Source organism: Amblyomma americanum, chromosome 7 (assembly GCF_052857255.1).
Source record: "Amblyomma americanum isolate KBUSLIRL-KWMA chromosome 7, ASM5285725v1, whole genome shotgun sequence".
NCBI lineage: Eukaryota > Metazoa > Arthropoda > Arachnida > Ixodida > Ixodidae > Amblyomma > Amblyomma americanum.
In genome coordinates, this window is record NC_135503.1 from 57,930,297 (window position 1) to 58,074,475 (window position 144,179).

General features: G+C 45.4%; 2 protein-coding genes and 1 pseudogene across 8 annotated transcripts; 1 reads left to right on the forward strand and 2 right to left on the reverse strand.

Moving 5' to 3' along the window:
• Positions 1–6,707: 6,707 nt before the first annotated feature.
• Positions 6,708–45,974, reverse strand: LOC144099179 (uncharacterized). 6 transcript variants are annotated; one of them, XR_013307335.1, is made up of 28 exons: positions 45,723–45,974; positions 45,011–45,246; positions 37,468–37,565; positions 36,378–36,530; positions 36,089–36,134; positions 35,888–35,975; positions 34,658–34,809; positions 32,949–33,077; positions 31,610–31,726; positions 30,888–30,942; positions 30,747–30,795; positions 30,305–30,383; positions 30,047–30,162; positions 28,750–28,826; positions 27,853–27,891; positions 27,724–27,771; positions 25,224–25,268; positions 23,617–23,661; positions 20,939–20,995; positions 18,623–18,680; positions 17,398–17,459; positions 16,418–16,580; positions 15,939–16,065; positions 15,372–15,428; positions 12,704–12,780; positions 10,602–10,728; positions 8,374–8,623; positions 6,708–6,917 (listed from the first exon to the last, which is right to left on the reverse strand). XR_013307335.1 is itself a non-coding variant. In XM_077632311.1 (28 exons), exons 2-28 carry the CDS (start codon positions 45,236–45,238, stop codon positions 8,582–8,584), a joined length of 2,364 nt encoding a protein of 787 aa, XP_077488437.1. In that variant the 5' UTR covers positions 45,239–45,246; positions 45,723–45,948; the 3' UTR covers positions 8,428–8,581. The 6 variants fall into 6 exon arrangements, 3 of the variants coding, with proteins under 3 accessions (XP_077488440.1, XP_077488437.1, XP_077488439.1); XM_077632311.1 differs by lacking the exon at positions 6,708–6,917 and adding an exon at positions 20,424–20,453 and having other exon boundaries at positions 8,428–8,623; positions 45,723–45,948; XR_013307336.1 differs by lacking the exon at positions 23,617–23,661 and having other exon boundaries at positions 45,723–45,959.
• Positions 45,975–46,162: 188 nt separating this feature from the next.
• On the forward strand, positions 46,163–91,681 carry LOC144099180 (uncharacterized). 2 transcript variants are annotated; one of them, XM_077632315.1, is made up of 11 exons: positions 46,163–46,266; positions 46,989–47,046; positions 57,696–57,744; positions 64,749–64,846; positions 70,392–70,472; positions 76,996–77,125; positions 80,466–80,641; positions 82,558–82,683; positions 84,406–84,648; positions 86,453–86,650; positions 91,345–91,681. In XM_077632315.1, the coding sequence occupies exons 2-11, from the start codon at positions 47,023–47,025 to the stop codon at positions 91,453–91,455; spliced, it is 1,236 nt and encodes a 411-aa protein (XP_077488441.1). In that variant the 5' UTR covers positions 46,163–46,266; positions 46,989–47,022; the 3' UTR covers positions 91,456–91,681. The 2 variants fall into 2 exon arrangements, with proteins under 2 accessions (XP_077488441.1, XP_077488442.1); XM_077632316.1 differs by having other exon boundaries at positions 46,197–46,266; positions 47,005–47,046.
• On the reverse strand, positions 59,861–60,001 carry LOC144099668 (U2 spliceosomal RNA; annotated as a pseudogene).
• Positions 91,682–144,179: the final 52,498 nt, after the last annotated feature.

Genomic DNA, 144,179 nt, shown 5'->3' on the forward strand with positions numbered 1-144,179 from the left:
GCTTTAAGTATAACGAGGGGTCCAGACCAAATTTGTTCTGTAATAAAAGCGCAAGAAACTCTAACCTGAACTTTTTTCTTCGGAGTTCAAGTCGTTTAATTTGGTTAATTTCCATCAAAGTGGTGGGGGAGTCAGTCTTTGCATATTTATTAAAGATGAATCTAACAGCCTTTCTCTGTATTCGTTCCAAATTAGCTATGTTAGATCTCGTATACGGGTCCCACACTACGCATGGTTATTCGAGTTTTGGTCTGATTATAGAAGAATAACAAAGTAGCTTGATGTTAGGAGGCGCGTTCTTCAGTTTGTCTTAAGCAGCAAAATTTGCGAAATGCGGAAGAGCAAATGTTATTGATATGCAAGTTCCACGTTAATTTGCTAGTTATAGTTATGCCTAAGTATTTGTAGTTAGATACTTGTTCAAGAGGGGAAGAAATTAATTTGTATGTGTAACTATGTGGCATGTTTTTCCTTGTTATCGGAAGATACACACTTTTGTCAGCATTGAGAACCATGCCCCATTGGTCGCACCATTTCATAACATTGTTCACAGCATTGTTCAAAACATTCTGGTCATCCCTATTAGTAATTTCTTTGAATAATATACAATCGTCTGCGAACAATCTAATATGCACTGATGGGATAATTACTTGAACAATGTCATTAATATATAAAAGAAAAAGCAGAGGGCCCAAGGGAAGCTCTGAGGGAAGTTTTTTTGTTCGATGTATTTTGTGACACAAAAAAGCTACGTTCAGCGTGTTTTGGTGACCAATAAATGAATTCAGCGACCTTCTCTCTCCTTTCGTGCTGGGTGTCCAGATCAAAGTTAATGTCAGTGCTTTCACTGTGACCTTCTGGATGCCTATGGAAAAAAGATTTTTAAAATGCGACATTTCATAACACCACCCTGATATTTTAAATGCTTCAAAATTTTTAGGCCTTCAGCTCAAATTTTATTCGGATGTAGCTTAAGCAGTATATTCTCCTGAGACCTGCAGTGTATACGATTTTTTTAACCGTTTAAAAATTTTTATTTAGACATTGCGAGAGATGCATCGGTGTGGCCTGTTCAGGTAGGTTGTACAGCAAGGCGGTCATTATGTACGTGATAAAGCTCAATAATTAGACGATCAATTACCCACGATTACCTCGTTTTACTTTTTACTTCAGAGGGTAGTACTAAGAAATTGAAGGGCCTAAATACTGAAGGTAAGCCCGATTTTAAAACTTTCTTTCTTTATCTGCGAAGTGGTTCGAAACGGCAAAACTATGCATTTGAAAGCTTGCTGAGTTGGATTTCCTGCAACGCATATATGTGTATAAAATCATGTCGCTGCACTTGGTATATAGTCCTATAAGCCACGTTAGCTACTTCTGTGTCACAATGTATACAAACGAAATCTTTATATGCTTTATTAGAAATGTGAGCGGCACCATTTTATAATCTTTGGTTACAGGTGCGAAAAAAAAGACAACACAAGGCAGAAAGACGGGACGGGGTACCCCTTTCTGCGCCTGTAGCCAAAGATGAACAGTTACCTACTTGCCCCAGCAAGACATTCTTTTAAACCATTTTATAAACATGGAACGCGAGAAAGCCAACTCAGCGAGCTTTCAAATGTTTATTTTTGGCGTTCGATAATTCGTACTGCATTGACGCCAAAGAAACTAAAAACTGGGCTCACCTTCGATGTTGAAGGCTTTCAATTTCTCAGTGTAATATGGCCTTCTAAAATAAAAAAGTTGATGAATTCATTTCAGCTAATTAATCGTTTAATTATAGAGCTATATATTACATACATAATGTCCGCCTTGCGGTACAGTCCACCTGCACAGACAGCAACGTCGTCTCTGTCAGTTTCTAAAAAGAAAAACTGTAAACATTAAAAAATAAACCTGTATATCATCGCAGCTCGTCCATGCATGATCTTTTGACAAGGTGTACGTGTCGACAGCATTTTCACGAACACAGATATTACGTGTGCAGTAGCTTTTTAAAGTAGCCAAATACTAATCAACAACACAACACCGACTCAATCTAACGTTTTGATAGGAATGCTCAACTTGAGAGTGCGCAGCTTAGAAAGAAATCTCCAATTCCCTTCTTCACAAGGACTGTGGGGGCCTGGTGGGGCAGGGGCAGACACGACAGCTATGATGATAACTGGAGGAATATGCGCATAAAACTTTCACGATAAGCTGTTCATGAGAAGAACTAGGCCCAGAACTTTTTTGTTACCAGGAAGTTTCGGTACAGAAGCTTCATGAAGGATGTGGGTACATTCCGTATTCGTTACCTTATTAGACACGCGACGTGAACATTTTCCAGGTGTCTCATCAGCTACGAGAAATACTGCATATTAAAATACCTCAACTTTAATTTTCTGCCCACTCGCAGCCTGCATGTTCACTGCATTTCCCTGCAGCATGATAAAACAGTAACAACAGTTTTAACACTATAGCATTCAGGAGCCCATCAGGCGGAAAAGCCAGCGTCGTCGTCGCCACAGTCTGCCGCTGCTGCCGCAACTCCGTTGCATCGTTCGTGAGCGAAAAACATTGTGCAAGCTTTCCGCTTCTTGCAGAGAGCACCAGGAGAGCTGTGAGTGATTGTGACGTCACCATTCGTCCTTGAGAAAGCAAAGTCGAAAGTTTGGTTTGCGCATCGGGGCCTCTATAGGATGAGTGCGGAGTGATCCCATCATGCAGATGGTACAAAGAGGAACGGGAGCTTGCTAGCATTATGACACACTTGTGTGATGGAGCTGGTAACGTCTACTAGTGCGAGGCTTCCTTCCGAGTGTGCGCCTTTCCTCAATGCTGATGTGCCATCTACATCGACGGATGTTCGACCACTAGGGAACGCTATCGCGCTTCCCTCTTAAGGCAGAGCTTAAGCGTCTCCCAAGCTTCTTGCTGTTCCCAATTGGCAATGATTGTAGAGAGAGAGAGTCAAGCACTCTTTAATGATGCTAGGCCTTATTGGCATGTCTACGCGCCCAACGTATATGCTACTCCAGACGACAACGCAGGAAGACGAAGGACACCAAATACACATTCGAAGATGCCTACCGGATATTAGATTAGTCATGCGTCCCCGAGAAAAGTGAGCACTGACGTGGAGCTGTACACAAAGCCGACAAAGGAGAAAATATGGCGAGTTAAGTGTCCGAAAGGGGGAAATAAGCAATGAAAACAAAAAGTAGACACGACAATGCTGGACTAACTGGAATAAAGTTAGTCATTAGCTTGGGTCATTATAGCGCTTCCAGGTCTACTTATACTTTGACCTTGTTTCTTTGCTAGCTTCGCTTATTCAAACCAGTGCCACCTTGGTGTTCAAGAACATTTTGCACATCAAGGCACACACCTCTGTACAGTCCCAGATCACTATTTAAGGTGTTCCAGTATGGTGTAAAATGACAGATCATGTAAACGACGCGCCCATGCCCGCGCTCCTTTCGCACTAACTGTACAGAAATAGCTTCAAGTGAATGAATCTGCATATGCCTTTCATTTCGTCAGGCGAGCGTATTGTACGCTCCTGGCACAAACCATTTAAAACTGAGATGCACAGAATTCAGCACAATAAGAAAGCAGTAAGCTGAATTTATTTTAAATTGCACACATAACCTAAATAAACTGCAGCACCTAAACTAAAAGAGAGTACAGACATGAGTGAAATTAGCGATCGGATCCGTGCTACGCCTAGATCATCCCACTGCTGGCATGAATGACTGCTGTTCAATATTTTGATCTCGTGCGTAGACAAGGTACGAGGGATGATCAAAAAGCCTTGCAGCTCACATGAAAGAAAAACTGCAAACCTTGGAAAATTTATTTTTCAACATAATCTCCCCTCACACTAATGACGTACTTCTCCCATTTTACTGGAAGGCTTTTGATACCTTGCAAAAAAGAAAAATCTTTCTTTCTGGTTGCCAGCTAAGCCACTTCTATGCGGCAGTTTGAAGCCGTTTGAAGTCATCGAACCTTGTTCGCTCGAGGTGTTTCTTCAAATTTGGAAATAAAAAGTCACTCGGGGCGAGATCGGGACTGTACAGTGGGTGGTCCAGATGTTCAAAATTACACTCTCGAATAGCAGCTTGGGCAACACAAGACTTGTGAACCGGGGCATTGTCGTGCAGGAAGACATCTCTTGTCACCAATCCTAGTCATTTTTGCATGATGGCTTCACGCAGTTTTCAGAGAACATTGGCGTAATATTCGCCCCTTACTGTCCTACCATTTCCAAGGTATTCAATGAGGAGGATCCTTTTTGCGTCCTAAAAAGTGTCGCCATCACATTAGTCCCCGAGCGTTGGGCCTGAATTTTTTCGGAGAAGGAAACGCTGAACGCTTCCAATGCATATACTGCTGTTTTGTTTCTGGATCCCACTGGTCCAGCCATGTTTCATCCTTATTTACAAGGCGGGAGAGAAAAATCTGCATTGCTTGGAAAGAGGTGCAGAAGTTCCCTTGATGAATGCATGTGGTGGTGTCGATCTTGATGAGAGGTTCTGTGGCAGTGGCAGCCATCATGCCGAGACCTTCCACATACCCAAGACATCGTGGATGATATATTGAAAGCCCTGCCATAAGAAATTTTCAATTCTCTGTCAATTTCGGACACCCTGATTCGGCGATCATTCATGATAAGCCTGAACTAAGGCCTGAACCACCGAGTCACTGTAGCATATGAAGGACATTCACTTATACACATTCGCCATCCTGCTGTGGATTTTTTTGGCGGAACTTCCTTCTTTGCACAAAAATTTGATAATGTGCCGACACTCGAATTTGAAATCATGGGAGGTCGCCATGTTTGGCTTACTGATGCAGACCAAGTAGCGAAATGGAAGGCTTGATATTCAGACCTTGCGTGGCTGCAGAGATGACCTAAACAAAAGGCCTAGAGAGATCACTGTCAGATATACGGTTATAGCCAAGTTGCAAAAGTTTTTGGTCCTCCCTCGCATGCACATTCTTAAGAAAGAAAACTTCAGAAACTTGTTCGTTACGTAATTTGTAAGCCCAGCGATGAGGAGCGCGTACTACGACTGCTCAAGCTGTCGTGGTGGCTCAGTGGTTGTGGTCGGCTGCTTACGCAAAGGACACGGGTTCGATCCCAGCTGCAGCGATCGCATTTTGATGGAGGTGAAATTCTAGAGGCCCATGTGCTGGGCGATGTCAGCGCACGTTAAAGAACCCTAGGTGGTTACCAATTACCGATTACCAATCCACAATGACATTACCAATCACATTCACCGATTACAATCTCAATTACTGATCACATTACCAATTACCAATCACCACTCACTGTCAAGGTTACACTGAATGACACACTATGTCACTACATACTCATACACAAATTTACAAACACAGTATTTGTTTCAGTACAATGAAGTACCGTAACACCACCTTTTCATTCCGTGCAATTTCTGATGCGTAATTAGAAGATTTTCTTAATTACTATAACATCAGTAGACACCCCCAACACTCTTTGCTGTCATACATACTTTTGATAAAACTTAAAAAAAAATGCAGCTGGTAATGATGGTCCATGATCCAAAAAGCTTTGTACTGCTCTGCTCTCCAATTGCCACAATAAATGAAATATGGCTTTTTAATGTTTGACAATACCACACCAGGTAGAGGGATAAAATTTTCAGCTTTAATTTTTTCTTACAATTAGCTCCTTGTTTAGGTACCAAGAAAAATTTTGACGGATTACTTTTTTTGTTGTGGAGGAATTCTGTGCTGCAGTCTGAGTGCAGGTGGAGCTTCACTGCAGACTTAAGTTGTATCCGACTAGAGATGTGAAATACACACTCACTACTCAACACAAATTCATCACAAGAAACCTTCAGAAACTCGTCAGGTGAAGGAACCATAATTTTATCGAAAATGTACAAATCATGCACCAACCAAAAAATCTACGACAAGTGCTTAATTCTCCGTTGCTCCATCCATTTCACAATTGGTGACTTCGGACAATGGCCGCCTGGCTGGGAATGCACCCATTTATGCAGTTTCTTGCTGTAAGCACTTGAGGCCTTAGCATTGAAAAACGCAGCAATTTTCCTTCTCCAGGATATGGGTGCAGGCTAGCTGGTGATCCAAGATTCAAGCGCTTGTGCAGTTTGTGCATGTTGGCAGTTTCAATGCTGCACAGTAGTACTTTAGTCCTTCCGTTCTGCTGTCAAAGGCCAGCATCCGTCTTCAGCTTAAATTTCACTAGTAGGCTCAAGTGGCAACACCTGCACAGCTGCCTCATTCAATCTGCGCGTCCCAAATTTTGCCACAAACAAGCATCCAGAGAGGTTTGGAGGGCTCAAATTTGGAATCTCAGGCAGGCTACAGTTTCTTTCAATATATGATTAGGCATGCACAAAAACTGAAGCTCTGACATGACACAGAGGTGCTAAGTGCAGCAGGCAACAGACAACCCCCTACATCTATGACACTCTGTACATTTGTAAATACCGTGTTAGTCCACAGGATTACCTTGCATCATATTTTTAACACTTCACTTGAGCTGAATTTCTGGTAGGCCAAACAGAGTTGAGAGTATGTTTGTACAAACAAGGTTTTTTGGTTCATAGCAAATAGCAATTTTCTTCAAATAATTTTGAAGTGAATGCTTCAAATACTTTTTAGCACACAAAATGGGTCTAATACATGCGAGGCCATTAAATAAAAAAAAGTGCACTGAAGCTTTAAAAACCCCGCTTTAAAGGTCTAAAAGAGAGCATCTGAAATGTACAAAAACAATTTTCACTTGCTTTGCGATACAAAAGATTAATAAATATATAAAAACAGCAGAATAGCAATATGATATCACTAGACTGAGTCAGCAATCCAAACCCGAGAAGTAAAATCACGTGATACTCCAGCGCAGAAACCGAGGGCAACTGAAAAAAATAAAAAAGACACTGAATTTTCAGGAAACAACAGACATTTGCAGCCCCGCCGGCTGAAATATAAATGTTTTCATCTAAGAACACAGCCTGTTGTAAAAGCATATGGTTCCTCTAGAAGCTCTCTCCCACAGCTGCAAAGAGCCTTTCACTACTTGCCAAGGTTGTTGGTATTGAGGTATCTGCATGCAACTGGTGCCATGCATGGGTGCAGGTGGCTTTCCTAGGTCCCCTGCCATTCCAAAGGGTCTTGAGATTATGGAAGGAGGAGGTTTTCAGGCAGTTCGTGATTTCATTCGTGACTGGCTGGCTAGACCAGTGGCTTTCATCAAAACTAAATTCAGGAAATGTGCACCACACAGAACCACCTGAAGTGTTAGGTTTCGAAGGCGCACAAGCTCCACAGGCTAGATACGCTATCCAAGGTGCCAAGAGTCAAACATTCGCACTATAGTATCACGTGTGATGCAGTGAGTCGCCAATTTCATTTCGGAAAGTATATTTCTCAGTTCTCAGCTTTCTGGCCTCGACTGCCATGCCTTGGACCTCTTTGGTTGTTTGAGGTCGTATAGACGTCACTGCCGCGTAATACGGTATACTTCCTTGCATATGCTGATTTTTGAAAAAAAATGACAGCCTGAAACTGGTTGGATCTGCCTCCATGCGGAGCTGATCTACTTGCAGGGCCTATGTTAGGCCTGGCCGTATCGTGGGTATTACATGTCTCGCGCCGGTTACCATTCCTGCCGTGATGCCTAGAGCTCCATGTGTCGAAAAAAAAATGTACAAATAAGTTTCACGAATTGATCATTTCAACTGCGTGCCAATTATCCAGCTTACTCGCATTGGAGGCTGCTTTCCCTGATTAGTGGCATGGTAGAGCGAGACAGGACCGTTGGCACTTGGCAGTTGCTAATCAATCAGCCGAGCCGCAAGCGAGTGAAAGGCATGAAAGTTGCGGTTTTATTGCCCTTGATTGCCACTTGCACCCAACTGCTGGTCTTAATTGCGATTGCATAGTTAGAAGACTGCCGCTTTGACCTGCGCGAGCGCTGCAATGCCATTCCGCAAGAAACATGTCAAAGTGCGCTAGAAAGGGTTTTAAATGTGCGAGCCAATAAAGTAAAGGTGAGCAAGAGTGCAGTCACAAAGAACTGCATATCAAAGAGTACAATATACATATACATCTTTTTTTTTTTGACTCGCTAGAGCTGTAGGGAAAAAAAAAAAGACAATGATAAGCTTTACATTGCTCACCAGCAGGCTGCACATTACAAAGCACAAGGCATGCAAATCGGTCCTGCACAGGAGGTAGCTACACTTCAAAAGAAATAAGATTGATAATATTTCCTTCGGTGCCAAGAATACAGCAAGGAATATTCACCTATTTTCAGTTGCAGAGAACCATGCACAATGATGCATGCAAGTGCAAACAATGACGTTGCCTTACCCAAGTCATCTTTAATTTCTTAGTAGGGGGACTAAAGCCCTAGCATTGCACAAGTTGTCCTTGCAGTGAGTTTAATGAGGCATTCGGGTGTCTTGTACAGTGTCTGTGCACAATTTTTTGTTTTCTTTCCAGAGCTAGTATCACAGTCTTGGTTGCTTGTCTATACATTACACAGGTGCTCATTGGAAGAAAGAGGAGAGCATGATGATCACTTCTTTGTGTGGACATCACCCATGAGCTTCTCATAATGCTGAAAAAGTTGAAAAAAAAAAATCACAAGCAGGCTGTACACACAACTTTCAGCTTTGTAGCTTCTTATAACAGGTTGCCAAAGGCAAGTCAGGAAGGTTTTAACACTTGCTATTTACAGCTGCACATACTTTTTTATGCCAGTTGTCCAGGTAAGGTCTCTAAAAACACTTACAGGTCAATGCAACAAGCCCACTCTATGCACACCACAACAGCAAAGTAAAAGTGAAATAGACATGACACATAATGGTACAAATGGATGGCAGTAACTACAACAGTAACTAATGAATGAAAGCACCCTATAATAAGGAATTATCATTCTGGCTGTTGTAACAGCAGTGTACAAGAAAGACATGGTGCTTTCTGTGTTGAGACTTAACAGCCCTTTATATGCTAAGAATTCAAAGTTAAAGAATTGGCAAGGACCTTGAGACATTAGCAGCTTTGCCGGAACAAAATGTGAGGCAATTTTATAAAATTAATACAAAAGATTCCTGTACATTTGCAAGCAATGAATAACATTGCTACCGTGCCAGGCAACACAATTTACTATTTTCACATGGCAAGTAAGCTCCATTGCCTGTTTACTTTTTAACTGCTTTCGGAGTTGGTAGAAACTAGGGGTCTGCAAACAGTATTTCGGATCCGAATCGCATATGAATACTGTAGCTCTGCTGCCAAATCGAATGCGCGAGAAATAGTGCAAAAAACTAAATAGAATATGAATTGAATAGTGACAGCACACGATTGAATACAAACTGAATATTTTTATGAATATTTGCTGCCAATGTGCATATTCGTACAACATGAATAATCACACTGAACAGCAAAGTGCTGGTGGCGGTGTTGCAGTGCAGTGCTATAACCCATAGACTTAAGGCTATAGCTGCGAAAAGACATATACTGAACTCCACTAGAGGATACAGAACATGAAGCCAGCATTTCTACTCTTCATATTTATCTTATACGTGCTTAAAATATACTGTTTGCAACAAGAACTATGTATTGAAAATGGGTTCAGAGACTGGGCATTGAAGCCGGGTTTGCTGAACCTGACTAAACCCTGACACATCGCCCAAAGCATTATGAATGGCCAACCAACAAGCCCACAAAGTCACACTACGGCACAGCTCAAATGGACTGCGTCACAGGCAGGCCAATCGCGGCAGTATGGTGTATGAGCCATATCTTTAAAGCAGTCATCAACGAAAGCTACGAAATGCCTTATCTGAATGTTGTGCCAATTGTTCGAAAAATATCTGATAACTTGAGAACATATTTGATTTGTTTTAAATAATTTTGAACATGCACTATTTGATTTGCTCAACGGATCAAATAGGAGGATATTCGATTTGATATTATAAAACTGAATATTCGCATAGCCCTAGTCGAAACTAAAAGCGAAGGGTAAGAAAATACAGCCTAAATTGAAATTTAGTTTCAGTGAGATCTCTTCAACCTGTTAAACATGCGAGTTCCATATGAATTCCATTTCTCTGTACAGAACGAAAAAGAAAAAGGTTCTCAGAGTCTAAGTTTGAAAGAAATAATCTCAAGAGTGAGTAACAGACTATAGCTCATCAGAAAAGAAGAAGTTTGAAGCTCACAAGCCAGAAAAAGAAACTGCTAAGGACACAGGCACCAACAGTTTTTGACGATGAAAACTATATTATACCTATTAACAGAAGCCTCTCACTCAATCACTTCAAAAAAAAGTGCCAGGTTAAAATGCTTTCACTGTAAAATTCTCAGCCAAGAAACGTGCTCGAGGTGTAAGTTCGGGCATAACTTCAGCAGATAATAAAAGGCAGTAAGAGAAAAATATGAAGTGCACCTATTGCACTATACTTTAAATTTGCCTAGAGCAAAGCAAAGCAGCAAATCAGCCAACATTTCTTTATTTGCCATTGCGATTCCCCTTCTTATTTTGCCCATGCAGCATGAACTAAGTAGCAATAGTTACTCAATGTGCTTCTAACCTTGAGTATGGCCAAGTCACAGTTTGTGAGCTGCTTCTGCTTGGCGAATGCCTTGGATTCAGTTTTCCGGGCGTTGGCAGTCAGCAGGACCCATGTGTGAGCCACGTACTCAATATCCGCAAACACACTGCATTAATGTAATAAATTATTTGAACTTTCACATGATAAAGCTACACCAAATTTATGAGACGCATCACACTGGAGAGCAAGAACTTGGCCTTGACCACTTGGTGATTCATTACCACGTACCAAAATGCAAGTACACACGCTTTATGGCATTTCGGCTTCATCGAAATGCCGCTGCCATAGCTCAAATGTACGTTGCGCACTTTCAATCAGCAGCAAAATGCGCAGCCAATGAGCAACTGGATAGAGAGATAAACCACATGCCATAAGAAGACAGCAGTACTGTATTTACGCAAATATAATGTGAGCGGGGGGCTTGCGACCTCAGAAAATGGGAAAAATAAGATGAAAAACAAAAAAGAGAAATGGACTTTCTCGGCAAAAATGAACAAAAAGAAACCTCTCTTAAGAAACACAGAGGCTTCCAGAAGAAAGGAAGATGATACAACAAAGGCTGAGATTTCACTCCTAGTTATCAAGCTACTGTATTTACTCATGTAACCTACACCCTCGCATAATTTGTGCACTCCTAATTTATTACCTGTGTTAATTATTAAAACAAACTTTTACTCGCACATTTTATACTCCCTGTTGCTCCAGACTACCAGCATGCACGGGAGTGCACATGAATTCCTGTGACTTTAGCTTGCGAAGTATGCGGCCGTGTCGCGGAAGTACATGGCACATGGCTGCAAAAGGTGTGAGTGGTGAGGGGACGAAATGCGTACCATTCACCCGGATCGCTTGCGCTGGCGGTCACTTTCCTGAATGAGCAGTTGCGACAGCAAACTTCCGGTAACCTCAATGTGCACCGGAATCCGAAACCAGCGAACCGTTTACTGCTCGGTTAGCCGCTATGCAGCCAGGCCGTATGTGAGGGTAGGGTGCCATTTTATCACCTTTTATCTCTATTTGCCCCTGACTTCTGGCTTTGCAGTTGCATAGTTGCGCACTGTCACGACAGCCTGTGGGGAACCACATAATGTGGGGCGGGGCAGGAGAGGGCATGCACCCTAAATTTTGAGTCAACTTTTTTTTTTTTTTGGCCAGCGAGAGGTGCGAGTTGGGTCGTCGACATACACGTGGCAACACATGGTATATATTGCGCATTGCGACTTTTGGAGAGTTATTTTTAGGACGTGTTCGTGAAATCTCCGCGTAATTTGCACCCCCCCCCCCCCCCCCTTTGAAGCCTTAATTTAGAGGAAAAAAAGTGTGAAAATTACGCTAGGAAATATGGTACTCAGATCTCTTAAAGCAGGCATGTGTTCCATGCAGTGTAGGCACACCTAACGTAAAAAGAAAGATGAAATATGACGATTAGTAAAGATAAGGTTGCAGTCAGCATTGCTGCCTTTCTACACAGAAATGTAAGGAGGCTTTCCATTTCATGGATCTGGGGTCTCCTTTCCTCGAGGCGTACTACTGCTATGACCTGCCAAATTGCTAATGCCTCAGGAAAGCTTGTTACAAGCCGAAACTGGCGTTAACACTCCTGATGCCAATGCTACGAGATGAACTTGTAAGCAGAAGCAGGCAGAACAAATGTTGGCCACAAAAAACCTAAGGTAGTGCACGTATGCTTCCCATACGCAAACTATCCAACACTCAAATTATTAGTATGAAACAGTGACACCCATGCCTCAGGTCATAATGAATGACATGATACAAGACTGCCGTCATGCCATGAAATCATTTTTCCTCAAACAGTGCAAGCAGTGCAGACAGCCTACAGAAGCATCACTATGTATTGCTACATAAATGTCACACCATGCAGCGATACAAGTAAATGAAAGCAGTAGGAAAGATATATAAGTGGCAAAATAAAGTTTCCGAACTCATGACAGTCAATGGGTTGATTAAAGAATTTTATTCATCAGACATATTGTAGTTATTCCCTATCACTTCTGCCTAATGATGTAATTACCTTGCATAACTATAAAATTACAATGTAACAAGAAATAATGAGTCAGTACCTTGAGATCACAGCCAACAAAGCCTCGTTTTCTTCAAGCAACCGAATCCTCTGGCTTGTCTGTTTAAGCAGAGAACCCTGCAGAATGGGAGAGAACACACACATCCCGTCAAATATACACACACAAGAAAGAAGGTGTTTGCGGTTATCTGCACATACCAAAATTTTTCTATCTGTGCTATACAGGCACTTCGACGGCCTTTAAATAAATTGTCTACCAGCTCAAAAGAAGCGTAAGCGTTGCTGCATAAGCAGCTCCAATGTTCATCAAGTCAGTAGTCTATAAAGATACAGTGCTCTCCCGAGTTTCCCCAGCGTGCACTCTTGGATGTTCTGATAGCCATGTAGTTCAAAACGAGAATAAAGCAGTATAGCACACTACTTAATTACAGAGTCACTTATTTTGGAGAAATGAAGAATCTAGCTACAAAAATACTGCAGCCAGGAAAACCTTAACATCAGACAAATTCTAGAGCATGCATGTGTCCCAAAGGATTGCTTTCAAAAGATCACAAACGTTGCAGTTTACCACAGGCGATGTCAGTGATATGAAAACTTTTTAGTTTTTTTCCACTGTGTGTGCTACTTCTGCATGAACTCTTTTTCATGATGCTTTTCACAAAAATAAAGGTACAGATTAGATATATCCCTTCCCTACAATCACAGGCTAATGGTTTGGACATTGATCGGCCACAAGGACGTGTTGAAAGTTTCTTAGGTGGAATTTATTGTCTAACGTCACTGTGAAACATCTCCCACTCTTTTATAAACCAAGTAGCAAAAACTTTTGCTATATTCATATCAAATGTTGCACCTTTTTCTAACCTTCTTCACCATGACCTCAATTCCACATTATGGCACACAGAGGCGGTTTTTCGAAATCTGCTAATATATACTACAGTTCTGAAGTAGACTCATTGTTGAGACTCCCAAGATGTCCATGACAGATTTCACTGCCTGAGAAACTGCCAATTATTTAAAAAAAAAAAAAGTGAAATAATAAAAAAACCTGCACCATCTGCTAACTCTCTGAAACAATGCCACACCATCATGCTTTTAATGTGAAAGTACTGCAAAAAGGGATGCTGCAAACACAAAGTGACATGGCCTGCACAGGCACAGGTGCACGAGAACCAGCACTACACTTGGCGACAGATTTTCCTGGCAACGAAGGAAAGGCTACAGGGACAGAGCGTCCTAAGCTGTGTTATTCCACCATATTAGCTTGAGTGTACGACAGTGCACCTGGCCATCTGGCATGTTGTTCTCTCCACGGCACCTTCATTCCTTTGCTGGGGCAGCTGGTGCCATCTATGAAAGCTTTTTGTAACTAGATCTCCGTAGGAAATTTGTTGCACTAAAAAAAAACAGCATTTTTTCCTTCACTTCTGACGCTGAAAGTTAGCAGTCGAGTTAAAATTTGCCTTAAATAATGAGTGTTGACAATATACTATGTTTAAAGCGGAAACTAATAACTACAGGAGGAGACAACATCCCACTGTGTAGCAAGAAAGGGCATGTTTCGGTTTCATAGCTTCCACATCATTGCCGGAAAAAGTTGTCGCGGAGTATAGCAAATGCTCTACCGTTGCCTCCCTTTGGATCTTCAAATTCACAAGGAAACTGCTATACTCCATTTCATAATAGTGTGCAATGTACCATGACTGGCAACATCTTGAACTTTGTGTTACCTCTTACAACATTTTCATCCTCCCCTCTCGAGATCTCAAGAAGTAAGGATGACATCAGGTGGAGTGATACGTGGCTGGCGTGTCTATTTGCTCCGACTATATCCGCGCTCAAGAACTATAGTTCGCTATCAGTAAAAACTGTAACCAGAGGGTTCAATAACTGAAAGCCTGACTGTCTTCCCTGACATTTTCTTTTCCAAGCGTGTCGTTTTGTACTGCTCCATGCTCTCGTCCAAACCATCATGAAGGCTTAAAGAGTAAGAGTGATGTGTGACGGAATGATGTGCTTTTGTGGGCGCACGACTTGCACAGCTCCAACAACACTGCACGCAGAGTGTGACACCAGTACAGACATCATGCATTTTGCCATTTTGAGTTCGCGTATGCTGCTGAATGCACTGTGGAGCACTGTGGTGGATATTTATCAAAACAGTGTGCCGAATGTCATTCAGCTTCCCTGGTGCGAGAGTACAATCAGCAGCAAAAGTTTGCGGGACGCAATTTCTTTGAAAAACGTCTATTGTATAGCTTTACCTCGCTACCCAGTACCCTAGGAGCATGCAGGCCCCGAGTTCCTTTACACATTTCAGGCAATTTGCTTATGTGCCTGCGCCGGAATGAATTTTTTCTGCACACCCACATCCCTTAACCTTTTGCTGATGACTGTACATGGTCATGATTCTAATGTGATATGACCCTTCAAACTATGAAATCAAGTGCCAATATACGTGCGTTCACTAAAGTGGATGCTCATTTGAAACACCTTCAGGTTTATCAACAGTAATAAGGGGCGCCACTTAAAGCTAAAGTGAGGCCTGAATAACTTGAAAGTCTGTCAACACACACGAGTGGGGACTTTGAATTTTTTTCCTCTCTCCCAATACAGTATTTAACTGCAACACCATAATTTTCACAGTTTTTCCCACATATTTCTTAGCGCAAATGCAAATGGGGTCATAAGATCAGAAGCCCACTCACACCATAACAAGGACCAGTGAAGTCGCCTGTTTCGACATTGAGGACAGATGCCTTTTTCTGAAAAACAGGAACGAAGAACACGGCAACTTCAAGAATTGCAGGACAATTTCCTGTGACATCGATATGTATGCCAATGCCTACTGCACTGGAAATAAATATAAGTAACCGATAGAAGCTTTGTTCAAGATAACAATAAGATTTCAAATCGAAGAGTGTGATGGTGAGCTTGTCTGTTCAACCTAACGGTGCGCCAGTAGACATGTTTCATACACCTGAAACACACCGCCACTGCCTGCATACAAGTTATGACAGCCATGCTCTCTTTACGCACAGAAATCGGGTGTTCATTATACGTGGCCTAGACAGCTCTCGCATCACAGATATCCAATGCTAAGAATGTTCACAAAATAGCGATGCATGCATAATCTTGCATTTCATTAGTACTGTGAAACAAGATTCCTTTGTGCATTGAATTTTAGATTAGTTCCCAAAATTTCTACAATCTTAAAACATTACTTGGTAGAACAGTACAGCTAGCAAGTACCAGAAAAGTGAAAAAGTACGCACCCTGACTGACGACGGGAGACCGAAGTCCTTAGTACGGTGCTCATCTACGTAACCTATCACCGCTGCTGCGTTTAGGCATGAGTTGTCCAGCACATCAAACCTTTGGTCTTCAAACCACAAGAAGTCACTGCATCAAAATATCACAAACAAAAGAGTTAATAACACAATCAGTCTGGCTAATCTGCACCTCCTGCATGGCAGGCTAAAGGTAAATAATATACCTACCCCCCAAAAAAAGGTTGACTACAAAATAAACTGCAAGTTTACATGTGTACTATGTGCTCACTTAAGAAAGGAGAATACAAGCTTTTTTTTTTTAGATATCTATGAGCTACAAAAATCCTGATAAAAACTGCTCTCTTGGATAAAAAGTTTCACTACAAACACCACATGTATATGCCTGCGTGTCAAGGCACCTTAAAGGTGCACTAAAGAGGAATCTGAACTCGTCTTTTAACCGCGGGATCTTTGTTACTCACCCAAACTTTCGGGGTGCAAAGAGGGCTAAGACCTTGGCGCTGGCAGCCACCTCATGGGCACTTAGAGGCCCGCCCACGATGACAATTGTTCGGCCAATGAGCAGTGAGTACAGAACGTCTTCCACTTTGATCCGCTTGCTGAGCACCTGCAGGAATATTGCTTCTGCAAAAGACACAACATTGAGAATGCACGTCTGGCGGAAGGTCCGCCAAGGTATGATCGTGACATTTAAATCGATAAATGAATACCTCCTCAATCCACTGGCATTGCAGTGAATACAATACAGCAGGAAGAAAGTATACTCAGTGACAGCTTTTCTTGGCAATGAAGGTAAGGCTACAGGGGCGGAGGTTCGGTAACTGTGTCATTCTGCCATATATTTTGGCCACACGACGATGCACCTGACCACCTCGAGCATTTGATCTCTGCGCAGCAGCTTCAATTGCTGCTGGTGTAGTTGGTGCCATCTATGAAAGCTTCTTGTAATAAAACATCCTTAGCAAATTCATTGTGTTAAAGAAAACTCTTTTCCTGACTTTATAATGTCGAAAGTTGGCAGTTTTCTTAGAAATATGCCTTAAATAGCACATACTGACAATATAATATGTTTTAAGAGAAGAATAAATGCAAGCGGGGGGTGGGAAAAGGGCGTTTCCGGTGCGCAGCTTCGGCTCCACTGTCAGAAGCAGTTATCATGAAATATAGTGCTGCACACTCCTTCAAAGAAGATAGTTGCAGATATAGTGAAGGGAACTTTCACCAGACCGCAGCACCCCAAAAATATTACTATGAAACTAATGACCCAGTTCAGGCAGTCATGCTAATCATGATTATAAACAAGGTGCCAGTCTTCTTTGATTGAACTTGGCTACTAGGCAGTGCAAGTCATGAGGAGTTGCTGCCTGTTATCCAATAAACACAAGGAATTAAACCAACCAAAGAAGTCTATGCTACATGATATGAAGAACTGGATACTAACCAGAACCATCATGCACACAAGTCTGTATTGCATCCCACTGTTTCTCCAGAGTTAATCCGTGCCTAAAGGTTGGGAGATAAGAATGAGAGAAATGTAAGCTATATAAGTAAAAACTTTTATCCTTTTTTTTTTTGAAACCATGTATAAAGAGACGAAATTAAGCAAGAAGCAGACCACCACATATCCAAAAGCCCTAGCAATAGCTTTACTGCTATACGGCCAGCAAACAAAATTACATAACCAAGAAATGAAGCAACTGCGCGATCACATAGAAACAAGGTCCAGAAATTTTCGCTCATAAATGGGAACGCGGCTTTGAAAACAAAAAGCCAAAAAATGGGTTTTTAAATATTGGTTGTATTTGCTTGTATGCCTTGTTTTTTGTGCTGTCCCAGTGTTTCTTTGCTGCAATTGGGGAGTACTCTAAAAAAACTGTTTTGTGAACCACAGTGGCTGTGGACTGTGGGAAAACACTCCAATGGGCGTTTTTCTCCGTTAGTTTTCCACCTAGATATCACCTTGTGGAGCAGATTTCTTTATGAATATTTTATCTATTTTGACCCCATTTGTTTTGTTCCACTCCTAGGAAAATAGCACCAGTCAAGACATTCCTTGTTTTCCAAATTTTTGAATTGTGAATTTCTTGTACGAAATTTTCTTCTCACTCAAGACATGTCAACGAACACTGCATTACAAAAACTAAAAACCAAAATTTGTACATTGCGAAAAAAAATTCCAAGAATGTCTTGACCTGTAATACGCCAGTAGGAATGCAATGAATGGTGAACCAGCCTTCTATGACATTTTCTTTACTCTGTGGTCTTTTCAATATATTCACGGGAAAAAAATATATATTAAAACAATTTTCTGGAGATATAAGAGTGAAACTTTGTGAGAGTAGATATAAAATTATTTCTAATATGGCAAAAATCTTTAATGTAATACATCATGAAATAAACAAAATGTGCTGAAAGCAGCGTCGCCTTTTAATAGTCTGACATGAAAGACTTAAATGTGTCACTGCTACCTGCATGTTTATTGCTTCTGCTCTTTTCGTTTTTAAGAGCTGCATTACGTTCAATACACACCATAATAATCAATGATGTGTTAAAGCTACATGCACAAATAATAAGCACCAGGCTGAGAAATGCACAATTTATAATGGATTAGCAGGCCATATTCAGGACACAGCAAGGCAAATGAGAAAAAGCCATGGACAACTGACTTGGAGCAGTCTGCAGGATCGATGCCTTCTTCATCCCTGACCCAGTAGCTTCTTTCTGCTGCAAGACATCAAAGAAATGGAAGAAAACTTGATTATGAAAAGCACTGTCAAACAGCATGTAAGTATTTCATCTTCATAATTATAGTTCAATTAGGCCCACTGCTGGGCAAGGACACAGTCAAAAAGAAAGAGCAGTACGGCAAACAACCTGCACTTATCACCCCATCGTGAGTCATGTTAGGTCCACTGCAATAAACACAGCAAATTTTCTCAGCATCCAGAATGTTACCACAATAAACAACTGCATACCTGTCCTGCACATTACATAACCTGCCAATGTCCATTTTTTCCACTTAATCCCAGGTAGAATACCAATAACTAGTTATGAGGAAAGGAAGGATGCAGTAACTGTCGCCACTCTCAGTGGACACCTCAACAATTTCTTGTTAGCTGCTGCGGTGGCTCAGTGGTTGTGGTGCTCAGTTGAGGATCATAAAGACGCAGGTTTGATCCCAGCATGGAGGTCGCATTTCTATCGTGCATATTGCATAGCACACAGATGTCTTTTGCCTCCAAAAAAACACAGCCGCCACAGCAGGGATACTGACTGATCCTCTGCTGCCCTTTTCCTGTCTTTTTCTGTCCATTTTCTGTCAGCCGTGACGGACAGTTGGTTGCTGAAACGATTGTTTTCTTTTTACCACACTATATTTGGGAATTCTTGAAAGTGTTTGCTGAAACACCTGGCATACAATTTGAAACCTGAGGGCCGAGTGGCCTGTACTATGGGAACCAGTTCAACCCAAAATGAAAATGCACAAGCAGCCCCTACTACAGTAGAACCCCGCTGTTACGTTCCTAGCTGCTGCGTTTTCGTGAGCCACTCCTGTCGTAGCTCCCCCAGAAACATATACAATAATGACACTGCTGTTATGTTGAAACTGCGGTAGCTTTCCCGCACGCTATGTCGCGAATGTTACTTCGTGACAGCAGTTCACCCCGTGCAGGCATTTTTACGGCCAACATTTAGTGCACGCAGAATGGTGATGGGGCCAAAGCAGAAGTTAGACTCCATCAGAGCTTAGCAGCCACCATGCCCTGTTCAACGGCTTCTGGCGTGTTGCACCCACACCGACGCTGAGCACAGTTAGCGGTGGCGTGAATCTTTTTACAGCTGCTGGTGTGGCTGTAGTTGGTGCAATGACTGAAGGTGCAAAAACAGACTATGCTGCGGCAAGCGCCACGTGGGCAGTGCTGCACGAGATGCAGTTGCACAGGTTGGCCCCGAGGCATGTTTATGCTATCCGCACTTTCCCTGTCACCTGAAGCTTAAAGCGTGATTTCTAGGCTCCAATAGATGAGGACTGAGAACGATTAAAGTGGCCGCTACAAGAATAGTGTGGAAGCACGCATGCGTGCAGTGATCTTGCATGCGGCACAACTAACAGGAAGTTGTACCCCAGAGTGGTAGAAAATTTTTTGAAGGTTTTGAATGCAAAGTGAAAAAGTCAAGTTGATCGAATTGCTTACCAAAAAAAAAAAGCATCGATGACAAAAACATGTGAACGAGCACTTATTTCTCATAAACCAGAAAAGATGCCTGACAGCTGTCACAATTCAACACCTCTTCTTTCTTGTGAGGTAGGAAAGCATGGTTCACATTCCAATAACACAACATTCTAATCATGAAAAACAAAATAAAAATCAAGCAGAAAACAGAATATTGCACTTGCTCACAAAGGTGGATATGCCAGACAGTAACACTACAATGGACGAATGTGTGATAATTTTGCCTACTTACACATGCATACTTTTGGCTCCTGCACCTTCTCTAAGGACAACAGTCGGCAGAAACAAAAGATGAATGAAACAGAAGAAAGAAAGCTTGTTAGCTGCATTTACACAAAACAAAACAGGGCAGCAGATAAAAAAAAAGGGATGAGCTATCATATATACTTCTACTGCTTCCTATATGTCAAAACCCTCCCACCCTTTGTGGCATTTGAATGGAAGTGACAGCTAGCCCCAGCAAGTTGGCGGGCAGATTGTAAACACTGTTCATGTGTAAAAACACTGTATAACTGGCCGGCAGTTTCACACAGCTGTGGCACATTCCCTGTACCTTTGCAGTCTGTTGGCTCTGAAGTGCAAGATGCATGTCGTGATCATCAGCAGCAGCAGCAGTGTGGCATTTTTTGCCCATGACCTTGACATCCTGTAGCTTCCACATCAGGGCCAACAAAATGAAAGCCTGGGTGCAGGAAATGTGCCACATCTATGTGAGGCCACTACATTAGTGTTCAAGGAGGCATTTACCAGGCTCTTCGCTGTTTGTGCTGCTCCCACTGTTTCTCCTTTGCCGCATCAGCTGTTCTGAAAAAAAAAAGAAAAAAGGAGAGAAAGTGGGCAATGAGGGCCTTTCATACTGCAGAGAACAGTCGCGCATGACATACAGTCACCTGCATACTTCCTTGAGACGTGGTTTAAGTGCCCTTCTATTTCGTTCATATATGGCAGTTGTGTTCTTCAGTCCCAGTACCATATACATACTACTTGGACTCGGCTGGTTCCCAAAAGTGCCAATATCTCCATTCTACAGGCTCAGAAGCTCAGAGGCATTACATGACAAAGATGCATATTCAGGTTAAATACAGTTTACTGCACTGATATTGTGACAGCATTATTATCAGTTAATATACTACAGAGAGCTGTGGTCATCTTCAATAATCAAACTCTATTATACTCAGTTTCATACATCAGATGCAACGTTGTCAGAGTTAGTGCCATTGTTTGTGCTGCCTACGCCTGTGATAAAAAATTAGTGCGTTCCTTGTGATGACCGAAAAATAAATGCTTTCCTTGTGGGCTTATTACACGATATATTTGTCACGAGCCTTAGACCACTCGGCCACAAAACAAGCGCGCGGGGCAAAGTGCGTCCTTTATTTTTCATGCGGACTACTCCGTACCTTTCACAGCATTGCGCCTGATGTATAAAACAGAGAATGGAGTGGAGTAATATCTGCGCTGTATGGTGGTCTTTAAGAGAAAGATTACTACTGCACAGAAGATTCTTGCATGCATATATGGAGCAGGTGACAACTTTGACGAAGAGCTAAGAACAGTCGAGGTCACACTGCATTATATGGTTTTGATCATCGACTGATATTTTGGAAGATTGCTCTGTCAGTTCTTTGCAGCACATACAAACACTATTGCCAACGAAGAGCTCAGCATGCCCTTAAAAGTGTGAAAGTCAAGCCTATAAGAAGCAGAAGCACGCATTCACAATCTGAAAGAGCAAGAACTGCACCAGGAAAAGGGCTCATCTGACAGATGAAGGCCTACCTAATATCATTTAATGCTAAATCAGCTACAGTCAAAAATAATTACTAGCAATTAAATAGTTTTTAAAACCTAATGCAAGTGGCCAAATGCACGCTACAGTAAAGTATTTCGGATTAATTTTAAACACGTCAACATCTAAGATGTGCATTAAAATGCCAGCAAAAACTACATTTTTGTATCTCACTTTCATCGTAATGTAGTAGGAAAAACAGTTGTATCATGTGACTAAGAGCTTTCAACTTAAGCATCAGGAGGCTGCTTAGGAGCAATACAACATACTTTTTACGTTAGACGGAGTGTCTATTGGTAGGGACGAGTATAAAAATAGAGGCAGACTCTGGTAAACCTTCCTCTCCGACTAGAGAAGACTTTGAGCTTTCGGAAAGAGTTAATGTTTTAAATTGGCAAAGAAAGTCAGGCCAGTGCCGATGGTTGCATCGTGCTGCATTGAAACTTAGCTGCTCTCCAAGTAATCTGCCTGCATCGCCTGAAGTTGACATACTAATACACTTTATGAGTAAACGACTGAGTGCAACAAACAGCGTTGTTTTTATTTTTGCTGGAAGAAACTTCAGATGCCTTAATTTCATTTCCCTGCAGCTTGTCACCATTTTTTGCAAAGTTTAACCATGCTTTCTTATCATCTCTTGTAATGTTTTCAGAAAGGCAGGCTGCTGCTATTGCCAGTAGTGCTGCCGGCAAATGAGGTTGCTGGTACCTGTGACAGATATCACTAGTTTTATTTTACTGATAGCATTTTAAAAAAAATCCTTAGGGCCCTCAATAGTCCTTTCAACAAAATCTAATCATCATGGTTGATGTCCCGCTTGTTATTGCCGCCGCCCGACGTCTAGGCGGCGCAGCAGTCAACGTGTCCACAGAGCAGCATACAGTTAATATACTAACTTCATATCATGCCTCCGATGTCAGGGTTTGCAGACGTCATCTCCCATTGAGAAAACGAGACACATGGAAAAATTGTGCTTTAAATTGCTCTGCTGTGTTTCTTAACACCACAGCCAGGTATTCACTTATTTGGACAAGGAGCTTTCGATTGATGAAAAGGAAGGGTCGATAAAAGTCAGTTCAATGTCCCTTTGAGAGCCTGTAAAGCACTTTATCAGCCCTTAAAAGATGTCTTCTTTTTCCCTATTAATCCAATCCAACCCTTCATGTCCCTAAGACAGAAAGGCCTATGTTCTGCCAACTGAAAATAAAACACCACCAGAGACTTTCTTCACTGAGTAAAAGAACAATACATTAACTCATACTTGGTAAAAAAAAAAATGAAATACCTCGGGATGATGGCGTGTGAATAGCTTTTACATTACTTCCGCGGTGCTCACAGTACAAGGCATGGTTTAGAAACAAAGAAACACCAGCGTTGGCTAAAGGTATTTAGGAGCTTCATTTGCAAACTGCCAAATGGTGGCCTATGCATTATTATTCATCCGTGTGCCTCATGACAGACACGCTGTAAAACTGAGCTATTAAATCGTTAATTACATAATCAAGGCCACTTTAAAATGCAGAGCAGACAGCAACTGGAAGCAGATCTGCATTTTCAAGAAATGTAGAAAATCAAAGCACTTCACCTCTAACCAGAAGGCAGAAATTGAGGACATCTCACAGTTAGGACTGCCTACCTTTCCAACTTGTCCGTGTTTTGGGAGACCTCTGAGCCACTGTCTCTACATGCAAAGCAGCAGCAACAAAGACAGCAAGCGCAGCATGCAGTACATAAATACACATGCAGCTTGCAGGGCAAAACAGGCAATCATCAGCAGAACAACACCGCTCAAATACTGCAGCATGCACACTGAACTATGCAGTATGCTTAGTGGCCCACTAATAACTTTTCTTACTCCGTTCTATAGATTATTTATTGCCTGAACAAAAGACATGCCAGAACAGGACATGGGAACATGGCTCCTTTTTAGAAATACCCTTCTACTTTTAACAAAATTCAATACCCCTCCCATACCTTTCTTTAGCCTTTTCAAATGCTGCTTTCCACACTGTTTTTCAAGGAAATATTTTTCATGCCTTAACAGTCTATGCACGACTCTAGAAAGCCAATTAATCTTGTAATGCCCCCTATATCACCTGTCATACAAGGCGCAAAAATGCGAATAATTTTCATTCCTGTTCATAGGACTACACGAATTGCTAACATTCTGCAGAAACGGTTATTTACAACATATTTATCGATGCAAGGAAAGGTCAAAGTGTCAGCTGCAAAAGGTGCAGGAGGCCTGCTGGAAGATACTCATGCAAAAGCTAACCCTAACGGAAAAACAGCCAAAAATACCTGTGGTCATAAAGGTGCCCTGGCAAGGCATGGAACAGTTTTGAATTTGCATCTGACTGACTGCACGTGACAGCATATTTTCCCTATGTTTTACTGTCCTTAGACATTTGAAAGTTACCAAAATTATCTAAATTCATCTATGCACTCATGATCTCTTCCTTACTAAATTTGTTTTTTTACATTTTTACAATGAAGGGCCCATTAGTGAGGAAATCCTGGAACTTCTGCACGGCATTTTCAATGCCTGGGCATTATAGGGCTAACCTCTTCGACTCTTCCACATGCCTCTCGGCACTTTAAAAAAAAAAAAGATTTTTGCTGCCTTAAGTCTATGTAGGCATAAAGAAAAGAAATTAATTTTGCTATCAGAAACAACGACTATTAATTTTCTGACAACTGAGTTCCTAATGGTTGAAAATCGTAACAGTGAAATCACTAGGTTTTGTCAAATAAGCTCTCGAGCGATTGCGCATTTGCTTTTTTTTTTCAAAGACGACTATGACACTGGAAACCTAGAAAAAAATATTATGGGCTATAAATATAAACTCCACTTCAATGTTGCTGTTGAAGGATGTGCTGCCAAGGTTACTGTTTGAAGAAATATTACCTACTGCATTGCTAGCTAAAATACAAATGCACTGTGAGTACAAAAATAAAAGTGCTCACTTCACCTAAAACAAAAATCATGCCAAGGCACAGCACACTCGGAAAAAGCTTACAGTTTGCTATGCACACAACTGTGACTGCAGCACCTCAGAAGGTGAAACAGCTAGATTCAGGAACGACTAGTTCTGGCTTTCTTTGTTCAATATCACGGCAGGGAAGAGCAAAACAAATGTGAGGAGAAAAAAAAAAGGACGCTATACTCTGGCATGCAGCAACGATTTTAGAGTACTCTAATTAATGTGAACGTAAAAACTGATAGCAGAGCTTTGTATCTACCTTTGGGGCTGCTTTGCCTGATATGCCAAAACCTCCACGATGCTGCTAGAAGGAAAGCAGCGCAGAAGCGAAGTTAGCATGCTTTCCCATCACCATTTCAAAGCCTAGATTTTACGTCACATGGGCTCACCTGACAACTGCTTTGCTTAACACTTACCACAGCATAAGGAGCAGTAGGGTTTTATCACAAGACAGTGCTACAAGCCTATGTTGTCTGCAGCATCTGAGTGCCAATGGGAAACACTCTTCCGCTAACATTATATCCATTGCTTGTTAGATGTTCAATGTCTTTCAATGGCACTAAGTGATGTGGACACAATCGGGCCTGAGTGAATAGTGGTTTTTTGGTTCAAAGTAGGGGTGTGCGAATATTGAAATTTTCAAATATGAATCGAATACGAATATGAAGAAAAAATAGCTTCGAATATCAAATCGAATATCTGTTTAGTACAACAAAAATTCCAGAAAACGATGAGCAAGCAAACGTTGTTGCCCTGTTTTTTTTTTTTTTCAAAATAGTTTATGGTCTTTGCAAGTAAAAGAAACGAAACTAGACTGCCTCAGTACCATATAAAAAATTACAATGTGCACTGAAATGTATACTACTTGATTAGACAGCATAACAGTATCCAAACTATAATGAGGTCATGGAAAACAAAATCCATAAAATGACGACTGGCAACAAAAAAATAACATGATGGCTATTAAACCTCATTCATTCGGAGTTCAAGGGACCAGAAGAAATGCCCGATTCATCCGAGGGCCTCTGTTAATAAAATTGCCCCCCCCCCCCCCCCCAAAAAAAAAAAATCTGCCGAAAATGCTGAAGATGCAGTAAGGCCTTATGAGGCGGCTCCATCGCGCTAACACCTGTAAGCCCATGACAAGCCACCCGTTTCGGAGTGCTGGAAGAACAACACAAATGCAAGCAAGGGGCAGGGCAACACACACTGGCGTCGGAGCGGCGAGGCGGTTTCTAAAAGGGAAAAAGAAATAAGCCGCGCGGAGCTGGGATTGGACTATCGGCGAATGCGCGGGCCGATATTTGAAGTTGCCGCGGGGCAGCGGTGAAGCTCAGAAACCGAAACTACGCAGCCAGGCTATTTTTTTGCCCTAGCGACAAAGGCCGTCCGATTGTTCCCACGCCTGCCGTTACGCCCGCTAAAGAGGTGTGCAGGTTACAATGCACCATGCAATAGGCGAGATTTTGACAGGATCGTTTGCCCTATTGTGAATACTCGATGCGCCCCTTCAGGAGGCTCCCGTGGCATTCCGCAAGTAGGCTTTCCCGCATAGCGGGATGGCGGAAGTCACGCTCGGAGAGTTATGAAGGCGACAGGACGCATTCTTCGGATGTGGGCATTAAATATGTAACGTATTACCGAAGGATTAAAAAAAAAACGCGCGATTTCGCGTTGCGATTGCTCGAAGCGGGCCGTCGGCCATCTTGTTCGCAGCACGGGTGATATGTGGGAAAGCCCACTTGGGGAAATTCACACGAGGTGAAGCCTTGTGGCGTCGGGATGCGGTCGGTCCGCGTGATAAATGGCGAAGGAAGGGGATAGGACCTCTGTATTGTTTTCCTGGAATTTTTAACTCGATTATCGGCTAATTTGCCCAGATATTGTGGTTTTGCCACGGTCGAATTTATGAAAGTATGCGCAGTATAAGATCGCTGGCGAGTATTCGGGAATTTTCAAATATTCGGAAATTCACGAATATCAATTTTCGAATACGAATCGAATATCAAACATATTCGATTCGTATTCGAAATTTCGAATATTCGCACTCCCCTAATTCAAAGTGAATTGGAAGAAACAGCAATTTTGTCTTTTCAGTTTATTTTTTGTATGATTTGTCTGTTTTTGTTTTATGCCACTCCCCTCTCTAATGTGCCATGCACTCAACGGGCAAAATAAATGAATAAATATGCTTTGGATAATTTCAATTCGAATGTTTTCAATGCTTCAGGTGCATAAAAACAGGCTGCATGGAACAATAATTAAAGCGCTAATAAAAATAGATGTTTTTCAAAGTACAAGGCCATTGCATACAAAAGGAAAGAGCACACTGAAGTTTTAAAATCGAACTCCAAAATTAAGAAAGCACCTTAAATGCAAGGAAAATGTTTATCTGCTTGGCCATACAAAAATAATTACAAATACTAACAAAATGACTAAATAATAATAATAAACCTACTAAAAGCTAGCCCCCCAGACACAATACAAATTCACTCCTGATGAATAATCGAAGATCTTAAACACCAAACATTCGGATCAAATCAAGAACAGAGCATTTTACATTTAGTTAAATATCTGAAATTACCACCTATTCATACACGCCCGAATGCAATATCATCAGTACCTTACCACCTGATAAAAGCCCCACAGACAACAGATTCCTTCTATTTAATGACAATGCTAAACTGGAAACATGCATCTACATGAAGCCATCACGTTACATTCGCTACACAGTAAACATCGGTGCAACCAAAGCATACCTGATGTTTTGGTCTTGCCATGGGTCTCCGTGAGAGAGAGGACTTTTTCTGCATATCAAATTATTTGCCAATAAAGTTTGTTCTCTGCCATCAAATAAAAAAAAAATACGAAAACAGTGCACGACTTACCAGACCCACCGATTCTTCTGCTTTCAGCTTCGAACCTGCCTGAGAATAAAATACCCATATAAGAGCTTGTCAAATACAGTGGACCATGCAGTATTTCAAGCAATGTAAGACATGTACTTTCTTCGCTCTCAAAGGGGACACCCAAAAGGGGCATACTCCTAAGGGAGCAACCTATTCTAAAAGCCATACAGGCATCCTTGTTTTTTCTTAAAAAAGTTCATGAAATGTACTGCACCAATAGGACCCACCCCAAACACCACCTCCAAGGGTTGTGTCTAAGTTCCCCAATGTCTCTTCTGATGCAAGCAGCAATGAACTTACGATAACATATACACTCAAATTCGGACAACAATTAAGTAAACAAGACTCTGCCTTGAATTTAGATAACCACACTGCTCAATGCTTATCATAAAAGGAAAACAAAGTTCCTCACACGAAAGGAAGAGGTGATTATACAGAGGAATTTCGATACCAGACAATGCGATTCATCAAAAATGTATGGAACGTTTTCAGAGTGCCATCCAATTAATAATACCCCGACTCAATAAAATTGAACTGCTGAAGACAGCCCGGATCTGTCAGTAAAATGTGATCAGCGGATGGATACAAGAATTCAGACGCTTAGTGCCTCAAGTTTTGCATGAACTCTAGTGCATGACATGTATAAATCATTAATTCCTTAGATTTTCTTATACAGAAGAGGTGGAAGTGGCTCATTACATCATTGAACCAATATGGTGCTCTGTGTCTGCTATATGCTCTACCGTATGTTGGCCAACAACTGGTACGACTTCTGCAGTACTGTATCGAAATTACAGGACAGCATACAGATCAACTGCACTGAAAACTATCTCTGGACAACTTGAAGAAAAGAAGCCAACTGAAGTGAACACTTACTGTACAGCTCCTCAGGCAGTGGCATGCTTGCTAACGACCGGTGAATGTCTCCATTTTCCTTTCCTCTTTCAAGTGCACTGCAGAGTGAAAGAGACATGCATACAAGGGCGAAAATACCCCCACCATAGACAGTTCCACGCTATTTAGGAGCTAGTAACATGTGGTAACTTAAAATCGCTAGCTACCCATTATTTATCTGAAACTGCCCTGCCATGGTGGCTCACTGGTTAGAATGCTCAACTGCTGAGACTGAGGATGTGGATTCGATACTGGGCACAGTGGCTATGTTTCGATGGAGAAGAAATGCAAGGCACCCATGTATTTACGATGTCAGTGCCCGCTAAAAAACCCCAGGTGGTTGAAATTAATCTGAAGCCCTCCGCTACGGTGTCCCTCGTATCCCATTTGGCGCTTTTGGATGTTAAACTCCATAAACCATACCACACCATGTATCTGAAGACAATAACGTTTCCTAGTGAACAGTATTACCCTATTCCGACAGTACTTGCGCTATGAACTACACAGCATTTTGTTATTACCTCTGGCAAGATGTTCAGCCTTAATGACCCATAACTTGATTCCCGGCCCACTTATCCAAGGCTCATTTCAGCACATGAAAAGCTACAAGATCATTTCAGCGTCTGATGCCATGACTTCAATGTACCAGACTGTTTAGAAATGGTTAACACTGATAAAACTGGAGTCTTCAGTGATATGTTTCTTAATTCATGGAACCAATCTATCAAAGTGATGAGAAAAGGAATTTAATGAAATCGACCAAGGTAACTAATGCCAAAGAAGGCAGGAAGACACTGTAATTTTGTAAATGTCAAGTAGCAAGTCTAACAGCTATGGATAGCTCAGTCAATGGGACACTGTAAGCGATATTCTATTGCTACATACCATTTAGCAATACTATGTATAGTACATCGGTATAATACTTACCATGCTATGCTATGTAACAACATGCCATGCCACTATAGCTACATGCTGTGTAGTATTTGCCTTAATTCTGTTCCATTGTTGTCTGCAATGCTTTGTTTATACATATGAAATTTGTACCCTCCATAATGTCATAGGCTGCTCATTCATCACTTACTGAGGCTTTTTCATGAACATAGCGTAGTAAATTCATAACTTACAAATACCTTGGAAGATTGCACTAAAAAGCTTGCACAAAACTCTCAACAAAGACATTCACTAAAAAATTTCACCTATGCTCTCTACACAATATTAAACTGAAACTTACACTAGACACGCATTGTATGGCACAATTTAAAGAAAAGTGCATTTTTACACTTTGTCGAGGTGCAGATGGGAGAAGCAGTCAAGAAATCCACTGTCCACATCCCACACACCACTGGCTGCCTTGTCAAATGGGAGGCGCTCAGGATGGGCAAGGCGGTAATAGATCTGGCAAAGGAGAGGGGGAGAGAACTCGTAACTTCTTAATAGAGTGCTGTATTTACCATCACTACACCTATACAGAATACATATGAACACTTAGCAAAACAGAAAAAGTTGCCTCTTCTACTATATGAACAGCAGCACTTACACACATTGGTTGACTAGACCTTGAAGACTTATCATGGGACGACACATTGCCATTCGAGACAAGGTTAGGAGCCGAGGGCCTGAAATTGTAAGAACACTGAATTATGAAATGAAGAATGACTAAAACAAAGAGGCTGCTACTTTTTCAAAAGAACTACTTTCAGCATAAGAGATTGACAATGTAGCAGATACACAGCCACATAATACAGCAAACTTGCCAATGAACCTTAACTCACTTCATGCTAAATTAAAATGAGGGCAAATAAGCAACCACAGGGCTCAAGTTTTAGACACAGTGAATTGCCTCTGTTCCTCGCTCACATGGTCACACAGCTAAAAGACTTTTGTCAAGAGTGTGCTAACACACAGCAGCGAAAGGAGACCAAAAGCTAGTAGCAAATAACTTTTGCGACAAGAAAACAGAGGTAAGAACTCTCTTTTACCTTGTGGAGTCTGCTGACCTTAGGCAGGCTCCATAGCGTAATGAAGACACTGCAAGCAAAGTTTTTACAAGCATCAATTCTCTGTCAAAGCTTACACCAAACTAAGATAAAGATACAAAACAACAGCTGCGGCACACTTACGCGGCTTTTCCTGCTGCAGGCATATGGCAACACTCTCGGCTCTCCTTCTGAAAAACTAGGAAATGACAGCACACATACAAAAATCTGCAAGGCCGTCCAAAGCTATGCAAATGAAAGAGCAGACTGGTGAAAAAGCAGCAGAATGAAGAATGAGCAGCTTTGCAAATACAGCATTAATTGAATGTTCTAGCAAAACAAATTACACTTACTGAGCCCACGCACTTAAGATATCTTCATGCAGAATAGATTAAGAGTAACATCATAGAAAATTAAAGTTACAAACAAGAGGTACACAACGTGACATGCAGGGCACATTCACAGGATCCGGGAGTTATTAATCCCAAGGAGTCTGCAGCTTACAATGCAAGAGATGGTGAGATGTTCCAAATGACTACAGACACTTTTCAAGGTTATTTTTTCATAGATACAAGTAACATGAACACTGCACAGCAGTTTATTAATACAGCACAACTACAGCTAACGATATGTACTGGCACAGTCATTGCTGCCACCATAGCAATACTACCAGACCAAAGAACTGACATAACTGTGTGTCACAAGGTCTTCAGGAAAAGAAGTAGAGAACGCTCCATGCTGTGCCCACAAACAAAATAAGCTATGACAGATGAGACGCCAAACAGAGGGAAAGTGTATAAAGTAGCTTTGGTAATGTTATAACAAATGTGAGTCCCAGAGCGACAAAATATCTGAAACTTAGTCACCTTGTATGTGACATACAGCCAGTAGATGCAAAGAATGAAGCCTTTCTTCCAGATGTCTCTCAAGGGAACCAACCCCTGCTCATAGTCCCTTTGAAATGGTATCTTCAGCTCTCTGGGCTAGACGGATAGAAAGAAAGCGACCATATGTGCATAAAATAAGATAAGCAATACTTCAAAGCTGCACAATGTTTCAACGAAACCTCAGTTACTATTGTACCCATGCTGTCAGCAACAACATTGGAAATCTGTGCATTAGCAACAAAACTGGTCATTACGGGATATCACAATGACAATGGTGCTACAATCAAAAGATGAAAGCATATTTGCAAAAGAGAAGACCCTAAAGTTTATTACGCAGGCTACATTGACAGCACAATTCAAAGACAAGCACTTCCACTCTCACAAATACTCGTCTCTTTACTGCTTCCAAAAAAAGTGAGCTGCAACTGTAATAGCATGGCCTTTGGCAAGCTTTTTTTCTTTCACAGGTCACAAATTCTTCTGACGTCCTATACAGTAAGGTGCTGCCCTGCCAACTGGCCCTGTCACAGGACCCTAACACACGGCGAGGTATTGTTGAACTAGAAGTATTACAAAAAAACAAAAATTTACAAAAAAGTTGACAAAGTTAACAATGTTTAGCAGAGAGTGAAATGCAATAAAGGGACACAGAATACTGATTTTTTTCCCACAGAAAGAATGCTAGTTTAAAAAAATTTCTATACCTTTGCAGTGCTTGCATGTGTGTTCTACACAACAACAAAAAAACTGACTTCTGAGGCCTGCCCAGTGCATGAATACAAATAGAAAGCATTCCGTAGATGTTGACCAGTGGAAAAACCATAGTAATACCTTCTCACTTGAGCCATAACAGAGACAAGGCTACATAAGTGCACACATTGCTTGATAATGGGGCTGGCTCTTATCCTACAACAAGATACAAACCTACTGTGTCAGCTGTTCTCCTGACAAGCTCTTGATAAGGCTGAGCTGCCATAGTGACCCGCTATCTGTTTTGATGCTAGACAAAGCTGGCAAAGTGCAATGCTGCGTTATGCAAGGCCAGGCAGTGTCATGCAATGCTGATATGAACAGGCTGATAAGCTGTAGCTCCCCTATTTTTCTGGCATTTCACTGCTATACAAGCCAAAGCTAGCATGAAGACTTTCAAGTCAACAAGCCTCAGTGTTGCCAACGGTACCTGCAGTGGCAGCCACAGTGAAACCAATCTTTATGAAACCTGCCTGACAAGGGTGTGAAAGGTCAAGACGTTAAAGAGCCAAAGCCTAGTTGGAACAGGCCAGTATATCAGCTAGGACGAGATCAAAGCCAGGCTAACCTCATGAGTAGGTGTCTTCTGGGTGGCAAACTGGAGGAAACGCTCCAGCTCAGGGCTGAGCCTTGGCAGACTTTGTAGGTGGCGGATCAAGTCCTTGGCCTGGTGCTTAATGCTGCGAGCGTGATCAGCCTGTGCAGCGAAGGAACAAAGGACACACATGTTAAGAATGCCACAATACACAGAACTATGATTTACTTGTGTCTGCTGTTTATATTTATATCTGCATGTTTTATTTACTGTGCCCTGTGATCACCTTCCATTCTTCCCCACCACACTCTGTACTGCATCATCAGGGTAGATAAGAGTAAATGATGATGATGAAGTAAATAGTCTGCATAAAAAGAATCCTCTCACGCAAACTTGAAAATATTCAGTGAAAGGAGTGGCTACACCAAAACCCAATAGAAACATGCACAGAAGAACCATTTTGCAAATTTTGCTAACAAACAAACATATCCGAATAACTTTTCTCTTCAAATGTGCTTCCACTATGGCTATAAAGAAGGCTTTCACAGAGGACTCATGTCCAGTTGCAGTATCAAAAAACAGCTCGAGGATAAGGTTCAACCTTGTCGCAAGCTTGTTCAAGGAATTACAACAAAAAGCAAGCTTTTGGTTAAAATAAAGCCAGACAGGTTCAGTGATCAAGTGTGACCTCAAGATATCCCTATTAATCATTTTTTCCTTTGAACTGAACAGCAGCCTGTTATATAACTGAATCCATGCCAGCCTGTTACACGCTCGAATTTCGAGAACACTTTCCAAGTGAATCTGGATGCAACAGCTGCACTGACAATGCTTTGCACAACAGCTTGAAATCCACTATGGCAATTCAAACATGTCTCAGTACAGAACCCATCCACTCAAGTCTTCTTTCATCACACTTAATAGTATAACAACATTTGAACCTTCACCATGTGAGCAAAGATGTGCATTGTACTTTGCTAGCTTAAAACGCAGTAACATCTTCAGAGAGAGCCTGGTCACCTGCTGCAGCTACACAACTGCAATTAATGTTTAATGCATTGCTTGTCCTGTCTCACAGTGAGCGCAACAAAATGGTGATTCCTGAATACAAATAAAGATCAAACTTTTTTTGGCTTTTCTAGCAATGCAGTACTGTCATGAGGCAGACACAAGTAGACAAAGCACAAAAAACTAGAAAGCAAAGTACCTGTGATGTGAATATGTGCCCTTACACAAACAAGACAAAAAAGAAATTCAAACAGCAACGGTTAAAATCACTGTCAGCAATTGCTAAAAAAAAGAATTGGTGTGGCTCAAAATTGATCACTAAATGCACATGTCACCATTACTTCCTGGCTCAGCAGGTGGCTGTTGCAACAGGTTTAATCATACAAGTATTCAGGCACAAAATTAATGTCCCATCACACCCACACTTTGCACTGGAACAGAAAGTTGATAACACTGCAACCCACCAGAAAGCACGGTGGAAGTAAGCACAGTGTATCTGGCAACGTTAACAAGCATAATATCTTTTTGAGCTGCTGCTTCAACTCCTTTCACATTTACCTGAATAAAGGGGACAAGCAAGCATTTATAAGCACATCCAAAAGTCAAAGAAATCCTTTATATTAATTAGTTCTTCACCATTACCAAGAAAATAAAATATGTTCCTACGGACATTTCACGTTCACTAGCGTAAGTACTATGCTGATAAGGCCGTAAAAATGAAAGACTGGACTTGCATCAAAGGGGCAGTTGGCAGCCAGGGAGTCCTCTATCTCCTGTAGTGTAGACTCCAGCACGTCCTCATACTTGTTAAGTGACTCATGAAAGCTGGCCTCCGAAATGGCCACCCCATTCAACATATCCATGCGCTGACCACATCCAATGCTTGCTGTCGATGCACAACAGAAGGAAACCATTTTATTAATTTGCAATAAAATTCTCTCAAAGTATAGGTGGAAATAAAGGAGAACATGACAAACTGAAGCAAGGAGAGAAGAATGCTAATACTTTGTTCAAAGCCAGTCCCTAAGGTTCAATCAATATATGTTGTGTTACCGTAAAGCATCATGTAAGAATCCTGTCGTTCACATATCACACAATACAAAAATCACATTTGTGATTATTTTGTGACAGGAGGCATCAGGCCACTAAAATGTGTCAGACTAATTGGTTTCCAGCCGCTTCTGACCGTCAAAAAATGTTGTGCGACATGCAGAAACTTCCATCATATATTTAACTTATGCCTGAATTTTCCCAAACCTGGAACATTTTCTTCACTATATGAGATCACAATATGAGAGGAATGTGAGAAGTTCCACTACGCTTACATTAGCCTGAAGTATGTGACCTAAGAACAGATCAAGCTCATCGCATGTTTTACTCAGAATTATTTCCTTATATTCAGTTACGCTTCTCGTCCGACTATGAGTCAGCTGACGTGTTTGCGGAGGCATTTCTAAGGTGCGTTTTCATAGTCCAAAAATGAAATATGAGAACAGCTCTCACAGCAACGTGGCACCTTTAACAAAAAATAAATGGCTACTGTTAGGTGCACAGCCTCAGAGGTCTTAATACCTGCCTCCAGGCAACTGGCAAGCTGTGAAACTAAACTATTCTTGACATCCAAACTAACAAAAAAGATTTAATTTGTGCACATATAGTGAAAGCAGTGCACATGGAGTACAGAATGAGTAGTCAAAATATAACAAATCTGATCTCTACACACTGATCATGTGATGGCTGATGCCCCCCTTTTATTATTGTCCTCCGGCTCTGATGACATGTGGTGATGACAACAGAGGTTCATAGAAATGTTAGTGTTGCTCGTGTATGAGCAGGCTTGATGGCATCATAGGCCAGCTGCCACAAGCAGAATCATGGAGTTATAAATCTGCATTATTCACCACAAGTGCTATGGTCAACATGAACTACAAGAAAAAGCGAACATAACAGAAACAATTACATACTTTTCCTAGTATACTTGACGTCCTTGAGCAGATTCTTGACTCCTTGTACAAAATACTTGATGTTGAATAATTTGAGTGCTAAAGATGCCTGCAGGTCGGAACAGGAAAAGGAGGAATTTAACAAATTCAGAATAAATTTTGCAACAACTAACACATCAAAAAAAGAAGTTTAAGAACGACAAGTGAAGTTCACAATATTACCTCAATCAGTGCAGACCGAATGTAGGGTGTGTTCTTCACCAGTTTCCTGAAGAGAAGTTTACAGAGACATCACTGAACAATGCCCAGTGGAACTTATTCACACCGGCCAAATATAATAATGTGTTTTCTGATGAGCATCCAACCATTTCTTGCCATTATCAACAGGCAACTAAATGCTAGCAGCACAAGACTGAACATTTTGAAAGTGCAAAATACGGAAAATCTTCCAACAGCATGGCATCAATTTTCACCACTTTTAGGCAAGAAATAGTCTGCAAGTTAGCCATACCCTTTGTCTGATGATGCGTAGGCAATGCACATGGGCCGAACAAAACCCCTTGCCTTGGGATCTAGCATGACTGAGTAGTTGACAAAAATGTGCAGATCATCTCGTATACTTGGCATCAAGATTTGGCTGTCTAGCTTCGGAAACGTTGAAGAGCTGAAAAATCAAGACAAAGCAGTGGGATGAGATAGCTGTTTTCAAGGTATGCTCTAGTGCTTGGGGCGCAAAACAATTACCTGAAAACAAACAGCACAAAATGTGCTCTGCCTTAACACTAGCTGCTTCAGAGGCACTAGGCACGAATAAAAATGAAAATCTCAAATTGCACCCTCAAGACACTGTACATAGTGCTTTGTAAAACAGTACAGAGCGCACCTGCTGTTTTGTTATGTTGCAAATGAAAGCAATATCACCAGTGTATTTTGTTCATGGTTTCCACTTTACTAGTATTTAGTGCCACATGAAAAAGCAACCCTGGAGCCTTTGACATCCAGGCATTTTACTGAAACTTTTACAGTAGGTTCTAATCAGAGTTCTAATCCTTGATGCTAAATTTCACAGTCAGGCAGTGTTTTGTTTTTGAGCAATTTGATTTAAAAATTCTCCTATTTTGTGGCCTCAATTAGGATGATTTCTACGGCCAAACTTGCGTGTGAGACATTACAAGCTATCCGCCCATTAATATTCGCTCTATGTTTGCTGAAGTAAAAAATTTCGAGCTAGTTTTTGGTGATTAGCAGACAAATAGCGGTTTAAGTTATCCCTTACAGTTGCCAGTTTAACCATTACATGGAAACATTACAGGTTTCATAAGAGTATCAGCGACATCATGCGCTGATCAAAAGCCAGTCTCTTCCCAGTTTTTGCTGTTTCATTACGTTTTCCTCACAATTTTGAAAACTATTCTTTGCAACTAAGAGAGGGAGATGCAAGAAATACGATATGATCGTCAACTCAAAATGTTCGAAAATCCTCTGGAGTTGTTCTTCAACTATGTCAACGCAAATCAAACGAACAATACGAGAAGTTCTGAGGTATGATCTGTAACCTGTAGAGTATCTTTGCTTCTTTTTCTTTCAGGTGAGATACTTACGCTCCTACTTGCTGATAGTCAACAGAGAGTATACTGATTACTAATGAGTTGATGTCTATGCCTTCCACCCTGTCTCCTATGTTGTGAGGTATGGTGATCTGCAGGGAAAAGAGAGTGGGGCGGATGCATTAGACCAAAAAGGTATAAAATTTCTTAAGTGCAGAAAAAAACTGTAGAGAATATTTGCAGTACCTACCCTAGCAGTACACAGATGTGTGTGCACTCATTACTGAGAAAAAAAATCAATTGTATTGTTCCAAAAAATAGCAGTGACCAGATCAATTTACTGCTTACTTCAGGAACCTACGAGCCACTAGCAGTGGTGCGTAAAATATATGGCATGGACTGTCATAAGAGTTGTGAAGGGATCGAATGGGCAGCTGCGTTGAATCACTGTGAGGTCGATCACGTGCCCAGTCCGTGGGCTGCCAGGACGCGTCCCCAACACACTCTCGCCACTTCCGGCACATTGTGGTTCCTGCTGTCTCTGCGGCAGTGATGAACAGCCCTAATGGGGGCCCACTCGGCTTCGAAGGTCAGGCACCTGCGCTGCACAACGCTGCGCGGGGACCGAAAGGCCGATGCTGCCCTCGCGCAGAAGGTTTCATTACGGGAAAACGGGGTCTCTTTCCGAGGCGGGAGCATTTAGCTGCTCGCCTTAAACAAACACAGCCGCGTCCACCGCCGATGGCTCGCGGCGCCGCGGCCCGCCGCCCTTGCCGACACCCGACACACTGTCATTGCGTCCCGCGGGGGGGTCCCGTGCCGTGAGCTAATGGGGACGTCGGTTTCGGGGAATTGTCCCGGGCGGCGGACGTCCATTTTAACCCCCGTAAACAACAGATGCGGATCCCTCGTTGACGCCGCCGCGTGCATTAGTGGCACCGCGGACACGCCGGCGCCTCCTTGAAGCATCTGTCGAGAGACGACTCCCAGTCGCTTGAACCCGCCCGGAATGTTGTCGCGCCTCGTCCGTAACAGCGGCAAGCTAAGCCGCGTATGCGCACGAGAGGCGCCCCGCTGTGGCCCGATGACAGGACTAAGTGCGGAACAGCTGCGGGCCGGACGAGAGTCAAAGGAAAACGATTGCACCTGCGAGCACAATGGGAGGTTGTTTTTGCTTTTTCTTCTGGGGGCGAGAGTGTGAGCAATACTGTGAAGGCATGGGGCGTGCCACCTAAACCTGGTGGGCCAATCATTTCGAGTGTCTATTCCCGGAATGCCATGTTCGTATAGCTATTTTGATGTTCTTTTCGTGTTGGGCATTTTAGGGAAAGGGTTTTGAACCTTGCCGAAGCGGGAAGGCGTGCCATACAGTTTTTGAACCAATCAGGTGTTAGTTGTTTGTGATTGGGTGATGCAAGGGGTGGGCCAGTCTCCTAGGTCTTTAAAACCAGGTCCGGAGCCGGGAAAAGGGGTTCTGAGCTAGATTTAGATCCCTTGCATCTTTGGCGATGCCAAGGAGGGAAGATTTTCCCTTAGCCAGTTCCATGTAATCATGCTTGCCGTTTATTCTGTTGTAAATATGTGAATTCCTGTATAAAGTTTCAGTTTTCCTTCCTTCAGTCAAGTTTTGCCGGATCTCGTCTGTTATACCGTCTCGTCTCGGACGGTGGGGCACCCGGTGGTGGAGCCCGGTATACGAGTTATACGAAATCTCACCACGACCAAGAAGAACGAACCTATCTTTACTGGCGCAGTCGACAGGATCCTTTCGTTATCAGGAGATAGCAAAGGAGGAAGAGACGACGTTCCGGCAACGGGCCAAGCATCGGCGGCTGAGGAGGAGCAAGAGCTGAAGGCAGGAATCGGCAGCTTCCAAGGGAACCAGCAGCGGAGACTCCAAGGGTGGACCAGCAGCGCAAGGCGGTAGCCGGTCGGGAGAAGCTGCGTGGGGAAGCGGGCGGCGACAGAGAGACAGCGACAGCGACGAAAGTCGGACGCCAGCGAGGTGCATCTCATCAGTGGGTGAGTCCTCTTTGCCTTTCACCTTGGCGGGGGCATTGCTGTCTGGATAGGCGGTCTGGGAGTGCATGAACACCCGGTTCGCACACTTAAACCCGGACAGGCGGAAAGCGAGCACGATGAGTGAGGGAGAGGAAACGGTTGTTTCGGAGGACAGTTCGTCTGTGTCTGACGCTCAGATTAGCAAGATGGCTCTGGAAATGAAAAAAGAAGAGGCCAGAGCTGCTGAGGAGCACCGTCGAGCTCTCGAGGTCCAGCTTGAACTTGCAAAATTCCAAGCAAGCAACAAAGGAGTAAGCCTGGAGCAGAACGCCACGGCGTTGGAGAGAAGCGACTCGCGAGCGGAGTTCTGTCGGTACTCGAAATGGTTGTCGGGAGTGCTCCCGAAGTTCCCGGCAGAGGCAGAAGTGCCTGTCTGGTTCGAGTCGATTGAACACACCCTGGAGGCCTACGCGGTCCCGAAGGAACAGTGGGGCCAAATTGTATTTCCGCTAATAGTGGATAAGGTGCGGTTCTTGTCGACGCGCTTGACACCTTCGCAGCATAAGGAGTACGAAGTCCTGAAGAAAGTGGTGCTAGAAGAGCTTAAGCTCTCAGCGGGAGAATATCGCAGAAGGTTCATAACATCGAAAAAAACTGCCTAATGAGAGCTGGAGGGCGTTTGCGACTCGCCTGCAGAGTTATCTCAATTTCTATGTGGAGGAAAGGGGGGTGAAAACGTTGGAGGGAATTGTTGAGTTGCTAGTGGCGGACCAACTAAAGAACACCCTGTCTGAGGACGCCCTTCGATACGTAACTTTGCAGGAGGGTGAGGGATGGAAGAAAGCGCCAACGTTGGCGGCATTACTGCAGACGTTCGAGGAAGCGCAGGGAAAGAACAGCGCAGTGAAAAAGCACGAGCAGAAAAAGGGGGAGAGCTCAAATGGTCGAGACGGAAAGCGAGATACGTACCAACCCAAACGGGAGGCGACAGGAATACAAAGGCCGGACACGAAGCAGAAATATAAAGGGTGCTTTTCGTGTGGGTCGATGGGTCACAGGAGGGCCGAATGCCCGCATGGCTCGGGACGAACACCCACGAAAGCGCTTAACGCTAAAGGGGAAAGCCTTACTGCACGGGTGGCGACACAGGCACGAGCGGCCGCACAAAGCGAACTAAGACCGATAACTCTGTCTTGTCAGAATAGGCAAATTAATGCAATTCTGGACACAGGCGCAGAAATCACGGTTGTGCGGGAGAGCATAGTACCCCCGGGACTGGTGGAGCCACATGGGTCCATCGAATTGGTGTCAGCCTTTGGTGAAAAGGTACGGGCTAAGCTTGCAGTTGTGCCCCTGATGTTAAACCGCGGGGCAGGCATTTTCTCCGAGATTAAAGAAGCGGTGCCAGTGGTATGCGCTCTGACCGACAAGCTAGCGTCGAGAACGGACTGTTTACTTTCGGAGGAAGCATGGGAGTCACTGAGGGAGGAGTGTGATATGAAGGGGCTAGTAGAGGCGAACGACGGTCAGGTGGCAGACCACGTGGGGGTGGAACGGGACAAGTTACACGGGCCGCTAGAAGAGAAACCAGTCAAGGAGGGCGTAACTCCCCACGCGGAAGTGCACGCGGTGGTCGGCAGGGCAAGCGAGAGCGGCGCACTAATCGCCGAAGACACAGCTCGTAGTGTAACCGAGGAAAGCAGCGCCTCGGCGGTTTTCGGGGAGGAGCAGCGCAATGACGCCACATTGCAAGAAGTGTGGAAAAACGCCAGGGCTGGGAAAGGTGGCATAACTGAAGTAGACGGTCTCCTCTACCATAAGGAAAACTTGCTTGGGCAACCAGTAATGCAGCTGGTGCTCCCTAAATCCCGACGTCAAGAAGTACTTAGGTTAGCCCATGAATCAAACTGGGGCGGTCACCTTGGATTCAGGAAAACTAAGGCGCGAATCAAGTACACGTTTTATTGGCCAGGTATTGAAGGGGATGTAAGGGCATACTGTAACAGCTGCCATGGGTGCCAGACAAGGGCGGATCGTCGCCAGACGGACAGAGTGCCGATAGAACCGCTAACGAGGCCTCGATACCCGTTCGAACAGGTCAACGTCGACGTTATAGGTCCATTGGATCCACCCTCAGGAAGGGGTCACAGGTACGCGTTGTGCATCATCGATTTGTGCACACGATGGCCTGAGGTGGTGTGCTTGCGCTCCCTCAGTGCGAAGGCCACCTGTGACGCGCTCCTGACGGTGTTCAGCCGGACGGGAATTCCGGAAGTAGTCGCCTCAGACTGCGGGACAAACTTTACGGCCGAACTCACACAAGAGTTTCTGAAGAGGCTAGGCTGCTCGCCAAGGTTTTCAACGCCGGGGCACCCCGAAAGTAACGGCGCGGTCGAACGTTGGAACCGGACATTTAAGAACATGCTGTATCATATCATCCAGGAGGAAGGAAAGGAATGGGACAAGTTTGTGCCCTTCTTGTTATGGGCGTACCGCGAGGTACCACATGACACGACGGGCGTCGCCCCGTTCCAGATGCTGTACGGGCGAGAACCAACCGGTCCGCTGGTGGTTTTAAAGCGCAGCTGGGCGGGACAGATAAGTGTACCAGCTATGCTGGGGCCGTCCCCATCACAGTATATGCGGGAGCTGAAGAGGCGCCTAGAGCATGCAGCGGAGGTGGCACAATTAGTGAGCTCGAAGCAGCAGAACGCGTACGCGACCCAGTACAACAGGCGGGCGAAGGACAAAACTTTTCAGATAGGAGACAGTGTGCTGGTGTTTGACGAGCAACGTCCTGGAAAAATGTTCCCGCAGTGGAAAGGGCCGGGCAGCGTTGACGGAAAGTATCGCGAACACTCGTACTTCGTGCAGATGCCAGGAGGTGCCCGAAAATTAGTCCCCAACACACTCTCGCCACTTCCGGCACATTGTGGTTCCTGCTGTCTCTGCGGCAGTGATGAACAGCCCTAATGGGGGCCCACTCGGCTTCGAAGGTCAGGCACCTGCGCTGCACAACGCTGCGCGGGGACCGAAAGGCCGATGCTGCCCTCGCGCAGAAGGTTTCATTACGGGAAAACGGGGTCTCTTTCCGAGGCGGGAGCATTTAGCTGCTCGCCTTAAACAAACACAGCCGCGTCCACCGCCGATGGCTCGCGGCGCCGCGGCCCGCCGCCCTTGCCGACACCCGACACACTGTCATTGCGTCCCGCGGGGGGGTCCCGTGCCGTGAGCTAATGGGGACGTCGGTTTCGGGGAATTGTCCCGGGCGGCGGACGTCCATTTTAACCCCCGTAAACAACAGATGCGGATCCCTCGTTGACGCCGCCGCGTGCATTAGTGGCACCGCGGACACGCCGGCGCCTCCTTGAAGCATCTGTCGAGAGACGACTCCCAGTCGCTTGAACCCGCCCGGAATGTTGTCGCGCCTCGTCCGTAACAGCGGCAAGCTAAGCCGCGTATGCGCACGAGAGGCGCCCCGCTGTGGCCCGATGACAGGACTAAGTGCGGAACAGCTGCGGGCCGGACGAGAGTCAAAGGAAAACGATTGCACCTGCGAGCACAATGGGAGGTTGTTTTTGCTTTTTCTTCTGGGGGCGAGAGTGTGAGCAATACTGTGAAGGCATGGGGCGTGCCACCTAAACCTGGTGGGCCAATCATTTCGAGTGTCTATTCCCGGAATGCCATGTTCGTATAGCTATTTTGATGTTCTTTTCGTGTTGGGCATTTTAGGGAAAGGGTTTTGAACCTTGCCGAAGCGGGAAGGCGTGCCATACAGTTTTTGAACCAATCAGGTGTTAGTTGTTTGTGATTGGGTGATGCAAGGGGTGGGCCAGTCTCCTAGGTCTTTAAAACCAGGTCCGGAGCCGGGAAAAGGGGTTCTGAGCTAGATTTAGATCCCTTGCATCTTTGGCGATGCCAAGGAGGGAAGATTTTCCCTTAGCCAGTTCCATGTAATCATGCTTGCCGTTTATTCTGTTGTAAATATGTGAATTCCTGTATAAAGTTTCAGTTTTCCTTCCTTCAGTCAAGTTTTGCCGGATCTCGTCTGTTATACCGTCTCGTCTCGGACGGTGGGGCACCCGGTGGTGGAGCCCGGTATACGAGTTATACGAAATCTCACCACGACCAAGAAGAACGAACCTATCTTTACTAGAGTCTTGTGTAAATGTTGCAGAAATGATTGGTCACATTTGTCAAGTATCTGACAGCAACCCCTGCAGTGCACCCTCAAGAAGCAAGACATGCAGCTTTGAGATTGAATGAATACTTGGTTGACATGAGAATAAAGCCTATCAAGTGGTTTTATCGTTGACGTGCATAGCATTGCATGTGGATGATAAATGATAGCAGCAAGTGCATGAGGTGCACATCAGGTTATGAATGCCTACTGCTTTCTGTCACACTCAATTTAAAGGGACAATAAACTTTTTATATAAGGTGCCTAAAACATCGACACAAATTTTCAATATTGCACAAACTGTCACATATGAACATTACAGTTCCAGAGCCCTCTAGCTGTGCCTCGCGTAGTCACCAGAGTGATAAGCCTACGTGCTGCTCCCAACATATAGTGAACATAGAAAAAGAAACAAAAATGCTTTGATGACTTATTCATACGCCATTTTAAAAGGAACCACTTTAAACCAAACACATCTTTTCACAAAACTCCAAGTGTTGTTAGTACCAGTCAGAAACAGTTTACAAGCTTCAGCCAATGAGCCAGCATGTCTTAGAATCGTCATCGCTCATTGTGCAGAGAAGTATACAGTGAATGTTACTAAAGGTACTCGATTCTCTCTTGACTGTTCTCAATTTTTCTGGGAACAGAGAGGTATGGGGACTTCAGTCGGAACAGAAAAGTCGATAATAGAATACCTGGTCCTATCAATCTAAACATGCTTTAGATTGTACTCAACCTCTTCACATACTATCGCGGACAACATGCAAATGCTGATCTAGATGTACAGGTGCAGTGAGTGGCACGGACACCTGGTTTGACTAGCACACGTTAGAGAATGACTGTATGAGTTTAACTTTCACAAGTGTGGTCTCGAGCCAAAGTCCGGTCACAAAGCTTCGCATTTCAGCTGCTGCAGGCGAATCCTGGATATTTTTGTCCCCTGACAGTATACATAACCTGCACTAACATCACAGTAGCCGCCACGCTGGCGAGCCAGGAGCACTGCCAGAAGGCGCGCATTTCTATCATCCACTTCTTGAAACTTGTTCTGGCCTGCACTGCTGAAGCTAAGCACTGTTCACTACTTTGGCACCGATAATGTCAGGTGCAAGGTATCTATATCAATGTCAATAGCTTTTATAAGTACACTGGTCATGAATGCCTAGCAGAATACTTTGGCCATGTTAGTGTACAAGCAAATGTTTCTAGCTGCTAAATGTAGAACTAACAACTTGTTCTTAATTGGTCATGTTGCCCAGAACTTCAATGAAACCGTGAAAGCAGGTCTTTCATGTCAATTCGTGTGAAATGAAAAACAAAACTAAGTCATTTCCCAATTTAAGCCAAAATTATACAGGCATTCAGTGCAACGTTAGAGGTCGGCAGCAAACAAGAAACCAGGGTGACGCTCACTAGTGGCATCGGTCCATGGACTTCGTTGCATTCGGCGATGAGGATAAAATCGTTGTCCTCGTCGACAAAGGGATTCTCCTCCTGAGAGAACAGCATGCCGCTCCAATCATGTTGAATGGCCTCCTTGCTGACGGGATCGTCGTCAAAGTCGAGGAAGACGTCGGCGTGCTGCTGCGCCTCCTCGTCTCGATTCACGTAGGCGCGGGCCTCCGAGTAATGCCCCAGCATGCCAAGACCTGAGGTGCAACGAGGCGATGAGGACACGTCGAGCCGCACGTCAGCTGGACACTTCGCGACCTTCGGTGCACTATCTACCGCCGTGCGATCCGCCAAGCGCTACCGAGTGTCAAACATGTCGAGCGAGATCGAATCGCGTCCGCGCTGTTTACATCCAGCAGACCGCCGCGAAACAAGGACGCTTTGTTCAGATCTGTCCGCATTTAACGCCTAATCGCATCCGTAAAATCGCCCAGACGACACAGCCACAGCCAAACACTCACTGAAGGCGAGCGCGCACACACGCACATACTACCCTCGCTGGTAAACGTTGTGCGCTCGCCGTTTGGGCACCTTCGACCGACACGAGACGACGACGAAGAGTGATAACTATCTAGGATCAGCCGTTAATGCCCTAAAGCAAACTAATTCACAACTGCGGCCTGAGACCCACTGCGAAACAAACTCCGTGAATATTATGGGAGAAAATTCTCACAGTTTGCGCCAACTCTTCCAATGCCAGATCTGACAACTGTCGCTACGGTGACGGCACTCCAGTCGCGGCGAAATACATACTACATTGCACTTCAACCGTTGGAGTCAATGTGCGTTGTCATTCGGTCTTTCATAAAAGATACATCTAAAACTGATTTATTTAGTGACTAAACGCAAGCGTGGGAAAGTTGGGCGTCACTTCGAACGCTCGCTAAACAAAAACCACTTCAGAAAGCACGTGATTTCCGCGGTTGCCAGGCTGCGAAATGAAATCGGCTACTTACAACGCGCACAGACGCTTCTACTTTTTGCACGGCACTTCTACCACCTGCTGATGCGTTCAGTCACCATTTGGTACCGAATTTAAATCTCGGGTATATCGCCGCATGTCATCGAGCTTGTTCTAGGACCGTTAAGCAAGCTCCAGAGCTTGAACAGTGGAATATGAAACGCGCGATATTTCACGCGCTCCTCATGCAAACACGAAAATGAAGATGGCGAGGCATTTTTTTGGCAATTGGTTTGGCTCTCCTCTAAATTGCGAGGTATGTATCACAGGTTCCCATCATTGCAGATTGCCTCTCAGTTTCAGTCTGCTTCGAAACTTCAAGAAAAGCTATTTTGAACCGTACGCTTAGCTAGGTTTTTGTCCCACGCGCTGCGAGAGAGAGGTTTATTTGGTCATGCGGGTGTCTATTCTAACGGGGTGGGTGATTTAATCTATAGAACATTTTCTCCTCTCTTGCCGGCTGTTCGCACTTCAGAGAACTTATCTGAAGGTCCCACTTTCGAGGTTGGGGATGCCTGTGTCACTCACAGTTCTTGTCTCGTTCGGTGCAAGCTCTAAGGGATTCGCTTTAAGTAGGGTTTTTAAGGATACCTTCACGACTACATTATTGTAAATGGGAGGTCACATTGTTAACTGTATTCAAAATTCTTCGGTACGTCTAAAAATGTGTACTTTTCGATTCCTTGAACTTCATAAATATATTATTTTTATTTTTTTCATCACTTATTATTTTCTAGCTTGAGTCATTTCACTATTCTGCTTATCCGCCTCATGCCTTTATTTTCCTTACAATTACGTACATGTGATTCTCCTTGGCATTCACCACCAAACCTTGGCCAACACCCCCGCGTGGGTATGTCCCATGCTTACTGATGCCAACGACAACAACAGCGATTTAAGGCATTTGTCATGCGTGTAAATATCGAGCATTGTATGAAGTTGTTTGAAACGTGAACGGCCGGGTATACTCTTGCGCAGTCCTGCCTACTTCTAGGTTTCCTGAAAGAGAAGCATGAGTATCGTACCAACTTCAGTGGTAAGTATAGTTCCATGTCTTATATCTTGTCTGTCACATATTTGTACAGGAAGCGTTAAGCTACGGATTCACCATTACATGAAACATTCCTAAAGCTACATGCGCATTTTGTGCAACAGCTCCTCATGCGTCACAAACATTGTTCATATATGACGTGCAAATAAAAGCACGTCACGCGCATAAATGACGCCAACTTTTTTTTTGTTGTTGCTGTTTCTTCAATTCTGAAGCGACGTTGCTCTGTTTGAATCTACTGCTTGGGAGCCGCCATGGAAGGCTAAAAGCTCAGGAGAGGCCCTGGCCAGTCGCTATAGAAACTGCACGCCAAAAGCATGCCAGAAGTCACGCGCCTTCGCAAGGACTACTGGGAGTCTTTGGCCGATGGCGTAGCCTGTAGTAATGTTGAGCGCAGCTGCGTCGGCGTCATTATAGCGTCGTTCGTATGCTGCATTGTCTTCTGCGCATGCGCAAACGCACTGCGACGGCGGTCGGGGAGGGGGGGGGGGGGGGGGGGAGGGGCAGAGGAAGGAGCCTTTACGTCCGTCTTCAAAAAGTGTGACGTAAATGCCTCTCCTGAATTCTTTCCTCCTTCCATGGGGGCCGCGATTACCAAAAACCTAAAGCGGAAATGGGTTTGTGAGAGCGTGCATGGAACGAACGTATCAGGTAACACGAGCTGTATGTTTGTGGCACGGAGGATGTGTTGGCTGAATATGATATTATCGCGGCCATTCCTTTAGCAACGAGTGGTCATATGACAGGACAGTGCCCACCCGGTGTACCTGCAGCACCCTTTACAGTCCGCTGGTAGCCACTTGCCCAAGTTCGCGCATGCGCAGTTGCTGTGAATGTTTGCGTGAGGCTGCAATCTTGCTCTTATTCGAGGCTTGGTGCACTTTCGTCGTGCACGGCATAGGCATGACGTTCAGAATGCAACTATTTTTCTGAATATTGCATCATGAAATGTGGGGTGACATGATATCTCGGCATTGTTATTCAAAAAAGTAAGATATATGCACAGCATGCGGTGCAGCTCCCAGTGAAGGGTCCAATGAGGGATGCACTATCCTGAAACACCTTGCTCACCAGGGTGTGAACGTAGCGCTCAGCTGATTTTGGTGTGGCCAGGCAAATTTTTAGGGTGGCCACCGCCACCCCTTGGCGCAGTCACTGCCGGCAAGTGGCTGTTTCAAACACAGCCATCGGAGGGAGTTGTGAGAATCAGGTTGCCCTTCCCGAACTACCTCTCGCGACCAGTCATTAATTTAACTGCCACCTGACACGGAGGACATTTTGATCACAATCAGCTGGCGGGCAGGTTGTGATGAAGTCTCAAGGTCACATGACTTTGCTTCTTTGAGGATTTTCCTCTTACGCCGACGACGAGTATGACTTTGCCGGGTTTCAAAATGAACGGGAAGCGGATGCATCACAAGGCGTAGCTTTTCTTGTTCAAAGGTACCAGCACGCACCATATCAACCTGCTTCTCACGACAGAGGTGACCGATTGCTCCGGAATGATTGAAGCCGCACGCACTGATTCTACGATGTTCGAAGATATATTAGGCGTTGTAGACCCCTTATCGCGAGCAAGCCTATCCTCTGAATAGATGTGTGAAATTTTTGTACGCCGATTTAAGTGCTGCGTCCAACCTAATGTAAATGCATGTCTTTCCACTTTCAGTTTACCACTGCGAGCAAGGACTTAACTGCTGATATGAGGACTATAACGCACGTAGGAGGAAATTTTAAGATCATTTAAGTGTACAGCGTGTCCAAGCAGCCTCTAAATTTACTCTAAGGTCCTTGAGGAGCTCCCGCAGGGTACATGTAGCTTTCTAAATTCAGAAACTATTGTGTTCAGCCCCGTGCCACCGGTAACAACACGAGATATGCGATGGGCCCTGATGTGATAGGGGCGATTTTATTGTTTTATAACGGGACATTAATTCTTTCAAATACTCTCATACCTGAACGTACGCTACGGAAGAAATGCTTCTGGTGCTTGGAATCCTGATTTTCCTGGCGGCCTGTGCGAAGTCCAAGAAAGACACCGAGCAACTGCCGATAGGCATTAAGGCGAGTACCACCGTATTCTGCTGGAGATAGCGACAACAGCGCTTTCCACGTCCACATAGTCTTCTGCGCTATGAACAAGCAGCACGCAGAACTTTAGATATAAGCGCTACCTATAATATTCAGGTTTCCGCTGACGGTTTGTTACAAATGCTCGCCTTTAATTTTTTTGTTATGAGGATTGTCGCGCGCGTTGACGCAAGAACGATCATACGTAAATAGCGTAGCCTCATGTTGAATATGTCAGCAATTCTGTTTTTAGTGGTGCACTGAATGGGTTCCAATAGTAATTAGTGCCGTTAACAATGCCAGGAAGCCAGCACTACCACGACGAACAGCGGTAATGGCCGCAAACCGTGAACTGCGCTCTCAGAAATATTCAATAGTGTTCCATCCAGGGAATCACCCCTTTTTCTCGAAATTCGAGGAGTAAAAATTACGAAGGTGGCACTTTGGGCTGGTTGGTGGGACATAGCGAAGAGGGACACTGTGGGAGAGAGGGGACACAGTGAGAGTCACTGGGAATTTGGCGAAAGAGAATTTTTACGATATTTCAGAAAGTTTTGAGAACTGAAATCATCTGACATTCAGAATTTACGGTGTTTTCAGGCTGCTGCGGGGAAGAAAGGGCCTGAATTAGGGCATTCTGACTCTATTTGAGGGAATTTTCGGATATGGCATGGAAGGTCACTATGGGAAGTCTGTTCGTTGTATGTGGCTTCACCCCACGCATTTTATCTATGCGGAGAAGCGCTGCTTGCGTTAGCTCCATACCACGTTCCCCGATTTCCTGGGGTCTGCTACCACTTCCCTTCGGCGTAGAGTCCAAGGAATTCAAGATGGCGGCCCCCATAGTAAATAGATATAGCAACCCAATTGGTGATTGACTGGTGAGGTCATAGTATGTAGAATTGGTGATTGATTGGTGACGTCACTGATATGTCCAATTGGTGATTGATCGGTGACGTCACTTATAAATCCAAGATGTCAAATTCGTTTTTTCATTGGTGTACCTCACTTTAATCTCATTGATATCAATTCTAGTAAGCCAGACAGCTAAAGCTCGTTACTTAAACGTCTTCCACACGGTGGCGGCATCTTTTAGTGCAGGGCGTATTCTGAACTTCGTTCCTTCCATGACGCACATAACCGTTTCGCTTTACCTTTCGTCTTTAGAATTAAGTTGTAGTAATAGTGCCTTGATAAAAACAATACAAAATGGAGGGAAACTGTGTTGCGGGCCGCGGCAGTTGCCATCAAATATTTTAAAAGGGAGAAGAGCACATCAACTCGCTTAATCAATGCGTTGTGTTGTCATGAACACCAGAGCCAAATAATGCGCTTCTACACGCAACCGAGAGCCCGCAATCACACGCGAAAGTTAGGGAGCCCTTTCCGGCGACTTTTTTTTTTTCTGTTCGCACCCTCCTTTGTCGCTCGCACCTGCGTATACTATTTCAGAGAGATGGCTATTGCTTGGATTCTTCAGGTGTCAGGCAGCTACAGCAAACGCGGCCAGTAAGCCCCGTAGCTCGGGCAGGTCAAGAACCTCCGCCCTCTGTGCTGGGGCCGGCGGAGGAGTTCCGACCTTCAGCGTTCAAGAAGTGACGAAAGGAGAGGGAGAGGCTCGAAGACGCTCAAATTCAAATTTTGAGAACGGATAACTCAGCTTCTACAAAGCGAAACAAAAAAATTCTTGCTGGACAATATTCGCGAAGCGGCATCCTTCAACATCCCAGGCATACCGCAACTTTATTAGAGCCCCTTTCAGAGCCCCCTTATACACCCGAGCAGCGGCCGGCGGAAATAAGGATAAGCACAGAGGGCAGCGATAGCGAGAAAGGACAGCCTTCAGAATTTGCCAGCAGCGGTTTGTTATAGCACGTTGATTCAACTGCATGCAGTATTCGCGAAACGACATCCTTCAACATCCCAGGCATACCGCAACTTTATTAGAGCCCCTTTCAGAGCCCCCTTAAGCACCCAAGCAGCGGCCGGCGGAAATAAGGATAAGCACAGAGGGCAGCGATAGCGAGAAAGGACAGCCTTCAGAATTTGCCAGCAGCGGTTTGTTATAGCACGTTGATTCAACTGCATGCTGTCTCGGTTTGACCAACGCACCCCGCTACCGTATTTACTCGCGTATAGGTCTACCTGTTTTTCTATATCGCACTCTCCAAACTCGATCAGTGGTTGACCAATGTGCGGATCACGGTCAGGGCAAGGTGAAAACCCAAATACACTGCAGAAAAGGAAGAGAGCCTTCGAGCTTCCACAAAGTGCGGCAGTTATTGCCACCGTCACTGCGTTATCAGCCCCCCCCCCCCCCCCTTCATTTCTCCAAAAAGGCTCGCAAAACGTTCTCAGACAAAGCCGGTACCTTATGCCACCTCTCTGCCTTTGAACCACCAATCTTCCAATGACTTTTTGCTAATTTCCACCGCAGATTTATTTACATGACTATTGTTATCTCTAAACCATAGCACCTCAGGAAGAGTTACTCTGCCAGCATCGACATCGGGATGGATACCATCACATTTTAGTATGAGGTGTTCAATTGTTTCTACAGATTTACCACACACAGCACATGTGTCATCATCTTCGTTAAATTTCTTTTTATAGCAGCGCGTTCTGAGCCACCCTGACATAGCTTCAACGAGTAGGGCACTGCCTCTTGAGTTATCGTAAAAGGCTTCCTTCCTGACCTGCCGTTTCCAGTATCGATATAGTTCTACACTATGCTTCTTTTCCATTGAATTTATTCAATTTTTACCTTCCGCTTTCTTAACCTGTCGTTCAATGCTCTTTCTTTCTCCGTCCTCGTGTCTGGCATACTTACTGGTTAGCTTCCTAGTTCTTTTCCGCAAGTGGGAGTCAACGCTCTGTCTGTATTGGTATTTAACTACCTTAGCTGCCCACCTGTTATCGTCCAATTTCCTCAGGCGTTCTTCGTATAGTATTTTACTCTGAGCTTCACGTGCTTCGAACGATGCCCGGCCCATATCCCCCTTAACTGCCTCGCTTGTGGTTTTCCCTTGGGCACCTAGTGTTAATCTTCTAACAGCTCTCTGATTTACTTCTAATCTCGACTGAACTTCTGCCCTTAAGCACAGAACCGCATTCCCAAAAGTAAGCACCCCCCCCCCTTCCCCCCCAAATGCCCTGTGTTTCATTTTCCCAGCATCTCTTCGCCCTTTTTCTATGAGAGACTGCTCGTGCTTTTCCGTGTACATATGCCCTTTGTTTACCCATACCCCGATATATTTGTATTCGGCCACTCGGGGTATTTCATGGCCTTATATTGTAAGCTACTGATCAGTTTATCGTTGAAAACCATCACACCTGACTTAGTTGCGCTAAAACTGAAACCTATACAGTCTCCTTCGTCTCCACAGCAATTAACCAGAGTTTGCAAATCTTCCTGGCTATCTGCTAACAGTACAATGTCTTCCGCATACATTAAACCCGGTAGTCATTGCTCAACAACCCTTCCACCTATTCTGTACGACAGATTATAGCCTAGATTGCTTCCTTGTAGCCTTCTTTTCATACTTATCATATCAAACATGAGCAGCAGCGGTGATAGAGGACAACCTTGTCTTAATCCTTTGTGTACTTCGACAGTTGTGTCGTACTCCTAATTCCTTCCCATGTTATTTCAACTTTGTTTTCCCGATATATTTCCTGTAGAAAATCAATTACCTCACGACCGATACCTTGATCTTTTAATATAATCCACATGAGTTCCCTGTTCACGTTGTCGTATGCGCAGCTTATGTCCAGGAAGGCTAAATACAGAGGTCTGTTTTCCGCCTTAGCTATTTCTATGCACTGGGTAAGCACGAACAGGCTATCATCTAAGCGCCTACCACTTCTGAACCCGTTCTGAAGTTCTCCGAGTATTCTATTACTTTCTACCCATGACTGCATTTTTAATTTCATCGCCTGCATCGCCAGCCTGTATGTAACTGATGTTATCGTAATCGGTCGGAAGGATATTATGTTCGTCTTATTGCCTTTTCCTTTATAAATCAAATTCATGTTACTCTTGTTTCCAGCTGTGCGGAATTTTCTTATTTGTTATGACTGCCTCCAATGTTTTTATCAGCGCTTCCTTGCCTCTTGGGCCAAGTTCATTAATTAACTTGATTGGAATTTCGTCTATCTCTCCAGACGTGCATCTTGGAATATTTGCTTCCGCCATTTTCTAGTTAAGATTGGTCATTTCTAAGCTGTTTTCTATTGTGCTATCCTGTGTTGCTCCCTCGTTTGGGGCGATTACCCTATCGTCTTTCCTAAATGACTCAGCTGTAACTGACGCAATGTAGTTCACAGCGTCATCTCCCTCTAAACATTTTCCCTCGGCATCGTGAATCTGTTCCTGCTTTCTGTGATTCGCTTTACCCAACCAGCTTACATGGTTCCAGTATTTTCTTGTCCCCCCCTTAGTTGCATCCCGAAATTCAGCCAGCCAGCAATCAGAGGACTGCTTTATTTTAGCCTGGACAAGGACCTGCACTTGTTGTTTCTTTTGTCGATAAGATTCTGATTTTCGGCCTATTTCCTCTTCAGATAACTGCGCCCTCTTTGCTTCTCTGTGTTCCCGTGACGCCAACCGTCGTTGTTCGATGGCCTCCCTAATTTCTTTATTCCACCAACCGCAACAGATTCTGATGTGGTGACCTCTGCCGGTCGCCTTAATTACAGGTTAGCGTCCCGGAGCTTCCATTGGGCGACCAGCTCGCTACTGAAGCAATTATTTTTCTTTTTCCGGTTCTTGAAGGTATAGGGAGTCGAGCTATAAGACGCATCGACTCATTTGCGAGCGACTACATTGAATAAATTTAACGGAAGGACATCTATTTTGAACGTGATTTTGACCATTCATAGAGACAGATATGCGCACATACGCCTCAGGGCCTCGAGCCATGATGCACATCCATGCCTTCGTGCATGCATTCCTTTTAGTGCGAAAGCACTATTGGCCTCCTAACCTGGAAAATGCCGGTGTGTGGTGAAGCCCCTGAAGTTAATCACGTGATGCGGGAACTGGCGGGGTATAAACGAGACAATGTTTGGCGACGGCTGTGCTGGTTTGCGATATGGTAATTAGTGATTAATGACAGTGGCAATTATAAATACCTTTAGGTTGAAGGTCTTTAAGGTGAAGGCCTTCAAGGTGAACGCCTTCAGGGTAAAGGTCTTTATGTCAAAGGGTTTTATGGTGAATGACTTTAAGGAGAAGGTCTTCAGGGCAAATTCCTTCCTGGTAAAGGCCTTTGGGTTAAGTTTTTTATGATAAAAACCCTTTAGTTAATGCACTTACGTCAAATGCATTTAGGTTTGGGACGTTTAGTGTAAAGGTCTTTAGGTCGAAGGATGCTTTCGCATTCACAGCACGTAAGGACCTTAAGTGTACACCTTAACTTTTTTTCACATTCACCTTACTCGGACCAAGTACAAATTTGCCTCCATTCATATTTCACTAATACTGCTTTGAGTCATTTCGTTTCTAAAACTAAGACCAGGGTCCTTTCTAAGACCAAAAAACGTTTAGTTACGTATATTAGCGGACTTCCCCCAGTTTATTTTTTATTACGTTTGCCGACAGTGCTAGAACAGAGGCCAGTTTGTTCGGCATCTTGGTTATTGCGCGATACAACGCCACAGGACTGCTGACGAAACAAGAAAAATATATTACGGCGGGCACTTACGACTATACTTACGGCTTTGAATGCCGAATAATTTTTTTTATTTCTTATTTCCTTTCTCTTATTTTTTCCTTTCTTTCTAATGACACACCTACTCATTAGCATACACAGCGTATATACTACATTCACCGTTGTTTTCCAAGAAGCTACTGAATTTTGTTTTCTATGGGTTGCGTGCTCGCCTCACAATCTGAAAGTCCTGAGTTCAATTCCCCGCACCTCCGGAGTTAATCTTTTTTTTTTTTGCCTGGTCACGTGGGCTTTGGGACGCCACATTTTCTGTATATCTGGTTTCATTGCCGATCAGCCATGTGAGGCTTTCGCATTGCAAAACAGACTTACACAAACGAGTCGCCAACTCACGATTGTTTATGAGACACGTATTTCTTGCACGCTATACATTTAACAACGCGTGCTCTGTCCGGTTTCATTATTACTTTTCCGATGATGCACGTGTGGCCGCACTTCTCTTTAATGGAAATAAAGTAAATAGAAAAATAAATAAAGTGACGAAGAGTGTTGAGATAAGAATGTAAACAAAAAAAGTGATAAACATAAATAGCAGCGCGACAGACGGGACAACAAGGATGTGACACAAACACGAGCCCCCGTGTTTATGTCTCTTCCTTAATGTCCCATCTGTTGCGCTGTTATTTATATATGTCATGAACCAACTAGCCCGGCTAATTCCACTCCTGAAAGCGATAAAGTAGAAAAAAATAATTATAATAAAACCAGATAGAGAATGCATTGTAAAATGCATATCTTGCTGGATGGACGCGCCTAATAAGTAGTCGTCGGTTCGCGCTTAGTTAGTGCGAGTCTGTTTTCTATTTTCGTCAATAGTGTCGTAGTTACTATAGCACGTATCAGACGTTTGCCGAGGCTACTTTCACAACAAAGACGCAAGTTGATTCATTGTCCTCAAACAACGCGTCGTTAAATCTCAAGACAAAAAGGTTGTGAAAAAAATCTAGTAAAGAAAACAAGAGTACGATTCAGCCCATTTCCTGCACAGAAAAACGCTCGCATACACGGCAACCTACCTGACACTCTAGTTGCCCGCCCATGACTGACGAATGGCCGGAACCTCAGCATTGCCAAATCCCGCGCTGGCAGCTGAAGTAGCGCCTTGTGAAACGGTGTTTCTAGTCTGAGCTGCACTCTGCCAAAGCGCTCAGACGCCGAGGGTTTGTGAGCAATCTTGCGATAAGCATCAGCGGCCGAAATTTAAGATAAGCCGAACTAAGACGCGGTGGGTCATGGCTTATCGGGCATAGATTGTAACTTTGTCTATCGCATGTAGTTCACCACTTGGGCCGCATTTTCAGGTTGTCAGCGGCTTGATAGCTGCTGAAAATCAGAATGTCCAAGACGACGTTATAGATATGAAGTTACTAATCCACAGATGATAATGCACTTCGGTATATAAATAAAAGGCTGTCCAATGGATTTAGCACATCAGTGACACGCACACAGACGCTCATTCAGTTCCCAGCAACGTATGCTTGCTTCATTGGAACAGGAAATAAAACGACCGATCAAACAATAAAATGTGTCGAAAAACAAAGAGCGAAGTCGATAGCCCCGTCTCCACCGGAGGTCGGCGTGTTTTTAATTCGGAAACAGTTTTTTTAAAGGCTATGAACCCGCCGCGGTGGCTCAGTGGTTAGGGCGCTCGACTACTGATCCGGAGTTCCCGGGTTCGAACCCGACCGCGGCGGCTGCGTTTTTGTGGAGGAAAAACGCTAAGGCGCCCGTGTGCTGTGCGATGGCAGTGCACGTTAAAGATCCCCAGGTGGTCGAAATTATTCCGGAGCCCTCCACTACGGACCTATTTGTTCCTCTCTTCTTTCACTCCCTCCTTTATCCCTTCCCTTACGGCGCGGTTCAGGTGTCCAACGATATATGAGACAGATACTGCGCCATTTCCTTTCCCCCAAAAAACCAATTATTATTATTATTAAAGGCTATGAAATAAGCCTCAAGGATAAAGATACAAGAGCTGCAGACAGTAGCCGGAGGCAGTGACGCCGACGGTGTGATGATTCGCAATTACTCACTACCAACCAATAACCAATGAGATCACAATTCACAAATGAAAATGATAGAGCGGTATTTAAGGCTGAACTCAGAAATGAATGATCGAAATTGAAAATAATTTGGTCTTTAAAGAAGAATTTAGTCTGGAAAAAAATCAGTCTTTCGGTGTCAGTAACTTGCTTGTAGGGGCACGGTTTTAGCGCCTATTGCGGCCCCGGTTACTTTTACGAGTGGGAGTGATGCACAGTCAGTCAGTCAGTCAATCAATCAATCAATCAATCAATCAATCAATCAATCAATCAATCAATCAATCAATCAATCAATCAATCAATTAATCAAATAATCAATCAATCAATGTAACATTACTACACGTCTTCAGAAAAAGCGCACAAAATATTGAGATGTTAGAGTGTTAATTCAAATTTGTTATAAAAATATTTGGACCGATAGCCGCTGTACGTAGCTGCCGTATCCGGCCCAATAGAAGCATCTGCTTGCAGATCGCAATAAATTTATGCATATGTGATATCTGTGCTCCCGACATGAAGGAATAATATTTTCTTAAGGTTTTGATAGGTTTGCAGCTTCTGATTCGAGTTTTCAGCAGCTTCGCTTGATGTAAGAATTGTACGCCTTACACAGCCCGATATTTTAACTTTTTACCGACGAATCGTAAAAGGAAAAAGGCTGCAGGTAGTATTCAAGGGCTGAATTCGTAACTACTATATGCTTTCATATAGTTCTTTCCGCGAAACCGAAAAATATTTGTTCTTGCGCGGTCACGAAGGCAAAATAAAACCTCACTTGTGACATTTTCAGGGGCACGGAATCATGGACCTACACAAAGGAGACATTGCTTTGGTATTGTGTGAGTACCGAGATTACTGACGAAACGTTTCTTTTTTTCCGTGTAATGAACAATTTTAGGTCAAATGTTTAGGGGATCCCCAAGGTGGAGTAGATTTGTAATAATAGAGTAATTAATCATTGGCATCCACCCAAGCGCAGCCATACAGCTACATAGAAAAGTTGTACAGCTTCCACAGAAACGTCGTAGTTAAAGAAATATTCGCCTTGGTCCGGGGCTCGAACACGGAACCATCATTTCACCGGAGTAGTCACTCTGCCAGCTAGCCGCCGCGGTGGCTGAGTGGTTATGGCGCTCGGCTGCTGGCCCGAAAGACGCGGGTTCGATCCCGGCCGCGGCGGTCGAATTTCGATGGAGGCGAGATGTTAAAGGCCCTGTACTGTGCGATGTCAGTGAACGTTAAAGAACCCCAGGTGGTCGAAATTCCCGGAGCCCTTCACTACGGCGTCCCTCATAGCCTGAGTCGATTTGGGACGTTAAACTCTCGTAAACCAAGCCAAACCAAACTCTCTCGTAAACCATTGGCTGGAGGGCCTCTTTGAGGGGCATTCGCCGCTTCCTTCTTGAGTTGTATCTGACTACAACAGTAACATGGCCAACAGAATTCTAGTCAAGATAACCAACACTGAACTTTTTAGCCATTACGTTTAGACGTGTGGTTGTATTGGAGATTTGTAGCTGGCCGTTGGTAATGGCCATATCTGCCCTTAGAACCTTTATAACGCGATGGTGCTCGCCACTTTTTTGCAACGAATTCTGACCACCCCGCGCGACGGTCGAAAACCGCGTGGCAGCGGATCGCGCGGCCACCTCGGGAGGTCGTCTTTAATGATTTCTTTCCTCCCTTTCCCCCGTATCTTGGTTGAGGCGTCCACCGCGAAGTGCGACAATTATTGCGCCCTTTTATTTTTTCAAAGACCAATTTTCGTTTTCACGAGTGTGCATTTAGCCATTCGCGCTACTGCTAGCACCCGTTCTTTTGTTTAACTCTCCAAAGTTAAGCTGGCCCCATCTTGAGTGCTTCCATAGCAGTTAACAAAGTACCCTTCAAAGGATTCCCCACGGGAACAGAAAGGCGGTTGCAGAGGAGATGCCGCACGCAGTATCCAAAGTGGGCCCGCGAAACGTCGTACATGTCGCAGGCGGAGTCCATAATATTTAATGATATTTTAAATAAATATTTTAATGAAAGGTCGCGTAGTTATTACTTTTTACTTTCAATAAAACTATAAACAGGTTAGGAGTATATAGCTCTAGAGCACCTGTAGATAGATGCGCGCCGTTTAAGTCACATGTAGTAATTGTTGCTACCGGCACGGCCGGAGGGGACTCGGCCATTCGGCGGCGTTCGCTCCATGCTCGCTTGCGCGTTTATCAAATCACCGGTAGATGGCGCCACCATACTACGTCATAGGCGACTTCTAGGAAAAATTTGTTTTAGTGATGGCGGCTGTAGGCACTTAGAATGCTTCATGCATGGAATGCTTAGAACGCGCTCTTTGAAAGCATTTGATTTCAGCCACACTGGTTTCGGTGTAGCTTGCAGTTTAGATAGACGCTCTTAGTGCAGCCGTGCTGCGTAGTTATTGGTTGCAACTGATTAGTCACCGATTTTTTTTTAGGGGGGGAGAGCTATTGCCAAATTTTGTCGATTTTCTTCCCTTGTTTCTATGAAAGTCCGCAAAGTTTAAAACTATCTTTGACTAAAAGCATGTTTTCAACAAGCTGCGCCTGGCGACACTCCGTTTCTCTGCAGTATATTATGCACACTCTGTAGCATAATGCGTAGTATCACCCTGTAAAGCGAACACTATATGAGGCACGCCGTAGTGGTGGGTTTCTACTAATCTCGACTAATTGGTGTCAGACACGTATCCAAGGAGGGGAGAGACCGGCCCAGCCCTCCCCCGTGAAATCAAGTCCCCCACCTCACCCCCTTGTTCTCTTGGCAGTACTCAGCCAGCTGTCATACTGCTACTGCTGTTGCTGATAGGAAGAAAGAAATGGAAAGTGCACGGTCCTGCCTACTGACTCAAGCCGAGCCACGCTCACTGCCGCGTGCTGAAAGTAGGAGAGTTAAAGGACAGGAGAGAAAAGATAGAGAAGGCGCGCGCTAATACCCTGGGCCGATCCCGGAGGCAGTGCAATACCGGGCCGACCCGTGCCAGAGTGCTTCAAGCCAAGCACTCCGCCATATTCCAAAAATAAGTTTAATATTTTGGGCCCAAGCACCGGCAGCAGTTATTAAACCAGGTATCAGGGGTCAGGTAGGGGTCAGGGGTAACGCCAGCTGTCATCATCCCTCGCCGCCAGCTGTAAGAAATTATCTTGGGCCCCTCGCGAAAAAATTTCCAGATATATGCCTGATTGGTGTTCTTCAACACGTTCTGAAATTCCACTGCATAGGCGCTTTTACACAATCCCCCATCAAAATGTTGCCGCTGTAGCTGGGATCGAGAGAAAGAGAGAGAGACTAAATGTAATTGAGACAAAAAGAACGCTGAAGAGTCCGGTGGTCAGTATTCTCATTCCAGGCCGCCGGAGGCTTCAGCTGCCCGCATGGCCTGAGACATAGGCTGCGTCGGCCCTCCAGGTCAGATCTGGACAGTGCTGCCTCCCAGTGCTCCATAGAGGCGAGCGCGTTTATGTTGGGTGGTTTGGTCCTCCACATCTCCATGTAACGTGACGTACAGTGTCGGGGTCTTTACACAACAGGGGTAGACGTTTTTGAATTTTTTCTGGACAAATGAGGCTGTATTTCCGTAGGTAGAGGTAGGAATTTGTTTGGAGTTGGCGCAATGCCCTAGCCTCCTCTGCATTTAGTTGTTTGTGTGGAGGTGCACATTGCCGTCTGTTGACTGTAATGACCTCGAGCCGCTCCCCATATCTAGTGGGTAGCGTGGTGAAGCTCGGTTCACTGTTGTCTCGGTTAGTGTACCATCGAGCTTATATGAGGTGGGTCGAACATGCTACATATCTAGGGAAGTGAAAATAGCCATCCGCTGATTTATTTGTTCTTTACAGCGCGGAATTCTCGCGCCTAAACATAACAATTTTTCATGCCTTATTTCAATCACACGTCAACTACTGCCACTTAGTTTGGACTACTACATCTCAACCCACGTCCACGAAATTTAAATCCTCCACAGGAGAGAAATTGACTTAGCTTGTTTTAAAGCCCATATGGCTGCTCTTTCTGTTCAGTAATAAATAATTCATGTAAATGTGGTTATCGAGTATCGTATATTGTATTACCTTTAAGTTTCATTTAAATATAATTTCAAAGTTTTTGCTTTCTATCGCAATGTTAAAACAGTGGAGTTTTATTAGGGGAAGATAAATACGTTTCCCCCATTTAATTTCGGCTCACACAGTTCAAAGCCGCCCGGACCCCGCACCGTGATCGCGTACGCTACCGAGCGCCCGCCGACCACGGCGGGCCTTGCTCTGAGGGAACAAAGGAACGACACATTGGCTGACACAAACAGCCATTTATTGCTACAACAACAATAACGCCAGCTAGCAACAAGATACGCTAATGAATCGAGGTCGTCCGACTCACCAGGAAGGTTACGAGCGAATGTTCGCCCAAGCTAGGGCGAGGGATATACTCCGAGGCCGGACGGGACGAGATACGGGAGGAGGTCTCCCCGCCACTTCCTCGCCCCGCTGGCGAAGAGCGGAGCCGCGAGGAACACGTCCGCTCGCACCGACGATCCCAGCCGAAGAGGCTGCTTGGTGGCTTGGTTGGTTGGAAGATTGGGGTGAAGGGTGCGGTATTTGGCTACCCTCTAGGGGAACACGGCACAGCACCCGGGAGGAGGAATTGGGAATAAGGGTCGGGGGGGGGGGGGGGGGGGGGGGGGGCGTGAAAGTTTGAAAGGAGCACTCGGGGCAAGAGTGAAGGCCTGGTACAGCCTAAAGCACCGTGGACAGGCCCGTGGTGTGAAAGAAATTTACAAGGCTTCGCAGGGCCTGAAGTCGGTGTTTGCCAGGATACATCATTTGGGTTTCTGTGTCAGTAGGTAGACTCAGGTTGCGGTATGTATCAAAGAGCGCGATTCTCTGTGTGTCATAAGTGGGGCAGGCCATAATGAGGTGACCAATAGTTTCTATGTCACCACAGGATGAGCAGTTAGGAGATGAGGTGAGGCCTCTGGAGTACCTTCTGGATGCCTGCTGTACCCGCGCACGCGCTGCAAGCCGTCTCTCGCGCTGCGACGCTGTCTCCCTCTCTTGTTAGTTAACCAGAGAGAGTCACGTGACGCGCCCCGCGTCGAGGTGAAGCTGTTGCTGCAGGGTGCATCGCGGGAAAGCCAAGAAAAAGGGGACCGCGGGGCAAGTCCCCACAAAACCAAAGGAAAAGTATGCCCTAACCCGACTCATAAATCGTTACTTCTTCGCACCGGAGCAAATTATTGTTAACACAATTCAATTCACTTCCTTATTTCTGATATTCTAAATAGATACGAATCTAACCAGCCTAGTCTGTGTAACCCCTCGCGAAACGATTTATACTCTGTAAACACAAGCATCCTAGCATCTCCTAAGTATTTCAGTGTGTGCTTCAATTTGCTGCTCGGTTATTTGCTGTTATATGCCAACCAGCGAGTGACACTCTTTGGTTAAATTTTGTGCCTGAGTTCGTACTGCCCCTACGCTATTCTTTTACATGTGTGCGTATGGTTTTCGTAAATGCCACAGGCACATTCAAGTATTATTTTTAGCTTTTAGCCTCTGCCTACTATGAGCATGCATGTTTTTAGTGTGAAAGTACTATAGCCTCCTACCTCGCTAAACCCGCGCCTGTGCGAGAGTCACGAAAGAAAAGGAAAGGGGCACCACTGGCTGGCTCCCCGGGTCAGTGGGCACCTCAATCGCACTTTAAGGTGCGTGGCAGTGGTGACAGAGATGTGCGCTGCATGCGTTGGTGTTGACAGCGTTGTGGCAGAAACTCGGCACTGGAGCACCCGCCGCGGTGGCTCAGTGGTCAGGGCGCTCGGCTACTGATCCGGTCTATCCGGGTTCAAACCCGACCGCGGCGGCTGCGTTTCGATGGAGGCGAAACGCTAAGGCGCTGGTGTGCTGTGCGGTGCCACTGCACGTTAAAGATCCCCAGGTGGTCAAAATTATTCCGGAGCCCTCCACTACGGCACCTCTTTCTTTCTTCTTTCACTCCCTCCTTCATCACTTTCCTTACGGCGCGGTTCAGGTGTCCCTCGATATGTGAGACAGATACTGCGCCATTTCCTTTCCTCAAAAATAATAATAATAATAATTGGTTTTTGGGGAAAGGAAATGGCAAAAACCAATTATTATTATTATAATTTTTGAGGAAAGGAAATGGCGCAGTATCTGTCTCACATATCAAAACCAATTTTCACTTTCAATAGACCGCCGGCGTTCATTGGGTTCGTTGGCTTTGACAAAGGTGTAGAATTCATGGATTTTGAAAGAAGGAAAGGCGCATAACTGGCTCCCTGGGTCAATGGACACCTCACTCGCGCTTTCAGGTGCGTGGCAATGGTGTCCACCTGTACGTTAAATGTGCACGTTAAAGATCCCTGGGTGGTCGAAATTATTCGGGAGACCTCCACTACGCCACCTCTTTGTTCCCCACTTCCTCCACTTCCTCCTTTATCCCTTACTTTACTACGCGGTTAAGGGGTCCACCGAGATATGCGAGACAGTTAATGCAAAATTTCCTTTCCTCAAAAACCAATTTTCATTATCATTTTGTACACTTGCAAAAGACCGTGCTTTCGCACCATATTCCGTGTTTAGCAGTGCTAAGCCACCATCCAATTCCTTTCACTATTATTCACGTACGAGGGAGTGTCAATAGTAGCGGATATTACTTTTCACGTAGCTGCGTGTGTTTATTGCTGGTGCCGCCGGCAAACATTCTTCTGTATCAATATAACCTGTGTACAGCTCTAGATTGAGTAGTACGTCGCTTTGTGTCACGTCGAGATTGAGTGGGCAAATTTGTGAAATAATTTTCTCTGTCATTTCGTTATGCATGCTCATAGTATTCACCGATATCATGGTTGCCCACAGCAAGAAGTGGAAAGTACTTGTGTAATGTCGTGTTCTGAAGATAAAAGAAAATGAGGTAGTTTTTACACCCAGAAGTGCCTTTAGGAACGAAGCTGTGAGGCAGACGTGTAAGTCTGCAAGCAATTTTTTTTTTGTTACGTTTCGAGAGAGGCGAAATTTACTGGATGAAAGCCGTCATCTGAGCAGCGTACGAGGAGGGTTAGAGAGGCAGACTGCACAGGAATTATTCAAAGGAGCTAACACAAGAATCATAAATCATGTTCAGGCGAGCAGATGTAATGGACATTACGGGTGCGAGCGTTGAGAAAAGACCTACAAATAAACGCGTCTCGTGTGCTCATCAGGGTAAGAGTCATGCAGTGAAATTTCTAGTGCGTATGCCACCGTATGCAAGCACGGAGTTGTATGCTTTCCTCGAAGTATTGGGACATTAAATAATCGTGTGCATTTGAGATAGGAATATAGTAACGATAAAAAATTTTGAAAAAAAAAATACAGCTCCGTGTTCTCGCCATGCTCTCTGAAATCTGTCATAACAAATTGCTGATCATTTCATGCGTCATGATAACGTCGCATAACAATTTATCTTTTTTTTTAAGTTAGAAGTACAGCACTTTTCCCCCGGAGCGAAGCAGCCAGAGTACAGTGCTGGCGCCTAGCGGCGGTTTTATTGCGATGCTGTAGCGCACGAAATGAAAAAGAAAAAAACTTACCCGCAGAGGACGCCCGCTTACTTTACTTTATTTTAATCTTAGCGGCTCTTCTTCGAAGAATTGCTTTAGGGTTGAAAAGGTGACGCTCATTTTATTACAAAATAAACTAAAAATTAACCCGATGGACTAAAAGGCAGTTTTACGCGCACGATACATCAGCGATGTCTGCATTTTGAGGTTGCAGTCACGCTGTTGATCAGGGCCTGTCGGTTTACATTTGTTCATGCGCAGACGTGACGGTTACCAACATCGGTCACGACCCGCTGTCCCTGTCACTCGTGAGCCGCTCCTGTTGCCTGCAGGTAGCGCCGGGTGACGTCGACTGTGACGTAAGCACGACGTTTAAACCTCTCTTCGTGTTTCTGTGCGCGTTGTCGCACTGCACGCACCTCTAATAGCTTCTTCACGATGTGCTGGTGCTAAAGTCAGCCTGGACGTATGTACTGGTACGGCGTAGCATAAGCTATCGTGTCAGACTTTCCCTACGTGTTGAGTCAGATATGTGAAGCAGCAGAAGGAGCTCTCTGGGCCTGCACAGGCTGCTACTAAAAGCTGACCTTAGCAACGTCTAATGCTAGAACATTATCGAGCGAAGCCGTAGCCTATACCAGTGCTACCTGAAGAGCTACTGGATATTTCCGATGTTTGCCACAGGGCTTGGCTAGGTTAGAACTACTGGAGAGACACCTGCGGGGGTGTTCCTTGCAATGGAGGTTTACCTGACCGGAGATCACATGGAGCAGGATTCTTAATCTATCAATAATTTGCTGAAAACATCGACGAAGATCCGGAGTTCCCGGGTTCGAACCCGACCGTGGCGGCTGCGCTTTTATGGAGGCAAAACGCTAAGGCGCCCGTGTGCTGTGCGATGTCAGTGCACGTTAAAGATCCCCAGGTGGTCGAAATTATTCCGGAGCCCTCCACTACGGAACCTCTCTCTTCCTTTCTTCTGTCACTCCCTCCTTTATCCCTTCCCTTACGGCGAGGTTCAGGTGTCCAACGATATATGAGACAGATACTGCGCCATTTCCTTTACCAAAAAACAATTATTATTATTATTATTATTATTATTATTATTATTATTATTATTATTATTATTATTATTATTATTATTATTATTATTATTATTATTATTATTATTATTAAGCCGCCGGCAGCAACGAAAGAGTAGCATTCGTCTTGTTAAAGGTCAAAAAGAGGTACGAATTAACCCTTTAACGCTCAAATTATAAAGTAGTCTCATAACCTCGGCATAATGCTAGCTAATGTCTCCACATTAAAAAGTCAATATAAAAATTTTGTTAGCGCCCCTGACAGATGAGAAATCATCACGTCGTGAATTCGCAGTAACGGGCATTTCGTACACTTGGCGCAGCTAATCCGACTTGTGTGGAAAGCCAATTGGGAGGCATTTATTCGCAAATAATGTCCTATACAAACACTCGCTCTTGCTAGGACAAAACAGCATATCGTATTTGTGGGAACGAGAATCTGCGTGACCATCACTGCGGAGTCGCTTTCTCCTCGTTTATTTAATGTGTTCTTTCGACTATTGTAAGGAACAACCCGAGGCTGTCGTTGGCTTTCGCCACTGTCTTCCTCGTCGTTACTGCTGCTACCCACGTTCAACGACTGTTCCCTAAAACTTACTTCCTAAAACTTACTGGGAGCCAGATGAATTATCACTGCCGCGGTTACTCCTCCAGCAGCTCGTACAGTACAGAACGAGGAAGATGACTCTTGGTGCAGAAACGTGAGCACTGGGAGTGGGAAGCTTCAGTCCGCTGGTCATGGTTTCGATCAGTGGACTTTCCTTCGTCTTGGTGATTGCTGTCATCCTTGGCGAAAGTTATATTATGAGGAAAGGCAATAGTGGGATGAGGAAAAAAACAGAGTTTGCCCCGCCGCGGTGGCTCAGTGGTTAGGGCGCTCGGCTACTGATCCGGAGTTCCCGGGTTCGAACCCGACCGCGGCGGCTGCGTTTTTATGGAGGAAAAACGCTAAGGCGCCCGTGTGCTGTGCGATGTCAGTGCACGTTAAAGATCCCCAGGTGGTCGAAATTATTCCGGAGCCCTCCACTACGGCACCTCTCTCTTCCTTTCTTCTTTCACTCCCTCCTTTACCCTTCCTTTACGGCGCGGTTCAGGTGTCCAACGATATATGAGACAGATACTGCGCCATTTCCTTTCCCCCAAAACCAATTATTATTATTATTATTAAACAGAGTTTGGTGCGGGGAGAAGGCGATGGGTGGTGAGCTATCGGGGACAAAATCCTCCAGGACGCATGAGCGGCATCCGGAACCGATAGCTCCGTTATTTTCCGATGGCTGGAGACCAGACTTGTAGAGTTGAAGGTCAAGCTCGCATACTCAATATGTGTTGTAGTCAAAATAGGTGACCGTTGGTGGACATAGTACTTATACATAAGGATTGCTATTTGCGCGTCCTGCAGACTTTCGTCCCTGATAGTACATTGTCTTGAAAATATTTTCTTAATGTAAGAAGGCATGTTTTGGTCAGCGATTTGCGGCTTTCCCCCTCTCTCCTCTATTGCTCAAGCTCTTGCAGCAGTTGACGCGATGTTTTCTGACAAAACACGCGTCGCCTAGCTTACTTGCGGCACTCTTAACAGCTTGTGGTGCACATTTTGTGTCAAGAGAATCGTGGCGATTCTCAAACGGAATGAGTTTCAATACATTTTCCATGGCAGGTACAATGAGGCTCATATAAACACTGTCGCGAAGTCGTTACAAGCCCGAAACCAAAAAATAATATTGAGCGGAAAAGATACATTTCGAACGTTTGGTTCCGACAAACGGAATCTTCAAGGGGCTGGGGAGAGTATATACCTTTTTATGCAACAAATTTCTTTTTATTTTTCTCGCGACAGTTCTCACAAAACGAAATACGAAGAGCCATTAGACGCGCTGGCAGAAAGTTGCACATTCGCGCCTCCTTTTCCTTCAGACATAAAGCGCTATTTGTCACTGTGGTGACATACAGTCGAACCTCGTTATGAGAAAATAGGTTATAACGAAATAAAGAGATATAACGAAGGAATGACGATTCCCCTTGGAAGCTCGGTCAACATGTGCATGGACTTCGTTATAACGAGGTTCAACTTCATTTTGGCCAGAAAGCGGTGGCTATTGGGAACATACTGACATCGAAATCTATATGCAAGCTTCATGCAGAAATCAGTCCACTGCATGTAATCGGTATGTCTTCAGTTCGCGGCTTAAAATGTACTACAGGCCTTTGCATCAAAATTAAGCCATGACGGCGAAACAATAGGAAGGCTTATTGAATGTACCAAATCGACAACTACGAAAGTAAAAACGCCGTGTAGTGTTTTTCATGGGTTTCCTAAGTTGCAACACCACTAAGTAAATGGGAGGAGAAAAGGAACTTGCTAACTATAAGACTCAGAGTTCAGGAATGGGCAGGAGAAAATATTGGTAGGTTTTTTTGGGGGGACGGAATAGTCAAGAATAATGATTTTCCTCTTCGGTAAACGCAAGAACCGGAAGGGGACACCTAAAAGCCCGAGTGCGAACACTTACAATGAAATAGCTTTCGTTAATACTCTGCACCAATACCAGCATTATGGAAGCCGTAGCTGCGTTTGGTAAGGTAACCTGTAGCGATTATAACATCGTGAAGTTTAAAATTAGCCGATACTTGCAAGCAAAAGGAGGAAAAGTAATGAGGAAGAAGCAGGTCATCCACAGAGCAGGAAAAATGCGGAGCAGCGAAAGATCCCGCTTGAAGCGGTTATTCCGCGTTAGCCGAGGAAAATGAGCATAATGTAGAGGCAATGAACCCCCATCTGACCGAAATAACCACAGAGTATGAAATAGAGGAGCTAAAGTAGCCGAGCAGGACACTGGGAAGCTTCCCACAAAACAAACTATCTTATAACAAACGCCTGAAGATTAAAATATTCAGTCCGAAATCTTCGCCTGAAGCGACAGTACTATCTAAATAAGTGCAGCAAGAACAAGATTAAGGAAGCATCACAGAAAGGAGGAAACTGCAGGGCTTTCCACAAGTCCGCAGCCTAGGGCAAGCATGACAATGGTATAACAAAATTGTGAACAAAGGAGTAAAGGTGTAGCGCAGGAATTCTATTCAGAATTGTATAGACAAAATAAACACATCCGTATCAACAAGAATTCTTCAATACACAGACATAAGCAGAAATACTGGCCCCCAAAAATGTATGAATTATGGCTGTGACTGAAAAGGTAAGTTACAAGCAATGAAGAGGTGAAAATGGCATGTGAGGATGAAATGACTGGATTTCCTGAAGGAGTAACGTCAGACTTAAATTAACCAAGAGAGGAAGTTAGTTTTATAAATACGAGAATCAGCTATGTAGATACTAATGTCATCGATCAGCCTATTATGTCACGAGCAGAATATAACTAATCACTGCATATGGCTTTTGTGGGCCAAAAAAAAGTACTTAATTCACTAGAAAAATCAGTCCTGTAGGCATCTGGATAGCAAGAGCATGAAATAAACAAGCATAAATACGATAAAATTTCTGCACAGACTGCACAGCTACCGTAATTTTCTATAACAGGACTCAAAGAATTCCAACTACAAATTGTGCCTCGGAAAAAAAACAACTGGTTCAAATCTCTGCTCTTGTACAATATCTTCGTTGTCGTTCTTTGCATCTTTAGAAGAGCAATGTGAGACGCGATAGTTAATGAGCATCGTATTAGGAATCTAAGATTTGCTAATGACATTGTACTGCTAACACTATACGGGTATACTTACAGTGCATGATTGAGGACCTAAACAGTCAAAACGCAGCTGTACGCTTAAATATCAATACGGAGAAAAGTAAAGTTAAATTGAACAGTCTGGAGGAAGCACAACAGTTTATGATAGGCTACGTGGTACTGGGAGTACTGGATCCATCTCACGGCTTATATGCAGTCACGGCGTATCCAGAGCATGCCTGTGAAATTAGCAGGAGAATATAAATGAGCTAGGGTGCTTTTGGTAATTGACCTTCAGTAATGTGCAGCACCCTGCCGATATCGTTAAAGCAGAAAATTTGTATTCTGGCCCCCTGCAGGGCTGAAACTTGAATGCAAACGGAGAGGTTAGGATAACAGAGGGAATAACAAGGTAAATGAAGCGCAATCAGCGGGGAAGAGATTCAAAGTAACGAGACTTAATAAGTTACCGAAGACAAGGTGGCCACGACCGGCGCAGTGCAGGCCCAATTCAGGGTTGTTCTGGGCCGTAATCAAAAATTTCCTTATATAGGCATGAAAATCCGTATTGCAGATCCTTCTCTCTTCGAAATTTTATCAGTCTACAAGAAAAAACGAAAAAAATTCAGTTCCTAAAATTTCTTGAAATCCATAAAGATAAATTACTTTATCGCCATATTGTACTTATAAAATTTCATGAAGAAGGGAGACTTTCTGGAATAGAGCTTCACTGACAGCAGACTTGTCTCTTACCGGTGATGGTGATGTTGACTTTCAGGCTCATGTGAAGTCGACAACGCTCTAGCGCAAATGACTGCTCTCTGACAGCCTTGTAATAAGGAGACTAGTATCGCTTGAACAGTATAAACAGTGGCTGTCGCGAACACGAAGCATACCTTCTGCAGCTTCCGAGAGATAATATACATAACCGGTAACGTTGTCGATTTAGAAAAGTGTAATATTTCGATGAAACTTAAGAAACATTTAATACACAGCAATCGCTATGGCGCTATGGGCAGGATAGTGAGAAAAACGTCGTTATTAGGCAGGAAATAACAATTATCAATAAATTGGTGCGCCTCATGTGCTCGATACTGTGATGAGCCTCGCAATTTTTTTTCTTTCATTCGCTACTGCAGTCCATGTTGCTGATTGGCGGTGACATGGGGGACATCTACCCGGGAGACAGCCAAAACCTTACGGCGTTCTACCCGAATCTGGTGAGACAGTGGGCAAGATGTGCGCTCTGATCGCAGACATTTTCATATTACGCGTTTCTCATCACAGCGCTTGTTGATAAAGTGTTGCAGCATTAACTCTGTTTGCTCGCACCATGAGTTGCAACGTGAGGGGGTTTTCCGACTCTCGATTGGACCGCGTACTCCAGCAGGCGCTTTACTTGGCTGTACGCGTTATCGCAGTACCTTCACTACTGCTCATTTGTTGCCCTCTTCGAAAATTGTTCGACGTTCTTTCAACGGCGATGTCGCTGCAAGCACGCATACGCGAAACGAGTGAGCTATGCACGCGCGAACGTGCTTAACGGAGCCTTTTCAGGCCTGCGTAAAAAACTTTTAAACGTTATGAACGGTATTGTCAGAACCCCTTGCGCCTCGCATAACCTTAGACATTTTTGTTGCCGCCTAATCGCGGAGAGGTTCATACCTTTTCTTTCATTTTAACGCGATAGTATTAGAAACCCCATGAGGTCAAAATGAGTCGTTTGGCTGGAGGGAACTGACGTCACCAAATTGAAGCGTTCCTATTGGCTGAAGGAAAGTGACGTCACCAAACCGAAGCATTCATATTGGCTGGAGAAAAGTGACTTCAAAAGACGTGAACATTCTCATTGGCTCGATGGAGGGACGTCACCAGATTGGAGCATTCCAATTAGCTGGATGGAAGTGACCTCAACAGACCTGAAATAAAACGTCATTTTCGGTAAACGCATCAACAGCTGTTAGTTGTTCGAAACAGGTTATGTCCCAGAAGGACTGCGGGATCTACGGAGATTCCCCCCTCCTCAGGAGGGAATCTCCTGCCGTCATTGGCGGCCGAAGAGAAGGGTGCCATGTGAATGCATGGATCTTGGTGAATAAATCAACAGCTATAGCCATGCTGTCTCATTGCCAACACATAATGGAATGAGGTGTTATAGAGAATTATTTGCTAATGCCACCACTTAAATCATGCCTTCTTACATGAAATTTCCCAAGTGATAGTGGTTATAGCTCGCGTATGACATAGAGCAGGCGGCGAGCGGTAGAGATGTGTTCGTGTTATGTTGGGGGTGTTCTAGAGCGATTAGACAGCTAGAGCGACCATAATTTTCAACTGTCTATAACGAGTCGAACCTTTGCCAAAATAGGAATGTCTCCGCACAGTTCGGAAACTCCTCCAGAAACACGCTAGGTTCACATTGCAACTTCTGAAAAGCTGTGTACACTACATACAAGACACTTAACTTAAACCTTAGTCATGCCTTTGTTGAAGGGCAAAAGCTTTTCTGCTGCAGCAGTTGTCCCTGTCCAGTCGTTGTGCAAATCTGGTTTACTGAAACCGTTCCAAAAGCACATTTTAAAGATTGTGTATATGCTGTGGCCTGTCGTTGCTATATGTATTGCAAAGTGGTACGAAGGCGTCAAGTTCGATTTGAACCATACGTTGTCTACTTTTCTGGTGGTTTATACATGTATGTAGGAAGGAAAGCTTTGGAGAGGCCCTCGCAATTCGAGCTGCATGACAAAAAAAAGTGTCCTGGAAGTCGCGTGCTTTCGCAAGGACTATAGGAAGTTTTTGGCTGATAGCGCAGCCAAAAGTGACGTTTTTGCGCAGTGGCGTCGTCTGCATCATGAGCACATTTATAATTTTTGGGCGGGCCGGCGCGACGCGAGATTGTCTATTGCGCATGCGCAAGCGCGGTGAGACGACAGCCAGCTAGCGCGAGGGGAGCCTCACGTCCGGCTTCAAAAAATGTTACGTAACTGCCTGTCCTAAACTCTTTCCTGCCTCCGTGGTATGATACGAAAACGTCGCTTTAGTTTCGCTTTCGATGAGGCATTTAGTTTCAAGTTAGTCTTCTCGACTGTGTGCGTGTGGTTCTGGCCATTTTTTTTTTAAATCTTGCTGCACAAGCATGATTCGAGTCTCCAAGAAACGAACCGCTCAGTGCGGGAGCGTAGGGACTCCCCAACAATTACGGAAACCGGAAATGGCGTATCAACGACAACAGCCTCTGCTGCTAACAGTGTCTCTGAGCAAACAGAGCGACAGATGCGTAATGCTCCTGCTCGCCGTTGAGGAGATGTTTCGCACGACTTGTACGCGTCCTGTGTACGTATATCTCATCCACGCAGTGGCGACCGGCGGACGCCGGGCGGCTGACCAAATTGCCTGCGGTTCAAATTGCTCACGGCGCACAAACTGCGCACCTCGAACGTTTCATTCTTCAATTACCGGGTGGCACAGCGAAGTGCTGCCGTGTGGTGTGTGTGTACACACACACGAGGGTGCGGCCTGGCATTAAGACGGCCAGGTAGTGGCGACCACCGGAGCAGAATCAGGCGGGGGGGATCGCGAGGCGCAGGGCGGCAGAACGGTGCGCAATAAATTACGCCAGCTTTTAGCGGTGCAGTAGTCGCGCAAGTGCCGTTGGCCGCGAGTCCGTGTTGATTCTTCGCTCGTGAGTGGGCATCGGTAAACTGTGTCCCACTAATTGCGTGCAGCGCTGCGAAACCTGGAGCTGCGAAAAAGGAATGCTTCTGTTGCAGCGCTTCGTGCAATGGTGGTACGCTGAGGCATTTAGTTCTATGAGACTGCGCATTCTTCGGTGTCGTGTGAACTGAGCTGTACAATGTGAGAACTTTAAACTACTTGGAATGTATCTCTCAGTCGAGAACGCTGCTGTGGACGAAATGAATGGCGCTAAGAGGCATCAAAACGAATCTGTGCAGTGTCGCGTGGACCCTGTTGCGATTGGACTGCATGGTCATGAAATTACGCGTTGAGCTATGCAGTGCACCTAACTGAGAGGTGGAACGTTTGCTTTGCCATCGAGCTGAGCGAAATGGTCTGCAAGCTCGGTTTTCAGCAACGAAAACGGTGTGTTTTGCGTAGGACGGTGGCGCCATTTCTGGGTTTCAGAGTTGGGTGCAAGCGCTTACACAACGTATACACATGTTATACGCGTGGCTGCGCTGCGCATCGTCCTGGTGCCGAAGTACCTCGATTTTTCGGGGCGTCGGCGAGCATAAACTCTTTTGCACCGGAGGGACTACTTTTCCTCGAAACTGTCAGGACAACGCCGCTTATTGTTTTGCACATATAAAGATAACCTCGATAGGATGTATTTTGAAATGGTGCGGTAGTGGACAGTGCCGTTTCCGTACTTTCCTTACTGTCTGCGTCCACACAATGTCATTAGTACTTGCACTGCCGTTCATACGCAGCATGGTTAAGTGATTTGTCAAACTACGTTTTTCATTCTTCAGGGCAACCCCAGCTGTGGTGCTTGAGATCCTCATAAAGAAAATAATCACAAAAACTCACAGGGACACCTGATTACATAATGTGGTGGAAGTGCCATAGCATTAATAGCTTTTGATGCCTGTGCATCAAGTTTTGCGTCATTCTTTCACTGTTGTGTTTGCGGAACCCTAATTACACATCGGTCTTAATTACACACAACGAGACTTCTGTTCGGGTCATCTAGCTGGTGGTTAGCTGCTTCCCCGAAGGTGTATAGAGGTGGCTGGCGACGCGGACGCAATGAAGGTACAGCGGAACGTATAGTTGTCGCTTCCGGTCTCTTGACGTCATTTCCGCTACTGGGAATTGTGACCGACGATGCATTTTTTTTTCTATTGGTATCACAACAAAAATTCCCCGCGCGCTAATTTTTGGGGTAATGCGAAATTATGCCATAGCTGGCATGCACGGACGACGCCGACAACCACGATAGGGTGGGGGAAGAGGGGGGGGGGTCGTTTTAGGGTAAGGGGAGCAGTTAAGCGTGCGTCAGAGAAACCGTGCATCACGCATGATGGGAAGTTTGGGTTGGGCTGGCTGTTGGCAATTTATGGCGCATGAATTCATGAATTGATGGCTCTTTTGATAGGCTAACAACAACAACAACAACAACAACAACAACAACAACAACAACAACAACAACAACAACAACAACAACAACAACAACAACAACAACAACAACAACAACAACAACAACAACAACAACAACAACAACAACAACAACAACAACAACAACAACAACAACAACAACAACAACAACAACAACAACAACAACAACAACAACAACAACAACAACAACAACAACAACAACAACAACAACAACAACAACAACAACAACAACAACAACAACAACAACAACAACAACAACAACAACAACAACAACAACAACAACAACAACAACAACAACAACAACAACAACAACAACAACAACAACAACAACAACAACAACAACAACAACAACAACAACAACAACAACAACAACAACAACAACAACAACAACAACAACAACAACAACAACAACAACAACAACAACAACAACAACAACAACAACAACAACAACAACAACAACAACAACAACAACAACAACAACAACAACAACAACAACAACAACAACAACAACAACAACAACAACAACAACAACAACAACAACAACAACAACAACGTGTGTAACTTTAACCAACCGCTCGGTCTCGGACACTTTGCTCAGAAAAGTAAAACTAAGTGCTCAAACTAAGCACGAAGTTCGGCTCTGAGCACTGGCCCCTCGTTCGGAGATCCTGCCTATTAAAAAAAAACGATCGATCATACGATATGATACGACAAATCTGCGTTAGCGGTATTGGCTGTGCTGTTCGATTTGACATTGCCCTCTCATTCTTTATTTGAAAATTTAATTTCGCCGTCACTTTTTCGTTCCGCTGCTGATTGGGCGTCTCGTAGGTGGAGGCTTCTGGAGCGGGTCAAATAACAAATGCGGGTTAATGGCGTCCTAGTGGAAATCAAGAGGAACTGTGCTTGAGAAAGGCATGCAGTGCAAAGGCTAGGTGACCGACGGTCTTTATTTAGTAAAGGGCAACAGGGTGGATTTCAAGAGAGGGCAAGCGCAGCAAGGGGTGGCAGAAGGTTAGGTGGGCGTATGAGATTAGGAAGTTTATAGGGATTCGGTGGCCGCAGCTGACACAGAACATGGTTAATTGGAGATATATGGGTGAGGCCCTTGTGCTGCAGTGGGTGTAGTCAGGCTGATTATGATGATGGTGAAGCGTCGTCAAAGGTTTTTACCGGTGGGCCACATGGGTACCCGGAGGTGCGCCCACCGGAGGGTGCTCCCGGGGCCTGGAGGCTTCACACACTACACTGTGAAAAAGGTCTATACTGCTAATGATATAAAAATAGAAGACAAGAGAGGAAACGGAATAAAGGAAGTTTACGTTTACGTTACTCCGTAATTTTGTGTGCAAAGGAGATTCATTTCAAAAAGCAGCAGTGGTGCTTGCGAGTGATCTAATGGAGCTAAAGTTCTTTTAGACTACGTTGACGTGCGTCCAAGGCGAAACTATCGTGGCACTGCCAGTCCATTGCGCCCTGATAACCGTCAGGCTGCCTTGCGTCTTGGCCTCGCTACTTATAGAGCGGGATGCAGCAGCACCCGTGGGTGTCCTTGAAATTAAACGAGCTTCGTCACGTCCACACTTACGTCTCGATTGGTGCGAAGACCACCCGGCCCCCGATTGCCGGTTGCGCTACCGTTGGCGTGTGGAGGGCTTCTGTTATAACACGCGGCTGTCTTCGAAAACTACTAGGGTGGGTGCTGACTGTCGACAATTACGAGCTCTGTGTATTTGAACTCTGACACCCGTTCCTGTAGAGCATGCTCTGCTGCTCCTAGAGCTGCTTCGCTGTTTAATTCTTTTTTCCCTTTCGCTTTCCTGAGCGCATTTGTACGATAGGTACACATACGCAGGTATATTGCGTCCATGTCGTAACTCGCGCAGGTGGGAGATGACCACTTTGGTTTGTGGTTGCTCTTGCGTCTTGCAATTAGCAGGTCGTTCAGGTTCCGGCTGTCGCCATCTGGCCCGGACACTCGCAGTAACATGTGGAAACCTGAATGAAATATCGAGCAACAGAAGTTTTCTTGATAACAAACCGGTTCTCTGACGTTTGTTTTGTGGCTGCCCTCAGTGGCCTCGGTCGCTTCGACTGCCCCTTATAAAAATGGTCTGTAGACAGTCTAAAGAATTCTTATAGAATCTATTGCCTTCGAACAGATATTTTCTGTTATTAGTCTATCGACTGTCTATAAACAAAAGTCTACTAAAAGTGTATGGCCATAAATCTACAGATAGTCTATAAACAGGCTACAGGATTGGTATTGCCTATACATCGTTCTCTAGGATTTTTCTATAGAGAGTCTATAGACAGTATAGACAGAAGTCTATGAACAGTCTATAGACTGTCTAAAGAAATTTTTGTAAGGGGCGCGGGCCTCAGCAGCATGTCGAGGGGTATTTTCTGACAATGAGAATTTAGAGTGAAGTGACAAATAGCTGAACCGCGGTGTAGGGACACGCGGTCTTTCTGAGACTGCTCACATCTGGCTTCGACTCCCTTAGGCGCTTCCAAGATGTCGCCGCGTATCTGATGATAAAGCATTTTGTTTCGGAGCCATAATTCGAGCTGCCTTCAAACAGTCAGCGGTGCTTTTTGTTTCAGTACCTAATCGACAGAGTGGGTTATTGCGAGCTCGAGATTGCGGTGCCCGACGGCGAGAAGCTTCTCCACACGGTCTCCTTCAACACAACAGTGCCGAGGGCGGGATCCAATGTTCCTCCTTTCCTGCGTGGTACGTTTGTGAGCCCTTGGCTGTAGCACGCTATACGGTTTCATTGGCTGCGTTTTCATTTTTTTTAACGCGACAGCGTTCAGGTTCCCATTCAGCGGAAAACCCGGCGTCGTACGCCCGGGCGACGTCGGCGTGTCTAGAAACCCACGCGACGCATGACGTCACGCGCGTATGTCTTCATCCGCGCTCTGCTCGCAACCGGAGCCGCGAACGCGGCGAAGTCAGTCTCCGCTTTCGCCTACGTGAGCCGGCCATTTTCACCCTCCCTGCGCGAGGAAACTTCAAGAATAACCAGTCTATACGCAGGACTGTCTTGCATCGTTGCGCGTAATGGGGAAAGTTTATAGTCGCGACTGGTGTTGTCTTGCTTGAGATAGATTTATTTCGAGAGGAAATCAAAAAACATTGTGGACCGGTGTTTGGTTGTGCTACAGTTGCACATTCATTTATTCATTTGCCTCTTTGTCATTGAAAAGCTCGGTCTTTGATACCGGATCCGGCGAGTTGCATTGCTTGCCGACTGTGAGCCGTGACGTCACAAACCGTAGTTTCAATGAGCGAATGGCTTCTTGCGTGCCAAAACAACACTGTGAGGTCCAAGGATATTGTGGAGAGCTTTTTGTCTATTTCAGCCACGCGGGTTCTTCAGCGTGCTCCGCGATTCTTGCACTCTGGTGTTTTTTCGTTTTTCCCCGAAAAACAATTGCCGAAATTTCCGGAATACAGTATGCACCATAGTGTAGTCCGCACAGCTAAATTTTTTCTGAAAAAAAATTCCTTGACTAGACTGTCCGCTTCCGGTACATAGCCCGGCAGGAGCAAGGTGTGCCACCAGCGCACAAAGCGTATGCTTACGCACAGCGAAATTGTCACAAGACATCTCCATAGAATTAAGAGTTCGGAATTTTCACGCCATATTCGGCTATATTGGTATACAGTACTGTATAGCTCTCACCTATAGATAGTCCAAAAAGCGCAAAATTTCACCTTTTATACATGTACAGTGTACATGTAGAGTGCACGGACTGAATACGGATATTGCGATAATGCTTTCGTAACACGGCTTCAGAGTGCTTACAGGGGATATAGCCTACTGACGGCACGCGACGCTGTTTTTGAAAATATTCACCCTTTCGTACACACGGCTGCGTGACAAGGAACTCGTACCATAAACCTCAAGCATATCCGTCGGCGGATATCGAGAGGCATCATCGCTTGCACCCTGCATTTCAGGCATAAATTCCAACCTTCTATGCTGGACACTTAGCCCGAAATGACCTTCTTGTCAGCACTCTGTACGAACTGCCGATCACAATACTCATTACGCGGGGTGACAGGTGTACCTATGCGTCCTTAACGTTTTCTGCTCCAGTGCATTTGTTGTACAGTATTCTCCGATTACTCTTCGAATGACTGCTGCATTTGGACGGCATGAACGAACGATTGTTTGTCCACATAGTCGAGCGTAAATGTTTCAGCACTGGACATACAGTGCAACAATTTTAAGCCTGCAATTGGCGCACAAAAAAAAATGCTGTGCGTAGGAGGCATGGAAAAACATTTCTAAGGTACAATGTTCCGACATAGTTGGGGGGAAGACAACATGGTGAAACTGCGCCAAGGGACAAGAGCGACCGATAAGAACTATGGTCGTCCTTCCTTAGCGAAGTTCCAGCTTGATGAAATATTAACACGTTCACTGTCGCAGTGATTTTCGTGGCCATAATTCTTGTGTGTCGTGGCTCACCGGTGGGCCACCATAGGTTTTCTTAGGTGGGGCTTGACCCACGAGTGAGCCTCAGGCGAAGCCAACTTATTGGAACCGACAGCAGAGGGCATGTGTTTCGTAGCGATAGCTACATTACAGTAGCATTTCGAGCCTTCAGCGTGGCTGTGGCACGTGACCGTGGCGGCGGCACGTGACGGTGGCGGCGCAGCCACGTGGCCACGTGGTTGGTCACGTGACGAGCAACGTGGTGCGGAGCAGCTGCTGCTGCCGGCGGCGCGGCGCGCCGGCGAAACCGAGCTGCAACAGCTGAGCGCATGCGCCGTGTCAAGTGGGACGAAGATGGAGGAGGAACGCCCAGCGAAACGTAGCGGGGAAAGACTGACTTTGCAATTCAACTGAGCAAGTTCCACTCGGCCAGCTGTAGCTATTGCGTCACTCCAGGTTTTACCAGAGCTAAACCACCGCCAATTTTTTCACAAGCTCTTCGAAAAATATGAGCTGTCCCTACTGTCTTGTAGTGGCAATAAATATTCGTGACGTACATCAGGCACACACGAAGTGACCCACCGGTGACCCACGCCACAGCGAAGGTGTTAAGGCAACTGCGTGCGCTCCGTATGCAGGCGGCGGGTCTTGTCTGTCCTCCACACTCGTGCCAACTGCACTTCTCGTCTCCAAGCCGCATGACAATAAATTAGCAGCGAAGAAATCCAGTTAGTCGTGGCGCGCATCTTCCGTCGACTCTCACAGCCAGAAGTCGAAGTTTTTAAATTCTAGCTTCATTTCGCTGCAATAATTAATGCTTGGATTTACTACAAACAACTTATTTTCGCCACCTACCTTTCGCATTTTTCGGGAATCACAAAGACCTCGCTGTTCCCGTGAATGATTTGGGTACAAGGAGCACAATAAGGGGCCTATCACCACTCGTTAGCGAACTATAGTACGCCGAAAATCAGATATCGCGACTTGTCCAGAATTTGCGAACTATTGAACTCGTGAAATAAGAAAAGCATGGAGGAAGTTTACGCTTGCCTTTTAAGAGTAGAACGTGATAGCGTTATCGGGCCGCCGCCGCTTATCGTCGGCCGCTATCGTCGGCCGCTATCGTCGGCCGCTATTGTCAGCCGCTGTTGTCAGCCGCTATCGTCAGCTGCTATCAGCAGCCGCTATCGGCAGCCGCTATCGGCAGCCGCTATCGGCAGCCGCTATCGGCAGCCGCGCGTGGGGAGGGGGTGCGGTTTACGCGCGTTGACGGAGCAAGTGCACAATGTCTCCGCCGCTGGTTTTTCTAGGATTTTTTATCACTAACGACGCGACTGAGCCGCGGCAGCCCAAGGTCAGCCGCGGCAACCTTAGAACGTGGCGACGCCGGCGACGACGACACCAGCTTATCTGCCTCACGAGCTTCTTAACGCTCTCGCTTTAATAAGCCGTTTACATTATTCAGTCGTCCAAGCATGCTGCGGTCTGACGTAGACTATGATCATTAACTGCATTTTCCACTAGATAGACTGCTCTGCGCCAGCGGAAAACACGAGACTTAGGTATGCGCCCCTGAGGCATATGGTGAACATCTCTCTGACATGTTACTCTGCGGTGGCGTGCCAGAGTTGTCCAGCCCGGGCGAGCTGAAGACCTGCCGCAGCCCCGACTTGGACCCGGCGCGGTCGTGTCAGCCGGTGCTGTGCGACATCAAGTACAACGGCGTGAGGAGCTTCTTCAACGAGACGAGCCAACGCTGCGAACCCACAGCCAGCTGCTGGGACAACGAGGGCGACGAAATGGTAACGACGCAGCAGCAGCTTCACTGACTGCTGCCTCGCAGCCGCTAACGGCGCATCATCGAGGTCGTCATCAGTAGTCAAGTTTTCCTTCCATTCCCTTGGAATCTAATTTTGTCGCTGTAATTAAGACACCAACGTTTATCTATCCAGCGCACCGCATGTCTTGCTGATCGAAGTGAACATCTTGTACATGTATACCTGCCCGCACTGTTACCAGGAAGGAGTAAAGAGTAAGCTGCCCTCTAGCGCACTCTCTTTTATAAAAGGCAGTACTTGCAGATAGGCGTATTGATGTTTAGAGTGCATAACCCCTCAACGAATTTCTCAACGAGCTTCGCGTGCAAGGCGTCTATAGTGGGCCACACTTATTTAACCCTGCCCAGCCTCCCTTAGTCCCAGAAGGCCTCCTTCTCCCTCTTGCACAAGTCCTATTTCTCGTATTTATTTACTTATTTATTTATTTATTTTACAATACTGCCGCGAGAGCCTAGCAGACGGATATGAACAATGATTTCTTGTTCGCGTACAAGTACAAGTGTGAGTGACACAAATAATAGAGAAACGAAACAATTCATCAAAATACGAGCGATAAAGTAATACAGAAAGACAATAGAAAACAACGTAGAATGTAATGAACAGCAGCAGTGCACGTCATAGAAAAAAGCGAAACGGGAAATTTTAAAGAACAAGCAAATGTATTTCGATTCTACTTTTTGTCAGCATTACTTAAAAAGAAAATCGAGAACAAACATTAGCAGACCTTAATAATCTTTTGTAATGATCTTTAGGTGTGAAACGAACCTGGATAATAAATTTGTCGTTGTTAACGACGAGCTAAGTTCATTTCATTCTCCGATTATGTTAGGAAAAAATGAGTTCTTGAATGAGTACCTGAATTATTAATCTCAGATATGGTATCATCCACGGTATTCGAATCGGATAGGCTTTTTTATAGAAAATAAAATCAAGCTGATTTTACTGCATTCAATAGATTACTAAGGTTAAATTCAGGAATAGGTTTAATAGTCTACGACTGTATACTGATATCTCGACTATGTTACATCTACAATTTTCCTTCTATCGCTAGATGACGTATTATTTGGTCCTATTATAGTCTTCTTCGTTAACCTCTCCTTGCCCGAAAGTTTCTGTTAATTGCGCGGTGCCAGCTTACACTGTTTGGCTCACGAAAAATCTCATTTTTGCCTTTTCTCTCATTCATCGACTGACTTCTTGCACAGCCTCAGTAACGCTCAGGTGGTGCAAATCTTGAGAGCCCTGTCGTGTACGAAACGCCCTATACTAACGAGAGGAAAAATGGTTGCACTGCAGATCGCTGCAAGTGCCCGGATATATATTTACGGGAATTTATCACGAAGAAATGGCTAACCATATGCCTCGTCCCGCCACACCTGAAGCGCGGCTCCCGTGAACGTTAGTATAATTCCAGGCCGAAAGCGTTGTTGAGGCGTTGTTGAGAGCCCGTTGAGGCGGACAAAAGTTGAGTATTCTTCGCGCCGTACACTGTAAACAAAAAGTCCTCGCAAAATGGCAGTAAGTTGTCTAAAAGGCACACAAAAGAGTGTGTTCTAGACGACAGCTTACTTCCTTTTTACTCCCTTATAGGCATATTTTTGGTTAAAGTGTATCAGGCTAGAGATTTTCTTATAGATCCGTGAATTCCAGTACCTCTACTAACGTTTTCGAGATACGAAGAACATCTGGTAAATGGACCCGAAGCTGACATGTTACGCGGATTCTGCTAGGCCGCAGTTTTGTCTGCAATTGGCCTCGTGAAAAGTGAGCGCAGCGTCGGTTGTATTCAGCTGGCTTGTTTACTGGCTTAATAAAACCTTTGTGGAAAACGGTGCGTGAACTGCCCCCCCCCCCCCCCCCCCCCACCTTCCACCTTGCAGGTGTACCTGGCCGGGAGCAACGCCTGCCGTCGCGTGGGTGAAGTTCTGTCGGAGGAGGAGCTGGAATTCTTCGACAGCTTCCAGGAGCGGAAGGCACCGATTCGATCCGTGCACGGGTATCCCATCGTAAGAACCCGTTCACCTATATCCTTTTCGGTGAGGTTGATCAAATTATGTTCCTGAATGTGCGTGTTCCCACGAACCAAAGTTTCGCAAACGTGTGCTCAACATTTATTTCTCTATGACCTTTTCTTTATTCTCAGTGCTGCAGGTCACTGTGCCTTCAGAAGCATGTAATAACGTTGTATGGCGCATATTTATTTAAATGCATAGCCGGCTGACTGTATGTTTAAATCAAAATTACGATCTCATGATTGAGCTACTGGCCGCTGGCAGCAGGGAGCTGGTTGAGACAAGACAGAATTTTGTAGCGATAGCTACATTACGGTAGCATTTCGAGCCTTCAGCGTGGCTGCGCCGCCACGCTGTCACGTGGTTGGTCACGTGGTGCGGAGCAGCTGGCGGTGGCTAGGCGCCGTGGCTGATCACCTGGTTGGTCACGTGATGAAGTACCACTCGGCCAGCTGTAGCTATTGCGTCACTCCAGGTTTAACCAAAGCTAAACCACCGCCAATTTTGAAGGGGTGACTGCGTGGGAGTGCAGTGGGTGTTCTCTGACTTCCAATGGCACTTCAGCAATAAAACTGATGCGCTTTTTTTAAAAGATAGATGTCAGTCATGGAATTTTACGATGAATCTCATCCGACTCGTCCAGCTTTCCACAGCACTACAGATGTGCATTGTAACGTACGTGAGGCTTGACAAGGAGACTGCTTATCACCCGTTGGCGCGGCATGTTCCAGCCTTTATCTCCGTAGAGCGGATTTATGAAACTGTCGGTACTCGAGATTGTTTTTTAATTGGCCTCTGCTGAGGCTGCCCCATGTCTCTTGTTTTCATTGATACACTATTTCTTTTAGTTTCTGGCCTTCAATTTTTTGTCACTCTTTTACTACTTGCGTAGCATATATGTATAAACATTTGAACCCGGATATATCGAACTCGAAAGAGATCGTGAAATAGTTCGATATATTGATAATTCAATATATCAAAAATGGAAATAGGTAAGCGTCAATAAACTGGAAGTAGGAATGCCTTGCACTCACTCTAGTGAAGCGCTTCTTGCAGTGACGTTGCCGCTCGCCTGCACGCTGGCACCGCAGTTATCGCTAGGTGTTGCTGTATCTCACCTGTTTGGCATCGAAGCCACAGCGAATAGTTCCTTGGAACTAGTTACAGCCTAATTTAAGATGTCTACTAGTCTTGTTACCAGCACACTATAGATAGAATAGTCGCGAATTAAAATCAAGGTGCAGTTGGTTTTGCAACGTTTCAGCAGCGAAGCGAGCGCAGCATATCAGGCGAGGGCCGTCGCTTCTCCGCATGACAGCGATGTGGCATGGAAAATTTATGCAAGAAACCGAAGGTTACACTCTCAAGGACACCCCAGTTTAACCTCATAACATGGTTTCACAGCGATAGCGCTGCCAACAGGAGCCCGAGGCCACGTAGCCGACCTGTCTCCGCGCGCGTAAAGTGATCGAAGAGCGTCGTTAGGAGAAGCGTCAACAGCAGGTGCGCGGCGCAGAGTTCGATATATTGAATGACAAGCGTTATTGCATTTCGATCCTACAGCGCGACTTGCCTATACTTTTACACGGGGTTTTCCATAGGGGATAACCTGTGCGTTCGGTATAACCAACAATTCGAAATATCCGGGTTCGACATATCCGGGCTCGACTGGAGCGCACTCGTACGCACGCAGTTTTAACCTCTGGCGAATCGCAGACGGTGAACTGCCACAAGGGGCGACCTGACCCCGCAGGCGGCTGGTGCCTGTGCGATCCAGGGTGGGAGAGCGACCCGCTGGACCACGACGGGTTCAACCCGGACTTGATGGTGTACCACATGTGCACAGTCTACAGCGGGGTGATAACGGCTACCGCGACCAACTCCTCTGGACACCACCGTCACCGACACACCAAGAAGTCTTTCCTCGCCAACATCCCCAAGAAACGGCGTCGTGGGGAGGTGAAGTGCCATCGCCGCCTTTCGATTCGAAGCGTATACTCTATTCACTTACTGCGTACTAGAGAACCCGTGAATTCAGTTTACAGCGTCAACTGTACTTAGCTTATTTTAAAAAAAAAAATGTGGCGTCGGCGGCGCCTCAGTCAGCACTGCTCACCGCCGGACACCCACCTTTAAAAATGCAGCTCCCACTTTCGAGTCCACCACTTCCTGCATACGATATAATGCTCTAACAATAGGCCTCCGCTGTGGTGGCTTAGTGGTTACAGCGTTAGCTGTTTTAGCTGTTTTCTCAGTTTTGCGTTTTTGGCGCGGCGTCCACAAGCCAGCCGCCTGGCACAAACGGGTAAAACTGCTCCTTCGAAGTCACCTTAAAGGGAATGTGAAATGAGTTTTTGAAAATTTGAGGTTTTTCAAGCATTGGAATGTATGAACCTTCTAGCTAAGGCATGTCAAGTAGATTTGCGCTAGCATTTAAAATAGTGAAGTAATCGCCAATTAAAACTGCGACTTTGTTCAGACTTCTCACTGCGCTGGAGAAATGCGGGGAACTCGTGATGGCGTCACTGTTGCCGAAATTTCCCACGTACGCTGCCAGTGTTTGGCGTGCGATGCCGCCAAACAATGCTTCGTGGGCTTCACCTTCGGTGGCGCTGATTTTCTCCCTTGAAACAGCCGTTCCTTCGCTGGAAATGTAACGCCGGCGTACGTGACGTGAACAGTGCGACCCTTTCCCGTCGCGGTGCTCTGCAGAGAAGCCTGAACGCCGATGCGTCTTTATTCGACGATAACTTCACCATATCAGATGCTAGCACAAAAAAAAAAAAAATTCACGTGATTTATCCGCGAGCTTCACACGCACATTCGACCCCTTTAAGCTTATCAAATCATAAACCCTCTTTAGTTGCCCTTTAAGAGTGCATCGCAGTTGCGTCCCCATGCCTCATGCATTATTATGTGGGAACTACCTGAATGCGAATCAAGCTTCATAAACCCTTCATCAGGTAAGTGTGAGATTCAAAATTTTGCCGTTTGGTGATCACGTTAAGATGCGCATTTTATTCACGCGCATCGGCTGTGTGTCGTTACATAATTAGCTGACGTGACAGTACGCAACCCGTCCTGTATCATTTGATTATCCTAGCCTGCAGGCCCGGTCAAAATTCTCCTCACCATGTGAGCGCTTGAGAAATCGAATCGCTGCATGAACCAACACAAGACGAGGCTTGATGCATCCATTCGGTTTTACAAGGTCGCTGATGTGAGTGTCCTGTCAAACCCTTGACAGTGCACTCGCGACGCTTTCCGTTCTGTTTTGAATAACAGAAAGGGGGTGGTGCAAGCCAATTTAAGGAAAAAAACTATTTAAATGCTAAAGAAGGGAACGGATGGCACATGCCACGAGGCACGCGAGCTTTTTTATTCATCTTAACAGCGTCACATCTCGCATCAAACGCAGAGACCGAGAAGTCTGTGCACTGTCGCACGCTCAACAAAACGGGCGTATATACCTAACGCGATCTAGATATCAGAGCGTCGGCCCATGACGTAATATACATACAGCGGTGCAGTTCTGTCAACATTCTGGTGGTTCTTAGGACTTCACAGACTTGCTCTATGGGCCCCATTCTTTGCGCAGTTCTTCAGTAACATTTGAATAAAAAAACGCCTTTATGTAATACCGCTCTAAGCGGTCTGTAAGGGTCAATAAATGATAGTGACGATGCCCCAGGCATTTTTCTACAACCACTTCACTCACTCATATCGGCGCCTGGTTAAAAATATGATGGTGCCGTCTTCACAGCTGGAGCGCACAGCGAAGCTGATGGCGTCAGGGAAAGGCCAAGAGAGGGCTCCAGTGTGGCACTTTTTAGCCGGCGGAGCAGGAACCATCCCAAATGAGAACGGCGACAGAGCCGCCGATTCGAAAGTGATCGAGGACGACTCGCCGTGGTACGGTGCTTACGTCAGCGACGCCCAGATGAGGACCATAGTTCTCCCTGTATCCTTTTATTTTGATGTCTTTCTATCCTGCTTCGTGAGATTTGTGTTTCCTGGGTGCGACGTTGTCTCGTCGCGAATGCTCCCGTAGTCAAACGAATCGACTGAATGCCCGCGTAATGCAAGAAGCGATATTTGTATAGGATTGGAGTTTTAGATTCTTAAGATGCAGCTTAATAACTCCTTCTTGGTTACGTCAGAGGGCGGGCAATACGCTCGGTGCCTCGGATCAGGCCAACCAACAGTAGTTAACCTCTGAAGTTGTCTTTCATGAAACGCAGTATGCTACTTTGTGTCTGGTGATACATTCAAATGGAAGACATTTTTTTGTTTCTATCTCAGCTGCTTGATCCACATTTGTTGTCCTCTGTGATATACATAATTGCGTAAGAACAATGCGCACTCTGCTTATGATTAATTGACATTACCATGAATTCGGCACAAGAGCTTCTAGTTCCCGTGGCTCCCATCACGTAGCGCATGGCTTTGAACATTAATAAATAGCGCGTTCAGATGATCCGTGAGGCAAGACAGAAAGCGGGTGGTTTTATGGGGTTTAGCGTCCCAAAGCGACTCAGGCTATGAGGGACGCCGTAGTGGAGGGCTCCGGAAATTTAGGCCACCTGGGGTTCTTTAACATGCACTGACATCGCACAGTACACGGGCGTCTAGCATTTTACCTCCATCGAAATGCGACCACCGCGGCCGGGATCGAACCCACGTCTTTCGAGGCAGCAGCCGAGCGCCATAACCACAACCACTGATCCACCACAAGAAGCGCGCAGTGTTCATATGGCCCAGAGTGGACGTCATTGTAACGAATTGCAATGCCACCTGTTTTTTTTTTATTTTTTAATGCTATAGCATTAGAAACCCACGAGCCCATAATGGGTTGTCGGTTGAAAGTGATGGTCGGATGAATGTGACGTCACCAGAACGGAAGTGACATCACTTGCGGTGAAGGCTTTGAGGCGGTGACAAAATCCACGGCTGAATTCACTTCTACCTCTTCACATTTTTCGCTAACTATAAAGACAGAAAACAAATTAAGTAAAACACGTCGTAGACATTTCAGATGCATTGCGTCCTTCGAAAATATCGACGGGTATGCGCTTAGTCCTGTTGCACCTACGCTTCACTAAGCATAGTGTTCGGAAGGTGCGTACTATGATATCTGACGTCGAGCAGTGCAAGTCCGGTTCGGTAGGAAGTATAGGGGCAACCACTCGATCTATAGTCCCGTACTCATGCTAACCACATGATGCTTCACTAACGTTTTTATTTGCATCCTGAATTATGCAAGCTTAACCTGCCGTATTTTTCACCGATTGCCTCTGTGTGTGTTTAGACGCCGCGGTGGATGAGTGGTTATGGCGCTCGGCTGCTGCCTCGAAAGACGCGGGTTCGATCCCGGCCGCGGCGGTCGAATTTCGATGGAGGCGAAATTCTAGAGGCCTGTGTACTGTGCGATGTCAGTGCACGTTAAAGAACCCCAGGTGGTCGAAATTTCCGGAGCCCTTCACTACGGCGTCCCTCATAGCCTGAGTCGCTTTGGGACGTTAAACCCCCATGAACCATGAACCAGCCTCTGTGTCTCGAAACCTTCCTAATCATCTCAACTGCACGGTTAAGCATAAAATTAACGTGATAGTGTTAAAGGTCCCGTTCGATGGAAAACCCGGCGTCGGCGTGCCTGTAAAATCCTGATTGATCGAGAGGGTAGTGACGTGGAAAAGTGCTTCCGCTGGAAAGAAAAGAAGGGTGGCCAGGCAGAGTCGAACCGCTGGCTTTTGGATCGGCAGCCACGCTTCCTCTACACCACTGAGGGACGCTCGTCCAGTGGGATAAATGGCGGCCTTGTACGAGCACCTCACACAGTGCACAGTAGGCGAATCACATTACAGAAATTCTTAGTTAACTAGGGTCACTAATTAGCGTCACTAATTAATACGGATGATGACGCGTAATAATGCAGTATGTGATGGCAACAAGCGTGTCGATATGTGTGAAAGGGTGGGCCAGAGAGCCCCCCACCACCCAGCGACCGTGGCGATCGTTTAACACTAACGCGTCATACTCTTAAGGTGAACTTCAGTGCCACCAAAGTTTTCTGCTGATGCCTGGTTATCCAACTTCGCTTCCAACCAGCAAGTGCGGCATAAGGATCACACTCAACGTGAGCCTATTCTCGTGAACCACTTCTCGCCATATCGGCACTACCATCGCAAGCACAGAAAAGCAAAGTATAGACAGCAGGATGAGCCGCGATCGTTCTTTCCATTGCTCACTGGCGGCAACCACCGTGTCGCAATCTGTCCGCGCCCAGCACCCCATTTGCACCCCCTGCCCCTTCACCGCCTCCCTCTCCCCCATCTCTCGACTGAGCGGAACTGCCGATGGCCTTACCGACGCGACCGAAGGCGAACGCGAGCGCGCGGGAATGCATAATTTAGCCTCTTTTCCAACGGTCCCCATGGGCGTAGCGCCGTAATTGAAAACGATTACGTGAGTCATGCGGACGGAGGGGGGGGGGGGGGGGTAAGCCGACAGAAGGGGTCAGCCTTCCTCTCCTTTCTCTCATATTCGTTCGTTCTGCGCTGCTTTCCTTTTGTTTCGTTCTCGTCTCGGGCCCCTGGACAGCCCGATCCACACCCGAAATCTCTCTCTGCGACTCCTCGCCGTCATCTCGCCTTGCGTATGTACGCGTATGTTTTCAATCTGTTCCACTCGGTCCTTCCCTCTCCCTCTTTTTCTCTCTCCATACTTTCCCTCTTTCATACTCCGCGTAGTTGCCGCGGCCCATGCCTAGTGTGTTGTATGAGTTGTGTTTTTTTTATTCCCAAACGTTCCAGCTCCAAAAACTAGGCGATTATTAAGCACGACGGTTGCGGTACCCTATCCTCATTTTCCCCCTCTCCTTGCCTCTCACGTGCCCCCTTTTCTTCCTCCCGTCTCGTCGTTTCGAGGGCGGCGGTCCGCCAAACGTTCCGCGCCAATATTTGTCCGTTCGCAGCAGCGATGGTAACTACCTCTGCTTTCCCTCTCGCTTTCTTTTGCACCTCTTCGTCTGTATTCTCCAAATTTCTCATTGTCTGCTTTCACTTCCGTTTACGGCCTATTTCTCTTTTTCTGCGCCACTCTTTTGCCTGCTTTCGGAGAAAATGGGCTCAGCGAAGCGTAGAGGTAGCGTAGTTTGCCGCGCTCTTTCCCATTTTTTCTTTTTCCCTCCCCCGCATCGCATCCCCTGCTCTTTTACCAGCGGCTAAGGTGAACGTGGGGAAACAGGGACGAATAAGAGTGGGGAACGGAACGATGCTTTGGCGCCAGGGTTAACGAACCTGCGATTTCACGCGGTTCGTTATGGGGCCGGCCGAGATTTGACATATGGTTCCCGGAAATGATCGCAAAGAGCAGCTGCTGACGTTGGAACTCCTCCCCTCCCCTCCCTTCCCCCACCCTTGCTGAGAAAATGGGGAGATGAACGGCGCTGCTCTGGCTCTGATGAGGAAAGGCGTATAATTAAGGGCTGGACTCATCGTCGTATATACTCAATGTCACCTTCACGTCTTCGCAGATGCCTCTTTGGCATAATCACTGTCGCGTGCGCTTATGCACAGACTTCCTTCGTTGCAGAGCGTGTATTGTAAACAGCGTGATCTGCCTTAAAGGGCGACTGCGTAGGTTTTAAAAAACGACGAGCTTAAAGGGTTCGAATGTGTTAAACTCGCAGTTAAAGCATGTGAAGTCCTTTTGGGCTAGCATTTGAAGTGGTGATGTAATCGCCGATTGAAATCGCGACGCTTTTCAAACTTCTCCGCAGCACACAGCGCCAAGTGGGGGGTGCATTATGACGTCATCGAAGGTCCCGGTACCTTTCCAATGCATAAACGCTTGTTTTGAAGAAAAAAAAAACAGTGCCACCGAAGGCAAAGTCCGCCGAGCGTTGTTTGGCAGCTTCCAATAAGGCATGGGAGGGTGTGGTTGCCGGCAGCAGTAATCTGAAACCTTAACCTTCCGTGCCGTCACACTGAGCTTCCCAGCGCTCCTTCGGTGCATTGAGAAGAAGCCTAAAATGCAATCGTCGATTACGTCACTATTTTAAATGATCGCGCAAGAACACTTTGCATGCTTTACCTACAGCCTCTATAGATTTGAATCCTAGAATATCATGGAATTTTCAGAAAGTGGTGCAGTTTCTGTTAAAATGTATCGGACACTCCACTCAGTTATTTGCCTTGTACCGCTGAGCATGGGCACCTCGAAAACGCGCCGATGTGCTTACGCGTCGACACATTTTGCGCAATGTTTCAATAGAATTAAGTTCTTTGTATTCAAGAACTTGAAAGAAACTGTCGGATAACAGATCGCAATGTGAATGTGATGCTTTTTCGAGACAGGTGTGTCCGCGGGAAAATGGCGTTGCTGGAGCAAAAGATCGAGTTTGAATTTTCGCGCGTTCTGCATCGCATGCATCCGCCCTGCTACGCGTGAATCCACTCTGCATCGCGTGAAACTATTGGCATACCACGTGTACGAGCAGCTTCTTTTGTTGTGTTATTTACGTTACCTTCTACGAGTATCCGGTAGCGTTCAGGATAACAGACCCATTCCACAATTGTGTGCTGTGATGGAGTACACATTTTTGTACGCGAGTGCGGAAAACTTTTCCTTAACTAAATGACGCGTGGCCCACAGGTGCTGATTGCGACAGTGACGCTCCTCTCGTGCCTCGTCGTCACCCTCTGCGTCATCGTGACTATCGAGTGTCAGAAGGTCAACGTCGCGTCAACGGCAACGTCGCTGTGATGACTATATACGACACGATACCGTTGCAGTTTATCGTTAGTACACTGTGTTGACAGTGACATGAATTGACTCCATGAGCCGCGAATTTTTATACACATAAAACCTCGTGCTTGGCTTTACGGCGCGTATTAAAAATTCAGTAACGATTGCGCTCATTATCAGTGAAATCTTGCACGCATCACAACGTAAGCTTTGCAAAGAAAAGGTAAATTTAGCTTTCATGTGGAAATCTTCTCAAATCTGTCTACCCAGTTGATGCCATACGCTCCCGGTATTGTGCTTATCTCTGAGACCTAATCACCTCGGGAGCTGATAATAGATATGAAGATATCATGGCACAATTGTATTATATGCCATACCTTGATAGAAGGTTTCAAAGAGAGCGTATTTTCAATAATTTGACACAGATATGACATGTTTCGAAGTTATCTTTTTTCGGGACTGGAATCAATACAGCGCAGCGCTGTGTCTCGATGCCAATTTCTTTTTCTTTTTATATACAGTAAGGGTCATAAAGGTTTTATGATCAGCATTAAAAGTTAAACCGCATGCTCATTACGTGGAATTAATCTTTTTGATGGAACTTTCTGCTGATTCCTGATTCTCTTTGTGCGGTACACAATTAATTCCTCCATGACTCGCATTACGGAACATCGTTCTGGCTTCTCTGCAATGCATCCCCTGATACGCGATATAATTTCTGCCACTGATGGCGTTTTGTTGGCCGCTTTACCGTGCCCATTTTCGATTGCAAAAACAGCAGCATATACGAGCGCGGAAGAAATTTGAAATCGTGTCTTCAATAAGTGTAGCATGACGTTTCACAAATTGGATGTGGTTGTCAATAAAATGGGATAGACATTGTGGCTTTAGGATTTTTCAACATAAATAGTGATGCACACACGTGCAGAAGAATGTGGCTTATTCTTTGGTGCTCGAAGCAAGTAACACGACCAACAAAGGTCATAATCTTGGCGTGCCTAAAGCGCAAATTGCCGGATATATAGTTATCGCGCCCACATAGCTACTCCCGGTTGGCCTTCAGCAACATCAGAAATGGGCATGTTTCGGGTTTTGTCATCTGTAACTAGTTTGGCAGAAGCGACAGGGTCAGCAGCTTCACGAACCGTGGTGTACTGGCGTTCATGTTAATGAAAAAAAAAATGCATTTTTAGTTGCTGGTTAAGCAACTTGTACTCAGAATAGGTTAGCAGGCTTCAGGCGATTGGAACGTCTACGTGCTCGACTCCTGACAACAGAAGAATACAGACGCGTATTTAGAAGGGTAATCAAATATGGAGGACGCTTAATCTTCGCCTTTAAGAGTGGACCGCGACAGCGTGTTGCAGCGCTTCCAGGGAGTCCACGGAACGCCATCGCCCGTTCGGCGCGACGCTTTGCCCGTTGGAAACAGCTTTGAACCCATTTTTCATTTTTTCAATAGCTTCAATTAATTGACAAATTACACACTCTAATTTGTCTTAATTATCATCGTCAAGCATTGGCTTTTTCATTCTGAGCATTTTGACACATTTGACCCCCCCCCTCTTTTTTTCAATCTTTCATTTTTATTTAATTAATCAATTACAATGATTTCATTAACTCTTCATCACCTATCCCATACCAATCAATTATCAATCACTAGAACCAAAATTAAATTGCCATGATACGATTTTTTTTAACGCAGCCCCCGATTATTTGCGACACGCGGTGCCGATTACTACTACGCCCACGGCTTTTCGACCGAGCGAGCTTTATACGCTGTCGCGTAATAAAAATAACAGGGTACTGAAGCCTAGAATTAAAACTGAGAAACCCGATTTTGACCCGCAAAAACGAACACCATAGCTGGAGTCACTACTAGCAGCAACAACCGAACCCGCGCAAAATTTTCAGCAGACAGTTCATGGTCTGTCGATAGACATTCTGAAGCGTAGTTCTGTTAGGGAGGGCAACACTTTCTCGAGGGAGGCGTAAATAACTGTCACTGAATTATTTTCTCCTTCCATGCCAGTTGCAAGTTTCATGCCTTACTTTTAATTGAATTTTACCTATAGCTGCCACGCCACAATGTGCGCTTTCCCACACACAGCGGTAGCCACCCGTAATCCAGCGTGACTCGGACGGTGAGTTTGTGGGGTTGCGGGGGGGGGGGGGGGGGGGGGGGGGGCATGCCCTGCAGCCATGCACCGCATCAGGACAGCGAGTCCGAATGCGGCAGCACGGGTCCGCATGGGAAGAGCGTGGCTCTCCGGTCCATTAGGCCTAGGGAGGAGGGCCGGCGGTTGTCCGCACGGTCACGCGAGCTGACCGCGGCCCGTGGCTAATGAATTGACTCAGCGACGGCCAACGGGTATACGGAGCGCGCGGGCTACCTTCCGCCCGCCGTCTCACGCTGTTTCCCCGCGTGTACAGTACGTGAATTGTTTTCTTTCTTGCTCGGCAAGGCCGATCTGTCACGTTACGGAACGGCGCGAGGCGATGATGCATCTGCTGAGCGGGCACAGTCACTAGTATACGTGGAGAGCGAGGCTTATGCATGGACGCCAGCGTGACCTATCACTGCGTGAACAGAGCCTTGTTTTTTTGTTTGGGGGGGGGGGGGGGGGGGGGGAGGGGTTAGGCCTGCTCTGGAGCTGGTCGCAGAGCGATTCTGATATTGAGTTTCCCTTTATTTCGCAACGACAACGTATCGACGAAGGTCCGGCTGCGAGCCAGTGGTGGTGTGACAGCACACGTTTAAGAAATACAGCCACAGTTTAACCGGTGCATGCATATACACGGAAGGCTAGGTGTGGTGTCGAAGACGTATGGACATGATTAACATTGAGTGCTTAGCAGAAAAACTTCTCTAAGTTGACTGCACGAATAAGGCAAGTTTTCTGTTTCTCCTGCGCGACTCTGCGCCTTTGCGCAGAAATGACTAAGCACGCAGGTCACAAAGATTACATCACAAACTTCCAAAGATGCTTGCATAATATGCAAGCGTAACCATCCTGAACAATTTTACGTTGGCCTATGAACAGTGCGCTGAAGAGGGTGCACAGTCGTGGGCTATATGAGAAGGAACAAAGTTTGAGCATTCATTTATCGACTACACCTCAGTTATGCGTGGCAAGGAGACTTTCTTTTGTTTTCTAACTAGTTACCCTTGGCGTGCTTTACCCACAAGTAATTCTCAAATTTAGGTGAAAAATAACCACAGAATTTGCAGTTATATGCGAAGAGTTTACTCCCTCTTATATTGCTCACGACTGTACCTGCGAATATGGGCTGAGGGTTAAAAATGTACGGTAGTATAACCTTGGTAAATGTCATCCTCATCATCATCAGCCTGACTACACCCACTGCAGGGCAAAGGGCTCTGTCAAGAGGCACTCTATACCTATTTTGCTTCGCTTGAAGCGGATTGAAGTCAAGAAGACGGGTTGTTCTGACCAGCTCTGTTTGCAGTTTGTAAAGTATTTTCTTGATTAAATTTTTCCCCTTTATTACTGGCTCACACCGCGGTGCAGTACGGGTACCATCAACCACGAACTTAGCACGGCGAGTAGCATTGAGGAATAAGTTTGGCCAGGATAGAATCTTTCTGCGTTCGAATCTGAAGCGTACTCTTTCGTTTCGCGTCCTGAATGTGTGCGTCTTTCTTCGTTTCGTCTGTTCATGCACTAATACAACAAAAAACGCGCAAATACGTGAGAATTTGCAGCCTCTCTGTTCCATCATACCTCACTATCACTTTATTGGTGAGAAAGGGACTCTCATGTTAAGAAGGGTTTATTGATATTATTGGACGGTCGAATCTGATTACTTTCATAATTTCGTTTATATTTTGACTAGAATTTCAGACGTAATTTATGGAAGGCAGTATTTGCAAACTTACTTCTTCGTTCGTCTTTAAACGCAGCCTGTACATATGCATACATCGTTATTCAGAAGGTCTGAAGGTTTATTTTCAGCAACAAGGTGTTGCGAGGAAGGTCAGGCAATAAGCTGTATAAATAGCTTGAGAGGTCCCGACTTTCTCTTTACAGAGCAGCATCGGCGATAGCTGGTGTATGACATAAAACAAAAATAAAAAGAGAAATACAAGAAGAAGACCACGCGTAGTCAGCATAGAGAAACATGAAGGTACGGGTGTCATGGGATACATTCATGGTTGGAGAAAAAAAAAGCAGCACGAGGTCATAAGAAGAATAATGGTACAGTCGTACACGGAAGGACTACGGGGAGTAGGAAATAATTAAACATAGTGAAATTGACACGAGTCGACAGAATGGCAATAAGAACAAACCTATTAGACTATTATTTGACGCAATTCTTGTGAAATAAATATCGCAGAGGGCAAGATTGTCACGTCAGTAAATAGTGCAAATAAGTATGCTGCACATTTGTTGTACATAGTTTGTATGACATTTCTTAACATTTTAAGGCTCTGCTCTGCGGATGTCAAGCACTGTTTTGTTTTGCTCTAACTCACAAAGTGCTGGTATTACGCAGTGCACCAAATAAATCATAAGAAATGCGTTCTTGAATTTCTTTGTCAGTTTCCATGCCAAAGTCACACTTGTGTGTACAGTTAAACCTCGTAATAACGAGGTTTAATGGTCTAAGCGATTACTTCGCTCTAACCGCAACTTCGTTATAGCCCGTGTTGACCGAGCTTCTAAATGGAATCGTCATTGCTTCGTTACAGCCATCATTTCGTTATAAACCATATCGTTATAACGAGGTTCGACTATATATTTCGACGTCGAGAGTGCACAGCATAGATTTTCGTTGGGACCAAGAACGGAAAGCATCCTGGCTGCGGAAGCATTTTTAAGGCAGCCCAGATGCCCAAGACAAAGTCAAGGCGCCTCACCTAGAATCGACGCTGTTAAGGCTGTAACCACCGAAAAGACGGCGCTCGAAGGAACAAAGAAACCTCCCTCTGCCTGTTTACAATAATGCTGACGAATACAAGCTGCGCCGGGAATCTCGCATCTGCAGTGCGCCCCCAAATTAACGCTCAGTGTGCTCGCCCAGCAAACAATGGCCAAACCGGGGGCAACGTACCGCTGGCAACGAGCAGTCGCTGGAAAACGCCGCAATTACGGCGATGGCGACGCAAGATTGTCGCCGCCGCAGGAGAAAAAAAAAGAAAAGAAACTGCGTTGAAGGCGTTTACCCAGCCCGGATAAAGCAAAGAAATGAAAGAAACAGCGAAGAAAAAATGCGCGCCCCAGTTGGATATAAAACGCAGTGCCTTTCAGTGAACGGAAGGAAGCCGCAGATACAATGTCCCTATATATATACGAATAAAACCCCAGTCCCTTCTGAGAAGGACCTTTTGTCTTTCTCGCTGCATAGTACGCGGAGTCCCATTTGCGGATGCCAACTGTCGTCGGGTCAAAAGGTGGTCCCGAGGTCCGTTTTCTCCGCAGAGAACCATTTGTCATGCTGCGATACACACGACATGACGGAGCTACGAGCAGAGGGAAAGGGAGAAAGAAAGCTCTGCGCTCGCACAGGAAAGGGAAGGCATCGATAGTGATCGGGGGAGGCGAGGGAGCCCGCAGCGTGTCCCACTATATATACGCGAGCAGATTTCACGGCTGGCCGCGCATTCATGTATTTGCATGCCAGCGAGCGACGCCAGTTTCGTACCGCGTGTAATCCGCGTGCATCTGCCGGTCTGCATTGGATATACGAGATTGGACGCTGCGATTTAGCCTCAGTGAGCGCGCGACTTTAGAGATGCGGAGTCACGTCATGTCCATCGGGCCGGTGGGAGACACGATGACCTTAACGGTTAGAAGATGGTAGGAAACAGACCGTGCACACTTAGAGCTGTAGTCGGGCACACAGTAACTCACTTTCTCATCGTTTCGAGGACCTTGCGCAGACCACGTAGTGCAGACTAGAAGGATAGATTGCGCGCACCACTATCCGAACTGTGACCGGTGTAGTGTTCAAAGATTTGTCAGCATTGTTTCACGGGACAGTCATGTTCAACAGTAGTTTCGTAGGGTGTCCTTAATCTTGGTGCTCACATTAATTACGTTTTTATTGAGGCAAAGAGGCAACAAGTAACACGATAAAATTAGGATGTTTACGGGCATTACGTTGCTGCAGCCGGTGGAGGACACTGTTAATTGAAGAACAATTGCTCTTTAGTAGTTGGGCTTCTGTTGCTACTGCTGCTGCTGATGACGATGATAAAGAAAACAGGAATGCAGGCGCTATAGATGAGTTCACAAAACGAGCTCGTGTCTGGGAACATGCGTCTGAGAAAAACACTTAAGGCGCGGAAGGAAATCCACATTAGTATAGGGTGCGTCCTCACTCCGGGAGCCCATTGACTTTTGCCGCCGCTCTACGGAGGTTCACCACCTCCCAGTCCTCAGTTGTTGATTCTCGCAATATCTGGATTGTTGTGGCGTGCCCATACCACGGGGTAAAGTGAACCACTTCACCGCAGAAGGCGCAGTGCGGATCGTATGAATTTATAAACATACAGCTGAATTTGCATCTTCCCATTTCAGAATACCACACATTTATTCGGCACTGGAACTTGTCCTCGTCCCGCATGGTCCCAACAGACATATTTACTTCTTTCTAAGTCACGAAAGGTTCGTATAGTGTACCCTAGATAAGTTTCGATGCAAATAGCAAATCAAACGATTTCCATTCGAATCAGTACATCAAATGTGCTGGTGCTGTCGTACCCAGGACAGCAGCAAATTGAACAAGTATGCGGCTAGATGCAGGGATTGTAGCTCGAGTAAATCTGGAAAGAACAACAGGATCGTGTCTATGAACTCATTAAAGCACATGCAAGGCGCAGCGGTGGCTCAGTGGTTATATGGAGCTCGGCTGCTGACCCGGCAGACGCGGGTTTGATCCCGGCCCCGGTGGTTGCATCTCGATGGAGGCGAAATCCTAAAGGCCTGTATGCAGTGCGATGTCAGCGCACGTTAAAGAACCCCAGGTGGTCGAAGTTTTCCGGAGCACTCCACTACGGCGTCCCCCATAGCCTGAGTCACTTTAGGACGTTAAACCCTATGCACTCATCGGAGCACATGCAATAGCCGCATTCAGGGAGTACGAGCGACAAACTTATGTTAGGACCTGTCAAATTGATCAGCTCATTTCGTAGTTCGTAGTTCTCACTGACTGACCTCCGAATGTTTCCGACTTATATGGAAGCCTCGCGACCGACGAAGTATCGTTAATAAAAGAGGATTTGTTCAAGTACGATTCCGATGCTGTATTTTAAGTTACCGCAAAAATTAATCATGCCATATATTTCTTCTTCCTATTTTGTTGAAAGCAGAACAGAAACTGACCGCGAAATGGCGAGGCACTGACGATGAACTATATCGAATGAGTACTAAAGAGCAAAATGTACAGTAATTTTAAAACTAATTTTATATACCTCTAATTTTGTAACTACTGTTCATCCTGCTCTAACAGCGCCGTTTGTCGTTCATCTCGCTGGGCTCTCACTTTTAGTGGATATCATACAATCTTTCCGCCCTCATAGTACACGAATGCATACAATAAACGGAGCGCCTTGTGTATCGGTGTATCACCGGCTCTTTAGTTCACTTAGAGTCCTTCTATTTTTGTATACTTTAGTCCAGGAAGTATGACGACCATTTTTCGCTCTGATATAAATAAATACGGTTTTAAATAGCATACCCCCCCCCCCCCCCTCAACCTTCTTTCGACAGCTTCCCAATATGCGTGAAAGCTTTTCGAGATGATTATAAAACGCCAAGACCGTCATCCGTCACTTTCAATTTTCGCTATGTATATCCCTTCGTTTCCCTCACACTGTACGAACCTGTACAGCGATTTTTTTTTTTTTCACACCGGTTCCGGAGCCCCCATTTCACTTCTCGCTTTTTATCTTCTCTACCTACACGCAATGCATCATTCTCTCTCTCGAGCCATATGTCAACTTTCCCGGCAGTTGACTGGCAGCGAGGGCGACCACCAGGAACTCTCGGTTACACAAACACCCCGCCGCACGAACGAACTCGCCAGATTCAGGCGCTCGAGCATTAAACCAATAGCGGAGCAAAACCGGCGCGCGCGAACGACATGCGACAGGGTGGGGCTCAGTTTTCACTCCTTCTCTTGTTTCTTCCGCGATGTCCGGAGGCGACGGGGGGGGGGGGGGGGGGGGGGGGTGCGAAGGGGGTGAGGAGGGCGGAGATGGCGTTTCGCTTTTAAGTTGGACAGAAACTGTCAAAAGCCTTAAAGCCGCAAGACAGACGAGGCCCTGCTCGTGCGCGCGCTGTGGACGAACGACTGAGAAACAAAGGAGGGTGGAGGGTAGTCTGGGGGGTGGGAAAAGCAGGGAGGCAGGAAGGCTAAGGTGACGGGCGTGCGTGCGAACACCTGATAACAGTCGCGTGACACATCGGTCACACTGTGTTGCGGTGCGCGCGTCGCACGAGCACGCAACCCTGTCGACTCGGCGACGACTGGAAAAAAAGTAAAGAAAGCCAGTGGCTGGCATACGTGGATTTGTATTCGGAAGTCGGGGTTTTGTGTGAGACAAAAATGCACTGGACAGGAAGCACGCGCGGTGGTTAAGTTCAGTGAAAGCCTGGGAGCGGAGTAAAGCACGCTGTGCAGAAATAAAGTATTAATATTATTATTATTAATAATAGTAATGATAACACAAAGAATTCTCGACGTAAAGAATTCCTGCATCTGGAAAACTGCGCTGATTGCTAGAGCTCCCTTCGATCGGTGTGTGTAAGATTTACCAAATTCATCCTCCACATAAGTTGTCGGATCATTCATGTCTATTTGTAGAATAGAAAGATGAGTTTAAGAATGAATAGGTATTTTATATCTATAGCTAACATATTTGAAACGCGCCGTAGCACAGATGCTTCAACGGGTGCCACAGTGGAACTTTTCCGCGATTGTAGTCAGTCTGAGGGATCAGTTTAGATGGCTGGCAGCTTCTCAGACTCCCATTTATCCCCTATGTTTGTCATCAGTACTATTGTATCTTAAATTAATAGGTAAGAATGAACAGCGAAATGAGGACTGAGTTGAAATGAAAAACTGAAGGGGACATTTAAGCTCCCTCTGAAGGTCATGAAGCGATAGCGTTAATGGGTTAATGCCCGTATGTGCGGGATTGTTTACTTTCTAATTTACATTCATAGATCCCTGGGTGACCTCATACCACTCCTGGCGCAGTGGTGCAGCGTTTAAGCGATGCCCCACTGCCCTGCAATGGCAGCTGCAGCCGCTGGTGGGTCTTGGAAGACACAGGTTGGGTTTCACTAGCAACCTTTCGCGACCAATCATTAATTTAACTGCCACTTGCCATGGTGGGCAGTTTGCTCACAACCCGATGGGCAAGTTGCGATGACGTCACAAGGCCACATGACCTGGGTGACCCACCTGCTGCCTACGTTGCTTCTCCGGCCTTTCCGCGACATGGGGGCTTTAACGCTATCGCGTTGATAAGTGGTAGCACGTTATTAGATATAATTATTTTGTGTTCAGTTGCGTGTTTTCTTAATGACTGGTGTTATACAAGATACTGGTTTTCAAACAATCCGCTGCGCCATGAGCCCTCTGGTCTGTCCGGTGCGAACCGTAGAATCCCGCTACCTGATCTTTGCCCCCAACAGCCCTGCTGGGACCAAAAAACAAAATACTTTCTGCTCCTTTTCCGCCATGAATATATTTTGCAATGAAGAATAATATGTTTCGGGAGTGAACTAAGACATTGCTGAATGCTAAGACAAGAAATTGTACACAGGGAGCCGTGTGGCTAGCTTTCACAACCCGGGAGTGGTAACGAATTCCATCGTACCTGTACTGTCCCACTCGGAAACTTTAAATGATTGTTTCCTTCGCTCCAGCTCTAGGCAAAGCTCTAAGATTTGTTGCGTGAACTAAAGAAGAACTACACGGCGAACTTCTGCCTGCAGTGATGTTCTATTTGCGGAATTTTCCTTTCTTCGAGGAATTATTCGTTAAAATTTGTCCTAAAGGAAGCCTTCACGAGGTTTCAGGAAATATTGGTAATTAGCAGGGAAATTAGGGAATGTTTAGCGGCTAGAGATAATTTTGTCTAAAGACAAATATTACGGCCTGGGCAGGGCACGAACCCGCGGCTACAAGCGGAAAAAAACCAAGGGAGAGAAGGAATCAATCGATGCCAATGCAGAAAGCTTTTCCGTATGCCACTGCTACTGCACAAAGGTTTCAGGCGCGCCCACCTAACTCTACGAGAGCAGTGAAATAACATTCCGATACAAGGCCAATGTGGCGATCAGCACTGAGCCCCACTGTGCCGTCCTCCCTTAGATTACGCGTTTGCACTAACGCTGCTTCTTTACTGGCCTACTGTCAGTATACGACAACTCTGGAGGCTCACACGTTTAGCGTTGACTGCAAAGCGTTATTAGAACGAAAACTAGGCGGTTCCACCGCGCGTATTCTCTCGCGCGTCATTATATACAAAATGTATTTAGGGGCAGGAAGAAAAAATTGAAAATTCGTTTTTGAGGGAAGGAAATGGCGCAGTATCTGTCTCGTATCTCAGCGGACACCTTAACCACACCGTTAGGGAAGGCATAAAGGAGAGAGTAAAAGAAGAAAGGAAGAAAGAGGTGCCGTAGTGGAGGGTTCCGGAATAATTTCGACCACCTGATGACCTTTAACGTGCACTGACATCGCACAGCACACGGGCGCCTCTGCGTTTCGCCTCCATCGAAACGCTGCCGCCGCGGTCGGGTTCGAACCCGGGAACTCCGGATCCTCCCAAGCAGGAGCAGATTTGAAATAAGGGAGTAACGACTCGTTGGCAGCTACCGTAGCGCAGCCATACGGCTACGTAAGAAAGCTATAAATTTTCTGCAGAAACTTCGTTGTTGCAAGCAAAATTCGTTTTAAGCTAAGCTAAGCTAATCGGGACTGAGTTGACAACCGTGTTTCAAATATGCTCTCTTTTCAGGGATTCCTCAAAACGCGTGAGGCTCCCACTTAGAGCTATTGATCGATTCGCCCCGATTCCTGATTTGCTTACTTGCAGTACAGAGAGCGACCGACAGGTAGTGGTCCCGGGTTCGATTCTCGGACCAGGATGATTTTTTTTCTTGATCTAGGAAGCGTCTACGAAAGCTGCATAGCTTTCCTTTATAACCGTATGGTTGCGCTTCGTGCAATGCTTATGCCTAATGACTCCCTCATTTCTTCTATATGTTGCCTTTCTATGCAAGCTGGCGCAAATAAAGCGCCCTAGTCGCATGTTGGCAACACAGAGCTTTCTTTGGGCGACCTACGAGACATTATTTTTTTTCTCCTTCCAAAAAAGCTAGGGTGTCGACTTATGAAACGAATTGACCAATTTGGGAGTAAATACGGTAATCATGCTGAATTGACACTATAGCCTGTGTTGTAGAAGTCACGTAAGAGATACCAGTTAATAGTGTAGTTATTTGCGTGTTGATTTTCTTTTCTTCCTTTAGGAACTGCATTTTATCGAAGAAAGGTCGACACTGGATTGTAAGCAACATTATTTTTAACTATATTTAAGGGGTACGGGCTGACTTGTCTGACGAATCACAGATGCCAAAGGTACGTGGTAGAGCGTTAAAAAGAAAACACAAATACGTGCAACAAGCCGTGCTTGTCCAGCTCCTGCATACTGGCCTTCATTAATCTTGACCAACAGCAAAGGTTGGCAAAAATACACTAAAATAATGCGGATAAAATGCAGAGTTTTTTTTTTCAAACTGCTGCAGAAAAACGCCCAATATAAAGATTTTTATGCCTGAAAAAAAATGGAGGGCAATTACCGTCTACCGCTTGAAACATCACTGGCTGCGAGAACTCTGACTACAGGTCCCGCCACGGGGACTGCCGGCCGATTTAAAACTATTCGCCACCACACGAATTTATACTAGAATGTGGAGACGCTCAGCCGTTCACTCCACTTAGAATCATCATCCATCGGCCCACAGTCTCCGTTGAAGGTGCTGCATCGGCCAGCCGAGTAAACGGAGCGAATCGGGTATCGACGCCAGACCATCAACGGCGGAGGCTAAAGCGAACAGTTGAAAGAGTTCGACCGGCAGAAATGGACTTTCTTCGTCTCAGACTGCGTACGTTTGCTTACTTCCCGTTTCGTGACTTTTCCAGGGGGAGAGTTGAAGGTCTTGAAGAGAACGAATACGAAAGAAAGTGTTTCCTCGTGCCTCGGTATTTTGACCTGACACACCTTTCTTAGGCGGGAGTTGTGAATTTCTATCGACCAATCGAACTGCCTCGCGGAAGCCAGCTGGTCCGTTTGCGGCCGCACGGCACTCCCTCCGCGGCTACCACGTGCAAGAGGCTTTGCCATCGTTGCATATCGACTCGCACAACAGATCGCGTGGTCTGCGGTTTCAGATCACCCGGTGAGAAGAAGTCGCCTGCCTAAACTCTGATAACCTGAGCTCAGTGACCTGTACACCTAGAGTTAAAGGTGGATGAATATAAATGAATTGCAACTCCGCATCTCGTTTCACCTGTCTTTCTTATTTGCGAATGACGTTAAATATGTTACGGCAGTTGAACAGCATGTACGAGGTTGTCTACAAGGACACAGCAACTGCTATTAAAAACTATTCTGTGCGCTGTGACTCAGTGGTTAGGGCACTCGTCTACTGAGCCGGAGTTTTCGTATTTTGATGGAGGCGAAACGCAAAGGCGCCCGTGTGCTGTGCCATGTCAGTGCACGTTAAAGATCCCAAGCTAGTCGAAATTATTCTGGAGCCCTCCACTACGGAACCTATTTCACTCTTTCTTCTTTCACTTCCACCTTTATCCCTTTCCTTACGGCGTGGTTCAGATGTCCGTCGAGATGTGAGACAATTACTGCGCCATTTTCTTTCATCAGAAACTAACTTACAATTCAATTTTTTGGAAAGTTACGAATTTCTGATGGGGCCCTCTAAACGTGACCATCCAAAATTCGCACAATGTTTACAGCGCTTCCATTATACTGGGTGGGCGTACAAGAAATCTACGACTGTGAGCGTGTTCGGAGTCTTGCTTTTAGACACCAAATAACTTGTTGAGATCGGTCATATAAAATAATTTGGTGACGCACAGTCTAGACCATATACTTGAATCTACTGCGATTTGCTTTTCAGGCAAAAGTTTTTTACTGCCAGTCAAATAGGTCAAATGAGAATTGGTAGGTGACTGCCAAGAATGATTCATGAAATGGCGACCACATAAAGCAATCGTACAGTTTTATTCCTAAATAATAAAAAACTTTCACTTAAAACTGCATATTCCGGCCGACACTTATGCAGTTAAATGCCTTGAGAACAGTTTCTCGCGGTTCGGGAACGACAGCAAGTTTTGAACTCATTTTCGGCGTTATCGTACGAGTGTATGCCGAGAAAGGCGGTGGTATTCTGCAGTTTGTCTTTTCGTTTAAGCATCTTGCGTAAACACCTTTGATTCATCTTTCGTGAAGCGTGGCTCACAGTACAATTGACGGCGCTATTGCCCATTTTCGCGCAAACAATTTCAACATGGCGTGTTCCTGCCTAGCCTGCATTTTTACAGCGACGAGGTACCATACAACAGCACGGTACCACAACATCGAAAATGTCGACCCCGAGGGGCTCCAAACCCAAGAGGAGCATAACCGCACGTTCAGGGCAAGGTGGTGATTGAGGGACGAGGGGAAATCAGTCCAAAAACCTGTCCTACATGTTCACTTATCTTGTGTTTTGTCCTTCCAGGCTGTTCTTTGTTTTAACATTTGAAGCGTGTCTTGAAACGCAGCTCGAACTTGAAAGAGTGCAGAGGCACCACTCTCATTGCTTTTTGAGAAAAGCTTGTAGAAGTACGCATTCCTTGAAATCTTACTTGTTCTGATTCAGCGGAAACATGTGCATTCTTGATTCATATTGCAGCGAAGAAGCACACACACACAGAGAAGGAACACGCAAAAAACACGGACGAACGAAAGGAATTTAAAGAACAAAGAGAATGTGCACTTGGTTAGGCACTGCCAGTCATGCGTGACATGTTCGCCACGTTTCGATAGTGTTCGAATCCTAGGCAGAAGCAAGTATAAAACGGCACGTGAACTCCTGGAGGCCTTTCACATAAAGGAAAAAGCAGATTGCTGCATTAGTGATGCATCCGTTTTTTTGTACGCTTCGGAATTCAACCTTTTCGCGGCAATACGATAAGATGTTATTCCGTGGCACGTGTTTGTTTTGGTTTTCTTTCTGTAGTGCGCAGATGCGTGAGCTATTTTAAGCTTGAATTCTTTTCGCAGTAGACCAGTTGTGAGTGCAGCGTTCGTCCGTGTTTTTTGCGTGTTCCTTCTCTGTGTGTGTGTGTGTAAAAAAAAAAAAAAAAGCAGCGTTCGTCCGTTGTTTTTTTGCGTGTTCCTTCTCTGTGTGTGTGTGCTTCTTCGCTGCAATATGAATCAAGAATGTTACCAACTTGCCCAAAAACGTGTTTTACTCATGTGCATTCCCTTCAATGGCCACCGAGTAACTTTAGCATTGTACGCGTGCGCTTGAGATGGACTACATGCTGAAGTAAGGCCTTGAGAATAGCACCTTTAGTTCTACTACTCTGACAACGCAAAATTGAGAACACACCCACAGAACGTCCGTGCGTGCTTATCGTTATATAGTTGTCACAAATGGGAATCATTCATGATCACTTGATTTACAGATTCTCCGAGCACAGGGAGTGATTTTAAACCTTGCTGCAGTTCTATTCTTGGGGGTGAGAATGCGAAAGAGGTTGTCAGTCGAAGTAGGACATTGGAATATATTACGGTTATAATCTGCCTCATTTAGTCCTAACTTGTGCTGCACTTGAGAGAAGGCAAAAACAATAAACACGCCTCAGTGAGCCAACAATGCGCTTATTCTGTCCTGAAGATAAGCCCAGCTGGGAGCTCTGGGTCACCTGCAAGAAAGTAAACATGTATACAACACACGCCGGTACTTGGCACTTGTCAGAATCAGGCAGACTGCAATTGGCATGTAATCGCTGCCATGTAGGGAGCCTCTAAGGCGGTATAAATTGCTGGTTCCTATCGAACAAAGCTTTGACACTGGTACCCTTCAGCCCGCTCGACTTATCGCCTTCCATACGTCCTTCATCGCGGCACCTGTGTGCTGCTCAAGAGACGTGCAATTTCGCTTCGCGCCCATGGCGTGCCTAGTTCAATTTTTATCGAAGAACAATCGCCTCGGCACCGCGGAGTGACAGGCGACCCCTCTCTCCGCGCAGACCATTTGCTGCCTTCCTTGTAACACCGAGCACCCAGAGCTGCAAAGCGCAGCCTCCACATTCCGTGCTTACATAGAAACACGCGTGCTTTGACGAAGCTGCGCGGGCGTGCCACGCACGAGTCGACAGCTTCGCACACGCGAACTCGCAAGTTCACGCCACAGCTAGTCCAAATCGAGAGGTGGACAACTGGAGGCAGAAGCGGGGGCGTAAGTCAGTTGCACGCGCTTTCCTTAAAGTTTCGCGCAGCTCCACACCGAGAGTGGCGGGTTCTCCGAAATTACACCCACGCACGACAGCGCTCGAGGCGGAAAGGAAAGCGAATTTCCGATTTCAATGAGCGCAAGAAAAAAAAAAGTGGTAAACACAGGCGGGAGCGCCGAGATCATGCAATCCGCGAATACAGATAGAGCGCGATCACGCATACGCTCTCTCTGGCCGTGGCGAGCCCCTCGCGTGCCCTCTGCCGTACTTAGCAACAATCAGGAGAAGCGGCGACAGTTATCACCGCTTGGCGCCTTCGCGCCTCACAAATAATTTCAATTCCTAAGACCGCCGTTCTTCGGCTCGCGGTGGACTTCGCGTGCTAAGCACTGCAGACTGACCGCGATGTCATTCGGTGCGTGACAGCATGCGCTGGTGTTCATGAGCTATAGGTAGAGCCAGGGGAGGAGAGAGAGATTCCTATCTCCTCCGGGAGGCGATGCTCTGTCGACGGCTGCCATCGCATGCTTTATGCGCACTTTGAACGTCAGCTCGCATGTGAGAGTCCATAGCAGGCAGGCAGGTCCACACCACGTCCAGCGGGCTGCCGTGCGCGTATACCCCTGGCACGCTCTTCGTGCCACGGGAGGCTCACGGAAAGCGAAGAGCACGCACGAATCCGCGTCGCCAACACGCGCCTCGGGCACGCGCGCACGTGAGATGGCTGCGCCAGCACGGCGCGATTTGCAGAGCGGCCGTGGACAATTCCTGGTGTGGACCGCGGCGGCGAGCTTTGGCACGCCGGTGGCTGGCGTGCGCGCGGGGCCCTGGCGGGACATGCCAGCTAACGTGGCCGCCTCGTCGCGTGATCTGCGTGGCCGTCGCTGGTTTATGCCGGCGCACGCCTTTGGCCTCGTGCATGTGCGTGATGCCCGCCATGGTAGTCAAGATGATGAGAAAGAGAGGGCGAGGAAGAGCAAAGGAAGCGGTTCAAAAGAGGGGAGAAAAAATAAAAAAGAGGGAGAAAAATATGGTGCGAGGCATGCGAACCTGCGCTGTGTCCCCCCCACCCGTCTCCTCTGCGTGAGCGTCGCAGCGGCGTCAATATAACTCACGCATCCGAGGGCTACGCTGCCACGGACGGGTCACCCGCCGCCGTCAGCGGCCAGAACTGGCCGCGACGACCGACCGGCGAGGACGTGCGCGCGGAGTCGTGCCAGGGCGCCCACTGGCTTCTGTGAACTTTGACTCCTGGTGACGGGACCCACACAGTCGAAGACTGCGGCACGGTTCGAGCGCTCAAGGATACACGGCAGGTTCCCGGGTCGCACGACAGGCTATATGCAGATGCATATGCTCTCCGATATCATCCTTGATTCCTTGGCTCCGCATCTCGGCCGTTCGACCAGGCCTTCTCACTGACATTCACGGATCACTAGCATCAACTTCCCCGTAAAGCAGCAACGGATCGCCCTCAGCCGAAGCAACCGTTGTCCCGGGACGCTGTGTAACAGTATGAACAGATCGGCTGCAGTGATCATCAGGTATAGGTCTTCTTCGTTTCCCGGGAGGTATAGTGTTACCTCATCATCGACGACAGCCAGCCAGTTCACCACCATGGGATTCCGATACAATGGATACGCCTCATTGCTTGGTGCGTGAAGTGGTGGTGTAAGAATGGTGCAATCTCTCAACCCCGTTCCAAGACCAGAATGGTCTTTCCGAATGGATGTGTCTTCGTTTTACATCGGCGCAAGCAAGTCGTCCTGATGTCCATGGATATCCACACAAGACGCGGGGATCTCAATGAGCGGCGGATATGTTAGCTCAATAGGAGGTGTTCCCAGTGGTGAAAGTTCACGCGTGATGTTTTCCTATTCTATATATCCTAGTGGGACGTGGGTGGTTGCCACGTATTACGAATGGTCTATCCAGATGGTGCAGAATCAACGTCTGCAGGCCTTTTGCCAACGGTGTCACTGTGGCCTGCCCCAAAAGGGCCATAGTAAAACCGATTTTGAGCGTTTAGCTCCTTTTCGTTTACCATGTACTGTCTTTAAGCCAGGTAAAGCTCTGCTAGTCCGCCTCCCTCTCTCTTTCATTTGTTTTTATTTTTCTTTATTCGGGCCGCAGCGGTGGCTGAGTGGTTATGGCGCTCGGCTGCTGGCCCGAAAGATGCGGATTCGATCCCGGCCGCGGCGGTCGAATTTCGATGTAGGCGAAATTCTAGAGGCCCGTGTACTGTGCGTTGTCAGTGCACGTTAAAGAACCCCAGGTGGTCGAAATTTCCGGAGCCCTTGACTATACGGTGTCCCTCATAGCTTCAGTCGCTTTGGGGCGTTAAACCCCCATAAACTATAAACCATAAACCTTTTTCTTTCTTCTGAGAGGATTAATTAAGGGTCCTTCTGGTAGTTTAAACTTATCGCCTTTTTCTTCTAGTAAGGAAATGATACCGTCGCTCGTTAGCGCATGATTCTATAGCGCTTGTGCCCTGTCACACTATCCAGTCTAGATGCGAATGTATGCTCCATAAGTCTGCGAGCCCACAGTGTGGAAAGAAACGGGAAGGGGGAGTTAATAAAGAGCCAAGCTTCATAACGTGACGAGGGTTGGCGACACAACCTGGACAGGGCTTATGCCCCGATGGGCTTTCCGCTTCCCGGCCAAGTGTACATTGGTATTGAGTGATCTGTTTACGAGCCTAGACGATCAGGAGTCGTGCGCACAACCATTACATTTGGTATGCGGTATCCATAGGTATCTATGCAGCTTTACTATGTTAAGTATCTCTATATATAAGCGAGAATTGCACGTAGCCCGCTTTGTGCAGCTTGAACGCGTCATAATTGAGGGATTATTGTGGGCTATGCTCGCATTCAATTGTCGCACCGTCAATAGTCAGAGCCAGCAGTTCAACTCCGAACTAAAACGCAGAGGCACCTCTTCCCCTCTGCAAGTGGTGCTGTCGTGTGCATTCCCACGAAATGGATGCGTGCCTCCTATCCCATGCCATTCGTGGTTCGCCAAAGAGTCAACGGTTTCGGATTGCCGTTGCTCTGCAGGAACGAAGGCTGAGGAACACGTGCGGGTAGCCCCACGTAATTACTTGTAGACAGTAATTAAGCAATGACCTTGGTTTGTAAGAGAGCGCCCAGGGTTGCGTGCATCTGCTCTGGTTGCACTGTTAATGCCGGCGGCCGGTTACATGCGATATGAAAATGAAAAGAGGAGAGAGAGTAAAAAAACGGGGACTTCAGATTCCGTCAATTTTTCCTAGCTGCAAAGTAATCACTGTTCACAGTCCGTGCTCCGGTACAGTAGGACGCTGAAGTTATCGTGCAATCAGAGCTATGGTAATACTGGGGAGAAGGAGGCGACACTCTTTAATGGCTAGGTTTGATTTAGTATGCGTTTCTCGTAACGCGTTATGGCTGTCGGTGTACCCCTAAATTGCTTGTACTAAATGGCTATGGCGTTTAACGTCCCAAAGCAACTCGGCCATGAGAGATGCCGCAGTGGAGGGCTCCGGATAATTTCTACCTCCTGGGTCTCTTTAACGCCCACTTTCATCGCGCAGTACACCGGCTTCTAACACTTCGAGTCCATCGAAGTGCGACTGCCGCGACCAATATCGAACCCGCGTATTTCGGGTCAGCAGCCGAACGCCATAACCACTGACCCACCGCGGCGGCACGCGGGCGGCCAACTGTAAATGTGTTGTGTACGCAGGCAAAAGTATCAGCTTTAACTTGCTTATACACATGAAGACTAGTAGAAGCGTGCGTCCAAAGTGTCCAAAAAGAAGCTCCTGAAGTAAACTTTCCTCTCAAAGGAGGGCGCTCGCTAACAGCGTGCGAATCCCACCACGAAAACTAAACGTCACAGCTTTCGTTATTTTGATTTACTGCTCCCCTACATGCATACTTAAATACGCTAGCTACTGCCCCCAGTCGCCCCTGAAGAAGGAGCCGAGCCGGCTCAGAAACGTTGGGTTTCATATTAAAGTTTCTGGTTGGAAATGTGTAGAGTTTATTATGAACCACACCATCATCTCCCTCCACCGAAGTCCGTTCCTGTATCAAGCGATGGATGGCGCACGTCCTACGAGGGCGACCGGTTCAAGCTGCTGCCGTCGAGCACGAGGGAATAGGCTAGCTAGAAACAAAAGCGCGTATCCTGCAGGAAAAAGCAGGGAGGGTGAGATCTGGCAAGGGCAGAACCATGCATGCGGGCTCATGAGAAAGAGCATGCTGGTCGGGCCTGGAGGTCGTGTGAAACAAAGCTTAAACAACTGAGTACCGTTGCGGTACCGCAGTAACTTAGTGCATCTAAAAGGGTTAAACCTTCCAAAGGGTCATAACAGCGGGATAAACGAAGTGGTGCAGCTTCCTTCTAGTGGTATACAGTAAGGTTACTGCAAGAGCGCTAAGCGTTAATTCCGTCTCCACGCCGGGGCAACCGTTTTTGTGGTGATCAAACGCTCTTCCCTTTTTCGCTTGCAATCTCTTGTCTGCTGTCAGATGTCTGCTGTCTCTTGTCTGCTTGACAGATACTGCGCCATTTCCTTCCCCCAAAAACCAATTTTCGATTTTCATGTTTACTGATCCGGAGTTCTCGGGTTCGAACCCGACCGCGGCGGCTGCGTTTTTATGGCGGCAAAACGCTAAGGCGCCCGTGTCCTGTGCGATTTCAGTGCGCGTTGAAGATCCCCAGGTGGTCGAAATTATTCCGGAGCCGTTCACTACGGCACCTGTTTCTTCCTTTCTTCTTTTACTCCCTCCTTTATCCCTTCCCTTACGGCGCGGTTCAAGTGTCCAGCGATATATGACAGATACTGCGTCCTTTCCTTTCCCCAAAAACCAATTATTATTATTATTATTATTATTATTATTATTATTATTATTATTATTATTATTATTAGTAGTAGTAGTAGTAGTAGTAGTAGTAGTAGTAGTAGTAGTAGTAGTAGTATACATGTATTTTGGCACCCTGTAGCAAAAATTTGTTGGTCCACAGCGTGGAGGATAATCGCGTTTTAGAAGTTCTAAAAACTGAAATGGCTATTACGACCGGCTACAAATCTAATTTCAACCAGTTGCCGAACTGTAATAGTTCAGAATTTAATTATGAGATTTCAACTTAAGACAATTCACCAGCTTTCCGGTGTCCGCGAACACTTGTAACATTACATTTTACCCGAAAGCAATATTTTACCCGAAAAAGGCCTATTTTTGAAAATTACTCAGTCTTCCGTGACACACCTGGTATATACCGCACCGGCTAGTATGACATGAGTCGTATTTGGATTTTAAATGTGTTCAAACCGTTGTAACAAGTTGCAAGTTTGCTTCGCTTCCGTCCCGCTCTTAGCCACCGTCACACTGCATGGTCTTTGCAGTTAGCAAGCCCCGTCAGTGTCAGTCCCTTTTTTCCCCTCCTATCGTTCCTTCCCTTCGCATAATTTACGAATTTCTAGTTCAATGCGGCAGGATTTCCTCAGGCTGCAAGTTTTTCTTTGATCTGATGGGGATGCGATGCTCGGAGCAGTCAGATGTTACGCGTTGTCAACTCAATATTTACGATTCTTGCACCCATGTAGGCGCTGACAGGCACCCCACGTCGTCACTAGCGCAGGGGGCCACCACTCGATTTATTCGATCATGTACAAATAAGAGAGAATTGAATTTTTTCCTTTTGTTTTTCAGTTAACGTCAGCATTACTCGAGCGTTTGAAAAAAAAGCATGCCGTGTCGATAATATGTTGACAGATTCAATGCGGGAGACACAAGCCATCGTATGGTTTCCCATGCTCATTTGGAGTCAGTGTGTAAAGAAGTTCCCTGCAACAAAACAGCGAATGACACACACCATGCCTTATAGACGCATCTGAAAATTCGGCATGGATCGTCAGCCCGAAACACGAAATCAGGAAAAAATAGTTCACATTCTCTATTTCTACCTACCTTTTTTCGCAGCTAGAATAGCTGAAAGGAACGCATACTAGCGTGCGTCTGACAGCATCTTGGGACGGCTGAATCATTTTCCCGCACATCAGGCATAAAAGGTGTAAAAAATGAACCATGTGCATTCATATCCTTCGTCCGTCCCAAACGCTTGGGTTGGTAGACGCTTGGAGAGTCGGGGAGGGATGGTGATGATCTTTGTTATTGGAGCGCGCGTGTTTAACAGCCGGTGAATCACCTTCGCGTGTTCATTGAAAGGGACCGTATAGCGCAACCGCTCAAAAACGTGACCTGTCTCGCCCGCGGCAGCTGGCTCCTCTAGCCATGGAGCATGAACATTTCGAACATAGCGCTGCTCGACCGCCTGTATCTACACCCGTGATATGGCGATTAATTTTGCACGCGCGTGGCCTGGCATCTGCCACGTTCATCCATAAGTGAAGTTCCGCTTATTGCGCCGCTGGGAGCGTGGAAAAAAAAGTCGCTCTTCGTTTGCTTGTACTATCTTTTTGCAGCGGTAACTGCGTACGGGACTTTATGCACTGCAAACTAGAACGGTAACTTTTTCCTTGTAGCTGTTGAGATCGTTCTCCTGCTTGACCAGTGTTGTCGAGCATAATTGAAGAGGCAATGGCCCATTGTTTGAAGCGTTATGAAGGTGTCGTAAAACTCGTCGTATAATAATAAATATGCCCAAAATGGTGACTGATGTGCAGCGTAGTGTAAAGAAACAACTGAGAATATTTGGCAGGATGAAGCAGTAGTATTCATACAAATGTCGATGCAGGCGTAGTCGGTTAACCTCAGGCCCTAGTGTTCAGGGATGATGGAGGTAATGTGAATCCACCCGCGGTAGACATCGTTAAAAAATTAAAAAAACAGTCGGAGGCTTGGGAGCTTTAAAGAATGGCAGGAAACCAAAGATAGTAATAAAGGAGCAAATTACTCTATGGCATCCAACCAAGCACAGCGCCATCCGGCTACAAAGGAAATCTATACAGCTTCCACAGGAACTTCGTAGTTAAAGAAAAAGGTAGAGCGACTGCTCCAGTGAAGCGGTGGTCCCGGGTTCGAACCCCGGACCAGGACGATTTTTTCTTTAACTACGAAGTTTCTGAAAAAGCTGTATAGCTGTCCTTTGTAGCCGTACGGTTGCGCCTGGGTGGGTGTCAATGAGTAGTTTGCTCTCTTATTACAAATTTACTCCACGTTAGAAGATTCCCCTAAACATTTCACCAAAACCAAAGGTAGAAGTTTAGCACTGAAGTTAGGAATACTCTAAACAGAAAGGAGTAAAGAAAGGTGTAAGCAGTCCTCTAGCGCACCTCATTTTATGAAAAGGTGTGCGCTATAGGACAGTTCACTTCCTTTTCACTCCCATATGTATGCGTATTCGTGTTTGGCTAAATCTCGTAGAAGCCTGCACTTATTAAAAAAGACTAAATTTCAAAGTAATACTTTTTAAAGTTGTAATAAAGGGTAAAAAAATGCAGAAGAACCAAATACCGGGCTTGGTGGCACATGTCACCACCTTGTTTCAAAACGAACGCTCTTGGCATCCATCCATGCATCCATCCATCAGTGCACGTGTGGTCTATGCAAGCGGGCTGATGAGTGGGCGCTCTGAAGTACGGCCATTTGCAAAAGTAACAAGGAAAGGGAGTTTGCTTCTCAGATGTATAGCGGAGCCCTTAAGGCATATGTCTCCAAAGGTGAGGATAAGAAACATGGCTAGGAAGCAACTCTCGTTGCCTGCTTACTTTTGGTGAAGACTGTACATATAGAAAATGTTTCACCTAAAACTTTCCACAGTTTTTTTTAATAGGCTTTTTGAGTTAGAAGAGTGCGTTTTTCGGCACGGCATTGTCAGCGGTGGAGTATACATCAGACTACAGCTAAGACGCGATAACTAGCAGGCGGATTAACTATTTTGAATAGTTAACTTTTTAACTATTACAGTTAGTCTTCTTAATTATTGAGAGGCGTGTTGCCCAGTGTAAGCAATATTCATATGAGTTTTTAGAATTTCGGAAATGCGGCTACCCTCGTCGCTACGGCCCAACAAATTCTGGCTGCATCGTACTAAAATACATGCACTTCCGAAAAACTTGAAGGCGAAGCATCCTCTTCAGTGCACGTAACTCGCCGAAATATCCAAAATTTGTACAGCCACAGCGCCGAGGCTAACCGCATTTCCGAAATTATAAAAACTGATATGAATGTTGCTTATGTCGGGCTACATGCCTCTCATAATTAGGTAACTTAACAGTAATAATTAAAAATAACTATTCAGTATTAGTTAACCAGCCTGCTAGTTACACGTCTTAGCTGTATTCTGACGTACTACACTACTGGCAGTGTTATGCCGAAAAAAGCGCTCTTCTAACTCAAAAAGCGTTTCTTTAGAAACTGCGGAAATTTTTAGGTGAAACACCCTGTATATTTTGTACAGTAGTGTGAATGAGTTTCGCGCACTCCCAAGCCATGTGTACATTGTACCGTGAAGTGGGCGCTGTGTAGACAATGCGCCATATGTGGGAATGCGTGATCCAAGTGCACCGCTATTGGGTATGGGTCGGCACACTCACTCATCAGTGCATTCATTTCTCCCCACACGCTTACATCTGCGAGTGTCAATTACAATGAGTTCATGTAAATGTGAGTGGTATTGATCGTTAGCGAGCGGGTTTCAGTGTGATTGGGCGCGAGTGTGAGTTTGATTGAGCGGTAGTGAGTCTGAGTTCGAGTGTGCGGCTAGGAGCGTGAAAGGGTGTGAGTGTGAGTGTGACCGAATGTACATGAGCATCAGTGGATATGGGCGTGAGTGGATGTGAGTGAGGGGACTTAAGTTCGAGTGGATGTGAGGGATCCACTTCTCATGGTGCCAAGCTATGCTATAGGGTGCTCGTGTCTTTTCGCCAAAAATGAGGGCGAAAAAGATTGCGGAGCTCTCTGTTTCCTGAAATAGATAAAATATTTAATCCTAACGGCATGGACATAGTGTTAAGTACTGTGGCAACCTTCCTTTGCAAGCATCTCCAAAAATATCGGATCGGATACTAGTATCCTGCGTCTTGAAATAGACACAGCGAAGCAACTTAAAGAGAAACAAAGTATTCCCTGAACGGATTTGGAGAAAAGAAAATCAAGTCGTTCATATAAATACTGCGTATTGAAGCTTTAACTTGACCAAATTTGCCGATCCTTGACCGAAAAACTTGGCCGATGCTCGTGGGATGAGTCAAGTTTATTCTCCTGGCTCATATCAACACCCGTTGTATGCATGCAAATGCCAGTGAAGGCAGGCAGCTGATTCGTTAATAAACCAGTGAAAAGACGTTATCAATCTGCCTTCATTTTGATCCATTTCGACAGAGGGCCCCTATTTATACATAGCAAACAAGTTCCTTCTCATTTGATGGGTGAATCACAAAATAACCAATCGGTATTAGTAGTGTTTTTTGCTTGGTTTAAAACAAAAACAAACAGAACGTTAGAAACAAAATATTTTCTGTTCTTAGAAAGAGTGGAGAACGTCTGGCAATGTCTGGTCACTGTATAACGACATAAACTTATCGCATCCACCACGCTCACAGCACAACTTTCAGTAAATTGAAGCCCCCTGAGCAATTTGGTTGTTTATTATTGTTTAAACGGCGCAGAACGAGGATGGGACATTAGAGTGTGTACAGCCACTCGAGCGCTGACTTGCAACTTTATTTTCTGCAAATGCGAGGTACATGAACGAAACGAACACAACACGAACAACGCACGAAACGACAACAAGGAAGAAAAAAAACAGCATGATTGACACAAATGATAAAATTATTTTTTTTTAATTTTTAGCCATCTATCGAAAAACATTTTCGATATCGCGAGCGATGCAGCGTTCACACGCCTGTTTCCTGCACATGCTGTCTTCAGCGGATTAGAGAAATAACCAAGGCGCCGAAGATAACATGCGCAGGGATCAGGTGTGTGAGAATGGCATCGCCCGCAATATCAGAAAAACAACGCTTGTTTTTAGATATATATGGCTACCAACAAAAAACTGAGTTCTACCAGTGCGTGTCAATCATATTGGATTTCATTTTTTTTCTTTTCTTGCGGGCATTTCATGAGTGCAATGTACCGTGCATCGGCAAGAAATCAGCATTCGTGTTGCTCTGTTTTCTCATTTTTCCCGTCCTCGTTCGGAGTTGTTTTAGTGAGTGCAATTTCAGAACCGACTGCCCGCATTCTTCTTCCTGTTGGGCAGGCCCATTTGCTGGCCAGGCAGGAAACTGCATTGTTTCTTGGCACTGTAGTGACGAGAACAAAAAAAATGAAAAAAGAAAGTATGGCTCCAAATGACACGGCCAAATTACATCCCCTAGTACACATGCGTTAAGAGCGGTTTGGACAGGCTCTTTGTACTTGTTGATTTCACCCTTTCAATTGTTCCCCTTCTCGCATTTAATTTTTACTTCATCAGCTTTACATTTTTTTTTAACTGCGCGCGTTTCCTATTGCATTCGCAGCGACTACTGCAGAACTTTGAAGATGTGATTTCTAGAGGCTGTTTGTGATTGAGCGCGAAATAATCGTAGTCATACACCGCTCACTCAAACCATGGAGAGCAGTTCCCGCATACGCACAGGGAAACGAAAAAATATAAATAAGAACTCCCCTACATACTCGCACAGAATGACAGGTTGGTGGAAGAACCGCAATCACAACAGCGGCCGCGGAGTTCAGTGACCACAACAAAAGGCGGTAGCCGTGAGTCTAGACATGTCAGACAAGCGCACAGGTTTGACGAATTGCCCGTGATTGGACGGCGTAATCTGCCGTGAACGAGCAGCACTCAAAAGGGGAAGCGTATAAGGCCGCTGTACATGTTACGTGGTTTGCCGCCCCGGCGATAACATTGGATGCCGCATAGTCGGCAGCCGCTTGCCCACACGCATTGCTCGCATCAGGGGAGCACATTCGGCGGAAAAAAAAAAGACATTAATCTGGGTGATGCAATCAAAATATTGTTGCAGTCGCAACAGTAGAACAAGAATGTTGCTTGTAAATCTGTTGGAAAAATAAAAAAAAGTTGTATATGATCAAATCAGAGCACCTGACAAGGCATGACCTCCCACGAAGTCCAATGTATATGACACGCGAAACTGCGATTGTTAGCACTGATGAATTTAGCATGTATGAGATTTTAAATACACTACACAAGAAAACACAATTTGTTTGTAGAATTTCGCTTTTTTTTTCTTCTTTGTACTCAAGGACTGTCCATGTATATCTGTATTCTGCGTTTGTATTGTTTTTTTGGAGTCGGTGAAGAAAGGAAACTACAATACTCGAATGAACCTAAAGTACTAAAGTACAAAACGGGCATAAAAAAACTTTATTTTGCGCCATAATTGTTGTGGCGAATTATCTTCGGTGTTACTAAGTATAAATAATTTGTTTTTCTATCGAAATCCTTGTCTAAAGTGGCCGCCGCGGTGGCTGAGTGGTTATGCTGCTCGGCTGCTGGCCCGAAAGACGCGGGTTCGATCCCGGCCGCGGCAGTCGAATTTTGATGGAGGCGAAATTCTAGAGGCCCGTGTGCTGTGCGATGTCGGTGCACGTTAAAGAACCCCAGGTGGTCGAAATTTCCGGAGCCCTCCACTAAGGCGTCCCTCATAGTGCGTGTCGCTTTGGGACGTTAAAACCCCATAAACCATAAACCAAACCTTGTCTAAAGTATTACGCATTACTTGAGCATTTATTATTCATATTGGGCACAGTTCTGCTCTCTTTGCTTGGTTAACAAAGTATAAATCCTCAAAGCGTTCTGCATGGCAGAATTTTCTGCGAAAAAAAAATATAAATGGCTCGCTACGATGTATACATGCGAAAGAAGCCAACAGTCATTCAATCCAAGAACACCATAGGCTATTTTTTTTAACACTGAAGCACTAAGGGCCCTATACAGCGGAGAACCGGGCGCAGTTGGCGTCGTCGTCGATGTGTGCGGACCAATACAGCGACGAATGCATGGAAGACCCTTGGTTTATGTGACTGTTGGCTTCCGTCATGTATGTCATATCGAGCCCCTCTTTTTCCTTCCCTTGTCTTCGCCATGTACATACATCGGTTGTATATCGGTTTGGAGCACGTTGTTTGGTAGCAGTGTGCAAATTGCAAAATTACTCCTGGCTATTTCTATGCAAACATGAGGCACATGTGATTTCGTGTCATGTACCGAAGTCCCGTTCATGAATGTTGAGGATTTAATTGCGGTGAGCAGCATCTCTAATCGCGTGTGGCGACGGCTGAGCAGCAGCCGTTCTGCTCGCGCTATAACCCCGAACCCGCGGAGGTTTAAACCCCATTTACGCGAACCTTCGCGAGAAGACGTAGCGCAGTGTAGGCGCTTGCCTATAGTCCTCCACAAACAACGCGCGATGTGTTACCCAGAAGAGGATCGTTGACGCTTCCGGCTATTTGGCATTGCGGTGAAGCACGTCTTCGCCTCGGCAAGCTCGCCGGCCTGTTCATCGCTACAGCCTCAGATTCGACATGGTTTTTTATCATGGCTGTGAAGTAGAATCCAAAAAATTTTGATGACGAACATCCTATTTGCTTTGTTTGCCGATAAATAATAGCTAGCGTAACATTTCTTACGGAATATCGCGTTTTACGTATGGGTGTTCTGCACGCTGAGATGCGGGTACGGGTGCCGGGTACGAGAGGATACACCCCAAGTACCTATACCTGCGCTTCAGAGGTCGGTGTAGAATCGCAGATGGCGCAAATGCTAGTGATAGCTTGCTTAAATAAACTACCAGTAGATCGAGGTGACAGATAACGAGATTGTTCACTAAGGGCGAAGCGGAAGGTACCGAGCGAATCCGAATTTCTGCTCACGTATGTCGCGTCGGCTGCTGACGTCGCTTGCGTGTTACCTTGAGCGAGTGACAGCGGTGCTCGCCAAACGCAACCGGGCGCGAAGACGCCTGTAGATGTCACCTGTTGGAGTGCGGAGATGTAAGAATGGGTGACGTTTTTTTTTTTTTTGTCCAGCTCCTACACAGTCACTAATTTAGCTTGTAGCTTGCGTACGGATTTCGGATAGCAGACAGCATGCCGGACATACGTTACACGTGACCTCAGCCATGGGCCTACAGCGACGTCAACCGTACTTTAAATGAGAATCCATATGGTGTGTCGGACGTATCTTGATAGACTTCTGAAACAAAATAAAAATAAGAAATGCAAGGCTTGATTAGGAAAAGTACAAAAAGTCGTAAATTTTCAGTCGAATTAAATGACAGTATACTCTATTCTGGATTTGAAAGGATCGGCAGCTTTATACGGGTACGCTCACCTGCTGTACTAGTAATTGTATGTAGTTGAAAACTGTACTGTTTCGTTTAAGAAAGCAAGTCTAGTTCTATGAAACTGAAAAAGGTAAACTATGCGGTATAATAATCAATACTTGAATCATTCCCTAATTATCAAAATTACTCTAACATACAGACATTCAGGCAACCCCAAATAGAGATGCGCGATTGTATTTGTATCTTTTCAATGCAAATTTAATTTGCACGTTACTATCGGGAAAAAAAATGATGCGCTTATATTAACCACCAACCGTCTATTCAACTTAGCCATGGCCATGTTCTACACGTCCCGTCATAAAGCTTTTACGTTCTGAAAGGAATAAATGCTTTCCGAAAATCAAAAGTGGTGAAAGTGACAAATTTTTATGCTGCAGTTACAAAAAACAGTAACCTCTACAAATAGTAATTACAACACCACAAGTTGTTTTCAACCTTTAAATCCCACCATGCAGCATCTCAACTGCGTTAAATCGGGTCATTGTATTTGAAATTGGTTTCCTTGGGAGCGCGACGGGCACCTGTTGGGTGCGTGTCAGCGCAGGAGGTCTTGACGAGCGTGTTTCTTATTCTAGAACTCTGTTGGCGAAGGCTGCTGCCCTGGCTCTTGTGACGAGGGCCTTGTGGTCCGTACTGTCGCAGCTGGACAGTGCTGCCTCGCGTCCCTTCTGCGTTGGCGTTTCTATGAATTATATGCGCCTGTTTTCGTAACAGACCCATACCATGTGATATAAGTCTGCCTTCTCCCCGCAGAACTATATTTCAACTCAAACGATTCCAGGCATTAGGAAGCCAACCTTAACTGTTTGCGCAGCCGACAGTCGAAATCACGCTCGGGTTATGTGATTTTTTTTTTCTGATGGATACCATTCTGACAGAAAGTTTCGAAATATTGCGAATAAGTTCGCCCACACGTTCGGCTTTAGGTTCGGACGATGTTCGCCTTAATTTGCCGACAATTGGCGCAAAAAGCACTTCATGCTTAAATTGATTCCTGAGGAAAGAAAATGGCGCAGTAACCGTCTCACATCTCCATGGACACTTCAACCGCGCCGTAAGGCATAAAGGAGGGAGTGAAATAAGATAAAGGAGAAAGAGGTGGCGTAGTGAAGAGCTGTGGAATAATATCGACCACCTGGGGTTCTTTAACGTGCACTGACATCGCACAGCACACGGGGGCCTTTTGTGCTTCGTTCCCATCGAAATGCGGCCGGGGTCGAACCCGGGTACTGTGAGTGTGTCTGTCTTCAGCGAAATTGTGGAGCCACATAACGTGGGGAGCTACTGTAGAAACCATGTCGCTCTTCTCTGAGGCGTAGTTTTTTATTTTTAACTTACATGAAAGAAACTAAGTCACACACTTATGAACGTTAATCCGCGCTAACAGCTGAAAATATTTTGCAGCGAAAAGAAAAAACTGCAAACGAACTTACAGACCGTTGGCTGAAAAGAAGAGATAATAGCAATGTGACGGCGCCGCCTCACCAGCATCTGAGTCGTCCCGGCTCATGCTCTCGTGAATATAAATTTTCATTGGACAGCAGGGTAGGCTGTACGGCGGCGTTTTACCGACAACTTAAGAAAGCCTCTCATACATATCGCTTTACCATAGCGCGCAGGCATGCTGTCTGATCTGAGAGGAAAGGGATAATTGTACAGACGAAAATTTTAGCGTGTCCATATCAGCCCGATAAAAGTGTGTTTGGAGTTCTTGAGGAGCTTCCCGCTGCGGGGCTGAAGGCACCACCCGTTGAGCGCCAAGTCGCCTCATGCGACCATTATATTCATACATGAAAGAGAGACTGCGCTTTCCCCTCGGTGTCTTCAAGCGTGCATGCGTCATCAAGGCAAGCAAGAACAAGAAGTGACAGGCCTCCCTTGCGTATATTGAGCAATGTACACCTGTCGGCGAATTGCTCAAGCTATTAATCTTGTCACAAGAAACGGAAGGCTGCCAACTTTGTTTGCTCCTGCGGACAACCTTGTGAGAGGCGGTAGTTAAGACATCACAGCCTAAACCATTCAGCCTTGCTGAGCAGGAAACTTCTGCGAAATAAAAAGTTGAAGAGAACGACGAGCGAGGATAGAGGGAGGAGAAAAGGGCAAACTTTATACTGCTGTGTACAAGATTTCCTGGGATATTTCGCAACAAGAGTGAGCGGCTTGAAACCAGTGTTTTTTGTTTTGTCGCTTCTTGTATTTACGTAGCTGTGCAAGGAATCTTCTATGGTGAACGGTGTTGAAGACCTCCTGATCTCTGACATTACGCGACGTGTGCTTTAACAGAAAACTGTCACCCTTTCTTGACGGTCGATAAGAATGCTTTCCAGGTGAGTCGCTACCATAACCATATTGTATTTGTTGAGGGCCTCAGAACGGAGGCTTTCGAAGTGAGTGGTCATCTAATAAAGGTATAGCCTTGGGACTTGGCACTCTGGTGGGAGGTGTGACGCAACTATAATCTTCGACAGCGGAGTTAAGCGAAGCCAGTTATTTGCTTTCTTGTTGTCGTTCTCGTTGTATTCTGTTTCTCTTTGGGCTGCATTGTGTGTGGCTGCTTTTGCTTCTTCGGACGATTAAACTGTCGACGAAGAAACGCGTTTTCAGTTACTACATGCTGCCAGGAAGCTGTATACCTAAGCAGCTTCTCGTTTAAGTGGAGGGTAGGCCGCGGCGTTTACGCGAAGAACGAGCAGCTATTGCGGAGCTTGTGGCACGTCAGCAAGGCAGCCGACCCTTGCTACGGTGGTCAGAAGGGCAGCATCTGACGAGCTACGCCGCTGAATCACACAGCCAAGTGCTCATTGTAGTACATGCGCCTTCGTTCGGTCACGCTTAGTGCTTCATCCAAGCGGAAAACGGCGCACAGGTCCGGCGAGCAATCTCCGATTTCTGCCCCAAGCCGAGGTCTGACGGCTCGCTCAAAAGTTTCTCAATCCAGATTTCGCGTGCATACACCTTGCTTCGTAGGATGGAAAGTCTTCCCTCTCCGTGCTCTTGCAAAACGAGCGGTTCCCTTGAAAGAGAAGAAAAAGACGGGTCCGGACATCCTGCTCTGGCGGCCGCAGCCGTCGGACTCCCAGGAAACTCCGGGGACTGGTCAGAGCGCTCAGAAAAAAGAGAGGGAGAGATCGTTATTAGGCATCACGCGATGTTTCCTCCCTGGTACGGCGGCCGTCGTCGCCGACGCGCTGAGGAAGCTTGCATGCACGCAGTCTGTGCTCCCAGTGAGGGGAGCCGGAGGACGCGGGTTGGGAAGGAGTCGAGGGGGAGGGAGCCGCAGTGACAGGGCGCCGGAGTGTGTTGGGGGTGAGTCGGAGAAACTTTCATTCTCGGCAGCACAGGGGCACGAGCATCCGCTGAAGTTTGCGCGGAGGGGGGCTACCAGGGAGGAGTCACGCCATGCCGCCAGCTAGGCCCCGAGAGATCTAATATAACCACCGCCGGACAGAGGCACGTCGTGCGATTCCGCGGATTGGGCCGCGGAGGAAATTGTCCGCAAAGAAAGCTGTCTGGATGGAGGAAGAACGGAAAATTTCAGTTTTCATTGTAACTAGAGCGGATTTATTCGATATTAGGATCAAACAGGTGGCTACACCGCTCATCACTTTATGAGTGGTCAAAACAGATCAGCACCCAGTGTTCGCGCGCGTTAGTCTGCGGCTGTGAATGCATGTGCTGTTGAGGACGCCAATACCTGCGAGTGAGGAGGACGGAGCACTGTTTGTTCCATTAAAATAAAATTTAAAAAAATATAACGAGAAACTAGCTTTACTTCAAGTACTCTAGAAAGGTGTTGGCTGGAATTTTTGCGTAGATTAAGGAATTGTGTTAGAGGTAATATGTGATTCATGTTTGGCTTGGAAAGTATTATTTGGCGCCGAATATGTGCTCCTGTTGATCTGCATGTCACATATGGATCAGTTGGCGACATTTTCAAACTTGTATGAGATATTCGTCCCGATGCTGCTGATCAGCTTGCACTGGTAAGGATCGTGTTTATGTAAGGAAAAATGAGCCAACCAATGAGCCAACATTCCCGAAGGAAAAAGCTGATGCACGTCCACTCCACTGAGGGGTTCAGGCAGACATAAACCAATAACAAAAAGAAAATGTTTCACACGTTGACCGCTATGAAGGACAGTGTGTTCCCACCCTTAATTGCACGACCCCTAGTAGAAAAAACCCCATGAGTTCCGTCAAAGCGAATATCTGACAGGCGGGATCGCGTCAACTAGTGGAAACCGTTGTGTTACACAGCTGCGGAAAACGCAACATAGGAAGATGATGGTTGCATTAGTCTCTTCAGCAGCGCAATATTTCATATGCGTTAGTAGAAAGGCAAAATTGCGAGTTACAACCAGTCGCCTCGCGTGCCGAAATTCACGATGCAGCATTACGCGAAAATGTGACATAGACTGAAGGAATTTTAACCTCCTTCTTTTATAAACAAGAATTCAGCGATTCCAATTTATGTTTTAAAGAATATATTAGCGGTGAAGTGAAATTAATTGACAGCCTTATGACACTTCCCGGATAGTAAACGGCGTCCATAATGTGGTTTAAAATTGTAATAGGCAGTGTTCGCGACTCGAGTCTCTAGTGTATGCACTATGTAGTCTTCTCTGAGAGAAGAGAACATTTCAGTTTATGCTATACTAACAAGGAAAATATTTTAGTTGCGATTTTTTCTTCGGCGATAGTTCATTGAGCGATTACCGATTTTTTATCGACCGCAGCAACGCTGTAGGTAGCGAAATGCACCATTTATAGTGGAGGGCTGCAGATTTATTTCAACCACCTGAATTTCTCAAACGAGCACCGTACCGCGAGGAGAGCCACAACCCCCAGTTTGTGTTTCAGCGGCTGAAAGCACCATTGCTGATGAGATTGTTAGGCAAATACGTCCGAGAGATGGAAGTCTGTAGAACATCCATCTGTGGTCAACATACACAGGCGCGCGTACACTGTGCAATGCACAAATGCATAAAATAAATTTTCGGTAGAGAGGAGGTAGAAGGATGAGATGCTTGATAAAACGAAACAAAATCAACAACGGTTGGGTGGGAGCCTCAGTCCGATGCACAAAGTTTTGACAAGAGGAAAACATAGACCTGCACAAACTAACCTAATCGATATTCGACATACGCTCGTTAAGATATACCAGGTGTCCCAGCTAAATGTAACCAAGCTTTTAAACAAGACGAAGTGTCGTAGCCCCTTGAAACAAACTGGGGTTTGCTCAGAGTCGCATTGTCTAGTCTGTAGTTTTTGTTCTTCAAAGTTAATTAATCAGTTAAGTATAATTAGCTAACTTTTAATTACTGACTTTAGAAACTAAGTGTCAATGTAAAAGTGGTAGATCGTCTTGAAATACTGCTAACAGTGCTGTTGCCATCACGGCACGATTTACGTAGCGTTATTTATTGGCCTTAAAAGAAAGCTATCACGTGACCAGCTGCTGAGTCTCATCTCTGTTTCAATGTGCACGCAAAGGCTCATCGGGGAGAGCAGTTCAGCAAAAATAATTTTGTTCTCTAAGACGCATCTTGGGACGTTTAAATGACGCCGTTGTCACGTTGACGCTCTTTTTATTGAGCGAGTTCGGGTTTAAGGTCGGTCCAAAAACTACTTTACGTTAACGGTATCTCGGTGCAAACGCTCCAGTCAGCTGTTTCTCAACGTGATGCACAATTTTTCTATTGACACTTTGTTCCTCAAGGTAATCATTATAAAGTTAGCTAATAATACTTAATTAGTTAACGTTGAAGAACAAAAAATTACAGCAGACTAGGTTACGCGACTCTAACAACCCTCAGTTGGCCCCACGTGGCTAGGATATTCCGTGTTTTTTAAAAGCATGGTTACATTTAGCTGGGACACCTGGTATGTTGCCCTCTGATACAGCCCAAGAGGCAACAAAAAGGATTTTTTTTTTCAGCTGTACTTCAGCATACTCTTATCCGGCCTTGCCTTCTTTTTCTTTTCTTTTTTCAGTTGTACTTCAGCGTAATTTCCATCCGTTGTCTTTTTTTGTTTTTCTTAGGTAATGTGTTATTTACTCCTAAAATTTTCCTCCAATGCATTTTATTTAGACTTTTTATGGACGCCTATTTATTATTAACTGTATTTCTTTTTGTTTTATTTTAGTGTATTTTTATAACCTACAACAAACGCCTGTACCCGCTTCCCCCCCCCCCCCCCGCCCCCTTCATTTAATACCCTCGAATGAGGACCTTTGGGGGTATATGGAATAAATAAATAAATAAATAAATAAATAAATAAATAAATAAATAAATAAATAAATAAATAAATAAATAAATAAATAAATAAATAAATAAGCCCCGCTCGGAGTAACGAGGAGAACAAAATCTAACACTATGCCAACCGTGTGTTTCCCAACTTGGAGCTAGCTGCACCGCGAGCTCGCGGAACCTGGGTGTATTTTCTTTCCGCGCTCGTATAGTAATGACGAATGCATATGCGCGTAGGATGTATGCGAAAGAGACTCTGCTCTTGGCGCGCGCAGACATTTCAGAGGGAAATGCGAAGAAACGCGTGTCCTGGAAACCCAGTTTGCTGCAATTCGCTTCGGCGTCTTCTGTTGTTGAGTGTGTGTGCCGCAAGACAGCAAGGCTGCGGGAACTCGGACGGCAACGTGAGTGCACTTTGCGAATGTGGATGAAACAAAGGAAAACAGGGCAGCATCAGAAGAGAACAAAAAGTGCGTAGTGGCCCGAGGGTGGGGGGGCACCCAGAAAACGAGCGAAGAAAAAAGCTCGAATAAAAATGCATTTTATCCTACTCCGTTGTCTTACTTTCTCATTCCTGGGTCTAAGCGTATGCCCTAAATACGGTATACCTTATTCGCAGGCGACGTTCCGCGGTTCTTATCTGTCTCCGCCAGCATTGTACATCAGCACGAGAGTTAAGATAGTTTTAGTTATTTTTTTCGTAGCGTGTAACATGGTTTCTTGGTAGTTTGCTTAATTTCTCTTGGTTTATGCAAGGTGATTCTTTTTATTCTTCACATCATTTTATTATTGAAGGCGGGGGATATACGTCGGTGTGGTCTGTGCAGGGAGATTGTGCAGCAGGGCTGATACTACGTAAGTGATAGAGTTCAATTAAAATGCGGTTAGTTAATCGAAATTATCAAACCATCTTTTCAATGTGTGCTTAGGGCTCAACATTACGTTGCGAAATTGAACGCCGTCCACATCAAAGTCCAGTTTTTAAAATTTCTGAATAGGCATGATGGTTCGAAACATCGAACGTGACAAATGCGCTTTTGTAAGCGCGTTGAGTCGGCCTTAAAGTTTATAGAATGGCGTCGCTGCGCGTGGTATCGTCTCCGAAAGCCCGTTAACTTCTTCATCATAAAATACGCCAGCAGCGTTTATATTTGGTGAATTAAAAATCCTAGCGACACCACTTCATCAGCGTACATAATAATAATAATAACTTGTTTATTTCCATCAGTGATGGGGGAGACTGCGGATAAAAGCCGCTTGACAACAAGCGACTTGACTGAAGCCCGCAGCCTCCCTACAAAGCAGGCAGCGATAGGACAACAACAAAAAAATAAAACGAAGAACTCGCAGAAAGCACAATATTCAAAATTAATGCACGCACACTTGATAGTCACAACAGGTAAACATAACAAAAGGCAAGATAACACTTTTAGTTGTTATTGTAAGCAAGGATTGTTAATGAAATGTTGGCGTAGGGTTCGTACAGAAATCGTATGCAAATCTATACCTGATTTGTGAAATGAATTTAAAAGGGTTGGCAGTGTGTATGACACTTTTTGCCTGGAATAATTTACCCGCGCAGTGACCACTTTCCACGGTTCTGTGTAACGGGTGGTGTAGGAATGTGTGTTTTTATCGAGATCTGATAATTCATGAAAAAACTTGAGATTTTCTTTCACCTCCCGTTTGAAAGCCAGACTTAACTTATAGTTATAAAGATTAAACGCGCGTATTATGTTTGCTTTCGAAAATAGCTGTGAAGTATGGGAATGATACGGTACATTAAAAAGTGCTCGAACAATTTTTTTTTGAAGTATATGTATTCTTTCAAGATTTGTACGTGTCGTGGTACCCCATACCAATACACAATAATACAAAGAAGAAAAAAAGAGAGTATTGTAAATAAGAAGCTTTATATTGAAAGGTAATATAGCTCTGTGTCGCGCCGTCATACCAACAATACGAGATAGCTTCCCTGACACAGATTCAATGTGCGCATCCCAAAGCATATTTTGTGTGAAGATAACTCCAAGTATTTTAACACTACTATCTATTTCGATTTTTTCGTTCTCGTAAAGAAGGGTGATTAGACTGCTGTTTATTTGCTTCGATTTCGGTCTGAAAATTACGGCTTTTGTCTTTTTTGTATTAATTTGTAGACTGTTTGCTGCGGACCATTTATGAAGGGATCTTAGAGCAGAGTTGGCTTTATTCTGAAGGCTACTAGGTTCAGGTGATGAAAAAAATATACTAGCGTCATCAGCGTATAAAATATATTTTGCATCTCTGTAGATATGAACTAAGTCATTTATATAGACTATAAAAAGGAACGGGCCAAGAATACTGCCTTGAGGAACACCTCTGTTGATTTGTTTCAAATCTGAACGGCAGTTCTCTATTTGTACATATTGATGGCGATGATCTAGGTATGATTTTATGAGATTTTGACTGTGTCCTCGAACGCCGTAAGTCTCAAGCTTTTCAAGTAATATGGAATGATGGATGCAATCAAATGCTTTAGTGAAATCTATGTAAAGGCCGAGCACAAAATTCTTGTTGTCAAACTGCGACAGAATAAATTCTTTTTGCTCAAGTAGGGCTAATTCCGTCGATCGGCGTTTTCTAAATCCAAACTGGGCAGAGGAAATAAGATTATGCTTATCAAAAAAATTAGACATTTGCATATGTATTAGCTTCTCTAATCCCTTGGATAGCACCGGTAAAATGGAAATAGGCCTGTAATTTTTGATATCGTTTACGTCACCTTTCTTAAACAGGACCGAAACTCTTGCAATCTGCATCCTCCTCGGAAAGATAGCGCTCGCCAAAGACATATTAAAGATACAAGTGAGATATGGAGAAAGAATATCGAGCACATATTTGATTGGCCGGACCTGCATGCCTTCTACGTCGCAACTTGAGCTATTTTTGAGTGAAAGGAAAACTGACCGTACCTCAAGTTCCGTAAAAGGGCGAAAAAAAAGTGAAAATTGATTTCTATCAGGCAGTAATGTCGAAATATCAGTCGATGCACAACTATTGGAGTAGCCCACAAAAAAATCGTTAAACGTATTTGCTAGAGCAATTCCCGATATTTCTTTGCCACCAAGAAGTAGCTTTTCTACACGCGGAGATGACCTGCGACGATTCAAGAGGGTATTTAACTTCTGCCATAAAATATCAGGTTTATTCGAGCAGCTGTCAAATTCGGCATGAAAATAGAATTTCCTATGCACTTTTAGTTTTCTGTTCAGTTTGTTTCTAAATGATTTATATTCCTTTAATACGCATGGATCCTTGGTCTTAATAAACTTGTGGTAGAGTGCATTTTTACAATTTATTTGTTTTAACAATTCGGGAGTTATCCATGGCTTTCTTATCTTTTTACCCACTCTAAACTTCTGTTCTGGGAAATGGCGCTTATATATTCGAGAGATCTCATCAATAAGCTTGCTGTACGCGATGTCTACGTTATCTGTTTCCAGAATTTCCTTCATGTCGCAACACTGTAACTCAGCTCTGAAACTATCTAAACCAGTCTGTGTAATGGTCTGGAGGGAAACGTACTGATGCTTTTTGTTTGATATAAGATTATGTTTTCTTAACAGAAAAAATATTGGAAGGTGGTCACTTAGGTCGTATGATATTACACCACTAGCAGCGTTTGTAGAATCGGCATTTGTAATAAACATATCAAGCAGTGTTTCGCTTTCGGTTGTGATCCTAGTTGGCGCACGGATGACATTTTCATATCCGTTTGAGGTTAAAATGGTTAGCATGGCCTTTTGCGGTGCAGAGATGGTCAACATGTCAATATTGAAATCCCCGGCAGACACCAAGTAATTACCAGTTTCCGAAGTAAATGACAGCAGTTGCTCATAAAAAGAAAAGAAGCTAGAAAGGTTTCCATGGGGTGGTCTGTAGCAAACAGAAAACGTAAAGTCATTCACGCAAGCTGTTATAATTTCAAAATCATCACAGCAGATACAAAAGTCGGAAAGCAACTCGCAGTTCACATGCTCTCTTAACAACAGCATTACACCACCGCCCCGACGATTTGTTCGATTCACACTGTACGACCGGTAGGACGGAAAATTGGGCAGCTCGCGGTCATCCCTGCACCAAGTTTCACTAAGCATGACTGCATCAAACAAAAAATTAAAACCAGTGATGAAGTCATATATGTCGGTTTCTTTGCTGTACAGCGAGCGAACGTTTAGGTGAAGGCATTTCAGTGAAACAGCATGGTGACTTGAGACAAAGGTGTTTAACTCATGCGGAAGAATATGACTGTGACTAGCCATTTTTAACAAAAATTAATCTTGACACGGTCTATAGTCAGCAGGCTTAGGTTGGAAGGTCTGACCTGTGACGCACTACTACCACAGAGTCACCGTCGGCTTTGCGCAGCAAGATTTTTCCGTTCCTGTGCCACACGTACTTGCACTCGTTTTGTTTGGCCCAATCCTTAGCCTCTCGAAGCAGTTGCCGGCTTTGACTGGTCATGTTTTCTTGGATGAACAGGTTAGATTTCTCTTCTTTTAGTTTAGATCGGTTATTCAGCCATTGATCTCTGATAGATTGCCTGATATACCGAACGATTATACCTGGTATTTTTCCAGGTTTGCATGGGAGGCGGTGAATAGCGGCGACGTCTGTTTCAGCAAGTGCAGGAACCTCAATCAAACTGGCAACAGAGTTTACTTTTAGAAGCAAATTTTCATTCTCAGAAACACCAACACCGTGAATTTCTAAATTTAGCTTCCGGTTTCTCCACTCTAAGTCGTTCAAATCTGCCTCAAGTCTTCTAGTTGCATCGTCACAAGCGCGAGTGTTCTGTTCAAGGTGTTCTAGCCTTTTCCGTATTTCTTTCGATTCTTTTTCCTGTGCAGCTAGTCGCGTCAACATTTCGTCGTACTTGTCCGACATGAGCTGCACCGACCGTTCGATGCTTGGCACAGTTTCTTTGAGCGGCAACAACTCGTCCAACTTTTGGCTTATAACAGCTAGAATAGACCTGATATCAGTAAGTTCTTCAGCTGTCGGTCTCCCTTCTGTGCTTTCGGCATTTTTTCCATCATCTTTGCAGATAGAGCAGGTCCACTTTTGTTTGGCGGATTCAGATTTCTTTTTATACTGTTTTTCCGATATTCCGGCACATGCTCCAACATGGAAAAAGTGGCTACATTCACCACACGACAGAGACAGTTCATCCGGGCTAATAGGCTCGTCACACGCAGGACATACATTGTGCGCAGGCATAGAAGCAGAAAATGCAGCACAGAGAAACAAAAAAAATTCAATTTTACGTGGCAGCAGCGGAAGAATAGACAACACACTAAGAACGAGAGCAAATTTTTACAGGGCGTGGACTAACCTGCGTAGACAGGCGACAATCAACAGATGTGCCGTGTGCGCTACCGCTGCTGCCAAAAGGTTGCTGTCCTCAGGGGTCGACGGCTTTATAGCGAAGACTGGTGATGGTAGTGGCACCCAGCGGTGAAAATCGTTGGTTTCCTCAGCTGGAGATAGCAGCACAGTCGAGCAATCACCACGTGCAGGTGACACACGGCGCGATGCAGCACGATAGCCGGGAGATGGGCGTCACGTAGGCTACAGCCAGGAAGACAGCGGCCGATGAAGAATCTGCGTAGACAGGCGACAATCAACAGATGTGCCGTGTGCGCTACCGCTGCTGCCAAAAGGTTGCTCAAGGCGAAACCAACTTTCCGAGCTCTCAAAGGCCCTTTTTTCACCTGCGATATTTCGAACCACAATGCCGAAACAAAAAGTTTAAAACTGAGCTCGCCTCCGATATTGACGGCCTTCAATTTCGCATTATAATCTTGTGTCCTATATCCAGAAATTAAAAAGTCAAATAATTAACTTTAATTGACTAATAATCGGTGAAGAGTAATGAATACATTAACGTCACTCATGCAGATAAGCATTAATAGTGAAATGTTTTTTCCAGCTTCTATCGCAAGTGTAATTTCTTGGTCAACATGCCCCGTGGAGCACAACAGAAGTTGCATGTAGATTTCTCACTAAATGTCAGAAATTAGTATCGGAAAACCACTGATTTAGAGAGGCCAAAAGTTCTTCATTCTATAGTTTTTCATGGCCCTGTAGGAAAACACAACTAAAAAAGTGTCCGTGTGAAATTTCTACAATCCAATTGCAAAGATGTTTAATATTTCTATCATGTTCTTTAAAAGAAATAATTGAATTTACAGCTTTTTCTAAGCGGTACGTGTCTACCCTAAGTCAAGACAAAAGTAAAGTGAAGCAAAAATACCATAAATGGGAACAAGCAACATGACGAAGCACAAAAACAGCACGAAGTTTCCTAGGGATTAGAGTTGACAAGAAATACACCCCTATTTACGGACAGAGCCATCGCGAATGTGTCGATTTAGGTGCGCAACTATGCTAGGAGAAGGTGGGCGCTAGAGAATCCAGCCTGTTCGCGCGGTGTGCGTGCGTGCGTGTGTGTGCGTGCGTGCGTGGGTGAGTGCGCTTGTGTGCGGGTGCGCGTGTGCGCGGGTGCGTGCATACATATTATTATTGTGGTCTGTTTGGTTTCAGTCCCGACACAAGGTAGGGAGAAGGCGTATACGCTTCAAAATTGCACCCAAACTAATTCGACCACGGATGTCATTCGAACCTAATGGGATTAAATTAACCCCGGTTGCCGGTAATGGCATTCAGTTAAGCCACTAATGACACTACATGCTAATATCATTAGACTGTACTGACATCAAATTTTCCACTGTGACTGCGGTCCCAATTTCTTCGCCGTTGACTATTTTAGAGAAGACCGGTGTAAGGCCGCGCTTCATTAACGCGTACATTTTTTTTATTATTCCCTTAGCTTGCGGTCACTGCTGGAAGTTGGGTCCAACCTTCAGGGGCTGTGGCTACTACCTCCACTGGTTATCGAAGCTTAGGGCGGGCCTCGAAATATGCCCGCCCTAACTTCTTTGTTTGAAAAAGCTTTAAAATTGCATGTAAAATCATTGGAGGGCAGTCTTGTCTAGTTGAGCTAGAGGCTCCGTGCAGTGGCACGTAATTGTACAGACCTAGACTCTAACCTCGCGTCGATGAGTAAGGTCTTGTCGAGTTTCTCTGTGTGAGATCTTTTCTTTTATGTTACAGTTTGACTGTCTGTGTGAATCAACTTGTAACGCAGTTTGCCAATGTACATCCTGTAAATATATTTTCTCTTTGCATCCACCATCTGGCTTCAATCATCGTCTGCTCCTTCAACACCGTCGAATTCACGTTTGGAGAGGTCCTGTGCCCCTACGAAGAAACGCAAAAAACCATCTATGAATTTACTCCCGGCACTAATTTTTAAAAAGAGGTATTAGAGGTACAGAGACCGTTTTTTCGGAATAGTGATACCCGTGTTGGCGGACGCCATAAAACAGGGAAATCACGCTAATTTCTAAGCGGCATAACTATATTTTAATAATTCAGTTTCTATACTAATTACAGGTAGTCGCCTGGTTTCAATTAGGAATCTTTAGCTGGAAATCGGTAATAACCGTATTAGCTTTTAGAATTTCGAAAATGCAATCATATCCTCGCAGTTGTGGCTCGATAAATTTTGGCCGTTTCTCGCGGAATTCGAAAACCGCACAGCTTCGGTGCGCGCACAGCGACATCTACCACACCGCGTCACACAGTGGCGCACATACCACGTGACAAGCTATGTCCCGCCTGCTCTGCGGAGGCTCTCTCTGCTCTTCGCTGCTCCAGCTGAGACGGGCAGAGACGGTCACGTGGTATGTGCCCCACGGAGTGACGTAGCTTGGTGGACGTCGCTGTGTGCGCAGCGCGAGCGCATGGTTTCGGAATTGCGCGAGAACCGGCAGAAATTTATTGAGCCACAACTTCGAGCGTAATCTCATCTTCGAAATTCGAAAAATTGATAAGGCTATTACTATTCGCTAGTTACAGATCTCTCATTTCAATCAGACACCTGTCTGTAATAGTTAAAAAGTGAATTATTAGAATACAGTTATTAACTTCAATAGTTCACATGATTCGCTCGTTATCTGGTGCACCAACGCTGGTACACTACGCTGCGAAAAGCACCTCTTTCCGTAAAAAGCCTACTTTTAAATGTCATTGGCAGCCTTTCCTGAAACACCTATTGCCCTAATCTTTCTGGATAAACGGCCCATGTCTATGAGCTTTCGCGGAACCCGCCCAGCGAGTATGTTCAGAGTTAGCACAAAACTCAGCAATGAACACGTGTATAACCTTCAAAGGATGGAACTCTGCAATTAATGGTTTATGGTTTATGGGGGTTTAACGCCCCAAAGCGAATCAGGCTATGAGGGACGCCGTAGTGAAGGGCTCCGGAAATTTCGACCACCTGGGGTTCTTTAACGTGCACTGACATCGCACAGCACACGGGCCTCTAGAATTTCGCCTCCAATGAAATTCGACCGCCGCGGCCGGGATCGAACCCGCGTCTTTCGGGCCAGCAGCCGAGCGCCATAACCACTCAGCCACCGCGGCGGCTCTGCAATTAATGAGCAATGAATAGGTGTAATACTCGACACTAGAATTTTTATATTCTTACATTGCAATACGGGAAAAATTAACTAAATTGATCTTAGGCTTCTTTTTTATGTGTGTGCATGATACGGTATAATTATCCCAGACTACAAATAATTGATCACCCACTAGCACTAGAATCCGCGAAATCTGGCAATTTGGAGAGTAATTTCTTCTATATTGAAGAAGGAGTGCAAGAAGAGTTAAGGTTTAGTCAGTTCTAGAATGTAACTGTTAAATGAAAAGTCGTTTGTTTTCTAGGCTGGAAATAAGCATTTGACTTAGGGGGAAAGGGAGAGGGGGAGGGGTTCGACCTCGATAGCCATCCTCTTTGTATGTCTTGGAGAAAAGAATAAAGGCTTCATTCTACACGATTGTTAAAATTATCGTCACCATCATCAGCCTTACTACGCCCACTACAGGACAAAGGTCTCTCCCATATCTCTCCATGTGACCTTGTCCTGTACCAGCTGCGGCCACCCTATCCCCGCACACTTTTAATCTCATCCCCTCCACCTAACCTTCTGCCGCCCCTGCTACGCTTGCCTTCTTTTTTGGAATCTACTCCGTAACATTTAAGGACCAGCGGTTATCTTGCCTTCGCATTACATGCCCTGCCCAAGCCCGTTTCTTTCTCTTGATTTCGACTAGGATGTCATTAACCCACGTTTGTTCCCTCACCCACTCTGCCCACTTCCGGTCTCTTAACATTACACCTATCATTTTTCTTTCCATAGCTGGCTGCGTTGTCCTCAATTTAAGCTTACCTCTTTTTGTTAGCCTCCACGTTTCTGCCGCGTAGGTGAGTACCGCTAAGATACAGCTGTTGTATACTTTTATCTTGAGGGATAAGAGTGGTAGATAAATATACATCGATAAAATGAAATACGGCGCGTACGCATGCAGAGCACCGGTTCTACGAAGAAAACAGGCAGCAAAACACGTCCGCAAAATCTGATTACGCGTGTCAGTACGCAACAATGTTCCTTGCAAGTCGGAAACGTACAACGCTGCGGATGCCATAACCTTTTAGCTAATAACCGTGGCGGACTTCTAGACGAAAAAATGACAAAAAGACAAAATAAAGCTGTATTTCATACTGAGCTCTTTTGTTCATTTACTGTTAGCCAAAATACGGAAGTTTCCTACTTAGATAAAGCTGCCGCGCGGCCTTTCCGGGCTTGCTAACTTCCAGCGTTGCCGTGTATCTTCGCCCCAGCGGGAACCCAAGATTCTCAAACCATGCGAAGAACTTCTACAGGTGACCATTTTGGGGGAACGACACCGCGTATTCAGTGATATTCTCACGGCTTTATACTGCATGTATACCTAAAGAAAAAATAGAGGATCTAATAGAGCCATTTGATATAAGAGCTTGAATTGTGATGTTTGCTAGAATTTCGGCGCAAGGGATAGCATGGCATTCAAATATGGCTGATAAACGATAAACTCAATAAAGAGACAGGATAATTTTTTCTTGTTTTTTTAATGATCAATACTGCGCGATATCGCGCCTTAAAATCACCTGATGCATAATTATTAATTACAATGCAGAGAAGTGCTAAACGTCTTGTCGCACGGACGGAGCTGAGCACCACAGACAAAACAAAGCTGGAGTTCATGCTGAGCTATTTTGTTCATTTACTGATAGCCAAAATAAGGGAAGTTTCCTATACTTAGATAACGCTGCCGTGACCTTTCCGGGCTTGCTAACTTCCTACGTTATCGTACATCTTGCCCTAGCTGGTACCCCAGATTCTCAAACAATGATAAGACTGGAATAAATAAATTCAGTTGATCCTCGAGATTCTTCGCCCTAGAGCAGTGTGGAAGCTCTGTGGACTTCCTTCTTGAACTGGAACTTTTCCGATCTCATGTCATCATTTCTCTGCACAGCGGACAGCTACGAAAAAGCATATAACTTATTCTCGAAAAGACCTTCGCGAAGGGAACTTCGTTGCAGTTGGTGAGCATGCAGAGTCCATATTTTCAGCTTAAATTTTGTTGCCACTCGAACGGTGCAAGCCATCGACACTGCGAACAAAATGTTTGTACGTTCGTTACAGAGCACTGATTGAGCTAATTTTCGTGTCTCTCAAAACAAAATCTATTAAATCACATTTCAGTGAGCTTTTCAGAATGCCGTAAATAGATGCATTCGGGGCATCCCGCGCATTTGCGTAGCGGTGCTCACCATATGCGGTCTAGTTTTCATGATTACGCCAATTTTTTTTTTCTGCTCGTGCAGTAGCACATATATGGCGACCGACACTATAGCCAACTTCAGCCATGTAGAACACTGCACCGCCGTAGTTATTTCAGCTTGCAGCAAACACGTATGGGAAGCTGATGTGTCCACACCAGTCGTGTTCAGAAGGAAATGTCGTTTCGTTCCATGCGTACAACTGACGCCACGAAACTGGCAGCGTGGGGCCACGAATTGAAAATAAATTTTCTCACATTGTGTGTTTTAATCTTTGAGCACCGCTGTTACGCAGAAAAGGCGCACATAAAGGAGTACCAATATTCGCTGACTAAATCAACAATACCTTAGCTTAAAGCTTCAGCAATATCATAATGAAAAACGTTGGTTCTCGAGAATCGCTTTCGGTAATTGGTACATACGAGTGACTACATATGCCGCATAAAACACATTTAATTTCGCAGAGCCATGCACCGACATGGAGAAGTCATAGTGCGAATGTGAAGTGGTGTTTCCAGCTCGAACTGCAGTACACTTCCAAGTTTTTATGCAGCTGCTGGCAGGTTCTATCGCACACACGAGGCGTAAAATTGTATTGGATCCCAAAGCTGCCTTTACGCAACTGCTATCATAAGGGTTGTTCGATAAGGGCTCGCCTCGCGTCTAATTAAAAGCACTGTAAATATTAGGTTCATGCTTACCCTATGCAAACTTGCTTGAAACTACATAAAATGCTGACAATAGCTTGCTAGAATACTGTTCTGAAAACTCTGATAATAATAAGACGGTCGTAGCGCCTTGACAAGGGCGGACCTTCAGCAACGATCACTGTGGAGGCAAACAATAGGCGGTCACTGTCATAAATGTGTTTGATTTTACTTTTATTGCGAGAACAGCGTGATGTTGTGTTTCTGTCATACCTCTTTCGCGGTTTTTCTATACTTGGACGCAACGAGCTGAGTTTCTCATGCGGAAAATCGCGCATATAACTACGCATATTATAGAAATGCCTCTAAATTTCCAGAAACTGAGAAATCTGAGCTCTCTGCACTGAAAATATCTTAGAGAAGAACAAAAATGAGACTATAGTAGGTTTGAGAAAAACTCCGGGATTATGCCGTGGCTCATTTTCTATCTCAATTCATGTTGGAGCACATCACTTACTTTGAGCGTGACTATTTAGATCACACTCTGTGAATGCGAATGTCTGCAAGGTTACTGTGGCCACGGAAGATGGCTTCGAATTTGAATGCTCGCTAACACTGTAACTGCATGCAAAAACACTAAAAAAGATAATCAAGAAAATCGTTACTCCTTTTAGCGTTGTCTGTTTGGCGCGTTTCCACGGCAACGACCACGACACAAGGGGACCGGACACGTTAACGCCGCTCGTAAGGTCGCCTTCTTTTATCGCCCGCGCACAAACACGCCAGAAAAAGAAGTCAACGTGGAACAAAGAAACCACACACAAGAAGCAAAAGAAGAGAGAGAATGGGAATATGACAGGCGCTTCCGATTAGCTTCCTCTCCTGTGTCGTTGGCGTAACGAATTGAGATTAACGAGCCTGAAATCACACGGCGCCCCAACGCGCTCCAGAGTCGCCCGGCGTAACAGCGAGGCTAGTTTAGACCGCTCCGAAAAAGAAAAAAGAAACAAAAAGTAGCCGGCGCCAGCGTTTCCAGCGGCGGCTACTCATGTACAGTCAGTTGCGGCGAATAGAACTCAGCGCCCAAGCAGGGCTGCTGCGCAGTAGCCAGGCTTATCCAAGACCACTTTATAGGCCAAACCTGAAACACTAGAAAGAAAGAAAATTCAGCGAGCGCCAAGAACGGAAGGAAACCATCCGCCACGCAGCGCGCCATTACCTCGAAGCCAGGCAGGCAGCGCAGAAAGGGAAGGGATGTAATTGGATCTCCATTGCAGAAAGTTTCTCCATTCCCGAGCTGCTATTAAAAACACCTATCTGGGAGGCGAGCCAGTAAGCAGCCAAGCAGCGACTCAGCCACCCCTTTACTTTTTTTTTTATTCTGCAGCTATCTTCCTGTCTCCCTTCTCTTTCTTTCTTTCTTTCTTTCTTTCTTTCTTTCTTTCTTTCTTTCTTTCTTTGTTTTCTTTTTGCTTAATCTTCGCCGTGTACGGGCCTGCGCCTTCCACTGCTACCTAGCAGACGATATCATAATCGCAGTCCACCTCACTCGTGCGCAGAGTAGAGCAAATCTTCTATCGTGCACTCTCCCTCTTTCTCCGGTAGAACTTTTGGCGCTTCTAGCATTATAACGCGTGGAGAAGACGAAACAAGTCAAACATTTCTCTAGCGACTGCTGAAGCTGCTGCTGGAGATATTAAAGAGTGAGAGGAAGTAATGCCGTAGGAACAGCGGGTGGAGGGAGGAAGTGAGTAGAGTAGATGCCCGGGGAGGGGGAGGGGGAAGAAAAGGGAGATGCGGCGCGAAACGGGCTTCTCTGATTGGCTGCGAAGCAGTCTCTCCGCTCGGACGCCATTGGACGCTACGCCCGGCCGCGCCACGATTTGGGACGGCGACGACAAGTGCAGCGGCACTGGAGCCGAGAACGTCTGCGTCTGAACAAAAAAAGAAGAGGAAAAGAACAAAACCAGCACCGAAAGAACGGGGGAAACGGATCGGTGACGCCAAAGTGCATTACGAGCGCGGCGGCTTTTCGCGCTCGCAACGGCCAGTCGAGCGACGCGATTGGGCGCCGCATCGGTGACGTATGCAGAGGGTCACAGGCGAGAGAGAGCGCGGCACGGTTTCTTTACTTCACGCTTGCTTTGGTCGTTGTACATTGCCTGCAGGAGCACCCACAGACAAGAGGAGAGTCGGGAGAAGTTTCACAACGGCACCCACCCCCCTCTCGCGTCCATTGTCTCGAAACAATGGCTTTCTTTTCTCGCTTTCTTGCTGTTGCCTTTTAATATATCTACGGACACCCGCACACTTTCTCGCTCGCTATACATTCTCTCCCCCTCTCCCACTCTTGCCTTTCCGCTTTCCCCCGCCGCACCCCCCAACCTTCTCCGCTTTCACAGTCCGACTCATTGTCGGCACAGCATATATACGTGTTCGTTGTTAACACAGTGAGGAGTACAAAGGGGAGTAGGGGGCGCCCCTACCTCCCGCAAAAAAAAGAAGTGAAAAACAAGCTGGAAGCTCGGCCGAAGCGCAGTGGTGAGGGAGAAGGGACAGGGCAGTTGTCGTCTCTCGGTGGCTGTATATATCTATATGCTTTAATTCTTAATGGACACCTCACGTGCACGGACGAATTTCCGCTGCTTTCTCTGTCACCCATACTACCACGTCGTCCTCGCCTTTTTTTTTTTCTTTTTCGTCTCTTTAGTCGCTTGTTGTGGCTCCTTTCCTGACACGGACAGGCTGAGCTGTCGCGCCGGCGAAACGACAGGAGGCGCAGAGCGACGCCAAGCGGCCGCCAGTGGGACGGCGTGGCCGCCATGTTTCTGTCTGTCGGCCTAATAACGTGCGTATGGGATCCCCGGGCGTAAATGAGTACTTGTCAGCCCGCTGCCTGTTTCTCTCGGCAGCTTTGTTTTTGCCGCTTCTATGATTAAGCGAATGCGAGTGCAGTTTCTCCTGTGCTACGTTTTATGGGGATGTTTTGCGTTGAGTTTTGCTCATATGTATTTAGATTTTTTTTTATTGAGGCGGGGCGTGCATAACTCTTCGTGTGCAATCGACGGAAGCAATCACACGAAATTGGCATCGAGGACCCCACATTCAGAAGTGTGCGTTCTTATTGAATGTTTTCGTCTCACTGCGAGGACGAAAATGTACAGAATACTTTTCGTACTACAAGTATTACTTAAATTAGTGGTGTAAAGGTGTAGTTGACATGGAAGTACTACCAGCAATAAAAATAGCAGTAGTACGGGGTAGCTGCTGCACCAGCAGCAGTAGTAGTATGTATTTAATAATAATAATAATAATAATAATAATAATAATAATAATAATAATAATAATAATAATAATAATAATAATAATAATAATAATAATAATAATAATAATAGTAGTAGTAGTAGTAGCAGTAGCAGGAGCAGTAGTCTAGTAGGAGGAGCGACCGTGTAACAGAATGCATTCGTAGTAACACCACACCTGGGCAGCACCAGTCATGGTTCATTTTATACTGAGGAACCCATGCCAGTGCTTCTTTTCAGAATACAATACTAAGGAGGAAGATCTCAAGAAGAGACGAATGGACTACACTGAATCTCACACATTTCTATCTTATCACTGCTCAGTACCTGAAACCTTTAATCATTCCTCACTTAGGAGTGTTGGCTCACTTATCTGCACCACACTACAGAAAGTTACCATGACAGCCTTGCCCAGCAAGTCAAAGCACTCTTGGACACTAACATGGCAAATATGATGGAAATATAATGCAATGATGGCCTCAGACGGTGTGCATTGCAATGCTTATTAAATTAAAACACGCTTTTAAAAATAATTTTTTTGGAGATCAATGACATTCATCAGAAACATAACGATGTCACTGGGATGAAAAGAAAATCAAACAGAATCCCAAAGGATACGTAAAAACTGCCCTCCATATCTTAGGCGGGACTCGGCAATGCCCTCTCATAAAATGGGGACGAATTCGTGGAAGCTTCCTCAATGAAGGAAAACATCTTGCACTGTGTGGATTAGCTGATTAAATGATCAAACGCATAGGGAAGAATGCTTTGCTGAAAATACACACGAAAAGAACGCAGTTATAAGCTACGGATAAAGAAACAATAACACGCGTCAACACACTGCCAGAGAGATCCTCTGCCAGTTTTTGGAAAAGGAGAGGTGCAGCGTTAGTGCCATCATCATCGCCGTCATCAGCCTGACCGCGTCCGCCGCCGCTGCACGCGCGCTATTACGCCGCCTCCCCCAACATTTGCAGGAACATAATTATTCAGAACCACTATTATAAGCTACAGGGATTTACTCCAACATTTGAGATTAACGAGGAAAGTATACGCCGAACAGCACAAAAACCTAAACAGGGAGCAAGGGTTCATTTTAAGGAAATTGCAATCGAATACTTATATAAATCCTGTCTAATTCAGCTACATGTTTCCAAATTCGTGCGATCCGTACTGCGCTTTCTGCGGTGAAGTGGATGGCTTATATATATACCATACGATAGGGGCCCATTCCAGGAAAACCCAGCTCTACCAAGATTCAATAACCCATCAACTGAGGACTGGGAGGCGGCGCAGTCCAGATCACGTTCGGACGACCAGTTTACGTTGTGAACTGGGCAAGAGCGGCGGCAAAAACCAATGGGCTCCTGGAATGAGGGCCCACCTATACATTCTATGCAATAAACGTTTCTCTCTCTCGCTCTCCACTGCAGGACAAATGCCTCTCCCATACCCCTCCAATTAATGCACCGCGTTCGCACGGATTCTGCTCGTACGCCGGCGTGGATGTATAAGACTGGCCTAGCGTTGTCGCCATTGTGTTCAACGTGTGGTGTGTGTGGTGACATAGAGCATTACCTCTTGTGCTGTACTTTGTACAACGCGGAACGGGCTGTGTTATTCGGATCCCTCAAGAAGGCAGGAGTTCCTCACAGTTCTCTTCGGGACATTGTTTTCCCGCGCGGGAGCCAGTCGAGTAGAAGGGATGCTTCTCGCCTTCTTCTACTTTACCTGCAGGACACGGATTTGGCCTACACATGGTGACCTCAGGAGTGTCTATTTGGGTTTTTGCGGACAGTGTTTCTGTGATTTCTATTTAAGTGTCGCTACGGTGGAGCAATGGCCGGCAGCAACTGCAAGGCTAATCCCACCGGTAGTTTACAACCACTCAACTCAATTTCCTCCAATTAACTCTGTCCTGTTACGGCGGTGCAGGAACCTGCAGATAACATTCTTGAAGGAACCGAGAACTGATATTTAAGACACTCGTTTATGGGCGTGTGCCGCAACCTGGAAGCTTGATGATCGAAGTTCGCGATTCTGCAACGGTCGCATTAGGAAGTGAATGATACACTATGAGGAAGAGTTTTTAAGCAGTGGACGCACCCCTTTTAATGTATCCCGATGCTGGGAGCGATGAGTGTGCACGATATTTCAGTCGGAAAACAACCAAAATCGAGAAATCAAAAACGAATGTAATGCCAGTGGAAAGGGTGCCTTGACAGCCGTTTAACTCCTACGCTTATATTCGTATGTATGTACGCATTGACGGTATTTCACGCGTATCAGCGTCTACAAGTGCATTGAAGCGTGTCGCTATGCTATGCGGACTGCCGCCTTTTCAACGTTTCATTATAGACGCGAGGGCAGCATGCTTTTCAACATAAACCTCTTTTAAACAATAGAAAGAGAGCCGCCGCGGTGGCTGAGTGGTTATGGCGCTCGGCTGCTGGCCCGAAAGACGCGGGTTCGATCCCGGCCACGGCGGTCGAATTTCGATGGAGGCGAAATTCTAGAGGCCCGTGTACTGCGCGATGTCAGTGCACGTTAAAGAACCCCAGGTGGTCGAAATTCCCGGAGCCCTTCACTACGGCGTCCCTGATAGCCTGAGTTGCTTTGGGAAGTTAAACCCCCGTAAACCTAAACAATAGAAAGCTGTTGAAAAACTGCAGGTTACTGAACGTTGGCTGGACGCTCACACGATGACAAATTTCATGGTCACCTTTTAGGAAGGTCATTTTGTGTAAGGCGGCCGCGGGGTAACAGAGGTCATGACATGTAAAAAGGTCATATATAGTCATCGGCAACCAATGACATTTGGTCATGTGACCTAGCTATGTGCGGACATCATCTGATGCAATGAAGGCTGCAAGCGTAAAAACATGGTGCACTTAACAAACAGCCTTGCTCAAATGTTTAGGG

Bases quoted from the DNA above. Each gene is read 5' to 3' on its own strand.
- LOC144099179 (XM_077632311.1), bottom strand. From the start codon at position 45,238: ATGCTGGGGCATTACTCGGAGGCCCGCGCCTACGTGAATCGAGACGAG. The intron at 36,531-37,467 runs GTAAGTATCTCA...TTGATTTTTCAG, and splicing joins GACTATCAGCAAGTAGGAGC to CTCTTCAACGTTTCCGAAGC. The intron at 15,429-15,938 runs GTGCGTACTTTT...CCTGTTTTTCAG, and splicing joins GTCTCCCGTCGTCAGTCAGG to AAAAAGGCATCTGTCCTCAA.
- LOC144099180 (XM_077632315.1), top strand. From the start codon at position 47,023: ATGAGTATCGTACCAACTTCAGTG. The intron at 84,649-86,452 runs GTGAAGTGCCAT...CCGTCTTCACAG, and splicing joins AGAAACGGCGTCGTGGGGAG to CTGGAGCGCACAGCGAAGCT. The intron at 86,651-91,344 runs GTATCCTTTTAT...CGTGGCCCACAG, and splicing joins TGAGGACCATAGTTCTCCCT to GTGCTGATTGCGACAGTGAC.